The sequence below is a fragment of the Gobio gobio genome (genome assembly GCF_949357685.1).
Source record: "Gobio gobio genome assembly, chromosome: 21".
Lineage (NCBI taxonomy): Eukaryota > Metazoa > Chordata > Actinopteri > Cypriniformes > Gobionidae > Gobio > Gobio gobio.
In genome coordinates this window covers 42,622,047-42,766,225 of record NC_137117.1, presented here as the reverse complement: position 1 = coordinate 42,766,225, position 144,179 = coordinate 42,622,047, and the positions used below count along the sequence as shown (strand labels likewise).

At 38.4% G+C, this 144,179-nt stretch overlaps 2 protein-coding genes across 4 annotated transcripts in view; one reads left to right on the top strand and one right to left on the bottom strand.

Annotated features, from left to right (window-relative positions):
- b4galt5 (UDP-Gal:betaGlcNAc beta 1,4- galactosyltransferase, polypeptide 5) overlaps positions 1 to 28,395 on the bottom strand; it is a 56,557-nt gene extending 28,162 nt beyond the window's left edge. Inside the window, exons 1-2 of one of the 2 annotated variants that reach the window (XM_079803109.1) lie at positions 28,008 to 28,393; positions 27,525 to 27,597 (exon numbers count right to left, since the gene is read on the bottom strand). Coding sequence is in view for 1 of the 2 variants with exons in the window: in XM_079803108.1 (XP_079659234.1) it covers positions 28,008 to 28,113 (106 nt within the window). In the remaining variant the exon portion in view is untranslated. Of the gene's footprint in view, positions 1 to 27,524; positions 27,598 to 28,007 lie in introns of both variants that reach the window. The other variant, XM_079803108.1, reaches the window with a different exon arrangement.
- A 2,209-nt stretch (positions 28,396 to 30,604) lies between these two features.
- Positions 30,605 to 107,278, top strand: slc9a8 (solute carrier family 9 member 8). 2 transcript variants are annotated; one of them, XR_013815475.1, is made up of 17 exons: positions 30,605 to 30,902; positions 31,938 to 32,116; positions 44,200 to 44,280; positions 47,695 to 47,753; positions 70,935 to 71,018; positions 76,182 to 76,283; positions 76,474 to 76,508; positions 76,590 to 76,733; positions 97,866 to 97,998; positions 98,492 to 98,597; positions 99,158 to 99,274; positions 99,360 to 99,442; positions 99,653 to 99,764; positions 101,027 to 101,247; positions 105,196 to 105,342; positions 106,301 to 106,492; positions 107,235 to 107,278. XR_013815475.1 is itself a non-coding variant. In XM_079803107.1 (16 exons), the coding sequence occupies exons 1-16, from the start codon at positions 30,709 to 30,711 to the stop codon at positions 106,412 to 106,414; spliced, it is 1,911 nt and encodes a 636-aa protein (XP_079659233.1). In that variant the 5' UTR covers positions 30,605 to 30,708; the 3' UTR covers positions 106,415 to 107,095. The 2 variants fall into 2 exon arrangements, 1 of the variants encoding a protein (XP_079659233.1); XM_079803107.1 differs by lacking the exon at positions 107,235 to 107,278 and having other exon boundaries at positions 106,301 to 107,095.
- Positions 107,279 to 144,179: the final 36,901 nt, after the last annotated feature.

Genomic DNA, 144,179 nt, shown 5'->3' with positions numbered 1-144,179 from the left:
GGCAACACTATCAACGCCGAAATGAATCTGCAGTAGTCAAGTGGTACAGGTCAATGCTCTTTAAGTTGTTTATGTTCATTAGGGGCCAAGCACTGAAGATCCATTGTATCCATAATGAAGATTTTTCTGGAAAATTTTCCCACCAAGTTTTTTTTTTTCAAACTCCTCCTACACTGCAAAAAATGCTTTTCTTACATAGTATTTTTGTCTTGTTTTCAGTCCAAATATCTAAAAAATCTTACATTAAGAAGCATTTACTAGACAAGCAAACGTTTTTGTCTTGTTTTGGGGGAAAATAACTCAAAATGAAGGGATTTTTTGCTTAAAATAAGCTAAATAATCTGCCAATGGGGTAAGCAAATTAATCTTAATTCAAACAGAAAACAAGATTATTTTGCTTACCCCATTGGCAGATTATTTAGCTTATTTTAAGCAAAAAATCCCTTCATTTTGAGTTTCTTAATGTAAGATTTTTTTTTATATTTGGACTGAAAACAAGACAAAAATACTAAGTAAGAAAAGCTTTTTTTGCAGTGTAGATGGTTCGTCCGATTTCCATGAAAATCGAATCAGACCATGCTGGCACAAAACTTATCAAAAGCTTTTTGATAAACCCAACTGTTCTCTTATAGCGCACAAACAAATTTGACAAAGAGCATGCCAAATTAGACGCAATGCTATATCTCTGCATCGCTTTAGCACATTTATACCAAACTTGGGACACGCCATGCCAAGCATGAACTTGGGCAATATGCAGCGTTTCAGCATTTTTTTTGCTTATAATGCTGAGTCGAATGATATCCAATTTTCCCATATTGACTATTGTGGGAGTCGGCCATTTTGAATTTCGTCTAAAAGGCTGTATTTTAAGAACGCATTAGCGTATCAATACCCTGAAGGTACTCAAAAAAGTTTAGAGAGGTTTCGACTTGTGGTTATATGTTATAATGAAATTTTAACAAAACACGGCCTCATGAAGCTTCGAAGCGTTATGAATCAGTGAGTCGATTCAGCGGTTTGAATCGCAAAATTTCAGCAGTTTGACACGCGATCCGAATCATGATTCGACTCACTGATTCATAACGCTTCGAAGCTTCATGAGGCCGTGTTTTGAAATCGTCATCACTATATAAGTCGTTATTTAGGGTTTTTTTGCGCACAAAAACTATTCTCATCGCTTCATAAAGTTATTGTAGAGCCACTGTAGTGAGATGGACTTTGTAACGACGTCTTTAGTGCCTTTTAAGGGTCTTGAGAGTGAACCGTGCATTGAGCCAATGGAGGCCTTTCAGAGCCATCAGATTTACACTAAAATATCTTCATTTGTGTCAGAAGATGAACGGAGGTCTGACGGGTGTCCAACGACATGAGGGTGAGGAATTAATGGCTTTTCATTTTTGGGGGAACTAACCCTTGAACTGTTAAAAGCACAAGATTTAACGGATTTTGTATGATGAACATAGGACTGACCTGAAGGAAAAAGCTGTATCTAAAGTATATGTTGCTAAGAGTGGTTGCTAAGGGTGTTGTGCAGTGATACACAGGACCGTCGGGTGAAGCGGAATAAAACACAGCTATTGACCAATCAGAATCAAGGACTGGAATATAATTTTATAATATGTTTTAGCAAAGCTGGACACTTTACTGACCAATCAGCCTTCAGGAATTTAACAATCCATTTTACGAAAGCATTTTTTTTTTTTTTTGGGAAAACATATTAATGTGGCGATTCCATCCACTAATGGTGTTTTTTATATATTTTATAAATATATCAATATATTTCTTGAGCAATGCAGCAAGAGGAGCAGGAACCTCTATAAAAAATATATTTAAAAGGATCTAATTTGTGACTTTTCTTTCTAAAGATATGATTAGATGGCCATTGTGTTTGCTATTGGCTTCTTCTCAAAGCACAGCAGGACACTAATCTATGAGCACAACATATCATGACCCATAAGAGCATCAATGGGCTTTTCATGTAATACCAGTTTAAAGCACTAAAGCAACAATAAACATCATAAACCTCATGTATCTTGGATCCTGTAAACATTAGTGTAATGCGATTTAACTACATTCATGTGTCCCATTATGAGGATTTGTTTGACTAATACAAGCACACACATTTTATTTCTTTATTGATTCTTCCTGAGATGAACCATCTAATGCCCTGTCAGCAGTTTGTCAGCATTTCAACCTCGACTATGAAGTGCCTCGTGACTTCAGTAATCTGTGATCACATGATCATGTGCGACGGCTGCTGGGGGATGTTTCTGATTGAAAAACTTAAAAAACGAGCCGTCTCAGTCTAAATATGGATCTGAAGGTCTACTAATAAAAGCACTGCTTAAACTCACAAGAAGCTCACATAAAACTAGCGTTCAAAAGTTTGTGGTCACTACGATTTTTGAAAGAAGTCTGACTAAGGATGCATTCATTTGATACAGTAAACTGTGATGGCAAATTACTCTTCAGCGTCACATGATCCTTCAGAAATCATGATTTGCTGCTCAAGAAACATTTCTGATTATTATCGATGTTGAAAACAGTGCTGCGGTGATACGTTTAGTTTTTTATTCACATTTATTTGAGGAAAAGGACTGCATTTATTTGAAACAGAAATATTTTGTTACATATAAACTTACGTAATTGTCAATTTTCATCAATTTTTTGCGTCCTTGCTGGATATAAGTATTGTGTTTTAATATATTGTGTTTATGAAAAAATATAAAACACAGAGACACATGCTAGCAATGGCCTGATCTGAACTGTGCATCACATCACATGAAGGCCGGTCATGCGTTACTCATAAGGTATCAGTGTATAGCCCACCCACACACACACACACACACACACACACACACACACACACACACACACACACACACACACACACACACACGCGCACACACACACACACACACACACACACACACACACACACACACACACACACACACACACACACACACACACACACACACACACACACACACACACACACACACACACACACACACACACACACACACCGGCTCCCCAATAACAACACTAGTGGTGTAGAGGTGAACTTCACTATTACTCTTGCTCATACTTAGGTGATTTGCTTTATCGTAGTTTAATGACAGAATGCAGAAGGTCGAAATTTCAGCCACACAATCACAGGAAGCCATCAACACACCAGCTCTTCACACGGAGAACTGAAGTGTTACCTTGAGACATTCTTCTCACCCTTAAAATAAACAGTATATGATGTGGTTTATGGCTCTCTGTCTCTCTCTCACACACACACACACACACACACACACACACACACACACACACACACACACACACACACACACACACACACACACACACACACACACACACACACACACACACACACACACACAGGGGTTTTTTTGTGAAATGTGAGGACATTCCATAGGCGTAATGGTTTTTATACTGTACAAACCGCATTTTCTATCCCCTTACACTGCCCCTGCCTCTAAACCTACCCATCTCACACACACACACACACACACACACACACACACACACACACACACACACACACACACACACACACACACACACACACACACACACACACACACACACACACACACACACACACACACACACACACACACACACACACACACACACACACACACACACACTGCCCCTGCCCCTAAACCTAGCCCTCACAGGAGACTGTGCAGTTCACTTTCTGTGAAAAAAACCTTGTTCTGTGTGATTTATAAGCATTTTGAAAGTGAGGACATGGGGAACGTCCTCATATTTCACCCTCTTTTTGTAATACCTATGTCATACCCATGTCATTATACACATTTGTGTCCTGATATTTCACAAAAACATGCCCACACACACACACACCTTTGTGAATGTACTTATCTAAATGGGGACATTTCATAGATTTCTATTTTTATACATACAGCTGTGGCCAAAAGTATTTACAATGACGTAAATGTTAGGTTTGACAAAGTTTTCTCCTTCACTTGTTATGGTGTTGATTCACATTGTTTCTAGATTATTGTGCAGAGTGATCAGATCCATTTCAACGATATGATACTAATCATATCATTAGCACATGGGAAATGTGACCGAGTAATACTATCGTCCTGGTTGGATTATAAGAGCAGACTAATTGCTATGAAAGGAAGAAGAGCTTCCAATCACTGTGTTCTTGTGTTAGCAACAGTTACCTCCAAAGAAAGACGTTCCGCCATCATTGCTTTGCATCAAAATGGCCTCAACTTGAATATTTCACCTGAAAGAACCCTTGACCATCAAGAACTTCAAGGATAGAGTTCAACTGCAGCCAAGAAGGCTTCAGGGCGTTGACTTTTGGACAACGTCCTGGAGTCAATAAAGGCAGCAAAGAAGCCACTTCTGTCCAAGAAAAACATCAAAGACTGACTGAGATTCTTCAGGAAGTAAACGGATTGGACAGCAAAGTTATTTTCTCTGATGAAGCCCCCTTCCGAATGTTTGGGACATCTAGAAAATCGTTTATATGGAAAAGAAAAGGAGTCCTGTGTCGTGCCAGCAGTGAGGCGTCCTGGGACCGTCCATGTGTGGTCTCACAAGTCTCACAATTCTACCCAAAAACACTGCCAGGAGTAAAGAATGGCATCAAAGCACAGCAAGAGGGTCTTCTCCCAACGACCCACGATCCAGGACCGTGACAAGGCAAGAGTGAAGTGGCTCGGAGATCATTGCATTGAAATTTTGGATCCGTGGCCCGGCAACTCCCTGGAGCCGGTGGTCAATCCTCAAACTGGCGAGTGGACAAGCAGAAACTGTGATCAACTCTGAGCGCTAATAAAGCAAGAATGGACTGCCATCTGTCAGGATTTGACCCAGAAGCTGATATCCAGCATGCCAGAGCGAACTGCAGAGGCTATGAAGAAGCCAGTCAGTGTTGGGGGTAACGCATTACAAGTAACTTGAGTTACAAAATCAGATTACTTTTTTCACTTAACTAATAAAGTAAGGCATTACTTTTAAATTTACAACAACGTATCTGAGTTACTTTTTAAAGCTACACTGTGTAACTTTTTTAGTTTATTCTTAGCTAAAAACACTTAGTTCTTTCAAAAATATATGTGCTCGTTAATGTATATTTACTTCTTTAGTAATAAAGTATTCTCGTAAGTTTATTGAAAATACATACGGGTGAGGGTTCGAATGCCGGTCGCCATGTTGCTCCTCCATCTTGAAAGTACATCAGCCAAAGAGGGACATACCCGTAAATTCAAGCTTCGCCTTTGGCGTTTTAACACTCGATGGCACCGTGTCGAATGTGGACGAGGTGGAACTGGAAGCCATGTTAATCTTGGACTAAATCGGCCACCGTAGGAGTTAAAACGAAATCGGAATTGAGAGGAAGAGAAACTAATTTTCACTGGATGGTCATGTGCCTTTTAACCGCTAGATGGGGGAAAATATCACACAGTGTAGCTTTAAAATAAGTAACACAAGTTGCTTTTTTTCCCATTTATGTTGAGAAAAATTGGGAGTGCAGAGGCGTTGTGTGTGAACATGATGGTTATTGTAGTTCTAGACTAAATGTGAGCATTTACTCATCTCACTTGCACAAAAAAGATTCAGTATTTCTCAAAATGAATAAAGTCAGGGAAATGCAAAATCAGAGTCCGATGCAAACCTGCAGAACTTTAGATTCTCTATGCATTCGTGTTGTTTACATTATATGCCCTTACACTCCGATTGCCAACAAAACACACACATTTGATGCAGGTTCACTCACCGGTTTGCTTAACGCTGGGTTATTTGGGAAGCTGAACAAGTTTATCTTTCTCTCACAACCAGAAACACACTTCTTTAGTGACGTTGTTGATTTCATGGTCTAAAAAGAAAATGGCAGCGCTGCCGACGGCTCTGGTAACCCCGGATGAAGCTTGTTGATGGACGCGCTCTTGCTCTTGCTCTGGTTGATGTGTGTGTCGTCCGGGAGAAGTGCCCATACAAGCAATTCCGCCCTTTATGATGTCAAACAGGGCCATACTTAAAAAAAACTTTCCGAAACTTGTTTGAATCCTGAGTGTTTTTGGCACAGAAATACTCCATCATATGTCCAACTAATTTTTTGAAATTTCGACCATGTTTAGCATGGGAATCAACTCTTTAACAGTGTAAATAAGTCAGAATGCATTAAATAGCATAGACCACCCCCCCCCCCCCCCCCTTTAAGCTTTCTTCTCCTTTACCCCATTCCTCTGCAATCCATCACAGCCGAAAGATTAGTTTGGTCTGCGCCCTCTACACGTGTACATTTGCATTTCCTTCAGCCTGAGGTTTATTATTTGCACTTTTGTTGTGAAAGGGCCTTTACATTTGCCCAAAAGTAGAAAAATACAAACAAGCAGGCCCAGCCAAGGTGAGAAAAAGTCACGCAAAAGTAACAAAACACATTTATTTTCTTAAAAAAGTAACTAAGTAACCCATTTAGTTACTTTTCAAGAGAGTAACGCAATATTGTTATGCGTTACTTTTCAAAGTAACTTTCCCCAACACTGAGAAGGGTCAACACAGTAAATATGGACTTTTTGCATATGTTGAATGTTTTTGCCAAAAAAGCCTTTAATTTATGAAATGGTTATCAAATTTCTCCCCAGCATAATATAAAAACGTGAAAAAATCTACAAACACTGAAGCCAATGCTCTACAGCTAGATATAACCCAACCCTAAAACAAAACACACACTGGGATATCTATGTACAGAGCCACCTTAAGCAAGCAAGCATGCTGTGTGTGTAGGTGTGTGTGTGTTTGTATGTGTGTGTGTGTGTGTGTGTGTGTGTGTGTGTGTGTGTGTGTGTGTGTGTGTGTGTGTGTGTGTGTGTGTGTGTGTGTGTGTGGGCATGTTTTTGTGAAATATCAGGACACAAATGTGTATAATCACATGGGTATGACATAAGTATTACAAAAAGGGTGAAATATGAGGACGTTCCCCATCAGACGTTTCAAAATGCTTATAAATCACACTGAGGTTTTTTCTCAGAATGTAAACTGTGCTGTTTCCTGTGATGGGTAGGTTTAGGGGCAGTGTGTGTGTGTGTGTGTGTGTGTGTGTGTGTGTGTGTGTGTGTGTGTGTGTGTGTGTGTGTGTGTGTGTGTGTGTGTGTGTGTGTGTGTGTGTGTGTGTGTGTGTGTGTGTGTGTGTGTGTGTGTGTGTGTGTGTGTGTGTGTGTGTGTGTGTGTGTGTGTGTGTGTGTGTGTGTGTGTGTGTGTGTGTGTGATGGGTAGGTTTAGGGGCAGGGGTAGTGTAAAGGGAAATGGAAAATACAGTTTGTACGGTATAAAAACCATTACGCCTATGGAATATCCTCACATTTCACAAAAACAAACATGTTTGTGTGTGTGTGTGCGTACAAGTACAGGAAGTGGTTTACTGCCGCATGTTTGGAGGACAAAATTTTTTTCAAAACCACTTGTGCTACTATTAATAACTGTTTATTCAGAAGTAATTACAGTGCCTGTAAGCCAGCATTGAATTGAAATCTCAGGTGTGCGATTTATTGTTGGTTGCTTTAAACATCTAAACTTTTCAAGAAGTTTAGTATAATATTTGCTGAGAGAATTGTATATGGATCTAAATGATCAGTGATATTTTCATTAAATTCAGTTAAACCTTTATCATTTCACATGTACATTGCTTGATTTTGTTATTGGATATAAAAGTAACCAGTTCTCTACACATATTTTCTCTGTTAAGATTTTCAGTTTGATTTTCTTTAGGCTGAAATGGAAAATGTTGGGGCTTTATGTTATATGCTTTAATTTGATTATTGTGTCATGAAATGAGTAGATTTTTGCAACTCTCTTAAAATACATACAATATAAGAAAGATACATTATTAAAGGACTCATACAAGGGTTCATACACGTATTTTACAAGTATTTTAAACAGTTTACATGATCAGACATTATCAAAATGATTTCACGTGTTGGTCATTTTGTTTGCAGCCAGGAAAGGAGACAGACAGATCGAAGCACAAGTGTGTGTCAGTCGGCTGTCTGTGTACGCGACTCGTCTGTTCTGTTGTTTGTTAGAGGACACAAGATGTAGATCACATTCGTTTTGGTTGGCATTTTTCAGGGCAGGAATCTCACCAGACAACTGTGAAACGTGTAATGTCATCATATCTGTGACATTGTGTGTGTGTGTATGTGTGTGTGAGAGAGAGAGACAATTCAACAATGAGACAAAGTAGAAAACTTTCACTGTAAACCCTAATGCTCAAAATAATGCATTCGAGGACTTAAATTAAACAAAGTAGTTCAATCAAATTAACTTGTATGCGTGTTTAGAACTTTCTTTTAGTTCACAAAACATATACATTTTAAGTTATCTAAATTGTTACATTGTTTTGAGTTTTATGAACTTGTTTCATTTAATTTAGACAAACTTAAATTTAACTGAAACTGGGCTGAAATTTCCCCAGCATGCTTTGCCATTGACCTCGAAAGAGACAGCAAATGCTAAAAATAAAGTGTTACACAATGTTTTTTTGTGTGTGCAAGATTAATGTTATGTGTGAGATTTAGTAATTTAACGTTTAGTTACGCTAATTTTGAAGAGTTTCTGTTTTGTGGAGTTTTTTTGGGGGGGTTACCATCATGAGACGAGTGGAGCATGAGCTCAGTTTGAGAACAGGTAAATTATGTATATTGCCAAATTCATTCAGCAAGTGCTATGCTATCCTAATGCTGTCAAGCCATTGTGTTATCAATTTACATGTTAGCATTTACTAAATCAGCTAGTTAAACCTAACCCTATTTAAATTGAGATTGCATGATCATTTTAAGTTAAATTTATGAATTAGCTTACTCAAATATTTCACAGTGTGTCTGTAGGCCTTCTTTATATCTCATTAGGCCTGTATAACCTCTCTCTCTCTCTCTCTCACACACACACACACACACACACACACACACACACACACACACACACACACACACACACACACACACACACACACATTAAACTATCTCGTCCTCCTGTGTTTGATATTGTCCACCCCACCAAACCAAGGTCTGCACGCCACTGCATTTTGATTTGACAAGTTTTTGTCTAAAACCCTGTTGGCAACAAACCATGGTAATCCAGACCAGCGTTACCGTCATGCAGGATATGATATTATTTAGGTGACTACAGCTATACATATGTTGGCAGTTTAATAATACAATTTTAACAAGCATCGGTCAACACTGAAGCCACATGTTCAAAACTCTTCACACATTCAGTGAAACAGAAGTCTATATGGACTAAACTGTGAATCATTTTTCATCGCTTTCACCGAAAATGACCACATTTCCCAAAATCCATGAGCACTTTTGTCATTCATCTGAAAAACACAATACATTTGCAGCACCTTTTTCAAATGCCACTGCCTTTATCGGTTTTGAATCAGAACGATGGCAAACTCTGTGCATTTCTGGAGGAATTATATTGAAATGTAAAATCTTAGCAGAATATTTACAATGGAATTAAATATGAATTATTACAAACACAACTAATTGCAATGTCGGCTGAAAGCTCAGGTAGTTTATTTTTTTTTCAGTCATTTTTTTTAAATCGGGATGGCTTCAAAATGATTTTGTTTGAAAATATGGATGAAGGAAGACACATGGAGAAAGAAGAGTGACGTTTTTTTTTTCTTTGTAATTATGATTGCTTTGATGAAATTATTTTTTTTGTAGTAAAAAACTAATTGCTACATTTCTCATTCAGTACGTAAAATGAAAATATGTTATTCTTATCCTATAATGAAATACTGATTTATGTGAAAAATCATGTGAAAAACTTTAAAGATCAAAGTTCATCATTCATGTAACGGTCCCTAAAGATCCAACAGGGATTCTAACTAACACTTCGTAGTTAACTTTACTTAATGTCTTAACTGAATTGTAAACATCTAGTAATCTGTACTATTCACATACTGTCTTGTTTATTCAGAAAACCCAAGTTAAGTTTAACTGATTGAAAACTGGCATTTTGTCAGGGAGAAAAATACTCACCATTATGGTGATCAGTGTTCCCTTTGGTTGGGCACTTTGAACGTTAATATTATTATAATTCTCTTCCTATTGATGCCATGATGCAACAAGAAATCAGTAATTTCGTGTCAAAGGAAGAGAAGTAATAAATAGGTTGCTTTTAAAAGTTGACCTAGCTTCTGACTGAATAATTAACAATAGTTCATTAACAAAAGCAAAATTATGTCACCTTTTAAAATCAATCTATGTAATACTTCCCTTCATGTCGTATAATGATCATGTACAATTTAATTGCCAACACTTAAGTCATAAACACCTGTGAAACTTTAATTGGATTGATATAATCCCTCTATGTTTGTGAAAATATCTTGCAGTTGATCATGCTTGAGTCCTTTTTTTAAGGAAGTCCAACTAACTTGATTTGACAGTGTAGTGTTTTTAGGTCAGTGTGTTATGAATGACATGCATGTTTTCTGAATGAAAACTATTTGGCCCAGATTTATCTCGGTAATGCAGACTGTATGAAGAGTTTTGACTTAAGTATTGACCAATGCTTGTTAGCAACTGAAAAAAACTGAAACCTGCTCAACAAGATTCTCTTCAAACTGTCTTTTTGCTATGCCAGTAAACAAATTAGAAAACTGTCTATAAAAGAAGAATGTCTGTCATAGATAGTTGACATACTTGCACAGAACTGACATTCACAACGCAACATTTCCCCCAGTCTATCCAGACCATGCCAGTTATGCTCATTTTAAAGATGATGATCCATCCATGAGCTCATTAACATATGACCGCCCACATTTACAAACAAAATAACATAAAATAATGTATTCTTGTAAAATAATAAATGTAAAATTAACCCACTGTCCTTTGTTCTTCCAACGTGAAAAAATACTGTAGTATATTATAGTACAATTTCTCTAGTAAAGATACTACAGTAAATTGTAGTATTTACTACACTTTGTTAATTTACTGTAGTATATTTACTATAGTATGTTTCAAAAACACTACAGTATTTAGAGTAATTTTACTATAATATACTGAAGGGGTTGTGGCATACGCCATGTAGTTTAGGATCAGACTGATGTTCTCCGATGGATACAATCAAATGGACAATAGAGACAGAGCGTATTTAGGCCACGCCCACACCGGGGGGGGGGGGGGGGGGCAATCAAACACTCTCCATTGACTTTGCATTGCGTGAAGTGGCATCCTTGTCATTTCGGACTTATAAAAAAAACAGAAAAATGTCTAAAAGCTGATTTGTGACAATGTGTACAGCAAACAAGCTAAAAAACACAGAAATATGTTTTTATAAGCTGTCGACCCAAAAAAAACGAGAGTTTAAGGAGACAAAAGTGGATAAAGGCAGTAAAACGTGACGCTTCAGCAGAAGAATGGGTAAATGTGTGCAGTAAATATGTTGCCACTGTTAAGTCAAATATCCAAATGTCAGTTTTATATATTATATTTCCTGTTGCTGGTTACGTTTTCCTGTAGTGTGTGTACTTCTCAGTGTAATATAACGTGTTGCGCTCTGTCTAATGGCCTGTATCCACTTTTTTGTCCTTTTTTGGGTCAATAGCTTATAAAAACTTCTGGGTTTTTGGTTGTGGGTTTTGTTTAGCTTGTTAGCTGTACACTTTGTCACATATCCGCTTTTAGACATTGTTCTGTTTTTTGTCATAAGTCTGAAATGACAAGGATGCCGCTTCACGCAATGCAAAGTCAATGGAGAGTGTTTGATTGTTTTCCCCCCCGGTGGGCGTGGCCTTCAGATTATGACTTGTGTCGCTCTGTCTCTATAAAACCTGATTTCTGCTGCTTTATTATGACACGGTAAGTCTGTGAGACCTGCTGCCATGACGACAATATCAACAGAGTCCCCGTTGCTGTAACAACATGACAAACATCTCATCTGCTTGGGATACTGTGTTTAATTAGTCTAAATTAGGCCCTCCACGCTAACCGTCTGTGATGTGATATAAATAACTCACCTCAAGAGGGAAACATAAACATGTCAACTCAAGAAAAAGCGACGCAGAAGAATGCTTATAAGTGTTAAAAAATAAAGTCAGCATTAGATGCTGAGATTTGTGCGATGGTGGTCCGGTGGGTTAAACCATGGAACTGATATGCAGAAGGTTGCTGGTTCGATCCCAGGGGTCACCACCAGTGTGTCCTTGAGCAAGGCACTTTACTCCATGTTGCTCCAGGGGGATTGTCCCTGTAATACGGGCACTGTGAGTTGCTTTGGATAAAAGCGTCTGCCAAATGCATAAATGTAGATGGAAGTTGCAATAGTCTTTTCTTTCCTATTGTGGCGTATATCTCAGTGAAATGGCTTCTCGGACAAGAAAAAATGTATTGATTGGATGGTTGTGGTTTGCTATTGGTGGATCTCATGTGAGTGACAGGTTGCCCCGCCCTCGCCATCAGAGAAGAGATGTAAGAGGGAGGGGAAGCTACGAACAAGTTCTCCGTTTAGGATTAGAACAAATTCAACCCAAGCGCTCTTTGGTGACGTGGATGATTACGCTACTGTTGATCATCTGTCCATCATCGTATAAAGCCCGCCCTGATGATTTGATTCGTCTGAACATCTCTGGTTCGAGCATAGTTGCTCCACAACGGATCAAGTTCAGACCGAACTTCCCGACCTCAAATGTTGTGGGCGAGGCTAAGTTCGTATGCATCCAGGCAATCATTTTCCTGGCATGGTACAGTAAACTTCAGGCAGTTTATAGCTAAACTGCACGCTGTATTTCTTTTAGTTTTAGTTTTATTTAAGCTGATTAAAAGTAAAAAGTAGGACACCAGACCGTTGCCCTTTTATACTGCTCTGTTTATTTTTTTTATAAATATTTGAGGATTTGGCTGGAAGGAAACAGGTCCAGGAACTGTTGGAAATGGACTTTTGGATCAGGCGCACAAACTCACCCTGTGCGGCGAGAGTTTCTTCAGTTCTCAGTGCATCACCGGCAGTCAAATGAGAGTAGTGTTGCATGTCTGCACACCCACACATGGGCATGAGAGATAAACTACACCTCTTCTGTTGTCTACACAAGCCACAAACGCCTCATTTCACATTCACATTGTAGAGTTTTTGTGTGCTTATAATTTCAAACCTGTTGTTTGTAGTTTCTGCATACAATGAAAAAAGAAAAAACAAAGTGTATTTAAAAGTAATTAGAGTGAATGTGGGATGCACACAACTCCATATCTTCTTGGTTGATTGGCCGACAGTGGGACTTAAAATAGTTTTACCAACACAATCTCATTGCAATTCTTTTTTTGCCAATTGGTGGCTTATTTGTGCAATCTCAATCTTTTTCGCCCAACCTTCCTGCTTAGCTTTATTTCCAAAAATGATATATTTTCCTACGAATTCATACTGTAATTGCGATCCGAGCCATTTTCTGCCCTCCGCCATTGCATGGGTCTTGCACAAAGTATTTGGTGCATGAAACCATGACCAAACCCTCTTAGAAAAAAATGGTGCAAAAGCTGTCACTGGGACGGTACCCTATAAAAAGGTATGTACTATTTAGGTACTAATATGCACTTTTTAAAAGGGTCCCGCCCCAGTGACATATCTTTTTTTTTTCCTGAGGACCTGTTTACACCTGGTATTAAATAAAATAAATAAATACTTAGATGGTGGACCTGCGCCTACACTGTAAAATCCAACAGCTGTTCTAACTAACACTTTTTAGTTAACTTTACTTAATGTCTTAACTTAATTGTAAACATCTAGTAATCTTTCCTGTTCACACACTATTCCTTGTTTACTCAGAAAACCCAAGTTGAGATGTTTTGATTGGTTTGAGTGAGATCTTTTTGACAAGCAAAAAAACCCCTCACCATTATGGTGATCAGTGTTCACAGACTAAACACGTAATGCGTGTTTAAAACGTTTTCTAAGTGTACATGAAGAATGATAACGGTATCGTTTCAAAACTATTTCAAAACCTATTTCAAAGTTGGCGTTCTCAAGCCACCAAACACTTCTTACAACGGAAATGAATCGATCAAAAACATACTTTAGCTGGACAATAACTTTTTTCTAGAGCTGCTGTACAGCCAAAACTTCTCTCTTCCATTAATTTCCCTTAATCACTGTACAGCTGACTTGAACCAATCTGTATTATAAAAAGCACTATATAAATGAAGATGACTTGACTATTAAGATGCGTTCTGGTCGATCAGATCGCAAGTAGACGAGGGAGACACATTCCCGTTTACACCTAGTGTTTTAATCCGTCTCTTTTGTCCACTTTCAATCACTTCTGTCCTGATTTCTTCGAGGTGGGTGGGTAAATGTATGGGCTTTTTCAGATCTTTCAATCTAATGGACAAAAGAAGCTCATGCAATTTACATATGAACGTGAAAAGATACGATGGAAAACATACGGCGAGCATCAGCTTCCGTTTCTGCTCTGACAGACACAAGACCAGTGTGTGTTAGAGATCAGGAATGGTGAGAGAACATTGTGCGTGGGACGTTTTTCATCTTCAAGCCAAACTTGGGTCTCCAGCTGATAAAGTTTAAATCCTGCCTGGCTAGTGTGCTTCCCATAATGTTTAGGCATTTGGTAAGTAGGAGGAGAGTAGATGACCTTTTGGGGCTGTTTGAACACAATCGACCACATGAGTGTTTACACTACGAAAGCCACCAAAACGCATCTTAATGGGTGTAAATCAGGCCGCAGTGTAGTGTAACAATTTACACTTAATCAAGCTTCAAAAACATGACTGTTTAAAACTTTTTCCAGTCAAAAGACTGTCTAGCACAAACCCCTTCCTTCTTCTTCTTCTTCTTCTTGAAATTCTGATTGTGATTGCATGCTAGTCTGAAAACCAGATGTGTTCAGGCGCATTGTTGGTGCATTGCTATTTTGAGGAACTGAAAACAACTGCACCAATGACCAACAAAAACATGGTCTAAAGTCAAAAGCGCAGTATTTTTGTGTTATTTAAAGGGATAGTTCACCCAAAAACGAAAATTTGATGTTTTTCTGCTTACCCCCAGGGCATCCAAGATGTAGGTGTCTTTGTTTCTTCAGTAGAACACAAATGAAGATTTTTAACTCCAACAGTTGCCGTCTGTCAGTCGTATAATGCTTGTCAATGGGGTCTAATTCTATTAGAGAAAAAAAAACATGCACCGACAACTTCAAATTAAACCCTGCGGCTCGTGGCCACACATTGATGTCTTAAGACACGAAACGATTGGTTTCTGCGAGAAACCCAACGGTATTTAGGTATATTTAGGTATTTGTCATCAGCTCTCCAGAACGCCATAACTTCCTGTGAGTAAGGTCAAAATACCGGCCGGGTCATAGATATGTATACGTAGATTCCTCATTAGTGCCTGCGCGGATCGCTCGAATGAGGAATCTACATATATATATATATATATATATATATATATATATATATATATATATATATATATATATATATATATATATATATATATGACCTGCCCGGTATTTTGACCTTACTCACAGGAAGTTATGGCGGTCTGGAGAGCTGATGACATTCGTCTGATATGAGGTGAAATAATAGCATAAATACCTGCGAGAAAGCGATCGTTTCGTGTCTTAAGACATCAATGTGTGGCCACGAGCCGCGGGGTTTAATTTGAAGTTGTCTGTGCATGTTTTTTTTTCTCTAATAGAATTAGACCCCATTCACATGCATTATACGACTGACAGACGGCAACGGTCGGAGTTAAAAATCTTCATTTGTGTTCTACTGAAGAAACAAAGACACCTACACCTTGGATGCCCTTGGGGGTAAGCAGAAAAACGTTTTCGTTTTTGGGTGAACTATCCCTTTAACGGGTGTGTTTGTAATATACGCTCTGATTATTACACATGCGGAGGGATGCGTTTTTTATTTGTTTAAAAAACAAATATTTTTTAAGTAAACCTGACTCTCCATTTTCTTCCACTCCAGATACGGGTTATTCTATATATATTTTTTTATTTTATTCACTTACGAATGTTTTCATTTCATTTCTGTGTAAAGAACTTTGAATTGCCACCGTGTATGAAATGTGCTATACAAATAAACTTGCCTTGCCTTGCAGCAGCACACAAACATGCCAAATATTAAAAATAAAAGGATTCCTCATATGCAAATAGCGAATCCGACATGGTGCGAGCGCAACTGGCTTTTAAAGGTGAACTATGTAGGATTTTTGCAGTAAAACATCCAGAAACCACTAGGCCAGTGTTGTATATTTTGTTCAGTTGAGTACTTAGAATATCCCAAATGTTTTCAACTATTTGTAAATCGTGAGAAAATTGCTATTTTAACCAAGGAGCCGGGACGTGTGAGCTATGCGTGTGAGGGAGTCGCCTGTCGATTGCGTCATATCTGCGTCACCCTCGGTCTCCGGTTTTATTCAGTGAAACACTTTACTCTCACTGCATTGTGAACAAGTGTCATAGCAGCCGCCGAGCGAACGTCATAACTTCCTTTTCAACACACTCAGATATATCTAATACGATAAACAGAGCTGTGTTACCTCACACTCAGCACTGGAGAAGAGGAAGTGCCGCCGGCAACCGTGTCATAATAAAAGTCCCGCCAGCGACTATGCCATAATAACAGTCCCGCTCTTCAATCGCTCCTGCGGCCTTGCTCAGCTCCACAACACTCGCTCCTGCTCTGCTTCAGACTACAGTAATGTTAATAATCGCATTCATGAACATGATTTCTGCCCGAGTCCTATCCTGACTGTTTTCCACCGGCTGTGAGGTGAAGACCACATGTCCCGAGATTCTGCGCTCAAACGTGGCGTCATCAAACTACGCCTTTGTTTTGAACAGGCGACCTCTAGTGGACGGAAAAGTTACATAGTGTAGCTTTAAAGGGAATGGGAGATGAGGCTCTGATTGGTTAATTGCACGTTACGCTCAAAACACACCCACGACTCATTAAGAGATTAGGTACAACACTTTTGGACCATGTGCCGAGCGGGCCGACCATTTTTCCGGTCGTTAAATGAGCCAAAGTGGATTCGAACCTTAAAGATGCCTTTAGACCATGTGCTCAGATCATTAAAATAGGGCCATTCATGTTGTATAGTAAAGGTTTAATGCATTAATGTGTAGCCTGGTTGTGGCTTTTTTTTTTAGTAAGACGTTGTTGGAAAAGCCACTTTTGATAAACTTCTAGTCATAATCTTGTACCATCTGTGCTAAATACAATGGTATTAATGGTACAATGAGGCCATATACATACAGTTAATAACGTACAAGACAACTTTTCACAAGATATTTTTTTCCTCTCTCCAGTGTACAGGGTGTGTACCGAATCCTGAAGTGTGACTTACACACAATCTTGAGAGTATGTAGGCTACTGTACTTTTCTCTTGGTCATGAACAGATGATAAGTCTGTTGACTATCTTATCGCCGAATGATTAAATAGATTAGCTCAGTCATTTTTCACGTGGCTAGTGAAAGAGGATTAGTGATGGGAAGGTGGCGCTGCCTCCCCCCCTGATGTTTAACCAAATTCCATTCTTAATGCGGCATTTGGTGTCACATGGCTGTCCTTGGACCTCACACAGCAGCTCCAGTGGATGGGCTTCCGATGCTGGGACAACACAGGGTTAAAGGGTTAGTTCACCCAAAAATGAAAATTCTGTCATTAATTACTCACCCTCATGTCGTTCGACACCCGTAAGACCTCCGTTCATCTTCAGACACAAATGAAGATATTTTAGTGTAAATCTGATGGCTCTGAAAGGCCTCCATTGGCTCAATGCACGGTTCACTCTCAAGACCCTTAAAAGGCACTAAAGGCGTCGTTACAAAGTCCATCTCACTACAGTGGTTCTACAATAACTTTATGAATCGGCGACAATAGTTTTTGTGCGCAAAAAAACCCTAAATAACGACTTATATAGTGATGACGATTTCAAAACACGGCCTCATGAAGCTTCGAAGCGTTATGAATCAGTGAGTCGAATCATGATTCGGATCGCGTGTCAAACTGCTGAAATTTGGCGATTCAAACTGCTGAGTCGACTCACTGATTCATAACGCTTCGAAGTTTCATGAGGCCGTGTATTGAAATCGTCATCACTATGTAAGTCGTTATTTAGGTTTTTTTTGCGCACAAAAACTATTCTCGCCGATTCATAAAGTTATTGTAGAGCCACTGTAGTGAGATGGACTTTGTAACGACGTCTTTAGTGCCTTTTAAGGGTCTTGAGAGTGAACCGTGCATTGAGCCAATGGAGGCCTTTCAGAGCCATCAGATTTACACTAAAATATCTTCATTTGTGTCTGAAGATGAACGGAGGTCTGACGGGTGTCGAACGACATGAGGGTGAGGAATTAATGACAGAATTTTCATTTTTGGGTGAACTAACCCTTTAATAAAACCTTATATCTAACAACTGTGAGCATTTACACAGGTTATCACAATCAGACCGATACTATAAGAGTTCAGCCTGCACTGTTTCTGTTGAGGAAATGACACTGAAAAAAAACGGTCTACAGTTAAAAGATATTAATTCTTTGAATAATTATTAATAAATTGCTATCCATATCCATGTAGGTGAACATTTCTCTACCCGTCTCTCTATAACTCTTGTCTCTCCTGTCTGGAACATTTCCATGTGAAACAAATGGCCATGCAAATATGACACTAACCAGAGACCAGCTGGAATGCCCTGCCTCTAAGCGACTGCTTTCCACACCACGTCAGGCCGATCTCAGAGATAAATGACTTTTACGAAGATAAAACTATGTAGATGGTGAGCGTTTGGGCCGTTCCCGCATCAGGTCCTCTTATAAACGTCTGCATGGAAGACGTGCATGCATTTATGAACATATGTTGTGTGATTTCTAGCAGCATTTGCATGTCTCCATGAGTGTTCACCAAGTAGGTTTTTGGTGGGGATTGTGGTGTTTAACATCCTGCACATGAACGTATGTGTGGTTACAAAGCTAGAAGAGCAAAAACGAATATTTCTCACACACATGCATTCATATTTTATCAGTTAAAACACTGCTCTTTAAGGTAACTAGTGTATATCATTGAGTCTTGAGGATCTGCTCTCTGGTAAGCAATCATTTAGCAGCCACTCCTGGGCAAATTCTGGGAAAGAAAACAAGCAGGAACTTGACTTTCTTTCTCTGCTGACAATCTAAAAGAAAAGCTTCATGTGTTAAGTATCAGCGGTGTATTTTCAAGTCCACCTTTGAATCGCCGCCTGTGTACCTGTTTGCGGTGCACATTATTTGCATGCAATAGGCTGGCTTTCGTTCTCTTGACAAGGTTCACAAAATGTCACGTAACCACAAGCTACCAGGAAATTATGGTAGATTGCCATTCAGAGAGACCAAAGCATGGCCTGGATCCTGTGTGGAACACACAAATGTGGTTTGACGAATCACCTTCTGGTTTTCTACTGACAGACAGACAGAAGGTCACCATCAGTGTTGGGTTTGTTACTCAAAACATGTCATTTATTACTCAAGATTGACTTATTACTCCCTGCCAACACACTACTTTTCCATTACACCCCACACAATGGGTAATTACACGTTTAGTTTGTATTTCTTTAGGCAGAATAATAATTTCTATTAATTAATTATGCAAAGCATATCAGTGGCTTCTAGTGCTGTGTTTTCACAATCAATGTTATGTCTCATTCGCTGCTCATGTCACTCATATTAAGTGTGTTCATATTCTCTTCCGATGACTAACTTCCACTGAATTCCATGTTCAGTGTCAACTATCAGTTAATGATTATACTAAGTAAATACGGACGGTACTCATTTAAAATATGTATAGGTTACTGTATAGTGTATAATTGAACATATCTTTCACTTGATAAACTTTTCATTAATAAATAATAATAATAGCCTATTCATAAATGAACATTTTATAACTGATAACATCTTTTTTATATATATTTTTTTATAACTGGACACTTAATTTAATACATAATTACAATAAAGATGATTATGAATACATGTAGGGTAAGTGGAAATGCGTGTATAAACTCAGGCTAATCGGGTGTCTTTGTGCTATGCTAGTACATAAGCTAACTAATACAGACATTAAAGGTGCAGTGTGTAGTATTTATGAGGATTTATTGACAGAAATGCAATATAATATACATAACTATGTTTTCAGTGGTGCATGAAGGCCTCACATAATGAAGCGTTATGTTTTTATTACTTTAGAATGAGCCATTTCTATCTACACACACCGCGGGTCCTCTTACATTATAGTGGCCATTTTGAGCCGCCATGTTTCTACGGTAGCCCTAAACGGACAAACTTCTCTACAGAGCGCTAGTCACTCTCTGCAGTCTCAGACGACCACATCTTTGTCCTGTGTCAGCCACCGTAGCTTCTCTATGTGCTTCGAAAGGGAGGGATGAGCCGTGGGCAATTCACAACCTGACCGCTATGCTGCTAAAATTTACACACTGCATCTTTAATGGTCATTATAACATAGTTCATTTGAAAATTCATTTGAGCCAATGGGATCGCTTGGGGTCCAAACAGAGACCTGATTTTGAGGAGGTTTGTCACCACAAACGTTTCTACACATGATGCATGAAGCTAATAAACACACGATTGCGCCAACATGCGATTTGCGCTATATTTAGTAGATTTAAAGATGTTTACATCAGAATTGCTAAGCAGGTTTATCAATTAACTTATTTCTAAAATGCTACAAATAACATTTCTGCCTCATCAAATGACCAAAATCCACATTGTAGCGCAATCGGAAGTTATGACAAACACTCAATGGTGGTTTACAGTGAGTTTTGAGCATGAGTATAGTATCAGTCTCATAAAAACGTGTAGCTTAATGCTAATTGTAGCAATAATTGACTTGTTACCCAGATACGATAATATTTCAGGATGTATGCTGTCAAAAGAATTCACATAAGGTCATAAGAAAATGTTTTGTCTTGTTTTCTAGAAATTATTTTGATAGTAGGTGGGTTAATGTAACTCGGGATCAAAGCGATATGGGTGCGCAGTCCATGTAAAGTAATGGCATTATTTCCAGCCGCTGAATGTACGTTTTTTTTTTTCTATTTTCTAAGCTAGCTTTGTGTAATGGTGGCGTCACGTGCAAACGCTGTTTAATGATGAGCTAAAGCAACATTTTCGTTCAATCCACTAATATATTTGAAACTAAAGTTTACTTTATTAATTTGCGTTGGGCCTACATTAATAATTTTGTTGACATAACTAATCGGGCAGTGGATAGTTCCCAGCATGCTTTGGAACTGCATTTGGTGTTATTGCATGTGTTTTTCAGTACAAGGAAACGATGTTAGTGTTCAATGTTCGGAAAGGTTTGTGTGATGTTTTTGAATATTGTTATCATTGTGATAAGGAGTGGCCCTTGTGGTTAGACTGTGAGTAGCTCTAGTCATTGTGTGAGCTTTACTCAGTGAGTAATAACTATATGAATGCCAGTACTCTTCTTATTTGTTTTGCATTTAATGATGAATGAAGCTGCAGTCAAGTAGTTTGTTACCAGTAAAACATTTAATGAACGTAATTAAATTAAGGACAACTTTTCCACGCAATTAGGTCGGAACAGGAAGAATTAAACATGTTTATATATATTAAAAAAAGGCTTCCTGTGTCATACTAAGCCGCAATAGAGCAATGTGGTTAGAATGACTCAAACACATTATTGGTTTAATTGAACTTATTTCATTCTTTTTGTACTGACCTAAACTAATTGCGTTAAAGCAGACTATTAAGAAAGCACATGGGTTAAGGTTCAGGGTTAGAACCTCGTTATTATCCACTTATTGCAATTACTATAATGAATACATATTATGTACATGGGGAACAGGTCTGTATGTGTTGCTAGATCAACAACATTTCTCTCAAACAAATAACCTCAACCATTAGCTAAAATTAAAGGGGGAAACCGTTCGATAGACTCCAAAAGTCCAAAGACTTCCCCATAAAATCTGATCTGGATATTGGGAATGTTTTTCCAGGGCCAACAAAGATTCAGGAGCATGTCCTACTCAGCGTAATCTCATATATGAGCATCATCTCATGGGAGTCATTGGATCTAATCCTGTAGTCGTGGATTATAAACACTGCTCAACAATTTCAACAATGATTTCATGGACATCGGGATTATGTCAGATGTATCCCATTGTTACTCCAATCCCTAGATCTGACCCTCTTGACATTCAGGGGTTGGAATGAAGGCAGTCGTGCAGAAAGACGTTTTCCTCTTTCGTCTTCCGTCAGAGGCTTCCTCAGAGGATGAACGGAGGGGTTTCCATGGGGTTGGCGTCTATAAATAGGGCCTGTGCTCTAGCAGGATTTGTCTAGGTCTAATTCAATAAACTGCAGCAACCAGACACATCTGTGGCCCGCGACGCGTCGGCGTGTGTGAAATGAGCAGTGTGATCAAGTGGTTTACTGAAGGTTTCGGTTGCCTATGAACCTAACTCCCTCGACAAGCATTAAATACCCCTCGGGGGTTGTTTCCATGCGGACACCAGACATGGATCTCCATGGATCCACTGCATTTCTCAATGAGACAAATATAGAGAGATGCACGGCACTCGTATTGTGTGCATTTAACCAAATTAGGTCAATTGCATCTGATTCCTGATGCTCTGAATACTCTCCATTGTCCTTTTCAAAATGTAATGATATACGTAAAGTCGGCATGAAATGAAAATCTATTTTCTAAACGCATTTTATAGATCTTATTGTGTACAGTATGTTTCATTTTTTTTAACTTCATACTTTTTGATCCAAACCGGATCTGAAAATGTACAATTTACAATTGATTGTTAATATTTTAAGGCCAATTTAATATAAATTTAAACTGCCTGATACAATTGAAAGATATTCCACCCAAAATGTATAGTAAATAAACACTTTTTTTACTCAATGCACAATGTTCCTTTAAAATGCAATAAAGATATAGTATTTGAACAGAGTAAACATGCATTATCCTTAGACAAAGCGACAGGGGCGTAGCTAAGGGGGGGAAAGTTAGGACGATTCTAAGGGCCCACACACTTTTGGGGCCCCCAGAGATCGGTTTTATTAGTAGTAACAGTACTAGTAGTAATGTATAAATGTATAATCTACCAAAGAGTTACAAATATAAAAAAATGATGGCGCATTTCCGGCAAAATCCAGCAAAACGCTCCACTCATGAACCGCTCACGCTCACCGGTAAAAACTACGTTCACTCATATCCCACTCCGACATGACAATTCTCTGTGCTATAATTGTTGCAACCATTAAGGTATTTATTTTTATATTATGTTAAGTTTTTTTTTATGTCTATGTTGTCAATCTATGTCGATTATGAAAAGTGAACAGCATGAGATAGGACACATCATAAGATGAATGGAGTTGATCAGACATGATTGTGACCACTTCATTAAGTTTTGATTTCTATAAATTGTATCTTAATTTTAATCAATGTTTCATCAGCCAATCGGGGCATTCTGGGTGGAGCGAGCGGACCTTAATTGGTCAGTATTATTAAATTGCAGACAAAGATTTTGGATAGCTAGGTTGGTGTGGTAGAGGGCCCAACATCAAATTCTTTCATAGGGCCCAAAATTGCTAGCGGCGCCCCGGCAAATCGAATTAGAACTGACCTTAAAACTGATCTAAGAGTATAACCACCACTTTTGATATTCTTTAGTCTTCCCGCGGTTTCCATCATGGTGACGAGTGGAGCATGAGCGAACACGTTTATGTAAAATGTTCTATATTGCCATCTTCATTCAGCAAATAGCATGCTCAAATGCTGTCAAAGCATTCTGTTACCTTATAACAAGTTAGCATTTATTGAATTAGCTAGTTAAAGCTAGCCAAGCTTTCACTTAAAAAAATATTTAAATTGAGATTACATCATTTTAAGTTAAATGTCTGAGTTGGTTTACTCAAATATCTAAAGTGTATTTACAGTGTATTTAACCCTTGTTCGTCGTCGTTGTCTTTACATTTTGTAAAGCGGTTACATTTCGTGTTTCCCCAGTTGGATTATTGCCATGGGCTTCTTGTTAGGATTATCTTTGTGTTTGTGTGTTCATGGAATAAAAGCTGCTTGCTAAAAGATCCTCCCCTCTCCTCTTCCCTGCATACCTGCGACAATTTGGGACGTTTGTTGGGTGACACTTTATTTCGATGGTCCAGTTTAGACATTCTACAAACTATAAGCAACTACCATTAACCTTGCGACTACATGTAAACGTATTCTATACTAGCATGAACCCGGTAACACTTTAGAATGGGGAACACAAATTCACTATTGACTATGACTTTTGCCTCAATGAACTCCTTGTTAATACAGCATATTAATAATTAGTATAGGATGTAGAATATGGTCATGCAGAATAAGGCATTAATATGTGCTTATAAATACTTATAAACAGCCAATATCCTAGTAATATGCATGATAATAAGCAACCAGTTAACAGTGAGAATTGAACCCTAGAATAAAGTGTTACCCCGAGCCCTAACCTGAAAGTCTACTAATACTGTAATGAGAGTTAGTCGACATGTAGTTGTTATAGTTAGTCAAAATAAAGTGTAACCATTTGAAAAGGCTCAGTTAGAAGCATGTTGATGCAAAAACACCTGCAACTTGAGTGTTTTTATTGAATCTTACAGTGCTCAAATGGGTAATGGTTGATGAGGAATCTCACTAAAGTCTATCGCTCATTCAAATCTGCAAATTTGTATTACCAAATGAAGTATTTAAAGGTTTTAACAAATCTGAAGCTTCATTTACATCCTTTATTCAAACCCCGATGACTTCCATTCATCTTTGGAACACAAATAAAGACATTATTAATATTTCCTCATCATTTTTGCCTGTTGAAAGTCCGGGCGACCAACATTTTCACGCTTCAGAAAGTTCCCAAAGACATCGTAAAGAAATCAGCGGTTTAACACGATCGTTTTATACGATGAACCGATTTAATCTAGGCTTTTATTGGCATAAAAGAACTGACCAACACACATATTTACACATAAAATATGGCAAACAGAAGCTCAAGCATGCTTGTTTGAGGAGTGAGAGTGAGGTGTTTTCTAATGTGTCACACAATCATTTTTAAAGGGGTCCTATAATAGCCCTATACAAGATGTAAATTACGTCTCTGATGTCCCCAGAGTTTTGACTCAAAATACCCCACAGATCATTTTTTTAAAAGTATGTTAAAATTGTCTCTTTTTGTGTGTGTCGCTTTAAATGCAAATGAGCTGCTGCTCCCGCCCTGTTTCTAGAAGAGGGCGGAGCTTCAAGAGCTCATGTTAGCAGCTCTGATTACCTCAAGCAGACACGCACTGAAAATGTCCGAAATTGTTCAGCCTTTTATGTTCAAACCGGAGCCGGACAATGATGGAGAGACTCAAGAAGAAGTGACAACATGTAGAATGAGACAGGACGTTTCTGAAGGGTTAGTTGATTAATTTATGCAGCTTATGTGGAGTTAACTAACGTCAAGCCATCGATTAGCATATTCTGTCATGCTAATCTATAAATCGCTCGTGTGGGAACTGTTGTAAGACACACAGAGCAGAGAATATCTGCTGCATGAAGAGAGAACAGGTGTAGTTTAGTTTAATTACGGTTATGTTGTCATCTCGCTTTATGACATGCTATTGCATTTGTGTTCGTACTGTATTGCAATAAATGTTAAAAGACGGATGAGCTTGAGCGACTCTCAAATGTGCTCGACTACAACAACTCTTCCTCTTCTCAACATGGCCTTTGTTGCGTGTGCCTGGGGGCGGGGTTTATGTAAATTTTAGCGTTAGTGATGTCACTAAGGGCGTTATAGTTCCTACCAGTCGTTTGTTGTAGTCCTTAAAAAGCGATTTCTGTAAAAGAAAATATCTCTCTTTGCTCTGAACTTTGTGCGACGTAACTTTGCAGACACTGTTTACGCTCAAACAGCAACACTACACACTAAATAAAGTTAAAAAAGTAAAATCATAATCAAACACCCCTTTAAGTTTCCACAAGACCCAATGAGGTTTGTTTGTGCGTGTCAAAGAATCACGGTTGATCTGCCGTTTTCCATATTTGAGTGCTCTATGAGCATTGATGAGAGAATATTAAAAATACGATGACAGCAGGCCTCGACGAATAGATTTCACCACAGTAAAAATATCATGAGCACTAATACACAAAAAAAGCTTTATTTTCTGGGTTAAGATAAATCAAAATCACTGGTTGCCAAAGGAGAGCTCATATCTTTGCATATCTTTGTATTTCCTCTAGTCCCAACAAGCCAAAATAAATATGCCCCACAATTATCAGAAACACACAATGGCATTTGGCATTTCCTGTTTCCCTGAGTTTAAACAAAGCCTTCTTCCAGAAGAGGGCATTCCTGTTTCACTCTCCACACACATCTCTCACACCCGTCCGGGACACACACCACATGCCAAGTCAAGTTTTCATTCAATATTAAAATACTAGAATTACTGGTCCTTGTTCTTCTTTTAAACAGAGGAAACTCCCATGGCAGAAGGAAGCTAAAATGGTTACTAAAGTGACTTCATTAATAATTGAGCAAATTTACATAAGCTGAAAATAATGCAAAGGCTACAGAGGAGAAATGAAAAAGCAATGCTGGGAAATTCTTTGCTCAAAAAAAAAAAAAAAAAAAAAAAACTTTTTTCATACTAAAGGTAAAAAGTTCCCAGGCTGGCACACAGTAATAACACACTTATAAAGGTCTAACGTTTACTACAAACACTCTCAATGTTCAGTGCTAACAAGTTTTATACTGGGGCTGTCGAAAGATTAATCGCGATTAATCGCATCCAAAATAAAAGTTTGTCTTTACATAATATATGTGTGTGTACTCTGTTAATTATTATTTCTATATAAATACACACACATTCATGTATATATTTAAGAAATATTTGCATGCATATACATTTATATAATCTATAATATATATAAATATAAATGTTTTATATATAAAAATAATATTTTTTTCTTAAATATATACATGCTTGTGTGTGTATTTATAGCCTATATAAATAATAATTAACAGAGTAGGCTACACACACATATATTATGTAAACACAAACTTTTATTTTGGATGCGATTAATCGCGATTAATCTTTTGACAGCCCTATACACATCTTTACAGTCATATATACAGTTGTATATTTCATGTCATCTGTAATTATTCATGTGTATATTAAATAACATTGTAAGCATTACATGACTTAATAATGCTTGTTAATATAGCAGTGAATGTTTGATCATGCATATAAATGAATCGCGAATCACAAATCCTGCCATGGTTTGTAGTAGGCTATTACTATAATTAGTATTATTGTTTCTTTTATTGTAAACATATGCCATTAATGATAGTCAACTTTGTATACAATACACAACATGCATCTACAATTTCATCCAGTGGAAGTTGATAAAGCGACGTCAGCATGTCCTTATTAAATATTTATTACTGAATCATGCAGTCACAGGACTGTCGTTTCGCTGCCGGGAAGGCGCGTCTCCTGGGCGGGACTTGACCAAAAACTGTGCGGTCGGTCGGTCGGTCGGTACGAGCCGAGCCACCCGGAAAGGACGAAATATAAAATTAGCACAATTCATAATTTTACTGGAACACAATCTCTAGCCTAAACAAAGTTCAACGGTGCAAAAAGATGAACGCGGAGCTTGTATTTGCTATATGTTCTCAGTATAGCTACATGGAGATCTTCATACATGCTCACCTCAGTAAACGGCATGATTTTGATGGCAGAATGTGCTCTCCAAACACACAAACAAAACGATATATAATAAAACGAAACAATTAGCTATTCAATAGTCGCTTCTATCGTGGTTTGATCATCGTGGGTTGATAAATCTGACTATATAAACACACAACCCATCACCACATGCATTCAGAATAAGATGTTATTCGTTCAGACTAAATGTCACCTTACCTATTCCAGGAGCTGAATAGATGAAGTACAGTGCAGAAGTGGAGAGCGAGAAGAGAAACAGAAGCCCGAGGAATGACCTTCTCCGAAATCTTATATGTGCCGGCATGATATAGACAGACGCAGATCTTCTTCTATATGTTTGGGCTGTATGGGCAGATACGATCCGTTAATAGACCCAGATGGAGAGTCCTAGCGCAAACACGCTGATTCAGGTCCGATGCCGATATGTATCCAATCTAGAAGGTTCACTCCTGCTAGTAGAGTCTCATCATCTCCATCCCGAGTATCTGTATGTGTTGGTCAGGGACAGCGCGCGCACACACACACACACACACACGCACACACACACACGCACACCCTCCTGCGCGCTGCTAATGAATGGGAGCGCATGGGACCTGCGTTACGCGCTTATCAGGGCAGTGAAGGGACCGTCAGCAAAGGAGGGAGGGAGTGCGTGAAAATTACTATGACTTTACAACATTACGTAACGCTGCATGCACTCATGGTCCGGGTTTCAGCAAAGGCTGTGAAACAGAAACAGGGGGTATTGTGACACACACGGTTTAACACTTTCCACAAATGCAAGGATGACGAAACTTAGTGTGTTTATAGTTGCCATATCAACACTATATATGCGTCAGAATTCAGAAATCTTTGGAAGATATCACTGAACATGTAACCATAGCAAAAGTATTTTTGGACTTAAGTTAATTTTTTTTTGTGTGATTATTTAAAATAAGACAAATCTGACATTATTGTAATCTGTTATTTAACAGATTGTTCTTTAATGCTGACGTTGTCACACTGTGTTACAATGAGCCCCTATTAGAACTAGACTCTATACTTTTATGAATTCTTTTGAGAAACCACGAGAAAAGGGTGAATAATGACTGAGAGTCAATGTTCAGAAGTTATTGATTATTATCATGTTTTGAACTATGCTGCTGTATTTAGCGATGTGTTTGTTGCCAAACTCAAAAATGCCTATTTTTAATGATTAAAAAATGCCATTATTTTATAGGAAAAAGTTAATGATTGTATTTTATTGACAAAATATTTTAGTTTGTCTTGTATATTTTTTTGATTGTATCAGATGACATTTTAAGCTGTCATTTGGTCATGTTATAATGTACTCCACCTATGGGGCATGTTGTCACATTTCACTTCCATTCTTTCGGGGTAAATCAAGAAAAAAGTATTAATGAAACAAAACCACATCATTGTACTAGACATGTGTGCAATAAATGTGGGAAAAAACAAATACTCTGAACCCCAAGTGAATTTACACAAACTGAGGAAGTCTAAAAGCCAAAGGTTGTGCCCCGCTCTCGCTATAGATTTGCACACACTCTAAAAATGCTGGGTTAAAAAACAACCCAAGTTGTGTTAAAAATGGACAAACCCAGTGAATGGGTTAATTTAACCCAGCGGTTGGGTTAAATGTTTGCCCAACCTGCTGGGTAGTTTTATCTAACTCAACTATTGTTTAAAACTGACTGCATTGCTTGCTTAAAATTAACCCAAAGTATGCTGGAAATTGACATTTATTAATATGTTAAATAAATAATAATTAAACAATAATAAATTGCTTATTAATGAATGTTCACCTTTTGATTATTATTGTTGCCTCTAGTAATTATGTCTGATTTTTAATTGCCAACCTATTTTGGGTTCATTTTAAGACAGTCATACAGTAGTTTTTAAACAACATGGGTTAAATAAAACCGGCCAGCAAACATTTAACCCAATCGCTGGGTTTGTCCATTTTCAACCCAACTTGGGCTGTTTTTAACCCAGCATTTTTACCCACGGGTTATAATTTTTAACCCTAATTAATTGGTTAAAAATTACTACACTGCTGGGTTGATGTAACCCAAAATGGGTTGGAAATTTAATTTAGAAATTTTATTCATTAAAATTACTAAAGTAACACACACATCTACAGCAATACACTCTACAAAGCCCAAGTTGGGTTGAAAATGGACAAACCCAGCGATTGGGTTGTTTTAACCCAGCTATTGTTAAATGTTTGCTCAACGTGCTGGGCAGTTTAATTTAACCCAACTATTGTTTAAAATTACTGTATGGCTGGCTTAAAATGAACCTAAATCAGACTAAAATCAGACTTTTAACCCAATTGTCTAGGCCTACTTCAACCCAACTTTTGTTGTTTTTAACACAGCATTTTTTTTTTTTTAGAGTGTACAGACTTCAGTAATCAAAATATGAAAATGTATTGATAACCAGATCAACCACCCCAAAAAACTGACAATACACAAGTTGCACAAGTGCAAGCTGAGGAAGTGTTTGAGATCCAGTTTACATAGTTTCATACTTTCATACCAAACTGATGCATCACAGAAAAGCGCATTGTCGGCACGCCCACCTTAGATGAACTACAACTCCCAGCAACCATCGCTGCAGTGTGACGCCAGCAGCTCCGGTTTCCCCCCCCCTATATAACGATAATTAATATATTTGGTGTATTCTATAATATATATGTGAATATCAACACAGTATATATACGTTTTATGTAATTATTTATGCTTAAAAATACCCGGAGGGGTAAACTACAAATTAAAACTACATTTCCCAGAGCTTCCGGGTAAATAATGATGACGATATATTTAGTCTGCGAAACATGGATTGTGGCGACATGAGTTTAATTTTGCGGTTTTTTCCTTTCGTCTAATGATTGTTTATGTTTATAAGCACGATGAGTCTCGGTAATCGAGCGGCCGTAATCGGCGTGTTATTAATTTTATTGACGGCTGATCTCGGGCGGTTTGCTGCGGCAGAGGATCAGACACACAGCGAAGAACCTGTCGATAATAAAGCTGATAGTGATTCACAGGATCAGAAGACTGTTGATGGACACACAGAACAGCTGGCCAGGTATTACTGTATCACATATCATCAGTTTGCTCGCAGTTTTACTGTAGAAAGAGTGAGTGAGTGATTGATTGACAGCTGTGATGTGGCGTACAGTGACGAATATTCAGTAACATATGTCTATCTATCTATCTATCTATCTATCTATCTATCTATCTATCTATCTATCTATCTATCTATCTATCTATCTATCTATCTATCTATCTATCTATCTATCTGTCTGTCTGTCTGTCTGTCTGTCTGTCTGTCTGTCTAGCTGTCTGTCTGTCTGTCTGTCTGTCTATCTAGCTGTCTGTCTGTCTATCTAGCTGTCTGTCTGTCTGTCTATCTAGCTGTCTATCTATCTATCTAGCTAGCTGTCTGTCTGTCTGTCTGTCTAGCTGTCTGTCTGTCTGTCTGTCTATCTAGCTGTCTGTCTGTCTGTCTATCTAGCTGTCTGTCTGTATGTCTGTCTATCTAGCTGTCTGTCTGTCTATCTAGCTGTCTGTCTGTCTGTCTGTCTGTCTGTCTATCTGTCTATCTATCTATCTAGCTAGCTGTCTGTCTATCTATCTGTCTGTCTGTCTGTCTGTCTGTCTGTCTATCTAGCTGTCTGTCTGTCTGTCTGTCTGTCTGTCTGTCTGTCTGTCTGTATGTCTGTCTATCTAGCTGTCTGTCTGTATGTCTGTCTTTCTAGCTGTCTGTCTGTCTGTCTGTCTGTCTGTCTGTCTGTCTGTCTGTCTGTCTGTCTATCTATCTTTCTGTCTGTCTGTCTATCTATCTATCTATCTATCTATCTATCTATCTATCTATCTATCTATCTATCTATCTATCTATCTATCTATCTATCTATCTATCTATCTGCTTTCGTTGACAATATTGATATGAACGTCATACGACTTTGATTAATATATTTTCACGAGGTAAAATGTGCCATGTTTTGTCATTGAGACATATCCTCATATTTTAAAGCACATGGAGAATGTGTACATTAAACTTGGAAAGTGATTATAATGTAATATAGTATGTAAAATCCTATAAAATATATTCCTGTGGCAGGTTGAATGACACAGAAAGCTCCAGCAATGACACCGTTCAGAGCACCACACCTGTGCCCAAACCCACGACCCCTGAACCCCCTAAAAACGAGCCCATCCTGCCCGTGCAGACGGGGGTCAAGGCCCAGGAGGAGGAGCAGTCCAGCGGGATGACCATCTTCTTCAGCCTGCTGGTCATCGGTGGGTAGCACCAGTTGTTTTAAGGATGGAAATGATCTCAATGTGTGAATTATACATATTTATTTTAACAACTGAAAGTATTTCAGTTCTCCAGGATGTAGCTGCTTTTCCGTATTGTTCTTCACTGATGGATTGGACAGTTAAAATCTTAAGAGTGACACTAGCCACGTTTACATGCGCACTTTTTTGTCATTCCGATTAAAATCATTCCGATTGAAAGATTGGGTGGACTGTTTACATGAGACGTTATCTAAACCCATCTGGTGTTTACATGTGCTGACTTTCAGTAGGAATCCTTTTGTGACGTGCGCACACAGTTTGTCTGCCGCCTCAGATTCGTTACGTATCGTGGATCAATAGTTCTGTGTTGGTAATTTGTATATGTATTTATTTTTCTGTGGCCGGACATGCAGTAGTTTAACCTCCTGTACAATGGCTATTTCAACAGCTGTGGCAGAAATGGCAGCTCTCAACGGCCACCAGGACTTGTACAGTTTTAGAAAAGCTATTTATTATTTGTGGTAAAATGTAAGAATCACCTCAGAAAAATGAACTTTCCTCTCTTGTCAACATTAGCCTGGTGTGAGCGCGGCGCGTGCTCTTCAGTTGAGGAGGCGCGCGCTCTATATCTCAAGATGTGCACTCACAGTAATCGGATCAGGTCGTTTACATGGTGGAATTTTTCGTTTGATCGGTTCATGAAAAGGTTTATCCCACCCCTCTCAAACCCATTACAATTTCATTCGGTTTGGCCATTTTTATTCCGATTGAGGTGTTTATATGGAGTATTTTTATTCGGATTGGACTTTTAAACCGATTACAGTGCTCCATGTAAACGCACCTACTGATTCCTCTTCAACCTTTTGAGGTTTTCCTCAGTCGTACAGTCTTGAAGATACATATAACATAACATTTTCGGCTAGCTGGAACATGAATTGATTCTTGCAAATTGTAGTCTGTTGCGGATTACAAATCACATAAAATAGTAACGTAATCTAGATTCACTCCTTTTAGGGAATGTATTCGGACTGCATTTTGATTGCTTTTAGATTACTTTTGACCTAACACGTTTATCACTTATATTTGAATAGGATTATTGTTTACCATATTGATATAAAAAATACAAAACATAAACAAAGAAGCATTGAATTAAGCCAGGGATTCCCAGAGTGGGATTAATGAAAGAACTGCGGGAGGATTAGTTTAGGAAAAGCTAATGATTGATTAAATCATAAAAATGTGAAATTAAAATCAATAAATTATTTGAAGATAAAAACAATCAAAATATTATAAAAGTGTTGTCACGATACTGGAATTTCTAACTTCGATACAATACCATTTTAGATAATACAGGAAAAAAACGCTGCATATACTGTCAAATATATATATTTTTACTATTATTTCTTTTTTTGTCCATCTATTGAAAGTCTTGGCAATCAAATTTTCTTCTGAAGAGATCACTTTATATAACATTTAAGCTTTTTGTTTCATATATAAACGTTGATCAATTACCATTACAATTATCTCACAAATATTTGCTAACTCAATTAATTTTTTTTAGGGCTGTCAAAAGATTAATCGCGATTAATCACATCCAAAATAAAAGTTTGTGTTTACATAATATATGTGTGTGTACTCTGTTAATTATTATTTATATATAAATACAGACACACTCATGTATATATTTAAGAAAAATTTGCATGTATATACATTTATATAATCTATAATATATATAAATATAAATGTTTTATATATATAAAATAATATTTTTTTCTTAAATATATACATGCTTGTGTGTGTATTTATATATAAATAATAATTAACAGAGTACACACACATATATTATGTAAACACAAACTTTTATTTTGGATGCGATTAATCGCGATTAATCTTTTGACAGCCCTAATTTTTTGACAATGGAGTAATTTTGTTGCAGCATCACAAGGACGCTTGATCTCAAATGGTATATTGAATTTATAAAGACAAGTAATAAACGTATGGCTAACAATATCACAAACAAATACAATAGAATAAAGATACAAATGAAATAGACTGCTCTATTTTTTTAGGAGGTCTGACAGTATTCAGGTAAGAAACTGAATTAAAAAAAACAATGTAATCAAATTTAAAATAAAATGGGATAATCTTCATTATAAAAAATGAAATACAGATCAATCCATTAAAGTTACACAAGTTACTGAGTCAAGAGCAGTAAGTGATCGTTTGTCTTTTGTAGTTTGAAAAACATTAACAACAGGTTTATTCGGCTGCTGTCCCTTTAAGACCTGACGCACGCATGGATCCAAAATACAGTTCCTGTTACACATTCTTCCTAATTTATTTACGACTGTGTTTACGTTAATACTCACCAAGATGGGCATTGACATTATTTTTGAGTGTATTTGACGATGGAAAAAGGAGCTCATTTTAGCACTTGTATGTCAGAGGCGGCTTTATTACTGTATGTGTGTTCGCTTCAGATGTGAGCGCGAAATCTGTGGGAATTAGTAGAATTATGTGCAATCCCGCGCGAAATTCAGACCCATCACACCAGCACTATTTAAAGGGTTAGTTCACCCAAAAATGAAAATTCTGTCATGAATTACTCACCCTCATGTCGTTGGACACCCGTCAGACCTCCGTTCATCTTCAGACACAAATGAAGATATTTTAGTGTAAATCTGATGCTCTGAAAGGCCTCCATTGGCTCAATGCACGGTTCACTCTCAAGACCCTTAAAAGGCACTAAAGACGTCGTTACAAAGTCCATCTCACTACAGTGGTTCTACAATAACTTTATGAATCGGCGACAATAGTTTTTGCGCGCAAAAAAACCCTAAATAACGACTTATATAGTGATGACGATTTCAAAACACGGCCTCATGAAGCTTTGAAGCGTTATGAATCAGTGAGTCGAATGATGATTCGGATCGCCTGTCAAACTGAAAGAAAACTGAAAGAACTGAAAGAAAAGCACAGCAGGTATTGGTGTATTGGTATCGTTTCAGTATCGATACATATCGAAATATCGATATTTTTGACAACACTATCATTAAATAATAAAATTAGGAATCATTTGCTGCCATTGTATGAATATGCAATCATGTAATCCATAGAAAAGTAACTAATCAGATTATGAGCATTTAAAAATGTAATATAATCTAATTAAAAGTACCAGATTTCTGGAGTCTGATTACGTAATCCAGATGACATGTGATCAGTTATTATCAGCGGCACTGGAGATTTGCGTCCATTCAGACACAAGGGGCAGTTGTTCAAAACATTTCATCTGGATTTGGAAATCCCATGTTTTTGCTATCCAGGATCAGGTAATCCATCTGACTTTTGTGCCGGTTTTTCAAAGCAAAATTGGATTGGATCACCCTGATCCAGATACACACCTTTTCAGATTTCCAAATCTGGATTACTAGTGCTCTACGGAGCCCTTAAAGGGACATGGTGATGGAAAAAATATGACTTTTGCGTTCTTTCAGAAAAGTTTTGCTTAGCGTTCACCCGAGAAACCTTGCGTTCGCTCGCGAAGAACTTTTGACTGGTCTTTTAATTGATAAGAAGTAAAACCTCTTAAAAGTGATAAAACAAATTTAATATAATATATTTTTTTGATATTTACAGCTGTTTGGGGATTATTTTATGGCGGCTAAATCTTTTTTTACTTTGACTGTAGGCTACCGAAAGGCTTAATAGGTAGCCTAATGTCTACTTCTATTTTATTACTTTAACAATTATCAATTTGTATTATTAATATCAATAATTAATATCAATTAACAATTAGCCTAACTAATCAAGAGCAAAATAAAATATGTGTTATACAAAAAATAAAATATGTAAAATACTTCTCCCATCGTATTATATGATACAAATGTTGTATTTATTGACCAGTTTTAAAGTTTTACTACATTTTCTTCCTGGAATCCACCTTGAAATCCTACTAGTTGGGATCAGGATCAGGATCAGGATCAGGATCAGGATCAGGATAATCCATTTTTTTCCCCCAAAATCTAACTTTTTAATTGAAGTAAAATAATTGAAAGTAGGGGGAAAATCATGTTATGAAATAAATGCTTTTCTCCAAAACACGTTGGCCATAATTATTGGCATCCAATTATTGCAACCTCCTTTTGCCAAGATAACAGCTCTGAGTCTTCTCCTATAATGCCTGATGAGTTTGGAGATCAGAGTCTGTTCCTCCAGACAGAATCTCTCCAGCTCTTCTCTTCAGTTCACTCCTCTTCTAGACTTCTAGGTCTTCAACTAAAATTGCTTGAGGTCCAGTAAATTAACCCTCCTCACCGGCCGAGGTCCAGACAATTATATACCTAAAAACCATAATTTATGTTTATTGCCAGACTAAAGAAAGTAGATAACATTTGTTCTTAATTGAACAAAATATAACATGTTCTCATATGGACAAAACATGTCTGTTCATATTGTTAAAGCAAACATAGGCAATCCTTCACAAAATTGATCTCATTTTGTTGTTGTTCTGTTATGTCCATTAAAGGGATAGTTCACCCAAAAATGAAAATTGTGTCATCATTTACTCACCCTCAAGCTGTTCCAAACCTGTATGAGTTTCTTTGTTCTGCTGAACACAAAGGAAGATATTTGGAAAAATGTTTGTAACCAAGCAGATACCATAGTAGCGAAATAAATACAATGGTAGTCAATGGTTGCTCTATCTGCTTGGTTACAAACATTCTTCCAAATATCTTCCTTTGTGTTCAGCAGAACAAAGAAACTCATACAGGTTTGGAACAGCTTGAGGGGGAGTAAATGATGACACAATTTTCATTTTTGGGTGAACTATCCCTTTAAAGCTACACTGTGTGATATTTTCCCCCATCTAGTGGTGAAAAGGTATAGACCATCCAGTGAATATTAGCTTCTGTTCCTCTCAATTCCGATTTCGTTTTCATTTTCTCAACTCCTACGGTGGCCGATTTAGTCCAAGTTTAACATGGCTTCCAGTTCGACCTCGTCCACATTCGACACGGTGCCATCGAGTGTTAAAACGCCAAAGGCGAAGCTTGAATTTACGGGTACGTCCCTCTTTGGCTGATGTACTTTCAAGATGGAAACTAGGTTTTCAGTGTCAACTTTCCTTATTTTTGAAAAGGGCATTGTTTTTGCGCGCCGCTTTCTGCTCTCAGTCTCTTCTTCACTGCATGCGTCACCGCGCGTCTGAACGTAGCAACAGTGATGAGCATAGTAACGTTATCTGTCGTCGCAACCCATGGGGCGTGTTTCAACCGAACCAGGAAAGACCTCAATTGGACAGACCTACAACCAATCAGAGCAACGGAGCGACGCACAACGTTAGTTGTCAAATGTCAACAGAACTCAACTGCACTGTGTTGCCAAGTCCGCGGGTTGAAGCGACCCCAATTGACCTATCGGTAAGCCCCGCCCCCCTTAGTTACTGTTGCTAACTCGGACAAACAAACGGAGTTGCTATATCTTACAATGTACAGCTGTCAGTGTGAAAACCTTATCCCAAGATGTTTTTGGACACAGATTGTAGCGTATACCCCGTCCGAATGATGGCCAAACTTAACTGATGGTTTATGAAGTTTATTACATCGTTATTCACTCCAAAAAATCATCGTAAGAGCTGAACAAACAAAGCATAAGAAGTGCGCATTAACATCTCATTCACAAACTCTCTCTCTCCGTTGCATTAACATACACAGCAAATTACACAAAAACACAAAAACACTCAAACAACTCACAGTAAACAAACATACACAGACCGTAAGCCTTTTCGGGGGTGCAGTTAATAACTGGTAAACTTTGTATCTGCAAAACAACTCTGATAAACTGCGTGCAAGCTCTTACTTTTGTTACCCGGAGACTATAAATACCCATCAAAATAGGAGTCCTCCTTAGTAGGACAGATAATGTAGACCTTAAACATATCTAACATGACATTAATTTACATATAACCAGTTTAATATGGAGAGGCACTGAAATGTAGACCTTCGTGTTTTTGACCTACAGTGTTACATGATGTGAGAACAGTTAGTTATTACGGTTTGTATGTTAGCAGGGACTTTAATCGTAACTTAATGAGAGTATGACAAACAGAAAATCCTCTCAGGATCCCTGGAGTCAGTGTTACAGTACCTCAGGCACTGCGTTTTTAGCATTTTTGTAGCATAAACACCATCAAACCGACGAGAGCTTCGGATTTTCCAATGTTTCTCTATGGCGCTGAAGCCTAAAGATGTCCGAGTTCCGGTCCCAGCGCAACTGATACTCAACTGCTATTGGCTCATCGGCGTTCGAGGGGAGGGGCTTACCGATAGGTCAATTGTGTGATATACAGACCCAGGAATGCGAATTTTAGCTGCCAGCCCTGCCAAAATAACACATATTTTACCCCCCAAATGCCTTTTTTTTTTCTGGAGAACCCCCCCGGAAAGCTATTGGGCTTGTTTTTGGTAAGTTTTGAGTAGTAATTGGGCGGGTTTTGTTGTTTAAACTTGGCAACCCTGTACTAGCACGCACGCTGGAATAAGTAACGTTAGAAGAAAAGATGAGTGTAAACGATCTTTGCTGGTGTTGTAAAAAAATAATTTAAGGATACACAGAGTACTTACCAACACCATCACCATTTTTGAGAGAAATAGTAAAGGTGAATGCATATACGAACAAGTTCTCCGTTTAGGATTAGAACAAATTTAACCCAAGCGCTCTTTGATGACGTTACTGTTGATCATCTGTCCATCATCGTCTAACGCCCGCCCTGATGATTTCATTGGTCTGAACAGTTTCTGTTCGGGCATAATTACTCCTGTACGGATCAAGTCCAGACCGAACTGCCCGAGCTCAAATGTTGTGGGCGGGGCTAAGTTCGGCTGGCATCCAGGCTAAATATGTCCAGGACCTCCAGCAAAAAAATAGGCCCACAACATTAAAGATCCAGCGGTATATTTGACCGTGGGCATGGGGTGCTTTTATCCCTGTTTGCACCAAACACATCTGATGGGTTTGCTGACAAAAAGCTCTGTTTGAAGTTTCATCTGACCACAGATCCAGCTCCCGTCTGAAGCTCCAGTCGTGTCTGACACTGAATATGCTGGAGTTTGTTTCTGGATGAGCGAGGAGGATTTTAATCTGTGATCCTCTGAGAGTCTTTGTCCACTCAAACTCTCCTCCTCTTGTGCATTAGGATGATATAGACATCTCAATATAGATATAGAGTTAACTGAACTTCTTAATTATTGCCCTGCGGATTTTCAATGCTTTAGCTGTTTTCTTACAGCTCAACAATCTTTTTCTGCACATCAGAGCTATATTCTGTGGTTTTACTCATGATGATGAATGAATGATTGAGGGAATTTGGCCCTTGCGTTTCCTCATATTTATAATCGTGTGAAACAAGACGTCATAGCTAGACGATTTCATGCTCCTAGTGTGCTACTTTTGTAAAAATATGAATGGGAATACACTTCCCATTATTTTATTCATTAAAGATTCTATGGTTGCCAATAATTTGAATCAACGTGTTTTGGAGAAAAGCATTTATTTCATGATGTGACCCCCCCCCCCTCCCCACTTTCAATTCTTTTACTTCAATGAAAGATCAAAAGGACAAACGATGCAGATTTATTTTCACAGCCATCTATGATCATATTTACCAAAGGTGGCAATAATTCTGACCACAACTGTATGTTGGACGAGGGGTCTAGTTACCAGTTTATTCCAAAACTGTGTGAAAGTTTTTTTGATGGGCTCAGGTTAACTGCACTATAGGCCACCCATTCCTCACTGAGTCCAAAATAATTTTGTTTTCCATCTTTGGACAGTGCTTTTTTTGTTGTTGTAGTTTTTTGAGTAGTCTGGCTGATGGGAATAAAGGTTCAAAATGAACTTTTTTCCACATCTGCACATCAAATTTACCAGCAATAAATATATCTTAATGCTCATCAAACTGTATTTAACCCTAACCCTATTTAACCCTAACCCTAACCTACCCCAACCCTAACCTAACCCTAACCTACCCTTAACCAAACCCTAAAAATGTATGCAATGTTTAATAGGGAGCCAGTGCAGTGTTGACAGAACTGGGCTCATATGGTCATACTTCCTGGTTCTAGTAAGAACTTGAGCTGCTGCGTTTTGGACCAGCTGGAGTTTATTTATTAAGCGAGCAGGGCAACCACCCAGTAGAGCATTACAATAATCTAACCTTGAGGTCATGAACGCATGAACTAACTGTTCAGCATTTTGCATTGAAAGCATATGTCGTAATTTAGATATATTTTTTCAGATGGTAGAAGGCAGTAGATAAATTTAGTTTAGTTTAGTTGGAAATTGTGATGTCATGTATGATGGCGAATGTTAATAGACTCTGATCACCGATCTCTGCACATCACAATAATGTTGTATACAATGACTTTATACAAGTCTATAAATAAGCCGATATACAAAGGCACAAAACAAGCTGAAATTCCTCTCCAACTCTTTTCTATGATTTATCTTTTGTCATGTTCCTGGCTTTAATTTATTTCTAGCTGTTCCTCTGCTTCCTCTAAACATAAAGCTGGTTGGTGAGTCAGCGGACAGCATATCCTCCTCCATTGCTAAGGGTTAGGCCTGGCTCTGTGTGTCTGATACTGCTGAATCAATACAATCAACTCGCATGTTTTTGTGTCATTTAAAAGCTCAGAGGTTTCCAGTTACGTGTTGATGTTTTGGGATTGGCCCTCTGCAGTGATGCGTCTTCCTGTTATGTCCCGTGTTAATGTTTGTGTTTGGTGCATTGTGCTGTATCTGTATTTATGAACCGCATAATGCCCTCCTGAGTGTAGTCTTACCAGCTCTGCGTAAGAAGAGGTCTCATGTTGGTCTGCCATCCTTGAATTTGTTCATAATGTCTTCATAATGTGAAACCGGAGGTTTAATCTAGGTTAAAGTGTAATTATAAACCGGCACGGCACATCACTATGGGTAACAGTGACACAACACACTCACAATTCATCTTCTCTTGTCACGTAGCCAGATGGCATTTGGACTCTTATCGCAGCTTTCATTGGCCAAGGACCGCCCAGAGGCCGTCTGACTGACATGTGAAGCAACCAATCACAGTTCATTTTGTTGTGCGTCATGTTTTGGGGCAAGGAAATGTTAAGTCGATTTCCCTACAATAATAGTCCGGTGTGTAAAACTCTGGGACGTATTTTAAAGAGTCTATGCCGCGGACTTCACATACTTTTAGTGTTTGGTTTTGGTTTAGTTCACTTCGAAATGAAAATTTCCTGATATTTTACTCAGCCCCATCTCATCCAAGATGTTCATGTCTTTCTTTCTTCAGTCGAAAAGAAATTCAGTTTTTTGAGGAAAACATCCCAGGATGTTTCTCCACATAATGGACTTCAATGGCAACCAACGGTTGAAGGTCAAAATCAATGCAGTTTTAAAGGGCTTCACTGGCTCTGCGCGATCCCAGACGAGGAATAGGGTCTTATCTAGACAAACCATTGGTCATTTTCTAAAAAAAAACAAAAAAAAAACAACTAAATTGCTCATCAACATAATAACATAATTTTTGAACATGACAGATGGTTTGGCTGGATAAGATCCTATCCCTCATCTGGGATCATGCAGAGCCCTTCCTTTGACACTGCATTGATTTGGACCTTCAATCGTTGGTTTCCATTGAAGTCCATTATGTTTTCCGCAAAAAAACTTAAAGGGTAAGTTCACCCAAAAATGAAAATTCTGTCATTAATTCCTCACCCTCATGTCGTTGGACACCCGTCAGACCTCCGTTCATCTTCAGACACAAATGAAGATATTTTAGTGTAAATCTGATGCTCTGAAAGGCCTCCATTGGCTCAATGCACGGTTCACTCTCAAGACCCTTAAAAGGCACTAAAGACGTCGTTACAAAGTCCATCTCACTACAGTGACTCTACAATAACTTTATGAATCAGCGAGAATAGTTTTTGTGCGCAAAAAAACCCTAAATAACGACTTATATAGTGATGACGATTTCAAAACACGGCCTCATGAAGCTTCGAAGCGTTATGAATCAATGAGTCGATTCAGCGGTTTGAATCGCCAAATTTCAGCAGTTTGACACGCGATCTGAATTATGAATCGACTCACTGATTCATAACGCTTCGAAGCTTCATGAGGCCGTGTTTTGAAATCGTCATCACTATATAAGTCGTTATTTAGGGTTTTTTTGCGCACAAAAACTATTCTCGCCGATTCATAAAGTTATTGTAGAACCACTGTAGTGAGATGGACTTTGTAACGACGTCTTTAGTGCCTTTTAAGGGTCTTGAGAGTGTAAAGTGCCATTGTGCCAATGGAGGCCTTTCAGAGCATCAGATTTCGACTAAAATATCTTCATTTCTGTTCCGAAGATGAACGGAGGTCTGACGGGTGTCGAACGACATTTCTTAATTTCTTTTCGACTGAAGAAAGAAAGACACGAACATCTTGAATGAGAAGGCGTGAGATATAAAATATAAGAAATTAACATTTTGAAGTGAACTAATCCTTTAAAGAACGTGGCACACAATTCAACCAATCAGATCACGACTTCTAAACTGTTTCCATTTTTGCATGGCTTATGCATCTGATGGTCCGTGGGCGTGACTCCCGTCTGAGGCTGACTACTTTATACCTTTTAGATAACCTATACATATGATATTGCATATTAAATATAGTTGATTCTTGTTGGGTGTATCATTTATTGCATATTTAAAATTAAACACAAAACATCCACTTACAAAAGACAGACAAAAAGAGACGATGACCAAGGAATAAGCACACAAAAATGTAAATAATAATTCATTACAGAACAAAAAAGAACCCTTTCTTTAACCTTTATTAACTACCATTCAAAGGTTTGGGGTCAGTAAAATGTGTGCAATCTTCGTAATGTTTTTAAAAGAAGTCTCTTCTGCTCACCAAGGCTGCATTTATTTGATCCAAAATACAGTAAAAACTGTAATATTGTGAACTATTATTACAAATGAAATTATTATATGTGAAATATATAATGTAATTGGCCCCACTTTATATTAGGTGGCCTTGACTACTATGTACTTACATCAAAAAATAAGTACAATGCACTTACTGTGTTCAAATTGAATTGCAAAACACCTTTGCTGATATTGAGGTGGGATACAGGTAAAGTTATGGCACAGGTGTGGTTGTATTGGTAAGTTTAAGGGTAGGGTTAGGTGTAAGGGAAGTGTCAACAGTGTAATTACAAATGTAACTACAGAAATTAATTACAGATGTAATTACATGCAGGTATTTTTAAAAATGTAAGTACAATGTAAAAACATGTATGTACACAATAAGTGCATTGTATCAAATTGTTAATTAAAATGTTAGTACATAGTAGTTAAGGCCACCTAATATAAAGTGGGTCCATGTAATTATTACTATGATCAAAGATGAATTTCCAGTCTTCAGTGTCACATGATCCTTCAGAAATCATTCTGATATGAGGAATTGATGATCAAGAAACCTTTATGATTATTATTAATGTTGAAAACAGTTGCACTGATGAATATATTTGTGGACACACATTACATTCTTTGGTGACTAGAACAGCATTTATTTGCAACAAATGACTTTTGATCAATTTAATGCATCCTTGCTCCAAAAATGTCTTACAATAAAGGTCAAAATGTATTTTTTTTGCATTATTCCTGCTTAATCCTATATATACCTACATTTACATAGAATTTTAAGATATTAAACTATTATTTATATTAATTATTGCTTATTATTTTAGAGCCTTGATTACTTTTAAACATTTATTTAATGTTTTATTTATTTTACTGTGGTGCCGATACTAAGATATCACTGTTATTGCAGTAACGGTAGCACTTTATTTTACAGTCATGTGCCCCATCTACATACTATGTACTTATTATAGTTATTGCAATAACTAGCCCTGAACTAACCTTAACCCATGTAGTTACCTTACATTACCCAGTATTTTCTAGGGTAAGTACACTGTAAAATAAAGTGCAACCGCTGTAACTATAAGTTATAAGCCAGTTTTATTAATTCATTTTTCTCCTCAGGTATTTGTATTATTTTGGTGCACCTGCTGATCAAATTCAAGCTGCACTTCCTGCCTGAGAGTGTGGCTGTGGTCTCGCTGGGTATGTGTCTATCATCTCATTCTTTTACCTCTAGTTCATACTTTTCTGTTCAATGTCGGCCGAAGCAATCGAGTCAGTCATAATGATACAAACACAACAGAACATCACTAAGCAACGTGTCTTAGAAATCAGATCACTCTAGAACAATCCATTAACTGAACAATAGTGAATAGACTTGAATAAGATAGTGAGGACAAAAAGGGAGGGGGTGCATTTATCAGAGGGACACGCATATTACATTCAAGTGCAGCAGTAAAGGTATTAATTATTTCTGAGAGAGTAAGGGTAGGTGCGTGTATGAAACGCTGTCCTGTCTCACAGTTTGAGTCTGATTGAACACAGTAGTTCCTCTAATATAACACAGGAATTGATCAGTTCCTCTTAGCGTGCAAAGCTGTTAAAGACAGTCGCAGAGTAAACCTTTAAAGCGGTAGTTCACACAAAAATCTACATTGACCACAATACTATGTTGTCACACTGTAGTCCGTCAAACACACTGAACTTCTATCAGTCTCAGCCTCGTTTTCATTTATGACAAGAATTATCGGAATGGAAAGTAAAAACAGTGAAGATGCGTCACAATTTGCGTACTTATGCTGTTTTGTAGTATTTGTAGGAGGGGTATCAGACTCCACTACGGTTGAGTACATAGTGCATGGCGTATAGTGTGTCATTCGGGACGCAACTTGAGACATTTCTCAAAGTATCTTCTTTTATGTTCCACAGGAGAAAGATTTGTTTAGGAATGACGTGATGAATAACATAACATTAAAGGGTTAGTTCACCCAAAAATGAAAATTCTGTTATTAATTACTCACCCTCATGTCGTTGGACACCCGTCAGACCTCCGTTCATCTTCAGAACACAAATGAAGATATTTTAGTGTAAATCTGATGCTCTGAAAGGCCTCCATTGGCTCAATGCACGGTTCACTCTCAAGACCCTTAAAAGGCACTAAAGACGTCGTTACAAAGTCCATCTCACTACAGTGGCTCTAAAATAACTTAATGAATCGGCGAGAATAGTTTTTGTGCGCAAAAAAACCCTAAATAACGACTTATATAGTGATGACGATTTCAAAACACGGCCTCATGAAGCTTCGAAGCGTTATGAATCAGTGAGTCGACTCAGCAGTTTGAATCGCCAAATTTCAGCAGTTTGACACGCGATCCGAATCATGATTCGACTCACTGATTCATAACGCTTCGAAGCTTCATGAGGCCGTGTTTTGAAATCGTCATCACTATATAAGTCGTTATTTAGGGTTTTTTTGCGCACAAAAACTATTCTCGCCGATTCATAAAGTTATTGTAGAGCCACTGTAGTGAGATGGACTTTGTAACGACGTCTTTAGTGCCTTTTAAGGGTCTTGAGAGTGAACCGTGCATTGAGCCAATGGAGGCCTTTCAGAGCATCAGATTTACACTAAAATATCTTCATTTGTGTTCTGAAGATGAACGGAGGTCTGACGGGTGTCGAACGACATGAGGGTGAGGAATTAATGACAGAATTTTCATTTTTGGGTGAACTAACCCTATAAAATAACATTTTCATTTTTGGGTGAACTGTGCCTTAGGGCGTTTTCACACCTACCTTGTTTGGTCCGGATTTTCGGACTTTTCAGTTTGGTCCGAATCAAAATTGCAGGTGTGAAACCTCCCTCATACCACGGTCCGGACCAAACTGACGAAATTTGGTCCGACGAAAAGAGGTCGTCTCGGTCCGGATCAAACTGGACAAAGGTTCGGTTCGTTTCTAGTGTGAAAGCATTTTCTGGATGGTTCGGACTTTCAGACCATTTACAGGAAGTTCCTGTTTATTTTTAATATTATAAACAGTGTTTGGGAAAGTTACTTTGAAAAGTAATGCATTACAATATTGCGTTACTCCCTTAAAAAGTAACTAATTGAGTTACTTAGTTACTTTTTAAGAAAAGTAATGCGTTACGTTACTTTTGCGTTACTTTTGCGTTACTTTTTCTCACCTGGGCTGGGCTTGCTTTTTTGTTTTGTTTTTTAATAGCAAAAAAAATTATTTTTGTGCAAATGTAAAGACCTCTTCATACCAAAATTGAAATAATAAGCCTGAGGCTGAGGTAAAAATGTGCTGCCATTCTGGATAATGGAAGAATAGGACGCAGGAGAAAAACGTTTTACCAATAAAAACAAAAAATCTAGTAATTTTTGCTCATGGCTTAACTGAATCATCAAAGGTCAGCAGCACGACATTGGTCAATAAAGGTAGATTAAATGCATAAAAATATTAGTTTTACTTAACATTTATATATTTGAGGTTTGAGTATTCTGATTTTGCATTTGACTGATTTTATTAATTTTGAGGAGTACAGAATCTTTATTGTGCAAGTGAGATGAATAAATGCTCACATTTAGTCTAGAACTACAATAACCCTCATGTTCACACACACACACACACACACCTCTGCACTTATTTTTCACAACATGGGGGCAGGAGAGCTGTCAGTCAAATAAATGTGAAAAAGTAACTCAGATATTTTGCTGTAAATTTGAAAAGTAATGCGTTACTTTACTAGTTACTTGGAAAAAGTAATCTGATTACGTAACTCAAGTTACTTGTAATGCGTTACCCCCAACACTGATTATAATGTTATTTTTAAATTCAATCTAGGCTACATTGATTATGAAAAGTGAAAATATGCGCAATATGTCAGAAGACAGAAAGTCAGAAATAATTTTGAACGAAATTTTGTATGATTTTGCTTAGAAAGCCTTTCTTTAGTGGGAATTTCGTTTTGTATAAATTGTATCTTAATTGTAATCAACTTTTAATCAGATAATTGCCTGGATTTAATAAATAAGAAGCAAATAGTCTATATAGCAGACCATAATCGCGGGAGCGATCACATGCTTTACACATGAACTGAAGCGGGTCTCAAATAAACCCAAACTCAGCAGATACTCGTCTCACAAACATGTGAAGTATGTGTATATAAAGCTTGAAATGTCCACTTTTAAACGTAACGAATAAAAAATAGTCAAGCAATGCGCAGTGTTCAATAGTGGCGGTGATATGCGTCCGTTCATTCTTGTCAAAGACGCTGACGTCCGTTTACAAACCAATCACAGTCCAGATGCCACATAGATGAAGACGAGTGGACGCAAGTGCGTCATGTAAAGTTCTTTAGTTCGCTCACATAATTGCAATGTGAAACCAAACCAAAAATAACCAAATGTATAAAAAGTATCAAAACATGAACTTCGGTTCGGACCTTGGTGCGGACTCTCAGGTGTGAAAACGCCCTTAGCTGCAAACTACAAAATATTGTTCCTCTTAGTTGGTCCAACCTATTATTTTGTTAATAATTCATGCAGTACTGATTCAAAAAGGGTCATTTGACAGGAGTTGAACACTATACATTTGGCTTTTCTTTTTCAGGGATTCTGATGGGAGCGTTTATCAAGATCATAGAGTCTCAGCAGTTGGCCAACTGGAAGGTATGATGCTCTTTAAACCATAGATGAAGCTCATTGGTTTGATTTTGCCTTGTTTGCAGCTGGTATTAAAGGGTTAGTTCACCCAAAAATGAAAATTCTGTCATTAATTCCTCACCCTCATGTCGTTCGACACCCGTCAGACCTCCGTTCATCTTCAGACACAAATGAAGATATTTTAGTGTAAAGCTGATGCTGAGAAAGGCTTCAGATAGGCCTCCATTGGCATTCAGTACATTCACACTCACAAGACCCATAAAAGGCACTTAAAACGTCGTTACAAAGTCCATCTCACCACAGTGGCTCTACAATAATTTTACGAAGCGACGACAATAGTTTTTGTGCGCAAAAAAAAATCAAAATAATTCTTTATCCAACTTGTTCTTGTCTTCCGTGTGTTCCTCCACGACGCATGCGCGAGAATATGACGCAGATCCGGCGTTCGGGAATCCATGAAATGCTCACTTTAGCCCCATTTTGAGAACTACGCCGAGACCTAAAGCACGATCAATGTAGAATTCAACAGCTGAGATACGCGCGTCTTCCTCTGCTTGTAAACAAATCGCTTCTGGGTCATGTGTCCGAACGCCGGCGATACGTCATATTCTTGCGCATGCGTCGTGGAGACACACATGGAAGACAAGAACAAGTTGGATAAAGGTGTTATTTTTATTTTTTTTTGCGCACAAAAACTATTGTCGTCGCTTCGTAAAATGATTATTGAGTCACTGTGGTGAGATGGACTTTGTAACGACGTTTTAAGAGCCTTTTATGGGTCTTGTGAGTGTAAATGTACTGAATGCCAATGGAGGCCTATCTGAAGCCTTTCTCAGCATCAGATTTCAACTAAAATATCTTCATTTGTGTCTGAAGATGAACGGAGGTCTGACGGGTGTCGAACGACATGAGGGTGAGGAATTAATGACAGAATTTTCATTTTTGGGTGAACTAACCCTTTAACATCAGTCTTTGGTAATCCAATAAGACGTTGTCAGTCAGGTCCTGTGACCAATTGGGAGTTTCATTAAAGGAACACGCCACTAATTTTGAAAATAGGCTAATTTTCCAACTAGGGGTGGGCGATATCTCGATATTTAAAATATATCGAGATATTTTTTAAACACGATATGGATTTTGACATATCGTATATATCGATATATTGTTTATATTTAATTCTGATTCCGCCACTTTGCTTGTTTTGCCTTCTCTGTGCTGTGCTCGCCCCCGCTCGCTCGCCCCTCCCCTCGCGTGTTGTCATGGCGGCGTCCGCAACCAGCTCGGAGGCTACAGAACTCGTCTTAAAAACAACTTGCTCCATTATATGGAGATACTTCGGTTTTAAGGCGTCGGACGAACAGCAGACAGATGTCTACTGCCATGAATGCCGACAGTTGGTTCTCAAACAGTTGATCCAAGATACAGTTTACTTAGGCAGCATTACTTTGCGAGACAAGAACTCTCGCGACTGTACACCACGGAGAGAGAGCGGCTTGCTTGCTGGAGAAGGTTACTTACTATGCCCTTGATTTGAGTTGTTTTATTTTTAAATGAAACTTCATTATTTGCATGCGTTTTAAAGCCTTGCGCGTAGGGCACCATGCGCTTTCCAGAGCGCGCGCACTAAAAGCCTGTCAAACAAGTGATTACTGGACTAAATCTTACTGCGCTAATACTGTCAAATACACACAAGGTTAACATAAACACAGTCGGTTATGTCTAAAGTGAAAGTAAAATCGGCGCGTGTCTGTATATTAGATGCGTGAAAGTCTTAAATTGACAGCAGGGCAGCCTAGTGAACACGCTGCCGCTTGTCCTTAAAGGGACAGTTCACTCTAAAATGATGTCATTATTTACTCACTCTAATGTTGTTCCAAACCTGTATTAATTTCTTCTGTTGAACACAGACAGCTGATGGTAGCGATTGACATTCATATTATTATTTCCTACAATGGGGACCAGCAACTGTTTGGTTTCCAATATTCTTCAAAATATATGTTATGTCCAACAGAAGAAAGAACTTTATTCAGGTTTAAAACAACTTGAGCACGAGTAATCAATGACAGAATTTTCATTTTTGAGTGAACTATTCCTTTAGTGGTTAATAAAATAACAAAAGACAAAGACATAATCACTCACGGCTCTTGACTGAAAAACTAATACAGTAGCTTTAATAAGAATCAATGTATATTTTATAGGGAAGTCTATGTAGTGTTTTATTTTTACATTTATTAATTCAATTCCATACTTAAATGCTGCTGTACAGCTCTGAGCTGCCAGTGTAAATCTTTATAAATATATATTTATTTTATATTATACAGTACACTAGGAATGTGTACAAGGTTTTTTAAAAGTAAAGTTTTAAGTTTAAGTAAGGTTTTTCAAGTTTTTTAAGTAAAATAAAGAAAGAGTATTGCAATAAAAAAATAGTATTTTTTCCTCCTGAAGCTCTTGCTCTTCGGCTAAGAATAGAATAGCAAAAATCTGATGCGACTAGCCATCAGAACCGTACCGAACCGAAAACCGTGGTTAAAAAAAACCGAGGTATGTATTGAACTGTGGACTTACTGTATTGTTGCATCCCTACTTTGTTCCTGCATGAACTGCCTACCTCTTAGCACTTCAATAAAAAAAAAAGACTTTGTGGTATTTGGCATATTTGTTTTTGCAGTAGTTTTTGGGGGGTTATTTTTCCTTTAAAGATATCGAGATATATATCGCATATCGAGATATAGCAAAATATATCGAGATATATTTTTTGCTCCATATCGCCCAGCCCTATTTCCAACTCTCCTAGAGTTAAACAGTTGACCGTTTTCTAATCCATTCAGCCGATCTCCGGGTCTGGCAGTAGCACTAGCATAGCTTAGCTTAGCATAGATCATTGAATCTGATTAGACCGTTAGCATCTCGCTCCAAAAAATTACCAGAATTTCGATACTTTTCCCATTTAAAACTTGACTCTTCTGTAGTTACATCGTGTACTATGACCGACGGAAAATGAAAAGTTGTGATTTTCTAGGCTGATATGCCTAGGAAATATTCCCTCATTCCTGTGTAATAATCAAGGAAATGTTCTGCCGTCCCATGGGTGCAGCGGTGCAATGATACACAACACCTGAAAATAGGCTAACTTCTGTAAACATAACCAACGTGACAACCTAATCTTCAGTGAATTCCGTTTCAAAATAAATACAGTTCAGGATCTGCACCAAAGTAAATATCTTCTGAATTGTCTCTCACAAATGTCTTCATGGTTACACGGCACGCTCTCTGTGTAAGCAGGTTGCCACGTTGGTTATGTTGTAATAGTTCAGCCAAAAATGAAAATGTCCTGATTACTTACTCACTCCCCTTCTGATTATTTTTGCACTCTTTCTCCATACTTGTAAACAATTCTTCACAGAGCTAGACTAAAGCGAGCATTTATAGTTAAAGGGTTAGTTCACCCAAAAATGTAAATTCTGTCATTAATTCCTCACCCTCATGTCGTTGGACACCCGTCAGACCTCCGTTCATCTTCAGACACAAATGAAGATATTTTAGTGTAAATCTGATGCTCTGAAAGGCCTCCATTGGCTCAATGCACGGTTCACTCTCAAGACCCTTAAAAGGCACTAAAGACGTCGTTACAAAGTCCATCTCACTACAGTGGTTCTACAATAACTTTATTAATAGGCGAGAATAGTTTTTGTGCGCAAAAAAACCCTAAATAACGACTTATATAGTGATGACGATTTCAAAACACGGCCTCATGAAGCTTCAAAGCGTTATGAATCAGTGAGTCGACTCACTAGTTTGAATCGCCAAATTTCAGCAGTTTGACACGCGATCCGAATCATGAATCGACTCACTGATTCATAACGCTTCGAAGCTTCATGAGGCCGTGTTTTGAAATCGTCATCACTATATAAGTCGTTATTTAGGGTTTTTTTGCGCACAAAAACTATTCTCGCCTCTTCATAAAGTTATTTTAGAACCACTGTAGTGAGATGGACTTTGTAACGACGTCTTTAGTGCCTTTTAAGGGTCTTGAGAGTGAACCGTGCATTGAGCCAATGGAGGCCTTTCAGAGCCATCAGATTTACACTAAAATATCTTCATTTGTGTCTGAAGATGAACGGAGGTCTGACGGGTGTCGAACGACATGAGGGTGAGGAATTAATGACAGAATTTTCATTTTTGGGTGAACTAACCCTTTAAACATGTTTTTGACTGACCGTTTTGCTAGACCTTTATTTGTCGGCTGGGGTGGTGTGGAGCCCTTTGTAGTCGCCTAAATAGGGATTTTGGATCATCAAAAATGGTCTACATTGGGCAACTTTTACTTGCATTAGATGGAGAAAAATCCTGGAATGTTTTCCTCCAAAGCCTAAATTTCTCTTCGGCTGAGGAAAGAAAGGCTTGTACATGTTGGATGGAGTAAATAATCAGGAAATTTACATTTTTGGCTGAACTATTCCTTTAATCGAGCACACCTGTTTTCAACATTGATAATAATCATAAATGTTTCTTGAGCAGAAAATCAGCATATTAGAATGGTTTCTGAAGGATCATGTGACACTGAAGACTGGAGTAATGATGCTGAAAATGTTTAAAGCTGTACATAGCTGAAAGAAACTAGTTTGCTTTGTAAAGTCAGCTGAAGAGTGTTGATTTGCATTCAAAACAAAATAAAAAAATTATGTTAAAATAGTCACCTTACTTAACACACTCACACGCGCATATACACCGATCAGGCATAACATTATGACCTAATATTGTGTTGGTCCCCCTTTTGCTGCCAAAACAGCCCTGACCCATCGGCATGGCCTCCACTAGACCCCTGAAGGTGTGCTGTGGTACCTGGCACCAAGATGTTAGCAGCAGATCCTTTAAGTCCTGGAAGTTGTGATGTGGGGCCTCCATGGATCGGACTTGTTTGTTCAGCACATCCCACAGATGCTCGATTGAATTGAGATCTGGGGAATTTGGAGGCCAAGTCAACGCCTCAAACTCGTTGTTGTGCTCCTCGAACCATTCCTGAACCATTTTTGCTTTGTGTCAGGAGCATTATCTGCTGAAAGAGCCACAGCCACCAGGGAATACCGTTTCCTTGAAAACATGGATCACCCCACAAGAGCTGCAGTTTTGGAGATGCTCTGACCCAGTCTTCTAGCCGTCACAATTTGGCTCTTGTCAAACTCGCTCAAATCCTTACGCTTGCCCATTTTCCGGCTTCAAACACATCAACTTTGAGGACAAAATGTTCACTTTCTGCCTAATATATCCCTCCCACTAACAGGTGATGAAGAGATAATCAGTGTTATTCTCTCTCTCTCTCTCTCTGTATATATATGAGGTTTTGAGAGCAGAGGAAATCATTCTATGCACCATACGCATTTTTCTCCTGCTATTCCCTCATTTCCTTCCTCTTCTCATATTTTCACTCTCTTTCTTTCTCCCGTTTCATTCTCTCGGGCTTCACAGAGTCTTTGTCTCTCTCTCTAGTTCCCATTTGCTTCTCATGCCCGCCTCTCTTTTCTCTTCCTCTCTCCACCTTTTCATCTCGGTCTCTGGCTTTAATTAACATTTTTGTCTGGGATGTGAGGTGATGCCAGGCTCTGTGAGTACAGAGCTTCCTTTTGTTTCAGGAAGTCTAAAGGTCAAAAGAGCCCCTCAGTTCTCGCTGTGTTTCGGTAAGCAGAGACCCTCTCGATGAACGGCTCAACTGGAGCGTGTCTCTGCTTCATTCGCTCAAACTCTTTTCTGCTTTTGTAGACCACTGATTCTTGAGATGTGGCATTTCTAGAAGGCACATAATATACCAAACATATTTTCAAAATGGACTATTCATGTAACCATCTTGTAGATTTTGAAAATACGTCATTTTGCAAGAACAATCGTCAGGACCTTTGTACATTTAGGCAGTTCATCTTAGGGCACAGTTGTGCTTTACATGGCATACATGTACAGATGCAAGGTGTTTTAAACATTTATAATAATCTCATATTTTTATTGAGCATCACAATAATCATTTTAGAATGAAGGATCATGTGACACTGAAGACTGGAGTAATGATGCTGAAAATTCAGCTTTGCATCACGGGCAATAGAAATTTGTTTTAAATATAATATTTCACAATATTACCGTTTTTACTGTATTGTTTATCAAATAAATGTAGCCTTGTTGAGCAGAAGAGACTAATTCCAGAAACTTCTAAAAGTCTTAGCGACTCTAAACTTTTGAACAGTAGTGTATGTAAAGTGTGGGTTCGGTGTTGTGTCATGTTATGGGTGGTTGCAATGAGTGCACAAACACGAGGAATAACACAAATAGGAACACAGGAAACCTCAGGAGGTATTGAGCATAACATTAAACATTAAATACACTGATGACACAGAAGCCAGAACCGTGGAAACTAAGGATTTAAATAGAGCATAAGTTACAATCGCCCATTAGTCTGTATTTACACTCCAGGCCTTAATGCACAGATATATTTTGACTAGTGCTGTCAATCGATTTAAATAGATTAACTAATAAATCACACATTATTTTCTGTAAAAACATACAAGTTTTTAACATTTTTATTTTGTAATAATTTCACAGTTAAGGCCTTTGCACACACTGAGTCCGAAATTTTCGCATGCGTTTTTTCGTATTCGTGATCCGAAAAATTTGTCATGCACAGAGACCTTGCACACTGAGGGCCCTATCTTACACCGACGCATGTGTCATTCCTATTTTGCACCCGCGCAAAGCGCGCTTTTCCCTCCACAGAAGCACGTCGCTAAACTAAGGTATTTGCTGGGCCAAAAGAGACCCTAGCCGTTGGCCCCTTAGGAAACCCTGACGAGGCCCGATCAAGCCCCGGAAGTGACACTGGAAACGCGACTAGCACGCCCGCTTTTGGCTCGACAGTGGAAACACGTCTATTGCGTTTACACTTTGTTGTTTATTTTGTGAGTGTGCAGAACTCAATGAGCTCACATAAACTCTTTTGGGTGTATTGGCTTCAACACCTGATTGGCCTTAGCGTTCATGCACTCAACAGAAAGGTTTGTGATTGGCTTCAATGCTCAACACTTCAAAAAACATGTTGTTAATAGAAACACTCTTCACAGAGTGCTCAAATTTTCGCATGCGTTTTTTCGTATTCGTGATCCGAAAAATTTGTCATGCACAGAGACCTTGCACACTGAGGGCCCTATCTTACACCGACGCATGTGTCATTCCTATTTTGCACCCGCGCAAAGCGCGCTTTTCCCTCCACAGAAGCACGTCGCTAAACTAGTGAATGAACTTGCGCTACCTGGGCGGTTCAGCGCAAAAAAGGAGGCGTGTTCCGGCGCAAACAATCCCTGGTGCTATTTTGCTGTTCCATTAAACAATTGCGCTACTGACCAGAAAAAACCTAGTCTAAAGTCAGTGGCGCGTTGCGCGTTGTTCATTATGCTATTTTAAGGGCGCATGCTTGACCATAATGTATAGCGTGCACAACGCGCATACACTTTGCTCATGTAATCTACACAGATGCAACAGTTATTTTTGCAAATCATAAATTGTTACACTAAAAAATATTAACACATATGGGGATGGGTTTCTCCCATCCCCATACAACACAACTTCTCTGTCTTTCACTGCTCTTACAAGAACATCAGTCTCCTCGGCTGTGAACCGCTCCTGGCGTGCGCCTGGTAAATACGCCATAATAATAGCAATCCATAATGGAACTTGCGCACCTGGGGCCTGTTTCAGAAAGGAGGTTCAACCAACTCTGAGTTTAAACCTGAACTCTGAGTTGACTTACTCTGAGATGGGAAACTCTGAGTTTTGGGTTTCAGAACAGCTGAATTGAGGTAGTTCAATCAACTCTGAGTAGACTGACTCTGAGTTAAGCACATGCATTCCAACTATGAAAAGCCATGATCAATAGAGCTCAGAAATTACGATTCACCATGGCAACAGCACCCAACAAAAAGATTTTTGCATACTTCCGGGTCAATATGTAAGTTTGATTCTTAATTATTTTAATTAAGTTTAATTTTCATGGTATCCAAAAGGCAAACAAAGAATGTGGCAGCAGCTAAAAATGAAAAATAAAATAAAAACATAATTCAATCAGATAAAGCTTTAAGCATAAAATGTTCATGGGTGTATGTTTAATGACTTTACAAACATTTGACATATTAAATAAATATCATTCAGTGTCCAATGTGGAGCAGCTTTTCCCACATAGACCCTCTTCACAGACTGTGATGACGTGTTTTAATAGTCATCAATATCGTAAATCCTGCAACGTTTTGTGTATTTTTTTTTATGTACATTTATAACACTAATACTTTGTATTATATTACTTTTGCATCAAATTACAAAAATCAAGCTACCGCTGCTGTGAGAGTGTTTCTAATACAGCGTCTATGGGAGTGATAGTTAAAATTAACATATTTCTCTCTTTTCACTGCAGTTATCAATCTCACTTTAATTTTTCCCTTTTTGAAAGTTGTGAAATCACTATTGTGGAGTTTTTCTTTTGCTATTTGAGCAAATGGAGACACAAAAATATATATTTAATTTATTCTTTCATTCACCGCTATGAAAGTTAACCCTATGACGACTTCCGCTCTGAGAAACCCAGAAATGTGAAAAGGGTCTATGCTCTTTCACATAATGAAATGTTCTCTAATCCCACCTGTTACATTTATTAATCAGGGTAATGACATTAAACAGTTTACTTCTACTCAGGCCAGCCAAACTCCAGCACCACTGACAGATGAAGAGGAGATGGAGGAAGAATATTGACATCCATCAGGAAAAATAATAAAGTATTTGTAGGAAATAAAGATGACTATAAAAATGTAAATAAATGTATTTAACAGCTGTGGTGGTGGTTATGCCATATATCTCGTACTACCATCTGGCAGCATCCTTCCATTCCATACAATAATCCGTTTTCAGAAAGTGTGATGATGGGTAAATGAGTGTCATCAATGCGTCCAACCACTGGAAATCCTAAAGGAAATTCTAATTATCAGGGTTACTTCTAGAGGATTATCAAGTGAACGTCAGGATCCTGTATAAAAGGATATGCCATTTTTGTCTCTTTGACAGTGTCCTCATGATGAAAATATGAGCAATGAATGTTCCTGCAAAGAATGCTTTTCTTACTTTGTATTTTTGTCAAGTGGCAGATAATTTAATTTGTTTTAAGTAAACTTTGCTTACTTTAGATTTAGATTAAATTTATAATTTTTTTTTATATTTATACTTGAAATACAACCAAAATACTCAGTAAGAAAAGCATTTGTGGCGTTTGAATGAATGAATAAAGTATTTAAACACTGCTGGTGCTTTAAAAAGGGGGAGGAGAACGAAAGAAACTCTGGGTTTACCAAAGAAAACCTGCTTCTGACCAGGTTAGGTTCACAGAGTAAGTAACCCTGGTAACTGACTCTGAGTATAAGTTACCTCTCTTTCAGAAACGGGCTTGACTTACCCTGCTTTCTCGGGTTTGACATACCTCCCATTCTGAAACAGAAAACCCAGAGTTTCCCTTATTTCAGGGTTAACATACTCAGAGTTTCCACTTAACCTCCTTTCTGAAACAGGCCCCTGCTTTTACAGGGAATGTTGGATGACGCTCTGATTGGTTTATTCACGTTACGCCCAAACCACACCTATGAATAATGAAGCTACTTCAGACCAACCCATTTTAGATTTGCGCCGGGCGCAAGAGCCATTTATCCCGCCGGGAAAATAGCAACAGCGCCGAGACCCGCCCACAAAGTTACTTGCGCTTCGCGCTTTGACACTTGCGTTTCAGATCGTTAAAATAGGGCCCTGAGTCCGATGCGTATTAATGAATGCGTTACGGAAAAAAACGCAACACACACACACGCGCGGTTTACAGGGAGTTGGTGTGCTATAATTATAGCTGTGATATCGTAGTATTTTTGATACAATAATATTTGTATATTTAATTGTAGGTATCTGAGGAGCACTGGCGATTCATTCACCAGCATTGCCAGCAGTTTTAGGTTGTGCATCAGCACTGTAGATGGCTAAAATGGATGCGAAAAACGCAGAAAATCGAACCTGTTCCTAATTTTTTTTTGACGGACGAAAGTTTCGGAGGCAGTGTGCAAGCGTGATTGACATAACGTGAGGTCGAATTAATTTTTTGACGTGCGAAAATTTCGCATGCGAATTTCGGACTCGGTGTGCAAAGGCCTTTACTCTCCAAATGAACGTAGAAACAACTTAAAGACAGTATATTTTAAATATTTGTTATAATGACATATTTTTATAAATGAAGGCCAGCATCACTGATACTGTTGTCTCTGACATTTATTTTGTCAATACAATATATAACAATAGAATATATAGGGTATGATTTTACCCCAAAATTCAACATATTGACACAAAATGATAACTGCGAATCCACGTTTCACTGCCCGGAGTCCAGTTGTTTCTGTGAATTGCAGCGTCCATTTGCTTCTCTTTTCTGTCGCTTTCGGCAGTCTGTAAAAATAAACCTCAGATTTCAGAAGAAATCTATTTGTTCAGTCAATCTGCGACGTTACACGCATACCCCCAAATGGTTGTCACTCCCAAAACATTGTAGTGTATAAATAAAACTCTTATTCAAATTGTGAATGGATTATACACAGAAATCCCTTCTGTTTAGTGTGAGTTCACTGACTAAGTTCACCACTTGTCACTTACATGAAGATATAAAACTCCCGATATAATCAATGAAACTGACTAGACTGCACAATGACTCTCTTTTTCACATTATCCGCTTTTCCACTGTTGGGCCAGTGCGCCCAAAACCACGCTGCCTTTCCACCGTTGGGCCAGAAGCTCCACAGTGCTTCATTAAAACCTTCCCGTAACACACCTCTCTGAACAACATCACACAAACCCATCATCTCACCAACAAATGGAAGTTTATAAGAAAACGAACCAGGAAGAAATCACTGGAAACTAGTGAGATCGCAAGGCGAACATGATAAAAGCGTCCGTTTGTTGGCAATTTTGTTCTTTACTTAAATATTTAAAACCCAAGCGTTGATTCTTTACCACAGTTTCACAAAAATAAGTGATATAGATCTTAATTAACTAATTTGTGTCAAGATTGCACATAAGTCGTATTTACCGTTATTTCACACACACACTTATTCAGTCGCATCAGTTTCTGTTTATTTGTAGTCACAGGACATGTTTACATCACATTTAGATAGAATGATCATTTCTACAAATATTCCACCATAAATACGACCTGAGGAGCTTTAGCACTCGCTCCAGTGACAGTCCCAGTACAGGTATATTTTCAGTCAGAGAAAAAGAGGAAGCTTTATTTTATGACATATGCGGAGCTAAATATGGATATCAGACAGTCCAGTATAAAGAGACGAGACTGTACTCTAGTGTCTTCAAGAGGTCATATATTTACCATGTTTACTATAGTAATGGTTAGCACTCATTATTTTGCATAGCATATACATTTTTCTGCCTTATACGATGATCAGAATCCACATGGGATCACAAACAGAAGTTATTTCAAACAGTCGCTGCTGTGTGAAAGTGAGTTCTGAGCTCAAATTAAGTCTTTAATACTGATGTTAGCTGGTATATGAAATCATCCGCAGCGCTGCCGTCTCCAGACTCAGATAAACTCCGCCTTTGTTCGTAACCACTCAAGTCCGAGCTGGCCCGCTGTGGACCAAGGTATTTGCTGGGCCAAAAGAGACCCTAGAGACCCCTTAGGAAACCCTGACGAGGCCCGATCAAGCCCCGGAAGTGACAGTGGAAACGCGACTAGCACGCCCGCTTTTGGCTCGACAGTGGAAACACGTCTATTGCGTTTACACTTTGTTGTTTATTTTGTGAGTGTGCAGAACTCAATGAGCTCACATAAGCTCTTTTGGGTGTATTGGCTTCAACACCTGATTGGCCTTAGCGTTCATGCACTCAACAGAAAGGTCTGTGATTGGCTTCAATGCTCAACATGTTGTTAATAGAAACACTCTTCACAGAGTGCTCACACAAACACACACAGGAGCTTTTGAGAGCAGCCACTCATCAGCGGGTATTGGGTTGACCCTGTACTTGGTACTGAAGGCTGGTATCATTACATTTAATACAATTAAAAATAAATATCCACTTGTTACTGACGTATCAGTACATTTGACAACACTAACATGAAGTACTTGAGTTGAGGACAGCTGGTTTGAGGGGTAGTGAGTGATAATGGAGAACGAGAAATGGTACATTTGTGGTAAACCCGAATAAGTTACCAGAACTCAAAAAAATTGAGGCAATCAAATTTTTTAAGTTGAATAACTTAAGTCACAATTTTCCAGAACTTAAAAGGTTGGATTACCTGCTACTTGTACCTTTTGATAACAGTTAAATTAAAGTGCTCATTTAGCTCAACTCAAATATTTGCAGTTAATATGACTTACAGTTTTCTGTTAAGGCATCTCAATTATTTTCAGTTATTATAACAAAGTTTTGAGTTTTCACAGAACTTTAAAAAATAAGTACACAGCCACACCATTTTATGTTAACAAAACTCAATTTTTATTGCTTTATGTTGTCATTGTTTTAAGTACACGTTAGTCAAATATGTTGAGTTTGTTTACTTAAAAACATGTGACTTAAAACTTACAATTTTGAGGCACTTGAGATCCAGCACAGTTATAATCAGAAAAGCTGAATAAGTTTTAAAATAGATTGTATGTTAAGTACTTTGACCTCCTGCAAGATTTACTCACACACAGACATCAAGAATCAGCCTATGAATCTCAACCATGGTGACACGCTTCATGCCGCAATGCATTATGGGAGCTATGGATGAGTTTTGCATGATGCAGCCAGAGTGCATTGCGGTATGAATCATGTGACTATTGTTGAGATTCATAGGCTGATTCTTGATGTCTGTGTGTGTCCGAGTACTGTTGAAGATTGTGCATTAATTTTATCCATTTAAATCTTGCATATTGTTCGATTTCGTCAACCATCCTGGATCTTGTGCTGTAGAATCACATAGGTTCTATTATGAATAATACAAAAAAATAATAGCACAAAATCTCTCTAACCAGAGCATTAGACTCTGAATGAGATCAGTGATTCAGTCACTGCATGACGATAATATCATCAGCAAAAAACACCCAAAACCAGCTGATTACATTTCCTCTTGGCTTTTCTTATCATAACAAATGTGCTTCATAAACACAGTAAAAGCTGCCAGAGCAAGACATGTTTGGCAAAGGGTCAAGATCCCAACAAAAGCAAACACTGAACACCATCATGGTGAATTCAAACAAAACTATTATCTTCAATATATCAGAAATGACAGAAATAAAGTTAGTCTGGTTAGTAATGTGTGAGGCTGGTAATGCTGTTTGTGGAGTTGTTTAATCCTCCTCTGCTGAGATCTTCATAGATTTAATGTCTTCTTTTATCTTCAGTTGATTTCATCTAAAGCTGTGGCTGAAGTCAGTTGTAGTTCTAGGGCCCTATCTTGCACCCAGCGTAATTGACTTTGTACACCAACGCATGTGTTATTCCTATTTTGCACCCGCGCAAAGCGCGCTTTTCCCTCCACAGAAGCACGTCGCTAAACTAGTGAATGCACTTGCGCTACCTGGGCGGTTCAGCGCAAAAAAGGAGGCGTGTTCCGGCGCAAACAATCCCTGGTGCTATTTTGCTGTTCCATTAAACAATTGCGCCACTGACCAGAAAAAACCTAGTCTAAAGTCAGTGGCGCGTTGCGCGTTGTTCATTATGCTATTTTAAGGGCGCATGCTTGACCATAATGTATAGCGTGCACAACGCGCATACACTTTGCTCATGTAACCTACACAGATGCAACAGTTATTTTTGCAAATCATAAATTGTTACACTAAAAAAATATTAACACATGAGATGACGGAAATCATTGTGGTGTGCCACGAAGATGTGAAAAAATAGGCATAAATCTAGCTTACAAATGATTCAGGCTAATTGTAATAATTAAGGATAAGACCTGTTTGCCCAATAGTGGCAAGACATATATGTATATAAGGACATCTGACAAATTGGTTTGTCCGTCAAGAACCAGGAAAAAAAATCGACTGAAAAACTGAAAAAACTGAAAGACTGAAAAAAAAAAAAAGACTGTGAAATCACCTTTACCATAATGTACAACATTACAACTTCACTTCTCTGTCTTTCACTGCTCTTACAAGAACATCAGTCTCCTCGGCTGTGAACCGCTCCTGGCGTGCGCCTGGTAAATACGCCATAATAATAGCAATCCATAATGGAACTTGCGCACCTGCTTTTAAAGGGAATGTTGGATGACGCTCGGATTGGTTTATTCACGTTACGCCCAAACCACACCTATGAATAATGAAGCTACTTCAGACCAACCCATTTTAGATTTGCGCCGGGCGCAAGAGCCATTTATCCCGCCGGGAAAATAGCAACAGCGCCGAGACCCGCCCACAAAGTTACTTGCGGTTCGCGCTTTGACACTTGCGTTTCAGATCGTTAAAATAGGGCCCCTTGTGTTTCTCTTTCCTTCTGTGATTCTGCTCATTATCATCAGGTGTTCATCACTAATACGCAATTATCACTTATTTAATCACTTAACAATACAATTATTATCCAGTTATCATGCTGGGAACTAGAAATGTTCTAGAACTCATTCAGTTTGAGTTCTGTTTCAGTCATTGTGTCCACACAACATTCGGTAATATTTGAGTGCAGTGAAATCATTTTTTTTTAGTACATACAACTGTTAGGTTTTACAGTGTATTTGGTTAAGCACTTTGAGATTTTATTGTATTTTAGCATGTGCTATATAAATTAAGTTTATTTTTAAATCATCTCTATTTGAAACAACAGAAATAACAGGACATCATCATTATTAGCATGTAATTACTTAATTCTATTAAGTTGTACTTAATTTATGTTTTTAAGTTATGCTTACTTATTCACAAAAAAGTTCAATTTAATCAAAAAAATTTAGTTGAAATTACTCAATGTTACACCAACTTGAAATAATTAAGTTAGTAGAACTTTTTCTAAAACTTTGAGTATACACTACTTAATCTATTTAATTACTTTGAACGTTCGGGTTTACAGTGCTGACCCATTTCAAAGTAGAACTATTGCTACAAACTAAAGACAGGAAAAGTTGTGACATGTTTTGTCTCATTTTGCAAGAATCAGTGAGTTGACGATTAGTTTAAAGATGAGATGAGCTAAAAGAAATGAACTGAGTTAAAAGAAATGAACTGAGTTTTTAATAAATTGGATTGATTGATTGAGGCTAGCCTCAAAACGCTGGTTCTTGCCAGCAACTTGTCCTCCTGAAGCTACGACATGCTGTTCTGTTGTTACTGCTACAGATGCCCATCTGCTCCGTGTCCATAACTAAAGGCTTTGTGCCTAATGCACATGTAACCATGTGTCTTGACACAACAATCCTGAGCCCCGTTTCTAATAAAAAAGTGCTGAAGTGTGGGATTTTCTGCCTCGTGATGTACATATTTGGTGCCACAAGGTCAGCCTTCAGCAAGACCTAGTTGGCTGCATCATTGTCTGCTATCTACATAGGCAGCGACCTCCCTTGGAGGTTTTTGCTTTGTAGGCAACCCCTTTACTCAAATGCACCACTTTAATAGCACTAACATAAGCGATTCCACAAAAGACTTATTAACACCATGAGTGAATATTTGTTCTAAATATGTATCAGCTTTTAGTACATATTTTTTCCTTATTTAAAGGGGTCATGAACTACATTGTCAAAAATGTCATAATTTAGAAATAAAAGGCATTTTTCCTACCCCTCTGATTTGAACGCACTTCAGTGTAAACGGCCACTGCTGTGATTGGCTAACGTCTTTGCCTATAACATGACTAATAAAGTATTACATGTTTGACTCTCGAAAACCTTTAGCACGTTTTTACTATTACAGCACGGTTAACTAATCGCGAAAAGCGTTGATTATAGCATTATATTTGGATCTATAGCATTATATTCAGATCTAGAGCATTGTATTTAGATCTATGGGATTATATTCAGATATATAGCATTATATTCAGATACATAGTATTATATTCAGATACATAGCATTATATTCAGATCTAGAGCATTATATTCAGATCTATGGCATTATATTCAGATCTATAGCATTATATTCAGATATATAGCATTATATTCAGATCTATAGCATTATATTCAGATCTATGGCATTATATTCAGATCTAGAGCATTATATTCAGATCTATGGCATTATATTCAGATATATAGCATTATATTCAGATCTAGAGCATTATATTCAGATCTATGGCATTATATTCAGATCTATAGCATTATATTCAGATATATAGCATTATATTCAGATCTATAGCATTATATTCAGATATATAGCATTATATTCAGATCTATGGCATTATATTCAGATATATAGCATTATATTCAGATCTAGAGCATTATATTCAGATCTATAGCATTATATTCAGATCTATAGCATTATATTCAGATATATAGCATTATATTCAGATCTAGAGCATTATATTCAGATCTATAGCATTATATTCAGATCTATAGCATTATATTCAGATATATAGCATTATATTCAGATCTATAGCATTATATTCAGATCTATAGCATTATATTCAGATCTAGAGCATTATATTCAGATCTAGAGCATTATATTCAGATCTATAGCATTATATTCAGATCTATAGCATTATATTCAGATATATAGCATTATATTCAGATCTATAGCATTATATTCAGATCTATAGCATTATATTCAGATATATAGCATTATATTCAGATCTAGAGCATTATATTCAGATCTATGGCATTATATTCAGATCTATAGCATTATATTCAGATATATAGCATTATATTCAGATCTATGGCATTATATTCAGATATATAGCATTATATTCAGATCTATGGCATTATATTCAGATATATAGCATTATATTCAGATCTATAGCATTATATTCAGATCTATAGCATTATATTCAGATCTATAGCATTATATTCAGATATATAGCATTATATTCAGATCTATGGCATTATATTCAGATCTATGGCATTATATTCAGATATATAGCATTAAATTCAGATCTATAGCATTATATTCAGATATATAGCATTATATTCAGATCTATAGCATTATATTCAGATATATAGCATTATATTCAGATCTATGGCATTATATTCAGATCTATGGCATTATATTCAGATCTATGGCATTATATTCAGATATATAGCATTCTATTCAGATCTATAGCATTATATTCAGATCTATAGCATTATATTCAGATATATAGCATTATATTCAGATCTATAGCATTATATTCAGATCTATGGCATTATTTTCAGATCTATAGCATTATATTCAGATATATAGCATTATATTCAGATCTATAGCATTATATTCAGATCTAGAGCATTATATTCAGATCTATAGCATTATATTCAGATATATAGCATTCTATTCAGATCTATAGCATTATATTCAGATCTATAGCATTATATTCAGATCTATGGCATTATATTCAGATCTATAGCATTATATTCAGATCTATAGCATTATATTCAGATCTATGGCATTCTATTCAGATCTATAGCATTATATTCAGATCTATAGCATTATATTCAGATATATAGCATTCTATTCAGATCTATAGCATTATATTCAGATATATAGCATTATATTCAGATCTATAGCATTATATTCAGATCTATAGCATAGCATTATATTCAGATCTATAGCATTATATTCAGATATATAGCATTATATTCAGATCTATAGCATAGCATTATATTCAGATCTATAGCATTATATTCAGATATATAGCATTATATTCAGATCTAGAGCATTATATTCAGATCTATAGCATTATATTCAGATCTATAGCATTATATTCAGATCTATAGCATTATATTCAGATATATAGCATTATATTCAGATCTAGAGCATTATATTCAGATCTATAGCATTATATTCAGATCTATAGCATTATATTCAGATCTATAGCATTATATTCAGATCTATAGCATTATATTCAGATCTATAGCATTATATTCAGATCTATAGCATTATATTCAGATCTAGAGCATTATATTCAGATCTAGAGCATTATATTCAGATATATAGCATTATATTCAGATATATAGCATTATATTCAGATATATAGTATTATATTCAGATCTATAGCATTATATTCAGATCTATAGCATTATATTCAGATCTATAGCATTATATTCAGATCTATAGCATTATATTCAGATCTAGAGCATTATATTCAGATCTAGAGCATTATATTCAGATATATAGCATTATATTCAGATATATAGCATTATATTCAGATATATAGCATTATATTCAGATATATAGTATTATATTCAGATCTATAGCATTATATTCAGATATATAGCATTATATTCAGATATATAGTATTATATTCAGATCTATAGCATTATATTCAGATATATAGCATTATATTCAGATATATAGCATTATATTCAGATATATAGTATTATATTCAGATCTATAGCATTATATTCAGATCTATAGCATTATATTCAGATATATAGCATTATATTCAGATATATAGCATTATATTCAGATATATAGCATTATATTCAGATATATAGTATTATATTCAGATCTATAGCATTATATTCAGATATATAGCATTATATTCAGATATATAGCATTATATTCAGATATATAGTATTATATTCAGATCTATAGCATTATATTCAGATCTATAGCATTATATTCAGATCTATAGCATTATATTCAGATCTATAGCTTTATATTCAGATATATAGCATTATATTCAGATCTAGAGCATTATATTCAGATATATAGCATTATATTCAGATATATAGCATTATATTCAGATCTATAGTATTATATTCAGATACATAGCATTATATTCAGATCTAGAGCATTATATTCAGATCTATAGCATTATATTCAGATATATAGCATTATATTCAGATCTATAGCATTATATTCAGATCTATAGCATTATATTCAGATATATAGCATTATATTCAGATCTATAGCATTATATTCAGATCTATGGCATTATATTCAGATATATAGCATTATATTCAGATCTATGGCATTATATTCAGATATATAGCATTATATTCAGATCTATAGCATTATATTCAGATCTATAGCATTATATTCAGATCTATAGCATTATATTCAGATATATAGCATTATATTCAGATCTATAGCATTATATTCAGATCTATAGCATTATATTCAGATCTATAGCATTATATTCAGATCTATGGCATTATATTCAGATATATAGCATTATATTCAGATCTATAGCATTATATTCAGATCTATGGCATTATATTCAGATCTATAGCATTATATTCAGATCTATAGCATTATATTCAGATCTATAGCATTATATTCAGATCTATGAATATTGGGAACAACAGCAACTCAGCTATGAAGTGGTAGGCCACGTAAAATCACAGAGTGGGGTCAGCGCATGCTGAGGGTCACAGTGCGCAGAAGTCACCAACTTTCTGCAGAGTCAACAGATACAGACCTCCAAACTTCATGTGGCCTTCAGATTAGCTCAAGAACAGTGTGTAGAGCTTCATGGAATGGGTTTCCATGGCCGAGCAGCTCATCCAAGCCTTACATCACCAAGTGCAATGCAATGTGTGGGATGCAGTGGGGTAAAGCGCGCCGCCACTGGACTCTAGAGCAGTGGAGACGTGTTCTCTGGAGTGACCAATCACGCTTCTCTGTCTGGCGATCCGATGGACGAGTCTGGGTTTGGCGGCTGACAGGAGAACGTGACTTGCCTGACTGCATTGTGCCAAGTGTAAAGTTTGGTGGAGGGGGGATTATGGTGTGGGGCTGTTTTTCAGGGGTTGGGCTTGGCCCCTTAGTTCCAGAGAAAGGAACTCTTAATGCTTCAGCATACCAAGACATTTTGGACAATTTCATGTTCCCAACTTTGTGGGGACAGTTTGGGGACGGCCCCTTCCTGTCCCGCACAAAGCATCGGCCCATAAAGACATGGATGAGCGAGTTTGGTGTGGAGGAACTTGACTGGCCTGACCTCAACCCAATAGAACACCTTTGGGATGAATTAGAGCGGAGACTGAGAGCCAGGCCTTCTCGTCCAACATCAGTGCCTGACCTCACAAATGCGCTTCTAGAAGAATGGTCACAAATTCCCATAATCACACTCCTAAACCTGTGGAAAGCCTTCCCAGGAGATTTTAAGCTCTTATAGATGCAACGGGTGGGCCAACTCCATATTAAACCCTACGGATTAAGAATGGGATGCTATTAAAGTTCATGTGCATGTAAAGGCAGGCGTCCCAAAAAGTTTGGCAATATTGTGTATTTTTAATGAAACCTGAGTGATTTCTGTCCCTCCATTGAAAGTTAATTCCACCAAAACGTTGATGTTTCAAAAGGTTCATAAAGACATTGTAAAAGTAATCCATACAAAACCCTGAAATAAACCTGTTCACATGTTGAAAGCGATCGTGTCTCAGAAGTCTTAAATTGTATTTTTTTTTCATTAACTTTTTGAAGCATTAACATTTAGGTAGATTGGACTTGAAATGGACAGAAATCTCCCAGGTTTCATTAAAAATAGCTGGGTTGCTTTCTCCATTGAACGCTTTTTTTTGTTTTGCTCGAGGCGTGAACAGACCTTTCACCAACAATTACTTTGCTTGTTAGTTTAGCTCTTGATGTTAAGAAGCACCTTTCCCTGGTGTTTTGTTCAAGTTTTTGTTGGTCTAAAAGCCAGATGTTAAACTAAACACTTGAAACTCTGTTAAGCAAAAAAACAGATTTCAGACATTTCAGAACGACATTTTCAAATGATAATTTTCACAGAGCTTGTTGCAGTGCATCCTGGGATTGCCTTGGGCTCAAGGAACGGCCCTGGTTTACCCTGGTTTACACTAATGCCCATTCTGAGAAGGCCTTGCGACAACTCTGAGAATGCAATGTGTACTTCCTTAGTGTTACGAAAAGCATTCTGACACATTTTTCTCAAATCAAGCTTGCATTGCTGAAAGTGTTTGCATTCGTATACTTGCATAGACAGCGTTTCTGGCTTTATCCATGAAGATTAGTGCTTCTGATTTGAGCTATCTTATAAGGCAACATAATTTTGCTGCCTGCTGAATGTACCAGCTTTGCCGTCAGAAGCTTGCCTATCATGCCTAAAAATGTTGCCTCGGTTACAACAAAGATTGTGCCAGCAGAAGAAATGATTCATTATCACTGATTGTTGCAACATCCTGGGGCATTTGGTTGGCAGCTCACAAGGCTTTCCGTTCCAACATCAACCAACAAGTTTTACTTTCATGCGTTTTAACACCTACACAATTCCAAATTCCTCTCATATTTCTCTGCCGTCGGCAAGATGGTTCCCATGAATTTCGCAAAACGTTCATGAACCAACTTGTAGCTTTTTTTCCCCCTTCAATGATTGCCAGAAGTGAACTGAAAAAGAATGTGGTGGATCAAGGCCCCCCTACACAGGAACTTGAAGAATGAGAGTGTGCAAGTGATGAAATGTGACATGCATGAAGTGTATCTTTGTACATTTCTACTCACATGCCATCAGAATCACACAATTCTGCTTTGTACTCCAGTATAATGTACATATTTACACAAATATACACATTATGCTCGTAAACACATTAAAGGGTTAGTTCACCCAAAAATGAAAATTCTGTCATTAATTACTGACCCTCATGTCGTTCGACACCCGTCAGACCTCCGTTCATCTTCAGACACAAATGAAGATATTTTAGTGTAAATCTGATGCTCTGAAAGGCCTCCATTGGCTCAATGCACGGTTCACTCTCAAGACCCTTAAAAGGCACTAAAGACGTCGTTACAAAGTCCATCTCACTACAGTGGCTCTACAATAACTTTATGAATCGGCGAGAATAGTTTTTGTGCGCAAAAAAACCCTAAATAACGACTTATATAGTGATGACGATTTCAAAACACGGCCTCATGAAGCTTCGAAGCGTTATGAATCAGTGAGTCGACTCACTAGTTTGAATCGCCAAATTTCAGCAGTTTGACACGCGATCTGAATCATGAATCGACTCACTGATTCATAACGCTTCGAAGCTTCATGAGGCCGTGTTTTGAAATCGTCATCACTATATAAGTCGTTATTTAGGGTTTTTTTGCGCACAAATATTATTCTCGCCGATTCATAAAGTTATTGTAGAACAGCTGTAGTGAGATGGACTTTGTAACGACGTCTTTAGTGCCTTTTAAGGGTCTTGAGAGTGAACTGTGCATTGAGCCAATGGAGGCCTTTCAGAGCCATCAGATTTACACTAAAATATCTTCATTTGTGTCTGAAGATGAACGGAGGTCTGACGGGTGTCGAACGACATGAGGGTGAGGAATTAATGACAGAATTTTCATTTTTGGGTGAACTAACCCTTTAAACACACTCGTTCACTGTGTGTGTGTGTGTGTGTGTGTGTGTGTGTGTGTGTTTGTTTGTGTGTAGGCAAGGGAAGTGAATGTATAAGCACATCTCATTCACAATAGCAATTCAGAGTGCCATACATTACATTAGTTAGTATAATAAAGAAACTAAAAGAATCTTTATTTATTATCAAATAAATAATACATATTTAGGCCTAGGTTAAAAATTATAAAATGATCTAAAAAGAAAATGGAGTTTCATCAAAAAAAACAAAAACATGAAGCTATAATATTAAATTAATGTGACAAAAAAAAAAAGAATACAAACAAACTAACCGTGCCAGACAGAAAATCTACACTAACTGTGATAACCAGACAAATTATTACTACTGTCACAGAGCTTAGTGTCATTTGTGTCATTAGTGTCTATTAATATTTTAATAGACCACTAAACAGGGTTGGCAAAGTCTGCGGTTTCCCCCGAGAATCTGACTAATTTTAAACGGTGACTGTGGGTTGATTCTTTTTTTTTTTTGTTGATGACATATCGCGCAAGTTATTTTTGACTGAAATGCTTGCAAGATTAATCTACTATTAATAATAACGACAGTATTCTAGCTTATATGAGCAGTATCTAAAATGAAACACAAAATGCTTGTCTGTTCAAGTACACATGGTAATTTTCTTCAAAAATCATCATTCTTTCTTTCTTTCACAGGAAGAGGAGATGTTTCGTCCCAATATGTTCTTCCTATTACTTCTACCGCCAATCATTTTTGAGTCTGGATACTCATTACACAAGGTAAATATTACTGTAATATTATTCATTTTCAAAAAACAGCCATAAATAAGTTGTTGTAAAATATGTCAGCACTCTCGGTCAAATCGGTCAAAAAGATCCAGGGCCTTATCATACAATGCGACGCCAGGCAAGACACGTGTTTTTTTTGCTAGTTTCAGCCTGACGCAGTTATAATTTTCACATCCAGCGCCATGTTGTTGAAAACGCAAATGCACTCGCGCCCATCAGCAATGTTGGCGCGTTGCTATTTTGAGGAACTGAAAACGACTGCTAGCCTAGAAATCCATACGCACCCAATGTAATTTGCAGCCAGGGTCGTCCAGCAACTCTCCGTTGGCTTGCGAGCTTGAAAAACCAAACTCTAGTCAGGCCAATCACATCGTGTATAGCAGTGGTTCTCAACCTTTTTTCAGTGATGTACCCCCTGTGAAATATTTTTTCAGCCAAGTACACCCTAACCAGCGCAAAGCATTTTTGGTAAATTTATTGCAAATATTTCTCATCACTAAAATGTAGTAAAAACAGTGACCATATTTCTGAAATGGAAACCGGGGACATTTCCTATTTGAGTGTTCAAAATATCACTAAAATCTCATTTGTTATTATATTTTAATTAAAAAACAGGGACAATACAATTTTTGTATGTTGTTGTTGTGGAGTCCCTATATTATTTAACATTAATAATTATTATGATTTAGTTTGATTATTAGGATTTTTGGTCTGGATTTAATACAATAATAAAAAATAAAAATAAAAACTATGAAAATAGTTAATGGTAAGCTAACCATTGTAAATAAGCAGTTCAAAACAATATTGTAACATGACTTAACAAAAACACATTACAAAAATAAAACATAAATATGATAAATAAAACTATTCAACAAATATTTTGTAACATTTTATAAAAGTTTATACTATATAAATTACTTTTTGAACTTCAAAAGTTTTGTTACGTTTAAGCTTGAAAATATTTCTTACTATCCTTAATTGGTCTTGTTATTTTGCATTTTAAGCTTATTTTAAGCAGAAAGTATATGTATTTTGCACATGTATTGGTTGCAAGTGTAATTGTTTGGGGTTTTTTATGTTTAAGTTATAGTTCAGATGTGTGGTAATCCGCGTTGTGACTGCAGAACTTTTGGGGACAAAACAATCGCGTACCTTGTTGAGGCTCTGTTATAAAGCACATACAAACAGTGTTACTTTAAAATGAAAACGAATAGTTAGAATGTTACTACCTTGAAAGCAATAACGAGGTTTGTTTTGATATTTGACGATAATGGCGCTGTGTCTGCTCTGGACTCGGGACGTTCTTCATGAAGTAGCGGCGCGCGCTATCGTTGATCCAAGTGACTGACAGGTTGGGTCAAACCATCCTGGGATGGGGGAGACTCTGGGTTTTTAGGATAATGAAATTGAATAGCCTACTCGATATAAAATTCATTTTATGAACTTATACTTATATTTTCCTGAAATATTTATTAAATGATTATTTTTAAAGGATTTTTGCATACTTTTTAAATATATGTAGGCTATTTTTAATCTCACGTACCCCCTGGAGTGCCTTCACGTACCCCCATTAGAGAACCACTGGTGTATAGAGTCTGTGGGCGGGCTTGACATAATGACGGCAGAGTTGCGACGGTTCCGCATGAATTCCCTGCTACTTGAAAACAAAGAAGATGACTGCTGCTGGCGAACTGCAGCCTTTCGGGCCACGACTCTGGAAGACTTGGTTCAGCTTTTCTTTGAGAAAAGAACAAAGAACGGCACTGAAGTCATTCTTAAAAAAGGAAGATGTGTTCGCAGTTTTGCCGACCGGATACAGCAAAAGTTGAATCTATCAGCTAGCTCCGCTGGTGGGAAAACGCACGGGAATTGTGACTGTTGTCTCACCACTGATAGCGCTTATGGAGGACCAGTTAAAGGAGGCTACAACATTTGGACTCAAGGCCATACAACTTGGCAAAGGCGACCAGGATGTTTGTATATAGTTGTACATATGACCTGTTTTTGAAAGTACTGCATGAATGCTTCCCAGACTTATGTCAGATGACTGCATGTAAATACATTTTTTTCAACCACTTTAACTTACTTGCCTCTTACCATGTATGCGTGATGTGTATGTATGTTTTATGTTAGTTTAGTCTTGTCTGTGCTTCGAGTAATAAAGTTTGTGCACAATATATGTTTGGTTCTGACTCCCTGCCTGCAAACAAATTGTCACTTAAATGATTGATCTTGTTATGCGCTCTAAGCGCTTATGTAAATACAAAGGAAGAACAATTTTTCTGTGGCCATGAAAAATATCCTTTTCTTAGAATGAATTAATAATCAATACTGAGCGTTCACAGGATGAACTGATTGATTGTAATCTTAATGTAGCTACATCAAGTTAATCTGTTTAACTGATTCAAATATTCATAATTAATCATAATGAGTTATTAACCCTTAATCGTCCCTTGGGGTCCAGCTGACCCCACTGGACTTTTCCTCCATTTTTTAAAAGTGTTCCCTTCATCTCAGGGCCATGAGACTCGGTGACTTTTCCTAAATAATCTATCTAAACATGCACAAAAAATCTGGGCTTGATTTGGTTGTTCTAAAGGTGTGTAAAATTTTTTTACCGTTTAAGTCCCTCGGGATCAGATTGACCCCACATTGAAAATGAATGGGAAAGTGTAAAAAATAAATTTTTTTCACTTTTTTTGTCAATTTTTTTTTACTAAATCCAGTATAAATCTGAAAATTTCCACATTTATATCAAGGTCTGGTCCTAGAGCATAAACACAAAGTAGAACGAACTTTCTATCTCATACACACACACGTACACACACACACACAAAAGTGACTGCAACAGAGAGCATTTTTATAAAAACTGGCAAATAAAATCAACAAAACTGGCATAAATCTGAAAAAAATCCATACATAAATGAAGGACAAATACTAGAGCACAAATGCAACATGGAACAATCATGAGAAAGAGAGGGAAAAGGGCAAATAAAAGAAAGATGAAAGGCAGCTTAACTTCCCTCTGGACCTCTAGTGGATAATGTGCTCATTGCTCTCTTTCTCTCTCTTTCTCTTTAACTATAATTCCTAAAGTTTTTCCACAAACCTACAGATGGCGGTATTCTATCCCTAACACATAGAGCAATGTCCAAAAACTATTTATATTTATTTAAGATCATCATTCAAGTGATTTTTTCATAAAACATTTTTTTTAATGAGCCAATTTATGACATAGTTAAGTATTTGTGCAGTAAATAGGTAAAAAACTACCAAATACCCACAAAAACACAGCATAAATGTATAGTTGAGAAGTAAATAAAAAAAATTATATATAAATTTCCATGTAAAAAAAATTATATTTCCTTATGCAATCGCTCTGTAAAAGTTTGGGGTCTATCTGACCCCAAGGGACTCAAACGTAAACCCTACTTGAGGGGCGATTAAGGGTTAAAGGGTTAGTTCACCCAAAAATGAAAATTCTGTCATTAATTCCTCACCCTCATGTCGTTGGACACCCGTCAGACCTCCGTTCATCTTCAGACACAAATGAAGATATTTTAGTGTAAATCTGATGGCTCTGAAAGGCCTCCATTGGCTCAATGCACGGTTCACTCTCAAGACCCTTAAAAGGCACTAAAGACGTCGTTACAAAGTCCATCTCACTACAGTGGTTCTACAATAACTTTATGAATCGGCGAGAATAGTTTTTGTGCGCAAAAAAACCCTAAATAACGACTTATATAGTGATGACGATTTCAAAACACGGCCTCATGAAGCTCCGAAGCGTTATGAATCAGTGAGTCGATTCAGCAGTTTGAATCGCAAAATTTCAGCAGTGAGATGGACTTTGTAACGACGTCTTTAGTGCCTTTTAAGGGTCTTGAGAGTGAACCGTGCATTGAGCCAATGGAGGCCTTTCAGAGCCATCAGATTTACACTAAAATATCTTCATTTGTGTCTGAAGATGAACGGAGGTCTGACGGGTGTCCAACGACATGAGAGTGAGGAATTAATGACAGAAGTTTCCTTTTTGGGTGAACTAACCCTTTAATAATTATTAATATTTCCCCTCTGAGCTAATTCGCTACACAATGAATGTACAAGCACGTCCGCAATTCTCATATTGTTTTCGCAAAAACGGCAACAGTCGTTGGGCTCCATTACCATAACATTTGTTGGCTTGCAGGAATCTCTCCATCAAACTTTTCCGGAACACTCCCCTATGGACTCATTTGCGTCGCTCTGACTATGTCACCTTCTTCGTTGCTCTGGTTGATTGTAGCGCTGTCCTATTGCGTGCAGAGGGAATTTGAAAGACAACCCCGCCCCTCGGATTGAGCCCTGCCAATGGTGTGTTCCCAGACCCAACATCTTGATATGGGTCTGGCTTTTCAGGCTAAACGACTGTGCCATTGACCAACAAAAAATACCAACACGCAGTATTTTTTGTGTTATTTAAAGGGCGTGTTAGTAAAAGGAGCCTGTAGGCGGGTGCACAACGCACGTACACTCTGCTTATTACACACACACACATTTTTAAATATTAAAAATAAAAGGATTCCTCTCTGGAGAAGCGTTCAGTCTTTCCGTTCGCATGTAAATAGCGAAGCCGCGATGGTGCAAGCGCAACTGGAATTTAAAAGGAATGGGAAATGAGACTCGTGACTCATTAAGAGACTAGGTACAACCCTTTTGGACCATGCACCTGAAGCAAAAGTGGATTCGGACACGCTCTAAGTGCACTTGCGCCATGAGCTTCAGGTCATGTGATCGGATCGTTAAAATAGGGCCCATAAACTCAGTAGTTACTAGTATCATTTGCTCAGAACAGTTACTGAATCTCACTAACAAAACTGAAAGTTGATGCCTTAAAACCAAGCATGCTTAGTGTATTTAAGGTTTGTGAAACTGATGTTTGTGTGGAGCCTTACAAATGATATATTGTAATGGTGAGACCCAGAAGTCAAATATCAGAAGTTTGTGTGAAACACTAAGCCATGCGATGCAGAAGGTTGATTGCTTTGATGATAAACATACATAAATAAAAGTTTAAATTTTCATTGAAAATGTTAGTATTGTCCTCAACCTTTTGAGTTGTTTTCAGAGACTGTTCTATACACGGATATAAACAGACAAGTTTTTATTCCACAGGGTAATTTTTTCCAAAACATAGGTTCAATCACATTATTCGCCGTCTTTGGAACGGCGATTTCAGCCTTCATCGTGGGAGGGGGAATCTATTTCCTGGGCCAGGTATTTTCTCTCTCTGTTTTAATAAGCATCAATAGATTTTCTCCTGTCTTTCCATGTAAACAGACCGATAAGTGATCTTACTGTAAGTGTAAGTGGTTTATCTAGTTAGACTAGTTGGCACGCCTTAACAGCTCCTATGGCAGGATTTCTCCATGATTAACTGTTATGTTTGGATGTGTTTCTTGAATAGGCTGATGTTATTTACAAGATGACAATGACAGACAGGTGAGAAAAGCATCTGAAACTATTGAGAGGCTTTGACGTGTGCGTTCATGTCTTCATGGTTTCTCTTTTTTTCCTCTCTAGTTTTGCGTTTGGGTCTCTGATCTCTGCTGTGGATCCAGTCGCCACTATCGCCATCTTTAACGCACTGAACGTGGATCCCGTGCTCAATATGCTGGTGTTCGGGGAGAGCATCCTAAACGACGCCGTCTCCATCGTATTAACAAAGTATGCCTCACTGAATCAAAACGCAAAACTCTTTCTGTCATTTTAGATTATTTTACACCATCTGTGCGCAATCTCAAACCAGGAACTACTACTGTCATTAGCCAAGTGGTAACATTTTTAAGACGGCTATTTACACAAAGGGCCCTATCATATATCCGGCGCAATGTGACGTAAGTGTTTTTTGCGAGTTTCAGACCGACGTAGTTATTATTTTCACGTCCAGTGCCATGTTGTTTAAATAGCAAATGCACTGGCGCCCATCTGTTCACCCATGGGTGTGCTGGTCTGAAAACCAGGTGTGTTCAGGTGCATTGTTGGTGCGTTGTTATTTTGAGGAATTAAAAACGACTGCACCATTGACCAACCTGGTCTAAAGTCAGTAGCGCAGTACTTTTTGTGTTATTTAAAGGGTATGATATTAATATGAGCCTATAGGCCAGGGGTCTAATAAATGAACCCTCCTCACCGGCCGAGGTCCGGACAATTATATACCTAAAAAACATAATTTATGTTTATTGCCAGACTAAAGAAATTAGTGTAGATAACAATTGTTCTTAATTGAACAAAATATAAAATGTTCTCATATGGACAAAACATGTCTGTTCATATTGTTAAAGCAAACATAGGCAATCCTTCCACAAAATTGATCTCATTTTGATGTTGTTCTGTTTTGTCCTTTAAAGGTGCTCTAAGCGGTACAAAATATCTAAATTCAACCAGTAACCATGTCTGACAAAAATATGATGGACTAATAATGTCTTTATCTCTAAATCTGCACTGAAAATACATTCATTTGAACATTACTAGCAACTAAAGTGCTTTTTCCCTGCTGAACTGAGATAAATAATAACAATCAATGAACGCAAACCCCCCCCCTGGATCAGAAAATCAGAAATCTCATAACACATTTTATGTTTATTCACATGTATAGTCTCTACTTAAATAAATGTATCTTATATTGAACACTGCTCTGCTCTCTTCTGTGCTTCAAATTGCACTGGTAAAGTATCATTAGCAATATCATTCAGAAACACAAACAGGCAAAAATAAAGTGCCACCGGTGTTGGAAAAATTAAAAAGTGCTAGAAACATTTTATTTAATGTTTCCACTTTTGACAACCGCAACAGAATCAGAGCAAATGAGACACACAGGCCTCGTACAGGATGCAGGAAGAATAAATGCGATTTTTTTTCCCACCCATTCATCTCGGAAAACTCGTCAACTTTACTAATTTTCGAAAATGGCATTGTTTTTGCGCGCTGCTTTCTGCTCTGATGGTGTGTTCACAACGGACGTGAATGAAGCGTTTCGCGCAAGTGATTTAAGTCAATGCAAAGACGCGAATAGACATTCTGCAGCGCGAATTAAGCGCGTGAACGCACCATCAGTCTCTTCTTCACTGCATGTGTGACCGCGCGTCTGAACGTAGCAACAGTGATGAGCATAGTAACGTTAACTGTCGTCGCAACTCGTGGCAACATAGGACCCAAACGGTTCTACTGAGCTGTCTGATATAAATGTGATTTTTTTTTTATGGCATGTGGCATATTTATTTCATTACGTCAAAAGCTAGTTTGCGACCCCTGCTATAGGCGGTGCACAACATGCATACACTCTGCTTATTACACACACAGGGATTCGCAGCATCACACAGATGCCAAATTTTAAAAATAAAAGGATTCCTCTCTGGAGAAGCGCTCAGTCTTTCCATGTAAATAGCGAATCCGCCATGGTGCAAGCGCAACTGGCTTTTGAAGGGAATGGGAGATGAGACTCTGATTGGTTTATTGCACGTTACGCCCAAGACACACCCACGACTCATTAAGAGACGAGGTACAACCATAGACCGTAAAAAAATATGGACGACGCGACTTCATTAACTTCCGCTGACCATAGTTGAAGCTTTCATAGGCCCGCTCACGGCGCTGACATCTTGGGACCGAGTTTGCGCAGTAGAGAACAGGAAGTAGAGGCGCGATTATCAAAAGCCCGCCCACACTCTCGCAGATGCAGAACAATTCATTATGTTGGTGTGAAATAAACAGTTATAGAAATGTAGAGATTAAAGCTAAAGCTCCAGTCTCCTCCCAAAAATCCCAAAAAAAGTCCGTTAGTGCCTCAGTGACAACTTCACTCAGAGAAGCCGTCAATCTCAGCTGTCAATCATGGCGTCACACCCCCCGTTTTTATAGCATCACATAACTCACTAAAACTAAACTTATTTAAAAAGCGAACACTTGAAATGAAATCATCGTAATAAAAACTGCCTAAAATGACAGAAACCATCTTTAGGAAACAATTATTTGAAGTGTAATTGAATTGTTTAGTGTGTCTCGCGTCCATTCAAATACATGGAGGGGTGGGGTTTAGGAGCTATACTGGGACCGGCCACCGGGGGGCGATCGAGGCGCGGAAGCTTCAGTTTCTGACAGGAGCACTACAGGCTTGGGTACAACCCTTTTAGATCATGCACTTGACGCGTAGAGCGTTTTATCCGTTGTTAAACTAGCAAAAGTGGATTCGGACACGCCCTAAAGGCCAATTTATACTTCTGCGTCGAGTGTACGCGCGTAGCCGACGCTGTCGTGAGCATTTATACTTCTGCGTCAATGTGCAATTCCACATGCAATTGTCGGAGTATTGAGCAGCCGTCATGGCAACAGATAGCGGCTTTTCTTGTAGCTTGAGTTGTTGTATGTAATACAAATTAAGCATCTCTAGTTGATTAGTAGAGTTACATAAGAGTAGCCTGGATGCCAGCCGAACTTAGCCCCGCCCACAACATTTTTCCTCGGGCAGTTCGGTCTGGACTTGATCCGTAGAGGAGTAATTATGCCCGAACAGAAACTGTTCGGACCAATGAAATTGTCAGGGCGGGCTTTAGACGATGATGGACAGATGATCAACAGTAACATAATCATCCACGTCATCAAAGGCGCTTGGGTTGAGTTTGTTCTAATCCTAAACGGAGAACTTGTTCGTATATGCATTCACCTTTACTATTTCTCTAAGAAATGATGATCGTGTTGGTAAGTACTCTGTGTATCCTTAAATTATTTTTTTACAACACCGGCAAAGATCGTTTACACTCATCTTTTTCTTCTAACGTTAGGCTACTTATTCCAGTGTGCGTGCAGACAGGGTTGCCAAGTTTTTACAACAAAACCGCCCAATTGCTAACGTTCCTCAAAACTAGCCGAAAACAAGCCCAATAGCTTTCCGGGGGGTGTTCTCCGGGAAAAAAACATTTGGGGGGTAAAATATGTGTTATTTTGGCAGGGCTGGCAGCTAAAAATCGCATTCCTGGGTCTGTATGTCACATAATTGGGGTCGCTTCAACCCGCGGACATGGCAACACAGTGCAGTTGAGTTCTTTTGACATTTGACAACTAACGTTATGCGTCGCTCCGTTGCTCTGATTGGTTGTAGGTCTGTCCAATTGAGGTCTTTCCTGGTTCGGTTGAAACACGCCCCATAATCACAGCCCAACGGAGCAGTATCAGACTCATATTCTGACTAGAATTGAGTATGACGACGTCAGGCTAACATAAGAGGCGATCTGGCGCTGGGATGCGTTTTTGAAATCATGCCGAGTGCTCGTGACGCTGTTTTCAGTATCGGTGGCTCATGCACAGACGACATGCATCTCAATCGATTGCTGTTGCGGAGACTATTCGTTCCGTTGAAATCACAAAACGAAATGCACCCTAATGTGTCCCTGTTCTTGATATACAATCACTGATTAACATCTTTGGTTTTAATGAGAAAATAAATAAACTATTCACAGGGGAGCTATGTATTTATTCACTAACATAAAGAATCTCTGCACTACAAATTATTGTGTTATAGCAGATGTAAGGATGAAACTATCATCCCATTTCTGGACACACACTCCTATCGCAGATTTATTTATTTATTTATTGACCTGAGGGAGGGGTTCTGGCAGACCAATCACGGCGCTTGCGGTCCGCATAGAATTGACGCGTTGTTACATTTTTGGAGAGGTGCGCGTCAGGGTACAGCGTAGGGTACGCGCGCATCACACAGCCTACGGCGTAGCTATGGCGTAGGTCCGACGCAGAAGTATAAATTGGCCTTAATCGGTTAGTTCACCCAAAAATGAAAATTCTGTCATTAATTCCTCACCCTCATGTCGTTTGACACCCGTCAGACCTCTGTTCATCTTCAGACACAAATGAAGATATTTTAGTGTAAAGCTGATGCTGAGAAAGGCTTCAGACAGGCCTCCATTGGCATTCAGTACATTCACACTCACAAGACCCATAAAAGGCACTTAAAACGTCGTTACAAAGTCCATCTCACCACAGTGACTCTACAATCATTTTACGAAGCGACGACAATAGTTTTTGTGCGCAAAAAAAAAATCAAAATAACACCTTTATCCAACTTGTTCTTGCCTTCCGTGTGTGTCTCCACGACGCATGCGCGAGAATATGAATATGAGAATATGCACACTTTAGTCCCATTTTGAGAACTACGCCGAGACCTAAAGCACGATCAATGTAGAATTCAACAGCTTAGACACGCGCGTCTTCCTCTGCTTGTAAACAAATCGCTTCTGGGTCATGTGTCCGAACGCCGGATCTGCGTCATATTCTCGCGCATGCGTCGTGGAGGCACACACGGAAGACAAGAACAAGTTGGATAAAGGTGTTATTTTTATTTATTTTTGCGCACAAAAACTATTGTCATCGCATCGTAAAATTGTTGTAGAGTCACTGTGGTGAGATTCTTCAAATGTATGAGGAGGAATTATGCCACATCACTTGTATTATTGCACTGATTGGCTATTAGCTGTGAGCAGAGAGTGTCAATCAATGTACTGGAGAAAACGAAGGAAAAACTGGAAAAAAAGCGACCATAAATGTAAAGAAACAATGTTACTTGTCAAATTTTCCTAACAAGCAACCATATTTTTTAAAAGAAGTCCGAAAAACCTCAACCCGTGATTTTTTTTTAAACACCAAACAAAAGAAGACGCCCAAAGTCTTTGCCCAAAGCAAGTATATTGTGCATATTCTTGCTTCCTGGCAACCCGCCAAAATAAAAGCTTGTTGATTTCAGGTTTGAAAATGTTGAATACTCATATGAAAATGGAAACCCGAACCAATTACGAATGACACTGTTTTAAGATGACACTGTACCTGTTGTTTGTGTATCTCTATGGCTAACGCGCGGCGGGCTGAGCCCATTCAGAACTACGGGAAGCCAGAGGGGGGCGTCGGCGGATGTTAAAGAGAAAACCGATTTTCATTAAAACAAATCGACGTAAACTACACATTCACAGATAAAATCGATTTATCGCCCAGCCCTAGTCTGGTCCAACCCGACATCAGTGGGCGGAGTTAGTGTAAATAGACAAAACAAAACTAGATGCACAGCTTCTCAAGAGATGTTCGCAGACACTCCGCTCAAGCTTTGATTTAGGAGAAAATGTTGTGTGACAGGAGTTGGTTGCGGTCTCTGCAATCTCATACATAAACTGATCACGCATCGTTTCTTTGCAGGCTTCCGTGTAAGTGTGTCAGGCACTTTTTTGTTCTTTTCTATTCTGTGGCCAAGCTGCCGTTGGCTTTGTGGCCTGGAGACATCCTCATTCTGTCTGTTTCTGCCTTCTGCTCATTTTCTGCTTCCACGTCCCATGATTTATGACCATGTAAAGGTGTGCTTTCCATGTGATAAATGTCTTTAGACTTTCGTACAGTATCTCCATACAGATTTTTATAATCGACTAGGACTGATGGAGTTTAGGTGTCCTGTATTATGAGGGTTATATCCACCTTATTTTACAACGCGGAAGTAAATACTATAACGTACTTCCTTCTAGACGTCCGTTTCGCTAGTCGGAAGGTAAGGAGAGATGTAGTGGGAGCAAGCACAAAACACTATTACAGTTTTTCTCAATTGTTTACACACATTTTCTGAAAGCATGCCTCATATTCTCAGAACTCTACACAAAAATCCAAAAAACACACACACAATGGGCAAAACCGCTCAATTCTCCTGCAAAATGAAACTTTACATTCAAAACAATGTTATTTCTTCTCAAAATGGGATTTTGTTTTCAAATGACACACACAAACCATCATATGTATAGACATTTATAAGAACCAGTTGAACACTAGCCGCGTTTCCATTACCCTTCAAATTGCGCAAATTGAAATTGCGAATTGAAAATACGCCCATTGGAAACGCGTCAATTCCGCAAAAACTCCCATATATCGCAAAAAAGTTTTTACGCTCGCATGAGGTGGTTTTTCAGTAAATTCGAAAAAGGAAATTTTCGCAAAACTGCAATGGAAACAGTTTTTTCGCATTTACAGGTCACCTGGTACGGTCACGCATTGCTCTCACACATATCATTTTTTTTCCACTGAAGTATGTACGAGATCTTATGTCGTTAAAACGACATATATTTTCTCCTAATAAGGAAAGTGGCGTAATGTTATAATGACGGACCCCGGTGCAACCACAAATATCATAACTATCTACAGGCCTACTGTAATTATGACATATATTCAAGAAATGTATAAAAACAGAAAGACGCTATAGTTTCAGCCTTGCTCAAAGACTAGGTCTATCCATTCCCGACGATCTTGGTTTGCTTCTTATTTATTAAATATAGCCTACAGCCAAATAGTTGATTAAACATTGATCAAAATTAAAATACAATTTATACAAAACGAAATTAATTTTAAAGAAAGATTTTCTAGAAAACACAATTCAATTGTGCTCAAAATCCATGTCTCCAGACATATGCGCATCTGATTATGTGCTTTACTCATGCTGCTCACTTTTCATAATCAACATATGAAATTAAAAGATTATAATATTTAGACATAGCCTAACTATATGAAACTAAATAGGCTACGTTTTCTTTAACCCTCTTTCCGACGAAGTCGTCGCCTTTTGATGAATTTTTTCCTTAGGCTATTCCTGCGGAAACTCACAATACTCCGTCATTTTTAGCCATACAGATAAGTGCAAGACATAATTATAAACTATAAACTGTCTACTTTTATTTGTGTACACTCACGATAACAGCAAAGGCCGTGGACTCAGGGAACAGATTATTTTGCACTCCACTCCAAACGCTGTCTTCATTTCAAAAATATTTTTTGTTTATTAAACGCAAAGTTTTTCATTTCAAAAGCATTTCTAAATTCAGTTTATATTTCCAAAAAACGAAATTCCGAGCCAAAATAACGAAGTGGTAAAAAAAACGTTGAGTTACCACCATGCAAATTCAAACTTTTCGCTCGTCTCTGTATGTGGCAGCAATGCGTCACAATAACCTGCGTATGTAAAAGTCGATCATTCTTTACAGATGATGGTATGTTTGGACAGAAGACGAGTTCTTTATTAAACTCATAAAAAAACAATAGAATATAAAATGCCACAATTTATCATAACACCTCATATGTGCCGCTCAAGTATAAGGTGCTTTCCTTGCCATCAAAACAAAATTAATTTTAAAGAAAGATTTTCTAGAAAACACAATTCAATTGTGCTCAAAATCCATGTCTCCAGACATATGCGCATCTGATTATGTGCTTTACTCATGCTGCTCACTTTTCATAATCAACATATGAAATTAAAAGATTATAATATTTAGACATAGCCTAACTATATGAAACTAAATAGGCTACGTTTTCTTTAACCCTCTTTCCGACGAAGTCGTCGCCTTTTGATGAATTTTTTCCTTACGCTATTCCTGCGGAAACTCACAATACTCCGTCATTTTTAGCCATACAGATAAGTGCAAGACATAATTATAAACTATAAACTGTCTACTTTTATTTGTGTACACTCACGATAACAGCAAAGGCCGTGGACTCAGGGAACAGATTATTTTGCACTCCACTCCAAACGCTGTCTTCATTTCAAAAATATTTTTTTTTTATTAAACGCAAAGTTTTTCATTTCAAAAGCATTTCTAAATTCAGTTTATATTTCCAAAAAACGAAATTCCGAGCCAAAATAACGAAGTGGTAAAAAAAAACGTTGAGTTACCACCATGCAAATTCAAACTTTTCGCTCGTCTCTGTATGTGGCAGCAATGCGTCACAATAACCTGCGTATGTAAAAGTCGATCATTCTTTACAGATGATGGTATGTTTGGACAGAAGACGTGTTCTTTATTAAACTCATAAAAAAACAATAGAATATAAAATGCCACAATTTATCATAACACCTCATATGTGCCGCTCAAGTATAAGGTGCTTTCCTTGCCATCAGTGCTATAACACGCACGTCTCTTTCCATTAATAATAATAGCGTGCGGTGGCTGGGATATACATAAACCTAACAACATATGTAGCATGATTTTTGGAATGATTTATCACAAGAGGAAAAAACATGTTTTAGTCGCATAACATCAGTTAATGGAAACGCTGTCATTTCGCAATATTTTTTTGTCGACTTTTAGAAAATATCGCAAAAGTTTTGCGCAAATCTGTAATGGAAATGCGGCTACTGATGTGCTCAATGTAAAACACTATGATGAATGGAAAACACTTCTTCTCCTTTCATCATAATGACTAAGGTCTTTTTTGGTTGAGTGTTACACTTACAACAGACAGTACATACATAAGTGTGTTGTAAAATATTTGAGAATATTGTTTTCATACTCAGAACACACAAATGTTTTGATGTCCACATGTGCAATAAGCAAGTAAAGAAATGTCCAAATATGAATGATCTTCCATGGGTCTGCCATTAATGAAGTGGAAAAGCAAGGCAAGTTTATTTATATAGCACATTTCATACGCAATGGTAATTCGATATGTTGACATCAAAACACGCTAACTCAGAGCGAGGGGTTAAACTTTTATTTTGAAATCGCGATGAACAGTTTGCATGTTTAGAAACATATTGATGTGTTCTCCTTTGCTGGCATAGGTTTATTAATTATGTATATTACAAATCTGGTGAAATGTGAGCGAAACCTGACAAAATCTCCAAAAACCTTTGGGGACGTCCTCATCTGTAAAACTGGTATACAAATAATAAAAAAAATTAAAATAGCAGAGAGTGTGTGTGTGTGTGTGTGCGTGCGTACGTACGTGTGTGTGTGTGTGTGTGCAACTTTTTCACAATAATACACCCGTTGCTACACAGATGTATATTTACTCCAACCCACGCCCGCCTGGCTAACTGGAAATCTAACGCATTGTAGTTGAAAAATAAGGTGGATAGGATTACCACATTCAGCTTGTTCTAGAGAAGCACGCTTGATGAGAATTCTCTAGAATGGCATTGGTGTAGCGTTAAGTTTGTCTTCACTAGAATTACTGGAAAAGCCAAATCCATTCATTAGGAGGAGGTGTCCATATACTCTTGGCCATGTAGTGGATGTAAATGCATGGGTGTTTCTGTAGTTCTATTGAGCTGCATCAGCAGGAACTCACTCTCTTCTCAGATCAGGAGATGCTCTTTATTAAAGGCGACACATTATGAAAAACAGAATATTGCTCTTTGTGCTGTATGCAGATCTAATCTGCAGGGTTCCCATAGTTAGGGAACACACACGCACGCACACACATAGACATATACACACGCACACACACATACATACACACACGCACACACTCTCTGCAGTTGTACATTTAATTTTTTAAAGCAGCACTAGGTAGGTTTTGCTCTCGGGTCCCCCTACAGTTGAGAAACAGTATTGTCCTCTACTACTGTCGTAAACTCTGTCATTCTACATCAGGGGATTTGTTGACATGACAACTATGATAGCCCTGAACACTGCCGGAGTTCACATGCGTGTTCTGCTTGCGTCGCGTGTGAAATGTCTTCATCCCAGGTACAGTGGCATATGTTTCAGCATCTCATATGAATATAATTTCATGGGTTTTATTTTTTTCAAACGCCAAATGATCGCGATGCTCACGTTTACAAGCCAGCGTCATTATAGTAGCCTAGTCTATTGGTTCCCGTTTTACAGAATCTATATGATACTTCAATTCAGTGTTTGAGTGGTAGGAAATAACCATATATCGTCAATATTATAATATCAAGCTACCATAGATTAATCTGCAAATGTGAAAAATCGATTTGCATTATAGCTTGAGGCAAGACAAATAAACCAATATCACAGACATGTTAGGTATCCTAAAATATGATTTTGTACGTCTTATCTTATTTATTTACTTGCAAGAATGAAGCCCCTCCTCCTTCAGCTCACGCCAACGAGCAAACGCTGCCCAATGTTGATCCTCGTCCTGCCTTTAATCCCATCACTTTCTCCTTTCCTCTTTTTGCTTTCCTCCGACAAAACCTTTGCTTTCTTATTTTTCTGTGCTGCTTCGGCCATGACTATAACATTCGACAAACAAACGATAGTTGGGCTCGCACGTCTGAATTTAAGGAAGTGGGGGTGGTGGTGGAAGTGTTACGTATATGCCGTAAAGCAGTCGAATTTTGTAGCTCTTTTTTTTCTCGGGTTACTACCCGAAACCCGAAGTTTAAAAGTACGATTAAAAACGATACAGACCCCGTCAGGCTATGGCAGATGTATCATCACAAGAGGTTTGAAAATATATTATAAAGGTTGAAAAGTTACCTAGTGCTGCTTTATTTTTTTTTATTATTTGTATACCAGTTTTACAGATGAGGACGTCCCCAAAGGTTTTTGAGATTTTGTCAGGTTTTGCTCACTTCTGCGTACAAAGTTGTTCCCAAAATATGGTTAAGTAGGGACACACACACGCGCACACACACGTACACACACAGACACATACACACGCACATATACGCACGCACGCACACACACACTCTCTGCAATTTTAATTTTTTTAATTTTTTTATTATTTGTATACCAGTTTTACAGATGAGGACGTCCCCAAAGGTTTTTGGAGATTTTGTCAGGTTTTGCTCACTTCTGCGTACAAAGTTGTTCCCAAAATATGGTTAAGTAGGTACACACACACACACACACACACACACACACACACACACACACACACACACACACACACACACACACACACACACACACACGCACACACACAGACACATGCACATATACACACGCGCACGCACACACACACACACACACACACACACACACACACACACACACACACACACACACACACACACACACACACACACACACACACACACACACACACACACACTCTCTGCAGTTTTACATTCCATTTGTTTATTTTTTATTATTTGTATTCCAGTTTTACAAATTAGGACGTCCCCAAAGGTTTTTGGAGATTTTGTCAAGTTTTGCTCACTTCTGCGTACAAATTTCTTCCCAAAATATGGTTAAGTAGGTACACACACACGCGCGCACTACGCACACACACAGACACATACACACGCACATATACACACACGCACACATACATACACACACGCACATACGCACGCACGCACGCACGCACGCACAAGCACACACACACACACACACACACACACACACACACACACACACACACACACACACACACACACACACACACACACTCTGCAGTTGTACATTTAATTTTTTTATTTTTTATTATTTGTATACCAGTTTTACAGATGAGGACGTCCCCAAAGGTTTTTGGAGATTTTGTCAGGTTTTGCTCACTTCTGCGTACAAAGTTGTTCCCAAAATATGGTTAAGTAGGCACACACACACACACGTCACTGTGTTTATATGGAAAATGAGGACAACCTTTTTTGTTTTACAAAGCGTTAACTATCATTAGAAGACGAGTTCAGAGAAAACCAGAATATATGACCTTTCAAGTGTTTTAACTGGCCTTTCTGCTTAGTCATTTAGCACTTCTCCATTGTGGAGGTCTTATCTCGTCAATTATTTAAAATCCCTTTTCTTTAATTAGCCGTTAGATCCACTTACATGACACATTGTCGATCAGAACTTTTGTCTTTGTGTTTGGAAAAAAGTTCCAGGAAATACGCAGCCTATAATAATGTGCCGCAGCTGAACATGTGACACATCTTTCACCACCTTTCCTTCCAGCTCTTGAATGACCGGGAGATTACGACTGTGGATTTGGGTCAGGGTGCCTGGGCCAATCCTAAACTTGCTGAGCACGACTAGATCCCATCCAGATATAACATGAGCGCTTCTATCTTTATAACCGGCTCATACGCACTGTATGTTTACATTTATCTCTGATTCAGTGTCAGATTAAGCAACGTTTGCAATAACCGCTTCATTTTTGTGCATGTTAGTTTCGCATGCATGGTTTATGATTATCATGACACAAACCAGCAGTCAAGCTGGTTTTGTTTTAGCAACAGGGTTGTATCCAGCTGTGTGTGCGTGCGTCTGTAGAAACTGCTGATTCTCATGGAATATCAGAGATTAGAAGTCAAAACCTCATCATTAGCCGCTGACCTCATGGGGCGGCGTAATGTGTTAGGAGTTCATGGCTGTGTGGCGTCTTTGAATTTGCATGTTTTACAGTCGATGGGACATTTGGTCCTAATGGTACCTTTGTTTTTGTGGATTCACACAGAATGAATGTGGCTGAGCTGTCTAGATGACGTGATGTTGCAAACACGTTGAACAGGAAGGGTGTGGCCGACTCCAGCACATGCGAAGCTCATGTATCAGCACTCGCTCACTGCGTTAGGCCTCTTTCAGTCTCCATCTGTCTCTTCTTGTCTTTTTTTTTTAAAATCTCGTCTCATTTCATCATCTCTTTTTGCATCCCTCCCATCTTGTTTTTCTCCCTGGTCTGTCATTTCATCGGTCTCTTCTATTCAAATGATCGTTTTCTATTACAACCCCAAATCAGAAAAAGTTGGGACAGTATGGAAAACGCAAATAAAGAAAAAAAGAAGTGATTTCTAAATTTACTTTGACTTGTATTTCATTGCAGACAATATGAACTTCCAAAATTTCATGTTTTGTCTGGTCAACTTCATGTCATTTGTAAATATGCATCCTTTCCTGTCATTCAGACCTGCAACACATTTCAAAAAAAGTTGGGGCAGGAGCAATTTAGGGCTAGTAATGAGGTGAAATGGTTAAATAATGATGTGATTTGAAACAGGTGATGTCAACAGGTGATTGTAATTATGATTTGGTACAAAAGCAGCATCCAAGAAAGGTCTAATCCTTTAGGAGCAAAGATGGGCAGAGGATCGCCAGTTTGCCAACAAATACGTGAGAAAATGATTGAAATGTTTAAAAACAAAGTTCCTCAGAGAAAGACAGGAAGAGATTTGGATATTTCACATTCAACAGTGCTTAACATAATTAAAAGATTCAAGGAATTTGGAGGAATTTCAGTGCGTAAAGGACAAGGGCGCAAGCCTAAGCTGAACAACCGTGATCTCCGATCCCTCAGGCGGCACTGCATCAAGAATCGTCATTCATCTAGAAGCGATATCACCACATGGGCTCAGGACTACTTTGGCAAACCTTTGTCAAGTACCACAATACGTAGTTACATCCACAAATGCCAGTTAAAACTGTACTGTGCCAAAAGGAAGCCCTATGTTAACAGTGTCCAGAAGCGCCGTCGACTTCTCTGGGCTCGGAGGCATCTGGGATGGACCATCACACAGTGGAAACGTGTACTGTGGTCAGATGAATCAGTATTTCAGGTATTTTTTTGGGAGGAATGGACGCCGTGTGCTCCGGACCAAAGAAGAAAAGGATCATCCAGACTGTTACCAGCAACAAGTCCAGAAGCCAGGGTCTGTCATGGTATGGGGTCGTGTCAGTGCCCTTGGCAAAGGTAACTTGCACTTCTGTGAAGGCACCATTAATGCTGAAAAGTACATAGAGATTTCGGAGCATAATATGCTGCCTTCAAGAAGACATCTTTTCCAGGGACGTCCATGCATATTTCAACAAGACAATGCAAAACCACATTCTGCACACATTACAAAGTCCTGGCTGCGGAGGAAGAGGGTTCGGGTACTTGACTGGCCTGCCTGCAGTCCCGACCTGACTCCAAATTTAGAAATCGCTTCTTCTTTTTTTATTTGCGTTTTCTATACTGTCCCAACTTTTTCTGATTTGGGGTTGTATATTTGTCTCTTTTGTTTTTCATGTTTCTCATCACTTCTCATCTCATCTTCTCTTATTTTCTTGTCGTTTGTCTTGGCTCTTAACTTATTTTGTCTCTTCTCATCTCATAGTTTGTCATTTCATCTCATCTAGTCTCACTTCTTCTTCTCTCTGTTTTCTTTCCTCGTCTTATCTCTTTTTGTTTACTCTCCTCGTCTCTTCCATTCCTGTCTCGTATCTTCTCATCTCTTCTCTTGTAATCTGTTCTTGACATTCCTTCTCTTCTCTTGTCTCTTCTCATCCGGACTATTTTGCCTTGTCATGTTTCTCATCTCTTCTCGTCTTTTGTGTCTCTTGTGTTTTTTACGTATCTAGTCGTTTCTCATCTTCTGGTTTCTCTTCTCATCTGGTCTCTCCTCATTCCTCGTGTCTCCTCGGTTCTTTTTGTTGTCCTTTCTCAGCTCATCTTGTTTCTCATTTGGTCTCTTCTCATCTCATGGTTTGTCTTCTCATTTCTCGTCTCATCTTGCCCCTTGTCTCTCCTCATAGTCTCTTTTCTCATTTCATCTCGTCTCTTGCTAATCTGTCTTCCTTCATCTTTTGTCTCGTTTTGTCTTTTGTCATTTCTTCTTGTGCCATCATGTCTCTCATCTCATCTCTCCCAATCTAGTCTCTATCTCCTGTCAAGGCTTTGTGCTCATTGTGAGCGTGCATTACGACTGTCTCTGGAGTGTTGTTTGGTAAAATGATCTCATTCATAATTGACGATTCTGAGGAGCTGCTGTTATCAGCTGTTTGTGCGTTTCCTAGAAAGCAGTAATTCCTCTCTGGGTGTAGTTTTACGCCTGTGGGCCAAGCTGTCCTGTCTTGGCTAATGTTCCTTTGTCGGTGAAATGGTTCTCTGTGCACAATAATACATTCTTCTGAATACAACCAGGTTTGCATATACAGCAAATAACTAACAGTTATGGGTTTAACTTTATAACAACGCTCAACTTTAGACATTCTTCTAACTATAAGTAACTTTGAAACTGCATGTCAACCAACTCAAAAATATTAGTACAGTGTTTCCCAACCTTTTTTTGCCACGGCACAGTTTTGATAAGTAAAAAATCCCATGGCACACCACTATATAAAAATGAATGCTGTGAATCGATAAAAAAACAACAACTAATTAATCAAATTTTTTTCTATAATTAATTGCGATTAATCACAATTAAAAAAAACATTGGCGTTTTGAATATTTTGATATGTAATAATTCCAGTTACTCTCCAAATGAATGAAGAAACTATTTAAAGACAGCATATTTTAAATATGTGTTGTATTGTCATATTTTTATGAATGAAGGCCAGTATCACTGATACTAATGCCTCTATGAAACATTAATGACGTTACATTACAGTACAACTCAAAGCTTCCCATTTCAACATGTATTAGGCTTTAAAAACGAACAACTTTTAATTTAAGTGAACTTAAAACAATCTTTACATAAACCCATTATAATAAATGTTATATTTACCCATGGCCTTCCCTGTTAGACATAGTCTACACAGAAATTGAATAAAGTTATCAACACCTTTCTTAACTGCATAAATAATAAATGAAATATAGATTAATCAACATTAAAGCTAAAAAAAAATTTGATGAACATTGACAGACATCATCAGTGCTGCTGCTGCTGTACATTTGCTTCAACATGACGGCAAATGCCTGACTAAGGGCCCTATCATACACCCTGTGCAATGTGACTCCAGGTGCAACGCAAGTGTTTTTTTTGCTAGTTTCAGTCCGCCGCAGTTCTCATTTTCACGTCCAATGCCACGTTGTTTAAATGGCAAATGCACTCGCACCCATCAGTTCACCCATGTGTTCAGGAGCATTGTTGGTGCGTTGTTATTTTGAGGAACTGAAAACGACTGCGCCATTGACCAACAAAAACCTGCTCTAAAGTCAATAGCGCAGTATTTATTGTGTTTTTTTAAAGGGTATGTTAGTGATATGTGCCTATAGGTGGTGCACAACGCCTATAGAAGCGTTCAGTCTTTCCGCTCAAATGTATTGTAATGAATCCGCCATGGTGCGAGCGTAACTGGCTTTTAAAGGGAATGGGAGATGAGACTCTGATTGGTTTATTGCACGTTACGCCCCAAAAACACACCCATGAGTCATTAAGAGACGAGGTACAATCCTTTAGGACCATGCGCCTGGCGTGCCTTGAGACTTGATCGCATTATTTAATAAACAGAATTTATTCACGTATAAACATTCATCAATGCACACATGGTAAACAGAAGCTCAAGCATGCTTACTTGATGAGCAAAAACCAATGATGTTTTACGCAGCATGTTTGAGCTTTAGTTTTTTTGTTGTGTGTATTGTTCGTGGTCGAAGCAGTTAAATGAACCTTTGAGGCGAGTGGTATGTACTAGAGATGTTGACCGTTTGACCGATGGTTGACCGTATCAACGTTAACCGATCAAAGTTGTCGGTTGTCGGTTAAAAAAAATGTAGGCTATTATAGACAGTGGACTAAACGCTACTACAGTTAGCCATCTCATTCCAAAATCTTTTTGTGTGAAGTGAACAAATCCCTCACACTCAATTTTTCATAACTCGACTGTTTGTACTTAATAAACCAATAAAAACATTTGGCGCGAGGTCACAGCGTTTGGGTTTGGGTTTCAAATGAGCTTCTAACGCTAGACAAATGCCTTTATTTTCAACGCGATCACCTTGTACCCAAACAATTTCGAAACTAAGGAGCCATTTGTCCTCCGATTACAAACAAGCACCTCGGCGCCGCGTTTGCGGGACTCATGTTTCGCGCTGTAGGGGATTTTAAAAAAGTGACGTGAGTGGAAGGGAGGCGGCGGCGCCGGGACAGTGTGTGTGTGTGTGTGAGAGCGGGAGGCAGAGCGGCAGAGAGATGCCACAGAGTTGCGAAATTGCAGGCGCGGCTCGCGGCTGTTATTTCAAATAGCGTAGCATATTTTAAACTAATCGGTTAACCGGTTTCAACCGGCTAATGAGGCTCGGTGGTCGGTCAAGAAATTGTTCAGTTTTCGCCATCCCTAGTATGTACACGTATGTACAGTAGTGGCCAAAAGTGATGTCTGGAGGGGATATTTGTTTTAATGAGCCTGCTACTTCAAAAGCATCAAAATATTAGGAAAATATTTGACATATTTTAAATATAAGGGAATAGCAAAACACTTAACTTGGTTAAGGTATTTATCTGACAAAATGATTTGGCAAAAATGGGCAAACAACAGCTGAGCTGTAGCTGACAGGAAAAAGCATACTACAACATAATCTCTTTTTTATTATATATATTTTTTTATTATAAATGTTTTATGTTATCAAGTCAAGTCACCTTTATTTACATAGTGATTTATACAATACAGATCGTAACAGTGCAGCGTTACAGTGATAATAGGAAAATGATGCATTGGGGCTGTTGTTCAGCTGAAGTGTTGATTCAGTTCTGTTGTAAAATTCAGTTCCATCAAGTTGTAAAGCAGTTCTGCAAAAAAAAAATGTCATCATCCAGATCAGTTCAGTTCTCATACAGCAGTGACAGTGCAGTCAGATCAATAATATTGTTCAATATTAAGTGTCCCTAACTAAGCAAGCCAGAGGGAACTGTGATAATGAACCCAAACTCCGTCAGGTGACGGAACGGAGAGGAAAAAAAACTTTGGGAGAAACCAGGCTCAGTCGGAGGGCCAGTTCTCCTCAGGCCAATGAACAAACACATCACAGACATCCCTTTTGGCCACTACTGTACAATAAATAAGGGATATGAATGTGACTCTACTGCCCCCTGCTGACCAAATTGAAGCTATTTGTTTAAGGTTAGGAGATCAGTGGGCCTGGTTAACATAAATAAACAGATAACATACACATCATTTAGTTAACAGTTTGCTCAATCTTTTTTAAAGTATTTGCAAAATTCTAATTGTGTTATTTTTCTGGCACCATGCAAATATTAAATATTGTATTGGATGCAGGCCTTGATTTTAAGCTTTAAAGGGGTCCTATTATGCCCCTTTTTACAAGATGTAAATTAAGTCTCAGATGTCCCCGGAGTGTGTTTGTGAAGTTTTAGCTCAAAATACCCCACAGATACATTTTTATAGCATGTTAAAATTGTCACGTTTTGAGGGTGAGCAAAAACACACAATTTTTGTGTGTGTCCCTTTAAATGCAAATGAGCTGCTGCTTTCTAGTAGAGGGCGGAGCTTCAAGAGCTCATGTTAGCAGCTCTGATTACCTCACGCAGACACACACTGAAAATATCAGAAACTGTTCAGCTTTTTATGTTCAAACCGGAGCCGGACGATGATGGAGAGACTCAAGAAGAAGTGACAACATGTAGAATGAGACAGGATGTTTCTGAAGGGTTAGTTGATGAATTTATGCAGCTGATGTGGAGTTAACTATCGCCAAGCCATCGATTAGCATATTCTATCATGATAATCTATAAATCGCTCGTGTGGGAACTGTTGTAAGACACACAGAGCAGAGAATATCTGCTGCATGAAGAGAGAACAGGTGTAGTTTAGTTTAATTATGGTTGTAATGCAAAAAAATGTGAAAAGATGGATGAGCTTGAACGACTCTCAAATGTGCCCGACTACAACAACTCTTCCTCTTCTCAACTTGGCCTTTGTTGCGTGTGCCTGGGGGCGGGGTTTATGTACATTTTAGTAGGGGTGCTCCGATTGATCGGCAACCGATCTCGCTCGGTCGATCATAATCGCTTTGGGATGATTGATTGGCGGTCTCCAAAAAGGCCGATCTCATGAACCGATCTCATAACACATAAAACCCGCACCTGCCGTGAGAGCTAGGGCATGACATGCAGCGACACCGTCTCATTCTCTTTCCAGTGCGGGTAAAATAATTATAATGCTGAAGGTGAGGTACAATTCATATTTCTATATTAAATAACTTACGCAGTCATTTGAAAACTTTCTGTGGGACGTAAGTTCACAAACAGCGCGTGAATCACCACGTGCGCGCTCTCTCTCTCCCTTTCAAAATGCTCAAATGGCTTCACATCAGCGCATCGCATCTGCTCTAAAATCGAGCTGCACAGTTGACACAGGATTTGCCACTTTGCACAATCGAGGCAGTGTCGCATCGTCACGAAAGTTTATAATTTGCATTTATTTTTAAGTCCTGCCAGTGTTCAAACCGCTCAGCACTCGCGCGCACGGTCTGGCGAGACACACACACACACACACACACACACACAGGCCATCTCACAAAAAGCTTGCGAGTACAAATTGCGCTGAAATGGTCAGATACACACAAATCAGGGTTCCCACTCATCCTGGAAAACCTGGAAAATTGATGACAAATTTTCCAGTCCTGGAAAACACATGGAAAATTAGAGAAAATGTCAAATGTCCTGGAAAATCTTGTTGTTGTCTGGGAAAATTATTTAAAAAAAAGTTATTTCTTTAGCCGAGTATAAAGATTTTATCGCTGGCCCAAACAATTAGCGCTAGTTGCAGAAAGCACATGTTCAGGAATGCTGAGTTTGATACGTGTGAGTAGTATTTGAATAATAATGTTTAATAGCTAACGCTATAACTGCTCAAATTATGCAGTGAATGTTAACTCGTAAGCTGCTAACTAATCACATCATTTTGATATAAAGTCACATTTGTGTGTTATAAAGTCAGAATTGCAAGATATAGTCAGAATTGCGTGATATATACTCGCAAGTCTTTTCTTCACAATTGACTTTTTTGCGCAGTTGCGAGTTTATATCTTGCAATTCTGACTTCTTTTCTCAGAATTGTGAGATCGAAACTGCAATTGCAAGTTATAAAGTCCAATTCTGAGGAAAAAAGAATTGCGACAATTCTCGCGTTTATATCACAAATATGTAAACTCGCAATTGCGAGAAAGTCAGAATAGCGAGATAAAAAGTCACAATTACCTTTTCTTTCTATTCTGTGGTGTAAACAAGCTTCATAGTCATAATGTATGATAAAGAGCTCATATTGAAAAATGCTGGATTGTTAAGTGATGGCAATAAACTGTTCGGCTTTTAAAGACTTCCAAAGCAATATTTGGCATGATCCTTGTCTTTTATTCACGCCGTAGTAAAATTGAAAATGTCCTGGAAACTGGTTGCTGAAAAAGAGTGGGAACCGTGCAAATGCATGTACTAAATGACCGTCTTGCGAGTGTGTGCGTAAACCCCGTCGTGACTCGCGAGTGAACGTTTGTGCAACTGTAACCGTATCCGTGTTCGCTCTTAAAGTGACAGCTGTCGAATAAACTGCTGCTGTCTCTGAGTTTCTCTTTGTCTTGTGTTGTTTGATGAACCTTTATGACACTCACTGCTCTTGAATGACTAACTTTTGCAACCTTAAGTGTAAGGATTAATCTAATTTAATTTATTCAGGGAAGACCAATATTAATTTACATTTGATTTCTTATTAAATGTCTTTAGTATTTCTTACCTCAATACTAATGTTAGACCTACCTGAAAAATTGTTTTTAAAAACAAAAATGCACTGCATGATCAAATATTTAGGTGAGATTATATACATTTATTATATACATTTATTTGGGAAAGATGGCCTACAGTAGCCTTAAGTTATCTCATTTTCTAAAATAAACACTTGGTGGTTCTTCAAGATCTTGACTCAGTTAATTTAGAGTTAGTTTAATTTCTACAAATGGTGCAAACTCTGCAAGATTATAGATAAAAGATTGCCATTATGTGATCGGCAATCAGCAGATCATGATCTTGGTGATCGGTGATCGGCCCCAAAAATGCTGATCGGAGCATCTCTACATTTTAGGGTTAGTGATGTCACTAAGGGCGTTGTAGTCCCTACCAGCCGTTTGTTATAGTCCTTAAAAAGCGATTTCTGTAAAAGAAAATATCTCTCTTTGCTCTGAACTTTGAGCAGATGTTGTTTACGCTCAAACAGCAACACTACACACTAACTAAAGCTAAAAAAAATCAAATCATAATTAACCAACCCTTAAACACCACGCAGTCACATTCTGGTTTGGTTTTCACACTTCACTGAGTTATCAGATGTGAGCAGGGGTTGATGTGTGTGTGTGTTGTTGGTGTTTCAGTACAGCGGAGGGCTTTGCTGGCTCAGATGTCTCGACGGGCTGGGAAACCTTCATGCAGGCGCTCGGCTACTTCCTCAAGATGTTCTTTGGGTCGGCCGCCTTGGGCACACTCACCGGTCTCATCTCCGCTATTGTATCCTTATGATTTTGCGCATTTTAAAGTGCCCTTATTATTCTATTTAAAGGTTCCTAATTTTGTTTTGGAGTCTCCTGCAACTGGTTCACATGCATCCAAGGTCAAAAAACACTTTCATTTTCTAATAATATGCATTGCACATCCCCACATTTCTTCTATTGATATTTGTTTATAATATATAATGCTTAGCATACAAGAAAATGAATGAAAGTTATCATGATGTTAGAAATATTTAAATATTTGTATTCTATATTGTTTATTATATTGAAAGTTGGTAAAAATAATAGGCAAATGTGATCAGGATTAGTATGTTTGTATGTAGATGCTTGGAGTGCTAAACATATAGTGAATAATATCCAATGTTAGAAAAGAAATAGTGTATGTGGACCAATATATGTAAATTATTACTTTCATATTGTTTATATAGTTGTTTATTTTAAGAACTCTCCTGAAGTCCTGTGAGGTTATATTTCTGAATGAGCGTTTGTAGTCTCTGAAACACTTCGACCTGAGGAAGACGCCGTCTCTGGAGTTTGGGATGATGATTATATTTGCGTACCTGCCGTATGGTCTTGCTGAGGGCATCAAACTCTCCGGTGAGTTAGGGCGTTTTCACACCTATATATCGTTTGTTTTGTTCCGAAACAGGGACTTAATTTGTCACAATGTTGCATTTTCTTCTTGGTTCTGTTCACTTTCACAAGGCAAAGCGTACCAAAATGTGTTTATGCAAGTCACAAGCGAGTACAACTGTCCTCTCATTGGTCAGAGTTTCCTCTGCGTCATCCATCAAGATAGTCATGTTCACTCCATGGCTTTATTTGTAACCGTCGAGACACACGAAAACACTAAATGAATGTAGCCATCATTCCCGCTGTTAAATTATATACTACATTCGTATTAATACTGCAACAAATTCAAATGCACTCTCTCTGGGTTAACGGTATGAAAATTTCATATCACGATTATAGTGACCCAAAATTATCATTTTGTTAAAATGCGATGAAAGTGTTCAAAAAGCACTAAAAACATTTCAACAAGTTTTATATTTGAAATTATGTAGGATTTTATTAATACTACAGGATTTTATTAAAAACAAATCCATGGCAAATGTGTTGCGATTTCAGTATCAGAATTGATGTCTTTCTGTCTGTAGGTATCATGGCCATTCTGTTCTCAGGAATTGTCATGTCTCATTACACTCATCATAACCTGTCGCCAGTCACCCAGATTCTCATGCAGCAGACTCTTCGAACCGTGGCCTTCATGTGCGGTCAGTGCCTCACACGCCTTTCATACCATAGAGGAGTTCTTCTGTTAACATGAACTTTACTCTTCTCTTTTGTTTGATTCCACAGAAACGTGTGTGTTTGCGTTCCTGGGCCTGTCTATCTTCAGTTTCCCTCATAAATTCGAGCTGTCTTTTGTCATCTGGTGTATAGTATGTCATTAAAGTGCTTGTTATCTCTGTTTGTCTTGCCCCGGAGCATTACTGCTCTTTCTGTGCTTCGATATCTGATAAAACACAAATGTTTGCCTAACGTGTGATATTTCACTGGTTCTATAGAGTCTTATCTGAACCGAGTTACAAAGAAAAATGTTTATTAGTTTTATGTCATCAGAATTCAGGTGAAGTGTTTTCCTGTCACAGGTTCTGATTCTTGTTGGTCGGGCCGTGAATATCTTCCCCCTCTCTTTCCTGCTCAACTTCTTCCGAGATCATAAAATCACCCCCAAAATGATGTTCATCATGTGGTTCAGCGGTAAGAAGACCCTGTAGATGATGCATTTTATTTTGCATGGTTTGAAGGTCAGAAGTGAGTTTACCTCATTCTGTTTTAATCTTAGCATTTAAAGGGGTCAACTCTTATACTTTAACATTTTTATAATTCAAACATTCTCAATGTTTAACCCATATCCTCTTAACATAGCAGTCCTACACTTTTTAAATCAGAAGTCGTTAATTTCATGGACTTTTTTTATTGAGCATAATTTTATCCAACAACATCTTAAAGGGTTATATGCCTGTTAAAGGGTTAGTTCACCCAAAAATGAAAATTATGTCATTAATTCCTCACCCTCATGTCGTTCGACACCCGTAAGACCTCCGTTCATCTTCAGACACAAATGAAGATATTTTAGTGTAAATCTGATGGCTCTGAAAGGCCTCCATTGGCTCAATGCACGGTTCACTCTCAAGACCCTTAAAAGGCACTAAAGACGTCGTTACAAAGTCCATCTCACTACAGTGGTTCTAAAATAACTTTACGAATCGGCGAGAATAGTTTTTGTGAGCAAAAAAAACCTAAATAACGACTTATATAGTGATGACGATTTCAAAACACGGCATCATGAAGCTTCGAAGCGTTATGAATCAGTGAGTCGAATCAGCAGTTTGAATCGCCAAATTTCAGCAGTTTGACACGCGATCCGAATCATGAATCGACTCACTGATTCATAACGCTTCGAAGCTTCATGAGGCCGTGTTTTGAAATCGTCATCACTATATAAGTCGTTATTTAGGGTTTTTTTGCGCACAAAAACTATTCTCGCCGATTCATAAAGTTATTGTAGAACCACTGTAGTGAGATGGACTTTGTAACGACGTCTTTAGTGTCTTTTAAGGGTCTTGAGAGTGAACCGTGCATTGAGCCAATGGAGGCCTTTCTCAGCATCAGATTTACACTAAAATATCTTCATTTGTGTCTGAAGATGAACGGAGGTCTGACGGGTGTCGAACGACATGAGGGTGAGGAATTAATGACAGAATTTTCATTTTTGGGTGAACTAACCCTTTAAGTACATGTTTATATGAAGGTATAAGACAAAGATATATTTTAGATACAGCAACTAGTCACTATTCCTTCTTCCCCATTTTAAATTACATTTGAATTTTTTTGCAGTTTGTCAGTAGTTTTACAATATTGTGTAAATTGCTAGAAAAACAATCATTCCATATAGTCATAAAATGATAATGAGTTCATTAGTTTAAGCTTGTGTCTTCTCATGTGGCTCATGTGGTCAGGTCTGCGAGGTGCGATCCCGTACGCCCTCAGTCTTCATCTGGGTCTGGAGCCCATAGAGAAGCGTCAGCTGATCGGCACCACCACCATAGTCATCGTGCTCTTCACCATCCTGCTGCTGGGGGGCGGGACCATGCCCCTCATCCGCATCATGGACATTGAGGAGAGCCAGTCACGGCGCAAGAACAAAAAAGACATCAACCTGAGCAAAACTCAGAAAATGGTGAGATAAATATTATTTACACTATACTGCCAGAAGTATTGGGACACTCCTCCAAATCATTGAATTCAGGTGTTCAATCACTTCCACGGCCACAGGTGTATAAAATCAAGCACTTGGCATGCAGACGCTTCTACACACATTTGTGAAAGAATGGGTCGCTCTTAGAAGCTCAGTGAACTCAAGCGTGGTACCGTGATAGGTTGCGACCTTTGCAATAAGCCTAACCCTAACCCATTCATGAAATTTCCTCACTACTAAATATTCCACACTCAACTGCTAGTGGTATTATAACAAAGTGGAAGCAATTGGGAACAACAGCAACTCAGCCATGAAGTGATAGGCCACGTAAAATCACAGAGCGGGGTCAGCGCATGCTGAGGGTCACAGTGCGCAGAAGTCGCCAACTTTCTGCAGAATCAACAGCTACAGACCTCCAAACTTCATGTGGCCTTCAGATTAGCTCAAGAACTGTGTGTAGAGCTTCATGGAATGTGTTTCCATGGCCGAGCAGCTCATCCAAGCCTTACATCACCAAGCGCTAAGCGTGGGATGCAGTGGGGTAAAGCACGCCACCACTTGACTCTAGAGCAGTGGAGACGTGTTCTCTGGAGTGACCAATCACGCTTCTCTGTGTGGCGATCCGATGGACGAGTCTGGGTTTGGCGGCTGACAGGAGAACGGTACTCGCCCGACTGCATTGAGCCAAGTGTAAAGTTTGGTGGAGGGGGGATTATGGTGTGGGTTGTTTTTCAGTGGTTGGGCTTGGCCCCTTAGTTCCAGTGAAAGTAACTCTTAATGCTTCAGCATACCAAGACATTTTGGACAATTTCATGCTCCCAACTTTGTGGGAACAGTTTGGTGACGGCCCCTTCCTGTCCCGCACAAAGCGTCGGCCCATAAAGACATGGATGAGCGAGTTTGGTGTGGAGGAACTTGACTGTCCTGCACAGAGTCCTGACCTCAACCCGATAGAACATCTTTGGGATGAATTAGAGCGGAGACTGAGAGCCAGGCCTTCTCGTCCAACATCAGAGCCTGACCTCACAAATGCGCTTCTAGAAGAATGGTCAAAAATTCCCATAAACACACTCCTAAACCTTGTGGAAAGCCTTCCCAGGAGATTTGAAGCTGTTAGAGCTGCAAAGGGTGGGCCAACAACATATTAAACCCTACAGATTAAGAATGGGATGTCATTAAAGTAAATGTGCATCTAAAGGCAGGCGTCCCAAAACATTCGACAATGTAGTGTATATCAGGTTCTTAAAAAAAAATTGCATTTCACATTTAAAGACTGGTCCTTATTCAATAAATCTTCATGAATCTACAAGTACTTTCAGAGTAACTGATGTGTAAAATGGACCTTTTCGACAGGATTCGATAGTTAAATGCATGTATGTTCGTGTGTCCCAAATTAGACATAAACCCGGAAGCAATTTTCCCCCCACCCGTGTTCATCAAAAATTCTGTTCACCCAAAAATGAAAGTTGTCCCTCATTTTGTTCCATCCCTGAATTGAATTTCCATCATTCATTTCTTTCTTCTATTGAACACTATTGAAAGATATTTAGAAAAATGTTGTTAACCAAACAGTTGATGTAACCACTGACTTCCAGAGTAGGAAAAACAAATCCTATGGAAGTCAATGGCTCTCGTCAACTGTCTGGTTACCAACATTCTTTAAAATATCTTCTTTTGTGTTCAACAGAAGAAAGAAACTCATACAGGGTTGGAACAACATGAGAGTAAATGACAACATTTTCATTTATGGGTGAACTATCCCTTTATTTGCTGCTTTCATTTGGGAGAGAAGTTGAAAATGGCAACATCAAGTCGGACATTTTCTCCATCCCATAGTGAGATGGCTGCTTGCATACTTTTACACAGATGAACTGGATTAGATGTAATGTTTGTCACATAGCTACACAGATGTTTTCACGTAGCATTCAATACTTTATGTACTGAAATAAAACAGACAGCCTACGAATTACAGCTACGTGAATGTATGCAATATACTGAAACCAACTGGAATAATCTGTTAGAAAGGTTATGACCAGTTTATTAGCATTTTCAATCATTTTTATTAATGACGTTTGGAACAGAGTAAATATCCATCTGTCTCTCTAAACCACAGGTTTGGTTTCAGTGTATTGCATTAATGCAAAGGCTAATCGGCCATATGAATGATTCTGTTAGGCTGATTGGCCAACAAATGTAATTAAAGTGTTAAACTTGCAGAGTAATTTTATTGGTGCTCCGAGTAATAGTAATATATAATACACCCCCAAATCAGAAAAAGTTGGGACAGTATGGAAAACGCAAATAAATAAAAAAAGAAGTGATTTCTAAATTTACTTTGACTTGTATTTCATTGCAGACAATATGAACACAAAATATTTCATGTTTTGTCTGGTCAACTTCATTTCATTTGTAAATATGCATCCTTTCCTGTCATTCAGATCTGCAACACATTTCAAAAAAAGTTGGGACAGGAGCAATTTAGGGCTAGTAATGAGGTAAAATGGTTAAATAATGATGTGATTTGAAACAGGTGATGTCAACAGGTGATTGTAATTATGATTTGGTACAAAAGCAGCATCCAAGAAAGGTCTAATCCTTTAGGAGCAAAGATGGGCCGAGGATCGGCAGTTTGCCAACAAATACGTGAGAAAATTATTGAAATGTTTAAAAAACAATGTTCCTCAAAGAAAGATAGGAAGAGATTTGGATATTTCACATTCAACAGTGCATAACATAATTAAAAGATTCAAGGAATCTGGAGGAATTTCAGTGCGTAAAGGACAAGGGCGCAAGCCTAAGCTGAACAACCGTGATCTCCGATCCCTCAGGCGGCACTGCATCAAGAATCGTCATTCATCTAGAAGCGATATCACCACATGGGCTCAGGACTACTTTGGCAAACCTTTGTCAAGTACCACAATACGTAGTTACATCCACAAATGCCAGTTAAAACTGTACTGTGCCAAAAGGAAGCCCTATGTTAACAGTGTCCAGAAGCGCCGTCGACTTCTCTGGGCTCGGAGGCATCTGGGATGGACCATCACACAGTGGAAACGTGTACTGTGGTCAGATGAAGCAGTATTTCAGGTATTTTTTGGGAGGAATGGACGCAGTGTGCTCGGGACCAAAGAAGAAAAGGATCATCCAGACTGTTACCAGCAACAAGTCCAAAAGCCAGGGTCTGTCATGGTATGGGGTTGTGTCAGTGCCCTTGGCAAAGGTAACTTGCACTTCTGTGAAGGAAACATTAATGCTGAAAAGTACATAGAGATTTTGGAGCATAATATGCTGCCTTCAAGAAGACATCTTTTCCAGGGACGTCCATGCATATTTCAACAAGACAATGCAAAACCACATTCTGCACACATTACAAAGTCCTGGCTGCGGAGGAAGAGGGTACGGGTACTTGACTGGCCTGCCTGCAGTCCCGACCTGACTCCAATAGAGAATGTGTGGACAACGAAGACCCCGAACTGTTGCCCACCTTAAGACTTGTTTGCAGGAAGAATGGGACAAAATTACACCTGAAACACTTCATCACTTGGTGTCTTCAGTCCCTAAACGTCTTTTAAGTGTTGTGAAAAGGAATGGCAACATTACAAAGTGGTAAATGCTTTACTGTCCCAACTTTTTTTGAAATGTGTTGCAGGTCTGAATGACAGGAAAGGATGCATATTTACAAATGACATGAAGTTGACCAGACAAAACATGAAATATTTTGTGTTCATATTGTCTGCAATGAAATACAAGTCAAAGTAAATTTAGAAATCACTTCTTTTTTTTTTTTTTGCGTTTTCCATACTGTCCCAACTTTTTCTGATGTGGGGTTGTAAAAAATGGAGAAATCTATTTTCAGTCATTTTTGTTAATGACATACGCATCTCTCTCTCTCCCTCTCTCTCTCTCTCTCTCTCTCTCTCTCTCTCTCAGGGTAACGCCATCGAATCTGAGCATTTGTCTGAGCTGACAGAGGAAGAGTATGAAGCTCAGATTTTTCAGAGGCAGGATCTGAAGGGTTTCCTGTGGCTTGACGCTAAATATCTGAACCCTTTCTTCACCCGTAGACTCACACAAGAGGTTAGACTGATCATAACAGATAACAGATTATTCCAGTTATAAGCCTTATAGAAAGCAACCACAGGGCTTAGAGGTGGGTGGGAGATATATAATGCTAGTATTAGTTTTTTAAAGCTACACTGTGTAAATTTTTTAGTCTATTCTTAGCTAAAAACACTTAGTTCTTTCAAAAATATATGTTAATGTATATTAACTTCTTTCAAGTAATAAAGTATTCTCGTAAGTTTATTGAAAATACATACGGGTGAGGGTTCGAATGCCGGTCGCCATGTTGCCCCTCCATCTTGAAAGTACATTAGCCAAAGAGGGACATACCCGTAAATTCAAGCTTCGCCTTTGGCGTTTTAACACTCGATGGCACCGTGTCGAATGTGGACGAGGTCGAACTGGAAGCCATGTTAATCTTGGACTAAATCGGCCACCGTAGGAGTTAAAACGAAATCGGAATTGAGAGGAAGAGAAACTAAAATTCACTGGATGGTCATATACCTTTTCACCACTAGATGGGGGAAAATATCACACAGTGTAGCTTTAATAATATTGAAAATGGTGATAAGAGTGATGAAATTTCAATGGTATCAAAAATGTTGATATCATAACCTTATTTAAAGCAAAAATAACTTTCGTGATGTATATGGTTTATTACTCGTATCGTTATATAAGATTTTGGCCCTATATGCACTAACAGAGCATATAAATGACTCAGAACCTTAGCATTCGCTTACCAATGCCCTGACATGCCAAAACGTTTCAGCAGATGCATGCAAACAAATGGGCCAGAACACGTTAGTACCTGCATAGCAACATCCTGGCAACCACCCAGAATCCCGGCTGCATTTTACACATTCAAAATATTGTGTATCATCGTTTGAAAAAAAAGGTTGCAGATTATTTAAATAATGTGAGGAGTTGACTTGAAGTACTAGTTGTCATCTATCGTTCTTCCTTCCTCTCTAAGGATCTCCTGCATGGGCGGATCCAGATGAAGACGCTCACTAATAAATGGTACGAGGAGGTCCGTCAGGGTCCGTCCGGCTCTGAGGATGAGGACGATGAGGCTGAACTGCTCTGAGACAATCATACGGGGCGGACAGAGAGATGCGGCTGACTCCGGACTCAAATGAGCCACTCTCACACCATGTGGCACCAGGTAAATGGACTGTACCGCACTGTGATAGGCTCCTTTGGTTTCACACTGGAGCGATTCATGGCTAAATGAGGAAAAGGACAGGAGTGTGTGGCACAAGAAAGCCTGGGATGGTTTTGTGTAGAGTTGAGGCACTTGAAGCAAAAACACTGGAAGAATAAAGATGGAAGGCTAAAAAGAATTTGAAGGGGTTGGCAAAAAATAAACAGCAATATTAAACGCCTTGCTATCATAGGTTGAATCACCGTAATATAACAGATTTTTGCGCTACCTTTTTGGGGGTTTTGTTTCACATACAGGGAAATGACATCAATGAATGTTTCTGTGATTGGAATTAATTTAACAAACGTAACCTATTTTTTCTTTTTATCAAATATTTATTTGTTGTGTTACGGGAGTAAAAGGGTCTTTTATAATGTTTCCTGACACTGTATTTTGTAGCTGACTTGAGTTTATAACTCACTCTAATGAAGGAATGTACCTGTGCATTATTAACATAAACTGTACACACAACACACGTGAATAAATGGTGGATTATAATAACTTGTGTGTAGTTGTTTAACGCGGTCCAATCACTTTGTCCATTTGCTATTAAATTTAGATGCACAAAAGACAAGATTTAAGTTTTTTGATAATTATATAAATGTAGACCTTATTCAGCGAGGCTGTGAGGGATAGACTTTCCCCGTGTTTTCAATGGCATTTGCTGTAAAAAGCTATTAATAGTTTTTTTTTTTTTCTACAGAAATTCCTTGATATTCTTGCAGTGTTTCGTCAGCAGAACAATCCAAAGAAAAACATTAAAGAACTGAAAAATGTCTATCCCTCACAGCCTCGCCTTTATTCCCCTTTTATTATTTATTTTAGCCGCTGCTGTGAATAAAGTCTATTAAATAGTGATATTGTTCTATCTGGCCACAAGGGGGCAGTAATATACAACGTTTTCAGTGTCCATGTTTTGACTCGAGTCTGGGATGATAGAAAACTGTGGTCATATTGATAGAGACCTGAATGTTGAGTTCATAAAGCGTGGCCGTTCTACACTGGAACATGCTTCTTTTTTCTGAAGCCCTGCTAATAGAAAAGTCCAGACATACAGTAATAGATCATTAACGGAAGTGCAGACTTGTATGAAGACTGCAAGTATTTAGGGTGCCATTTAGGACAGGGCCACCACACGCTTAGGGGGTCTGTTAAAGCTCGATGGGCTAATGTGAGGAAAGCCTCCCGCTATAACTTTACCTTACAGCAGGGGTGTCCAAACTTTTTTTTAAAGAGGTCCGGATTCTATGTTGTGGACATACCCAGGGGCCGGTCCCTTTTCTATTATATATATATATATATATTAGTGCTGGGCATCGATTAAAAAAAATTAACTAATTAATCACACTTTTTTCTGTAATTAATCGCCATTAATCGCAAGTTTTTAATATTTTGATATTGTAATAATTTCAGTTACTCTCCAAATTAATGTATACACAATTTAAAGACAGCATATTTTAAATGTGTGTTGTATTGTCATATTTTTATGAATGAAGGCCAGTATCACTGATACTAAAGTCTCTATGAAACATTAATGACGTTACATTACAGTATAACTGAAAGCTCCCAATTTCAACATTTATTAGGCTTTAAAAACAACTTTTAATTTAAGTGAACTTAAAACAATCTTTACATAAACCCAAAATAATAAATGTTATATTTACCCATGGCCTTCCCTGTTATACATATACAGAAATGTAATAGTTATCTTTCTTAACTGCATAAATAATAAATGAAATATAGAGGAATCATCATTAAAGCTAAAATTTTCTCTGTTCCCGGTGTTCTTTGATGAACATTAATGACAGGCATCATCAGTGCTACTGTCACTTTAAGAACATCTCACGCGCATCTCATTTCCTCACAACTCTTTAAGTTCATTTAAGACGTTATTTAACTAATTTAAGACTCCTAATATGAGAATACTCAAAATCCTCTGTGTTATTGTTTGTTCTAGAGCAAAAGAGAACTCGATGTGAGCAGGAAACTGACGCGAGTCTATCTATGCGTCGAATGTGTGTGTGTGTGTGTGTGTGTGTGTGTCCCTTGATTAGCTGACATGAGACACATCCACACAGACAGGACACTGACACACACACACACACACACACACACAGGACATTGGCATACAGCGTGTTCTCTTGTGTCTTGTCGCGCTTGGAAGCATTTACATGAATAAGAGCGTGATGATCATGTAACGCTAAGCAAAAATGGATGTAAAAACGGACGCTGCGTTTTTTGCGTTAAATATTTTTAATGCGTTAAGCTGAAAAAATTAATCGCCCGCGTTAACGCGTTAATTTGCCCAGCCCTTATATATATATATATATATATATATATATATATATATATATATATATATATATATATATATATATATATATATATATATATATATATATATATATATATATATATATATATACCGGTGTATATATATATATATTTGACAAAAGCATGAGCTGACAGTACAGTAACTTGAGATAGGACAGGAAATATATAGATATTTAAAGGAACTGTATGTAAGAAATGTATTTCAATTAATCATAAAATGGCCCTGATATGTCACTAGACATTAAGAAATCATGTTCATTTCAAATACTTATATCACTGACAACGGTTGTCCGGCCAAGATATTGTCATTTTAAAAGTGAAGTTGCAGCCCTCAACTGATGTTGATGTTGACATGTTGTGTTTTGGCCTGAAGCTCCACCCTCCACCTGTCGACCAATCACGAAGTCAGTAGTGTTTCTGCATTCGGGTTGCCAGCTCTGCTCTAGTTACCACAGCTGCAGCTACAAACTTTTTGGATAAATAATGTCTAACTTTACGAAACCTAAACGACCTCGTTATGAATCAGAAAAACGTTGTGACAGTGTCCGAAATAAAACAAGGATTTGTATAAGAGATGCCTTTGAAAGATGGAGACGGCTGAAAACTGAGAATAATTTGAAGACTGATGCCAACGTTGCTAATTTTCTCCTGGACAGGTAAGGTTCATCTATGTTTGGCTAACTTGTACTTACTGTAAATGGACATTTTAAATATTCATGACAGTCGAACAAAGTTATGCATGTTCGTGCAAAGTAACGTTAGGTTGGCGCAGATGGAGGAGGTGGGTCATTGAATTGAAAAGGTAACGTTAAGGAATTGTTTGGTAAATAAAAACGGCGAGTCGTCATTGCTAACATTAGTAATGCATTATCAGAGCCCGTTTCTCTGTCATTATGCTGGGACGCTGAGGAAAACAACATTAGCACGCCTATATATGGCAATGTGAAAACGTATTTGAGACGTAGCCTAACGTTACCTCTGTAAAAATTATTCCTCATTCGTTCTTCGCATATATAGTGGACAAAACATGCTGCAAGTTGACCTGTATGACCATTGCTAATGTTATTTAGCTTTGCTGTAATTTTACTATAGTATTTTTTCATGTGGGAATGTACTGTCGCATACGAGCGTTCATATTTACGATTATATTTGGCTAATCGCCATTAGTAGCCTACATTTTTGCGATTCATAATTACTTCACAAAACATTGCTCTTGAAGCATAAACCAAATTTCATCAACCAAAAAGTTTTAATGGGTGACATTTTAATATTATTACGGAGTTAGAACTCTATTCTTATTTAAATTTAATAAGTGCTTTATTTAGATCACCACAGGTAAAACCACACTACAAAACATGCTTTTCTGACTTGGTATTTCTGTCTTTTTTCCAGTCCAAATATCTAAAAATTCTTAAATCAAGATGCCTGGGGGAAAAAAATCAAAATGAATTGAGTTTTTGCTTGAAACAAACTAAATGATCTGCCAATGGATTAGAAAAATTATCTTCCTTGAAGATTCCAAACAGAAACATTATTTTTCTTACCCCATTGGCAGATATATTTGCTTGTTTTAAACAAAAACTCACTTCGATTAAATTTTATTTTCCAGAAAACAAGAATAAATATCTAATGTCATTTAACTTATCTCGTAACATCTTGATTTAAGAATTTTTAGATATATTTAGACTAGAAACAGGACAAAAATACTAAATGACAGCATTTTTTGCAGTGCACACAAGGCAAAAAGTTATACATACATATATATATTTCTATATCTAGAATGGTATTTAGTCTATAGACATATAAATACAAATGCACAAAACTGCAAGTTTATGACAAGAAATAGTCTGCAATTTGGCCTTTATTACTCATTTAATAAATGTCTACATTACAAATGAAATAAAATTAGATATTAACCCACATTTCTGACAAATGACCACGGTTACAGGTAGTGTTACCACAGTAAATCCATGATAAATGTTGGTGAATTGTTGTTTGAAAAGTATTTTGAATGGGCTCAGCTGATTTGCACGTTAGTGTTGTTTATTAAGTCAGCGCTGTTTAACTGGATTTAAATCAAATCAAATCAGCAGCGCCGTTTCGTTCCGCTTTGGGCGCTGTTTCCCTGGCCTAAAGTCTAGTACTGACATCGTGAAACTGCATGATTTGTAAATGATCCGTGGCGGGCCACATATAATACATTTTAATAGACGCGCTGCGGGCCGTTTGAAATTCATCCCCGGGCCGCATTTGGACTTTTGACACCCCTGGCTTACAGTGTTACTCTAGAAAAACGAATGATTTATACACGTTTTAATGTCACATTTTGTACTGTTTGCGTCGTTTTATTTTTGTAATATTGATTATTTTGCACTGCATCTCTTGGAAACGCCTATTAAAAAAAAAAAAACACATGACACTCAAAATTGAGCTCAGGTGCTCCCGTTTCCACTGATCATCCTTGAGGTGTTTCTACAACTTGAAATATATTAATTAAATCCATTTTGGAATAAGGCTGTAACATAACAAAATGTGGAAAAAGCGCTGTGAATGCTTTCCGGATGCACTGTATAATTGATTATGAGTTTGCATATTGAAGATAATTATAACAATAATACAAATGTAAGTATAACTTCTTATAATGCAGTATATGTCTTAATGAGTCTTTATAAATACGTTCATAAATTAGTCATTCTTAATTATGAATAAGTATAAATGGAGCTATAATTCATTATAAGCATGGACTTCATAGAAAGTGTTAACAAAATATCTATAACAAAGAAAAAGCTCATTCAAATGATCACACACAGATTCAATATATATTGATCAATGCATTTAACTGATCATTGAGCCATTATGTAGATAATTAAACACTTGTATGACTTAGGATGTGAGAATGTATGCATATGTTTGTCAAGTGATTGTGGTGAACAACACATTCCAGGAGCCATGGCCGGATCCCTCTCTGTCGGTAACAGTGGACAAAAATTTGCTACATTTTAATTTGATCTTGATGGAATAACACAAACTCTCCAATGGCATCAGATAAAGATGCTAGGACGGTTGCGTTAGAATTTGTGTGTACTTGACCACTAGGGGGCGGTATTTAACTATATCACTGCATCCCCCTTTCTGGGATTAATTCTTTACATCAAGTACAATGTACAATACTTTTCCAGTTTCTACCATACCACACAATCTGTTATCTCCATTATATTACCACCATAACCATTACTTATAACATTTCAACATGTTGTCTATGCAGCATTTTACACTACTAAATAAAATAACAAATAACATGTAAACCTTTTGTTTATTTTTTATTCCTTTAACACCTAAGAAAGGTGGGGTAGACTGCCCATATTCCTTCTACTGAGTGTGGGGGTTTATTCTGCCCCGTAGCAAATCACTGTTTTCCCAAAAACACCTTCTAACTAAACTAAACTAAACTAACTAACTAAACACCTAATAAGTCCTTCAGGTACTTTGAGGGTTTCCTTTCCCTAGTAAAGGAAGTCCCCTAAAAACTAAGTCCCCCCTAGTCCCCTTAGATCAGACTGTTCCTAACAGAACACGCAACACAGCTTCTTGTACAGGCCCTGGTTATTTCTAGACTTGACTACTGCAACGCGCTTCTGGCCGGACTCCCCTCTTGTGCGATCCAAACACTTCGAATGATCCAGAATGCAGCGGCACGTCTGGTCTTCAACGAGCCCAAAAGGACCCACGTCACACCTCTCTTCATCTCTCTGCACTGGCTACCACTCGCATCAAGTTTAAGGCGCTGACGCTTGCCTACAGAGCCACCACGCGCTCAGCTCCTGCATACTTTGACTCGATTCTACGTCGCCACACCCCCACCAGAAGCCTTCGTTCAGCCAAGGAGAGAAGTCTTGTAGTACCATCACAGAGAGGCAAAAAATCCCTTTCCAGAACATTTTCATTCAACGTTCCCAGCTGGTGGAACGATCTGCCCACCGCCATCCGAAATGCGGATTCGTTGACAACATTCAAAAGTCAACTAAAAACTCATCTCTTCCATGAGCACTTAACCTCTTAAAAAAAAAAATCTTTCCTTTCCTCTTTCTCCTCCTCTTTCCCTCCCTACTCTAGCCTGTGCTACACTGAGAAATGTAAACGGACTAAGTATTTCAGGCACCAATCGCTTATTGTACCCCCAAGTTGTAAGTCGCTTTGGATAAAAGCGTCTGCTAAATGCATAAATGTAAATGTAAATGTAGTAGGACATCTTTTCTCAGGAGTGATGGTAAGTACTGGAACATAATCTGAGCACAAAACATCTGGCCCAACTACAGAAGCCTTGATTTCCAGAACAGATGCCTAAGTCCTGATATTTCTGCTGGCAATGCTACTGGTGTAGACGCTAGGTGACTTCGGTTACAACGAAGAATGCCCTTAGATGATTTCACAAGGTAAGATATTGTAGTCTCCACCGTCGTAATCACAGTCGCCTTATCTCTAGTGTCACTGATCCACACAGGCTCCCCTGGATGCAACTGTGGTAAATCATGTGCAATATGTCATTTATTCAATTGTTTTCCATGGGACCAGGGAATACCGTTTCCATGAAAGGGTGAACATGGTCTGCAGCAATGCTTAGGCTGGTGGTACGTGTCAAAGTAACATCCACATGGATGTTTCCCAGCAGAACATTGCCCAAAGCATCACTGCCTCCGCCGGCTTGCCTTCTTCCCATAGTGCACCTGGTGCCATGTGTTCCCCAGGTAAGCGACGCGCACACACTCGGCCATCCACGTGATGTAAAAGAAAACGTGATTCCTCAGACCAGGCCGCCTTCTTCCATTGCTCCGTGGTCCAGTTCTGATGCTCATGTGCCACTGTTGGCTCTTTGGGCGGGGTCAGGGGTCAGCATGGACACCCTGACTGATCTGCGGCTGTGCCGCCCCATACACAACAAACTGAGATGCTCTGTGTATTCTGACACCTTTCTATCAGAACCAGCATTAACTTCTTGAGCAATTTGAGCTGCAGTAGCTCGTCTGTTTGATCTGTTTGGCCGTAAATGGTTCATCACGCTCTTAAAAATCACAAAACTGGGATACCTAGGATATCTAAGTGTTTTCACATTTGGCTCCTAAACTCTTGAATAGCCTTCCTGATGAGGTTTGGGGCTCTGAGACACTCTCCCAGTTTAAATCTAGATTAAAGACGCATCTCTTTAGTCAAGCATCCACATAATGCATCTCATAACCTTGTACTACAGTTATGTCAGATCAAATGCACATGATTATATTTGCTTGAAATGTTATGAACAGCAGCTAGCAGGGCCGGCCCGTGGCATAGGCGGAATAGGCAAATGCTAGGGGCGCCACTCATCCATAGGGGCGCCAAAATGTATTACTGATACTATTTCATTCATATTAATTTGAAATATTACCAAATAAAGCGCAAAAAAACTTAACTAAGTCCTCCGCATCTTCGCGGTCCGCCTCATCAATCTCCCCCGCTGAGCTACTTGAAGTGCGTCAGAAATATAACGCGTGATCAGTTTAACGTTGGGAATTTGTTGTGTCGCGTCGCCTCTCGCCGCATCTAATGTAGACAGGATTGCTTTCATTTTTTAGGGTGCTTGGCCGCTCGCTCCAGGTGTAGACACGGTGAAAGTTGCCTGATAATTTATGACGCATGGCATTGTAGTGTCATAAAAAACAGAAGCCCTCTGATGCAGGCAAGATAAGGGAAACACTGCAAAAATGCTCTTCTTAGTATTTTTGTCTTATTTCTAGTCTAAATATCTAAAAATTCTTAAACCAAGATGCATTTACTAGATAAGTAAAATGATATTTTTTCTTAAGTGAGTTTATGCTTAAAACAAACTAAATTATATGCCAATGAGGGGTGAGAAAAATCTTGTTTCTGTCCCAAACAGAAATAAGAGAATTTTTCTCACCCCATTTGGAAGATAATTGTGCTAGTTTTAAGCTAAAACTCACTTCATTTAGATTTTTCCCCCCAGAAAACAAGGAAAAATTATCTAATGTTATTTTAGTAAATACATCTTGATTTAAGAATTTTTTGATGTTTGGACTGGACACAAGAAAAAATGACTAAATAAGAAGAGCATTTTTTGCAGTGTAAAGACAGAGGTAAAGTGATGTAATGAATGAACAGTTTATTTAATTGCATAGTAGTAAAATACTAATGTATGCTAATTAATTCCAAAAATAATAATATCTGTTTTTTTAAACGCATGTAATATCACTTTTTCAATAGCCTAATGTTTTTACTCTACAGTTGTGCAGTTTTAAGGGGACATATGGACATTTTAAAATGTATTTGCCGAAATTAGTAATTATATTTATATACAGGTTTATTTAAAATAGCAACATTTTATGTAAATTTCACATTAAATATCTAAATTTCTCAGTTTAATTCATGGTGAAAACATGAATGTGCATATTAGTGGAAGTTTGCTGCCATCTACTGGAAAACAAACACTTTTGCTAGTTCTCAATAGTTTGTGCATGAATGCTAGATGCAATTACTTGTTATTTGTGTTTAGGCTGTAATGTGGCGTAGGTGCTATTTTTGTATAGATTAACTATCATCAGCCTTTTAAAAAATTTAAATAATAATAATAATAATATCATGAACATAATGATGGGGTAGAATGGACTGAACATCATATAAAACAACATCAATAAAATTAAAAAACATCAATGAATTAAAAAAATAAAACAGTACCAGTGTTTCCACAACTTAGACTGAAAACATGTAGTGCTAAACCTTGATACAAAGGGCACCAAGTAAAATCTTGCCTAGGGCAGCAAATTGGTCAGGGCCGGCCCTGGCAGCTAGGCTAATTTATTCTCCACTTGATGTTCTGTTTTATCTTGGGATGCCCATCCTGAGGTAACTAGAGAGTACGTCAGCTCCAGTTTGGATCCAGCCTCTTATGAAGTCTTCAGATGCCCCAACACCTGTGAAGAGGAGACTCGAGAGGACTCCAACTCCTGTGAGGACTTCAGATGATGCAACCTCTTTTTCTGTGTATCCTAATCATTTATTAAAATGCATTCATTACTTCAATGAGCTCCTTGTTTCTGCCTTAAATGAATGCATTGTTAGCTAACTGCGTGATTTGTACATGTAACATAACTTGGACACTATCATCTCTGATAACAGATACATTTTAATGCATTCATGTAAATTCAGTGGGAATCAATGTCTCTTTGAAGTTCTTCTGATGGCTTGCACAAATGTCATTTCTCCACCCTTATCTGAAGCTGTGCGCTGAGACTTAGCCTCCAAACTGATTGCTTAGCACGTTCTTTGCCTATGCCTTGGTGTGCAATGTGCATTTTTTCCAAGATATCACTCTGAAGAGAATTAGCAGTCGACAGCCTTTTAACAACAGTCCATTTTCTACCAAGAACTGAGCCTGGTTTCTCCCAAGGTTTTTTCTCCATTCTGTCACCTGATAGGGTTTTGGTTCCTTGACACCGTCGCCTCTTTTGTATTTGGCTTTTGGCTTGCTCAGTTGGGGATACTAAATATTAAACTATATTACTGATCTGTCTGCATTGACACCATTGTATGAGAACTGAACTGAGCTGGACGATGAGATCACTGTTTTCTCCAGAGTGGCTGTACAAATAAATTAACTAAATTAATAACTTTTTTTTACAACAGAAATGAACCACCACTGAAGTTACTTAAGCTGGACTATGACACTATTTTATTTTAGATTTTTCTGATGACAGCTAGGGCTGAACAATTTCCGTTCAGTGTTCATGAGTGCTCTTAAAGGGATAGTTTACCCAAAAATGAAAATTTGACATTTATCTGCTTACCCCTTGGCCATCCAAGGTGTAGGTGTCTTCGTTTCTTCAGTAGAACACAAATGGAGATTTTTAACTTCAACCGTTGCTGTGTGTCACTCATATAATGCTTGTCAATGGGGTCTAGTTGTATTAGGGTTAAAAAAACATGCACCGACAACTTTAAATGAAACCATGCGGCTCGTGACGACACATCAATGTCTTAAGACACGAAACGATCGGTTTGTGCGATAAACCGAACAGTATTTATATAATTTTTTACCTCAAATACAACACCATGTCCAACAGCACTGAAAGAGCAGCACTTCCACAAACGCCAGAAGTGCTCTCGCACTCTTCTTCTTCTTCTTCTTCTTCTTGTTTTACGGTGGATCGCAAACAAATCCGTGCATTACCGCCACCTATGTCAGAAATGCTCTCGTGCTCGTATACAGTAAACAATGAGTGACGTATACGAGCGCGAGAGCATTTCTGACATAGGTGGCGGTAATGCAAGTATTTGTTTGCGATCCGCCGTAAAACAAGAAGAAGAAGAGCGCAAGTGCACTTCTGGCATTTGCGGAAGTTTCAGTTTTTTTACTCTAATAGAATTAGACCCCATTGACATGCATTATATGAGTGACACACAGCAACGGTTGGAGTTAAAAATCTCCAGTTGTGTTCTACTGAAGAAACAAAGACACCTACACCTTGGATGGCCTGGGGGTAGGCAGATAAATGTCAAATTTTCATTTTTGGGTGAACTATCCCTTTAATGCATAGACTGTTTGTCACCTTGCATTTGTAGCAATACGGCTCCCATCTCATACGCTGTGGATGCTTTTGGATTGTAGCAAGCCCAGGTAGTGTTCAAAATGCACTAAAACGCTATATTAATGTCTGAAATCAAATCGGTCTTCCATAAAACTAGCAAAGGTTTTCAACCAGCAAACTCACTTTATCAGTCATGAAACAATGACCTAAAAACACTTACAACAGGTAGCATTATACAATGTTTTCTTTTGTAAAATTTCTTTACAAAACAAAAATGAAACGGTCTACTGTTTATAATTCACTCAGTGCATGTTGACCCATTTCATTATTCCTAAATTGTCCCTTTTTTATATAGATGGTAATGAACCTGTGTGTTCAGCTACATCTAATTGTTTTGATAATGTTACATATTTTTTTAGATTCTGAATATTTAAAAATGGCATTGCTGCAGAAATGTGTCAAATTGCTGTCGTTTTCAGTTTTTTAGTTTTATGTTAAAGGAGATGTCAAATGCAATTTCACGCATTCTAACTTATTTACACTGTTAAAGAGTGGATTCTCGTGCTAAACATGACCAAAGTTTCAAAAAATTAGTTTGATGTATGACGGAGTATTTCTTTGCCAAAAAGAATTTGAACATGTTTCGGAATGTTTTTTTCAAGTATGGCCCTGTATGATGTCATAAAGGGCGGGATTCCTTATATGGGCACTTCACCCGGATGAGCGCGTGCACACACACACACACATCAACCAAAGTGAGAGCAAGAGCATCATCAATGAGCTTCGTTGGGGTTATGGGAGCCGTCGGCGGCGCTGTCATTTTTTTTAGACCTCAAAATCAACAATGTCACTAAAGAAGAGTGTTTCTGGTTGTGAGGGAAAGATAACCTTCAGCTTCCCAAATAACCCAGTGTTAAGGAAACAGTGGATGCAGTTTATTTTCTGGAGTTCTGCAAGTGTGTTTGTTTGTTCCCGGTCATGAGTCGAAACCGCAGACGGTGAGTGAAACTGCATCAAATGTGTGTTTTGTTGCCAATCGGCATGTAAGTGCATATAATGTGAACAACACGAACATATAGTGAATCGAAAGCCATGATATAGGCCTATTGTGCGAGTTTGTGTGCGTGTGTGTGTGCTCATGTCTCTTTAGCTCCGCACACTGCACGCCTTCACAAGCTTGGTTGTTTTCTGAAAGGATTGGCAGTATTTCAGATATATTTTGTAATTTAAAGCCTTTAAAAAAAAATCAACTGTAATTTGTATTTTTGTATTTTCAAAATATTGGTTGTTGGTTTTATCAACTAGCTAGTCAAATTATTAATGCTCGCTAGGACTGGGTGATATGACGATGTATATCATGAATTGATTCAACTTTCTATATCGTTTATATATTGCTGTTTGCAAGTATATCTGTGCAGCTTTTAAAGAAACATGGACAAATGAGTAATAAAGAGTGGGATGTGCTTGATTTAAAAAAACCAAAAGTTTCACTATTCACACACTGACAGGCAGCTCTCTGTGCGTGGCTAAACGGTCAAATACACACAAAAATATGTCAGCAGTATTCATGTAAAGGTGTTCATGTAAAAACAGTCGGTTTATGTCCTGTTGCATGTCGTACACTCCAAAATGTTCTTTGCATTCAGAAAAGGATTTCAGCCTAATAGTGATACTTCACTAAATGGCCAATTTCACATGTATTTTGTGTAATTTCAAGATACAAAATACTGTATTTGTATTTAAATAATTTTTTTTCCACACAGTATTTGGTATTTTATTTTTATCCATTTCAACTGAGGTATTTTGTATTTTAAATACTGTGGCAAGCAGTCGAGGCCGAGGGACCTTGAGAAGGGGCGAGGCCGGTGGCGTGATGATAATGAGTGAGTTTGCAGGTCTGCATGAGTGAGTTTGCAGGTCTGCGTCACCTGCGCGCCACACCGGTTTTGTGTCTCACGGAGGAGCTCGGACGCATTAAAGGAGGAGCGACGACTGTGAAGGACGAGGACCAGGCTGTGAGAAATCCATAAAACTAAACAAGAAAATGAAAAAATTGTTTGATTTAGACTGTAAAACAATGAGGAAAATTTTAAGACAATTATCAAATCGAAAACATAGACAACCAAACGATGCAGATATGTGCCATCAATATTGTGAGAAACTTTAACAGTTGGGTTGGGAGCTGGGTCTATACTATGCAAGCTATGAGGACTTTCACCTTGATATTTTAGCGCGGATGTATACCTAGCCGAATTGCACTCTAGGGGGCGAGAGAACGAGTCTTCGAACCTGTGTGTGTATGCCTACTAGTGTTGTTAAAAATATCCATATTTCGTATCGATACTGAAATATCTGAAACGATACTCATTTTTTACAGTATCGATATCAGCTGCGCTCTCCTCTCCGACCGACAGCGAGTTCACACACCCGCCTCCTCTCATTCAGTCCGTTTAATCCTCTGAACATTGCGAAAGGGTGTTCTGCTAGACTTTTGTTAGTATTGGTGTGACCCGTCTGAATTTTGCGCGGGGTCGTACATAACGCTAATTCTACTAATTCCCGCAGATTTCGTGCTCGCATCTGAAGCGTACACACACATACCGTAATAAAGCGCCTCTGACATACAAGTGCAAAAATGAGCTCCTTTTTCCACCTTATTAATGGTCAAATACACTCAAAAATGTCTCAATGCCCATCTTGGTGAGTTTTAACGTAAACACAGCATAACCAGCTCACAGGAACAGTGTTTGGGATCCATGCGTGCGTCAGTTCTTAAAGGGACAGAAGTTATTTATTATTCAAACTATAATAAGACAAACGATCACTTACGAGCACACATATTCTGAATGCCTTCGGCAGAATTCAAATGAGCCATTTTAATCTAGATTAATCTAGATAAAAAAATTATCTCTCGTCTCTCAGACACTTCGGGGGCCTGTGTTGGTCTTCTCTGGGCGCAGGTCCACCATCTGAACTGGATACGGCCCGGATCCGGCTGACTGCAGTAAACCTCGGGATAAAACAGAGAGACTATCATTAGCGTAGATGCCATTCTTCTGATGATGTAACAAGTACATTCAGGTGTTATGGGAAGTGTTCCCGGTTCCGGCTGACCTAGTTAATGCAGCCTAACAATCATTTCATTGAAAAAGTGTTTTAAGTGTATGCCACAGTAAAGAGATGTGTTTTTAGTCTAGATTTAAACTGACAGAGTGTGTCTGCTTCCCGAACAATGTTAGGAAGACTGTTCCAGAGTTTAGGTGCTAAATAGGAAAACGATCGACCGCCTGCAGTTGATTTGGATATTCTCGGTATTATCAACTGGCCAGAATTTTGAGACCGCAGTAGACGTGATGGAGTATAAATGTTAAGAGCTCGCTCAAGTATTGGGGAGCTAAACCATTTAGTGCTTTGTAAGTAATAAGTAAGATTTGAAAATTTATGCGATGTTTAATAGGCAGCCAGTGCAGTATTGACAGAACTGGGCTAATATGGTCATACTTCCTGGTTCTAGTAAGAACTCGAGCTGCTGCGTTTTGGACCAGCTGGAGTTTATTTATTAAGCGAGCAGGGCAACCACCCAGTAGAGCATTACAATAATCTAACCTTGAGGTCATGAACGCATGAACTAACTGTTCAGCATTTTGCATTGAGAGCATGTGCCGTAATTTAGATATATTTTTAAGATGGTAGAAAGCAGTTTTACAGATGCTAGAAACGTGGCTTTCAAACGAAAGATTGGTATCAAAGAGCACACCCAGGTTCCTCACTGACGACGAGGACTTGACAGAACAGCCATCAAGTGTTAGACAGTATTCTAGGTTACTACTTGTGGAGCTTTTTTGTCCAATAATTAAAAATTCTGTTTTTTCTGAATTGAGTTGCAGGAAATTACCGGTCATCCAATGTTTTATATCAGCTATGCATTCCGTTAATCTTGTGAACTGGTAAGTTTCTTCAGGGCGTGAAGAAATACAGAGCTGAGTATCGTCAGCATAACAATGAAAACTAACGCCATGCTTCCTAATGATATCTCCCAGTGGTAGCATGTACAGGGTGAAGAGTAGCGGTCCTAGCACTGAGCCTTGTGGTACTCCATACTGAACTTGCGATCGGTGTGACATATCTTCATTTACTACTACAAACTGATAACGGTCGCATAGGTATGATTTAAACCATGATAATGCAATTCCACTAATACCTACATCATTTTCGAGTCTATTCAAAAGAATGTTGTGGTCGATAGTATCAAATGCAGCGCTAAGATCGAGTAACACTAATAGAGAGATAAAGCCACGATCGGATGATAAGAGCAAATCATTTGTAACTCTGACGAGAGCAGTCTCAGTGCTATGATACGGTCTAAATCCTGACTGGAAATCCTCACAGATACCATTTCTTTCTAAAAAGGAACATAATTGTGAAGACACTGCCTTTTCAAGTATTTTTGACAGGAAGGGTAGATTTGAGATTGGTCTATAATTGACTAAATCTGTAGGATCAAGTTGCGGTTTTTTTAATAAGTGGTTTAATAATTGCCAACTTAAAAGTTTTTGGTACATATCCTAATGACAAAGATGAATTAATGATATTAAGAAGAGGATCTATGACCTCTGGTAGCATCTCTTTTAATAGCCTAGTTGGTATAGGGTCGAGCATACATGTTGTCGATTTTGATGATTTAACGAGTTTAGCCAATTCTTCTTCTCCTATAGCAGTGAATGAGTGTAATTTTTCCTCAGTGACACTACAATGCTCTGTCTGATGTGATGCTGTATTAGACGGCTGCATGGTTAAATTTTTTTTCCTAATATTATCAATCTTACATGTGAAGAAGTTCATAAAGTCATTACTGCTGTGCTGTTTACAATCATCAGAAGTTGAAGCTTTATTTTTGATTAATTTAGCCACTGTATCGAATAAATACCTTGGGTTGTGTTTGTTTTCTTCCAAGAGAGTTGAGAAATAAGCAGATCTAGCAGTTTTTACAGCCTTTCTGTATGTGATCATGTGCTCTTTCCACGAATTACGAAATACCTCTAATTTTGTTTTCTTCCAGCTGCGCTCCATTTTTCTGGCTGCTGTTTTAAGGGCCCGGGTGTGCTCGTTGTACCACGGCGTTGGACTATTTTCTTTAATCTTCTTTAAGCGCAGAGGAGCAACTGTGTCTAAAGTACTGGAAAAGAGAGAGTCATTATTTTCTGTTGCAACATCGAGTTCTTCTATACTATCTGGGATGCTGAGCAGATGATACTGATGAGGGAGATTATTTAAAAAGCAATCTTTAGTAGCGGCAGTGATTGTCCTGCCATTTTTAAAGCGAGGGGGCGGCTTTGCAACCTTAGCTAAATTAGGTATACATGATACTAAGTAATGATCTGAGATGTCATCGCTCTGCTGCAGAATTTCAACGGTATCAACATTTATTCCATGTGATAATATTAGGTCTAAAGTATGGTTATGGCGATGAGTGGCTCCTGACACGTGTTGCCTAACTCCAATAGAGTTTAGTGTGTCTTTAAATGCTAATCCCAATACGTCTTTTCCGTTGTCTACATGGATATTAAAATCACCAACAATTAGTACTTTATCTACGGCCAGTACTAACTCTGATAGAAAATCAGCAAATTCTTTGATAAAGTCTGTATTATGCCCTGGTGGCCTGTATACAGTAGCTAACACAAATGTTGAACGGGTTTTATCATGTACACTACATAGCGTTACATAAAGCACCAAAACTTCAAAGGAATTATATTTGAAACTAGACTTCTGAGTAATACTGAAGATATTATTATAAATTACAGCAACCCCTCCCCCTTTACCTTTCAGACGCGGCTCATGTTTATAACAATAATCTTGGGGGGTGGACTCATTTAAGGTAATGTAGTCGTCAGGTTTTAGCCAGGTTTCTGTCAAACAGAGCACATCTAGATTATTATCTGTAATAATATCATTAACAATAAGCGCTTTTGGGGAAAGGGATCTAATATTCAGCAACCCAAGCTTTATCAATTGTTCATCTGTATTATATATTTTGTTTATTTGTTGGACGTCAATTAAATTTTTACTGTTGAATGGTTTTGATGTTTTTTTGTATTTACTAATTCGGGGAACAGACACAGTCTCTATATGATAATATCTAGGTGAAAGAGTCTCTATGTGCTGGGATTTATCTGACTCCGGTGACGTGAGACAGCTAGCAGACGGTCGGTTTAGCCAGTTTGTCTGCTTCCTGACCTGGGCCCTAGTGAGTCAAGGTTTAGCTCTAAGACTATGTGCCAAATTACTAGAGAGAAGAGCAGCACCACCCCAAGAGGGATGGATGCCATCCTTCTTCAACTGGTAAACAAGTGACTATGGTGGCTGGTGTCTCTATCTTCACGTTCCGTGTAATAGAATCGCCAATGACTAGGGCACTTTCAACAGGATACTCAGTGGGTGCTTCACTGAGAGGGGAGAACCTGTTTGATGTTCTAACCGGAACGGAAAAGCGGTTCTTTGGTCTGCGACTATGCTGCCTCACTGTTACCCAGTTTCCCTGCTGCGAGGGCCCTGCAGCCGGAACCGAAGAATGTACAGAGTTCACTAAGCTATTCGCATCCAAATCAGTGTCTAAAGCTGTTACATCCTCACTACTCTCAGATAAAGTATGGATGCGTGTTTCTAATTCTGAAATCTTCTCCGTCAGCCTAACTATCTCCTTACATTTATCACATGTGAAGCCCTGTTCGCCAGCGGAGAAGCCTACACTAAACATGCGACATGCAATGCAGGTGATAATGACAGGAGAAGACATGACTTACCGTGTTTGTTGATTAATCCAATTTACCACTTACCACAATCGTTTGCTGGACACAATTTACTAATCCAAGCTATGGACTCAGAAAAAGGGAGACCCGGGTGCAGAGATAGCTAACAGGCTAACAAAATGCTAACGTGTGATGGTGATTTAGATTAAAAGCTAGCGATGTCAAATTTAACGTGATAGGCAATTTTAAACAATGTATGGTGATGAGTAAGTTATATTTAGCAGTAGAAGAAAGAGGAAATATCAAAATAAAGATTCAAATGTAAGCAAGGCTCTACAGAGCTACAGACTTGAGCTACAGAGCAACAGACACAGCAGGCAGACAGGAGCAATCGATCAGGCAGGAGAGCAATCGATCAGGCAGGAGCATGTAACAGACCCCAAACACAATACCCATCTAACCTCATCATTAATCGGAACAGATAATTAAAGGGGCTATATGCGTTTTTCAGAAATTTAAACTCACGACTGACACCTGTGGCCAAAAAACAGAACTGCTCTTATTTTCTGCTCACTCTCGCAGCGGTGGTGACGTCACATCCGCAGACAGCGCGGGAAAAAACCGTGCTGAATCTTTTGTAGATTATAGACAATAAAACAAAGTAAATAGTATATTGCTCATACTTAGTTTTAAGATCTATGAATTAAGCCACTACTCAACGGGCATATTCTTATCATCAAGCAGCCGACAGCATCTGATTGTGTTTTCTATTGCTTTTCTTGCCATGGCAAACTCAGTTACAACAGCCAGAGAAACATTAACATTAAAAAGTTGTCAAACTGCCCAACTAAAGAAATCACTGATCACCATGATGGTGACATAAAAACCAAAACATTTTCAACACAAAATCAACACAAAAAAACTCTCAATTAGAGCTTCTGGGCTGTGGCTGAAGTCAGTTGTAGTTCTTGTGTTTCTCTTTTCTTCAGTGATTCTGCTCATTATCATCAGGTGTTCATCACTAATGACCAATCATCACATAATTATCTCTTAATTATCTCATTAACTTCAACACTGCTTCAGTGTTATTTTAACTCTCTGTGGAGTGGGACCAAATACACTCTGAGCAGTGTTGATTTAACACTGGGGATTTTGCTGTGTAGGTAAAATGAGAAATTAAACATTACAAACAAAACACAAATACAAACACACACACGGCCCAGTGCTTAGAAGCAGCCTTTTAATTAACAGAGATGGTGGAAATATATTACCCTCTGCCACAGAAATATGTAACATTAAACAGCAAAGCAACAGAATTCCCTGCATTCGCAGTTCAACTGCAAGCTGGTTTAGCTTTATAAACCAACAGGTAGACTACAGCATCAGTGCAGAACACCCTGTTTTGCTGAGGCAAAATCACAACATTTTTACTGAGACACAAACCACTGTGCAATAGGCCTACACTAAACTGTATAAAACAAAGCCATAATAAAAACGGCGAATAGCAATAGCTGCTTTTTCGCCGCTGGGCCGAACGTTTCCACTTGAGCCTAGTACAGCACGATTACAAACCGTTCTCTGGCCGGAATTCTCGGCACGGCTAGCTAAAATGCGTGTAGTGACGTCGCCACAAATGTGTCACTTGGCTGTTGCCTGGCTACCAGTTTCTCTGTTGCTGGGTAAGTGCGCTATTTGAGCGACGTAAATACAGATTAATAATAAAATTAAAAGAAATACCTGATCGCCCTCCATAACACAGTCCTCCTGCTGTGGATCTTGTCTTTGACTGGATGAAGATTCAGCAGCCTTTAAGTATCCAGTCAATTTAGAGATTTTTTTCGGTATATCTTGGTTACGTTGTTCTTTTTACCTTTGTATTTTCCGTTTTTGTGCTCCACTATCGTGCTTCCTTTCAGACATTTTGCCGCTATGCCGTCTTGCCTGTCTAGCAATAGCAGTGACGTAAATGAAAATGATTGACATGATTTGACCAGCAGCTGATTGGACAGATCTATCCAATCACCTGCTTATTGTTTCTTATGGGACAATGAGGGTCTTTTTTTGTTCGCGCTGAAGTACATTTTAAATAATAAAAAAAATAGTCTGGCCAATCCGGGGCCCCTGCACATGTGGGGCCCCTAGGCTGCGGCCTACGCAAGCCTGTGCATTAATCTGCGCCTTCTTACCATGCTTGAGACTGACATTACTGTAACACCATTCATCTGAAAAGCTCAACTACAGTATACATCAGTAGTTTTCAATCCTGCTCCTGGGGACCCACTGTTCTGCACATTTTCTATGTCTCTCTGATCTGACACACGCAGGCCCTGTCCACACGAACACGGGTATTTTCAAAACCGCAGCTTTTTCTTTTTCTTTTGCCATTCGTCCACACGCAAACACAGTATCCGGACACTGCAACCGATCTTTTTTTAAAACTCATTTTTAGGAACCCTTGTTGAAGTGTTGTTGTGTGGACAGTGAAACTGGAGATTTTGGCTTGTTGCATCAGAACCGGAACCGGCAATAACATAATAATAATTTGTTACATTTATATAGCGCTTTTCTAGTGCTTTACATGGAAGGGGGGAATCTCCTCAACCACCACCAATGTGCAGCACCACCTGGATGATGCAACGGCAGCCATATTGCGCCAGTACGCCCACCACACACCACACACCAGCTTATTGGTGGAGAGGAGACAGAGTGATGATACCAATCGTGTATATGTAACCGGTCGACTCGCACTTTCCCAGCGACACCAGTTAGGAATGACTTATCTGCGTTGTGTATTAATGTGGACACGGGACAACAGACGACAGTTCACTGGATCTTTAATCACTGCTGCCTGTTAAACATAGAAATAAGCAGCCTCTTTGAGTGAGATTGCCCTTTTCCTTTCTCTCCCATGAGATTACAATATCAAAAGGGGCAATTAACAATGAAAAACATAAACATGATACCTTTCACAACATAGGAAACATACCTGTTAAACATAGAAATAAGCAGCCTCTTTGAGTGAGATTGCCCTTTTCCTTTCTATAAAATAAATGTGTTGTACATTTAATCACCATGTGCTCACTTCCATAAATAAAGAAAAATATAACTCCAAAATAATAAAATGACAAAAATAACCACACATAGAAGTAAAATAACACTTTACACATGTGTTTGAGTGAAAATATAGATATAAAAGCAATAATTGGGATAAAGATTAAAGAAGATTATCAGGAAAATTAACAGATACCCACCTCTCCCATGAGATTACAATATCAAAAGGGGAGAGGAGGGGGGGGGGGCAGGAAGTTAAGGCATCTTGTGATCACACAACACTTAAAGGAGAAGCACTCATTTTGATCAGGTAACCACAGAAGACATATATGAACAATTTTGTGTTAATTATTCCCAACAGTACATATTTATCAGTGTAATTTCTATACCCGTTACACTCACCCCCCAGAATTTACACAAAATTTTGAGTACAACACAAAAAGCATAGGTCATAAGTATCACTTAGTCTACACTTTAAGAAAACAGTGAAGACTATCAACATAGAAAGTTACCCAACTAAGGGATACAAATATGAAAGAAGTTGGCCAAACCTCAACACATGTTGTAGGCATATGCAAAGTGCCCATTACACTTTGAAAAGAAACTTGAGACCATTTTGTTTAAACAGGATACACATGAGAAAATACAGGAAATGACAGTATTATCAGAGACGGTGCAGTACAATACACCAATTTAAACATGAATAACAGGAGATACAAACTCCGCACCAAGTAAGGTTTCGAGTTGAACCATTGACTCAATCAGCCTACGAACAGGCCGAATTATTCTACCAAGCCTGGAAGTGTGACTGTCAGAGTTATCGTCAACCACAGGATCATGTGAACTTTTAGGAACAGTAGGACAAAAAGCACTAACTTCAGTACCACGGTCAACAGATAAATCATCTTGTGCTTCTGAAACACTTTGAGAAGGATGGGATGAAACCCAAGAAGCAGTACGATCATCATCACAAACGGCTATGTGAGAAATTAATGATAGAGATTCTGCATGTGACAAATCATTAGTGACAGGTATTGCTGATTCAGCCACATCACATACAGAATGAGAGGGTGTGGGACCAGGACCATCACCAACACTTTCACCAACAGAAAACTCAGACTCTGTTGTGGGCAACGGGAGAAAATTAACTGGCAACAGGAGATTCCGATGTACCACTTTCTCACGACCAGATCTGTCACGGATCCTATAAATGTGCAGGGAAGGTTTGGAAGCAACAACAGAATACATGTTGGGTTCCCATTTATCAGCAAGCTTCCTTTTACCTCTACAGCCTTTGTTGGCAATGAGGACTTGATCGCCAACTGACAGAGGTAATCCCTTGACTCTCTTGTTGTCAAGACTGATGCTTTTGTTCTGCAGTAGAGTTCTTTTGAGCCAGCACCATAGCAGACTGTAGATCATTGACAAGAGATCGAACATAGTCATTATAATCACAGACTGACTCATCATGAAGCACACTTTGAAACATAAGGTCAACAGGTAACCTTGGCACCCTCCCGAACATCAGGTAAAAAGGGGCAAATCCAGTTGTTTCATGGGAAGTGCAGTTATACATGAATGTCATCGTTTGTACTAACTGTGGCCACTTTTGCTTAGATCCGGGTGGAAGCGACCGTAGCATGTTACCTAATGTTCTGTTGAACCTTTCAGTTCCACCATTCCCCATGGGGTGGTATGGGGAAGTCCGTGTCTTTTCGACGCCAGTAGGTTCAAGAAGCTCTGCTATCAGCTCGCTCTCAAAATTTGCTCCCTGATCTGAATGAAGACGCTGGGGGAATCCATAGATGCAGAAGAAGCCATCCCACAGTTTCCGAGCAACACTCTTAGCAGACTGGTTTCGACAGGTAAAAGCGTGAGCAAGCTTGGTGAAATGATCAGTAATTACCAAGACATCAACAGACTTATTGTGCCGATCTTCAGCAGTCCAGAAATCAATACAGACAAGCTCCAGTGGAGCAGTGGTCTTAATGCACTCAAAAAAATATTTTGGTCTAAATATAAGTTTTATGTATTTGAATTACATTACAATTTTCCATCCATTTGGACTACATAGTTTTAACATAAACAAACAAATAAACTTAATGTGATTCATATTTGTCAGTCAAACGTAAATGAAATAGGTAAGTTTTATGTAATGGTACACAGAAAAATGCCCATGATAAATTAACACAGCCTAGTGCACACTACTGAGATAAAGTACCATTGAAGCAGTGTTCAAGTTAATGAGATAATTGAGTGATGATTGAGAATTAATGATGAACACCTGATGATAATGAGCAGAATCACTGACGGAAAGAGAAACACAAGAACTACAACTGACTTCAGCCACAGCCTTAGATGAAATCAACTGAAGATAAAAGAAGACATTAAATCTCTGAAGATATCAGTAGATGAGGATTAAACAACTTCACAAACAGCATTATGAGCTTCACGCATTACTAACCAGACTGACTTTATTTCTGTAATTTCTGTTTTAATGAAAATAATAGTTTCATAGTATGGAAGTCACCATACTGGAGATGAGTGTCTGCTTTAGTTGGGCTCTTGACCCTTAATTTGTTTAGCTTTAGTTGTTCTCTGGCTCCTTTAACTGTGTGTTTATAAAGCACATTTGTTATTTCAAGGGAATCCAAGAGAAAATATTATCAGGTGATGTTGGCTATTTGTTTTGGCCTGAATCACTGCTCTAATTTAGAGGCTAATTTGATGGGTATAGAGTTAATGTGTTATTAATTGTGTTGTATTCATAGTATTAGCAATGGGATTATGCAGCACAAGATACAGGACGGTTGTGTTAATTGAATAATATCCAGATAAAAAAATTAAAAAAAAGTACACAAAAGGTTTTAATCGACGGCATTACTTAGACACACACAGACATCATGAATCAGCGTTTGAATCTCTACAATGGTGACAATCAAAAAAAATTAAGATAAACTGATCAACTTTGAACATAAAACAAGAAACTAAAATGTCACGACAAAAACAGCAAAAGTAAAAGCAATTAGTAAGTATCAAAGAAAATTTGTCAATTCAGATGCATAATTTATTCATGCCGCAATGCATGCTGGGACACATGGGGGGGGGGGTTGATTGGTGGTACCCAACATGCACTGCAGCTTGAAGATTTTAATTGATTGTCACCATTGTTGAGATTCATACATTGATTCTTGATGTCTGTGTATATCTAAGCAATGCCATAGATTTAAATCCTGCATATTATTCGAATACCACAACGGTGCTGTAACTCGTGCTGTAGAATCACATGGCAACTATTATGAATAAAACAAAACTATTAACACAGTACCACAATAACCAGAGTATTAGACTCCGAATGAGATCAGTGATTTAGCCACACGATGTCATTGACAATATATAAATAGCCAACATCACCAGATATTCTCTTGGATTCCCTTGCCATAACAAATGTGCTTTATAAACACACAGTTAAAGGAGCCAGAGAAAAACTAAAGCTAAACAAATTCAGGGTCAAGAGCCCAACTAAAGCAGACACTGATCTCCAGCATGGTGACTTCAAACAAAACTATAAACAGAAAATTACAGAAATAAAGTCAGTCTGGTTAATAATGTGTGAAGCTGGTAATGCTGTTTGTGGAGTTGTTTAATCCTCATCTGCCAAGATCTTCAGATTTAATGTCTTCTTTTATCTTCAGTTGATTTCATCTAAGGCTGTGGCTGAAGTCAGTTGTAGTTCTTGTGTTTCTCTTTCCGTCAGTGATTCTGCTCATTATCATCAGGTGTTCATAATTAATTATCAATCATCACTCAATTATCTCATTAACTTGAACACTGCTTCAATGGTACTTTATCTCAGTAGTGTGCACCAGGCTGTGTTAATTTATCATGGGTATTTTTCTGTGTACCATTACATAAAACTTACCTATTTCATTTACGTTTGACTGACAAATATGAATCACATTAAGTTTATTTGTTTGTTTATGTTAAAACTATGTAGTCCAAATGGATGGAAAATTGTAATGTAATTCAAATACATAAAACTTATATTTAGACCAAAATATTTTTTTGAGTGCATGCTTCAGCAGTTCGGAGTACGGTTCGGACAGAAGTCGCTGACTCACTGGCTTGACGAACGGGTCACGACTGAGCGCATCCGCCACAACATTCAATCTCCCAGGGACGTACTTGATCTTAAAGTTGTACGGGGCAAGTTTTGAAACCCAGCGCTGCTCACATGCGTCTAATTTAGGTTTTGTCATGATATATGTGAGCGGATTATTATCGGTCCATACCGTGAATTCATGGCCTTTAAGCCAGTGGCTAAACTTGTCACACACTGACCATTTGAGGGCCAAGAACTCCAGTCTATGTGCAGGGTAGTTGGCTTGGCTGTGGCTCAAAGACTTGCTGGCGAAAGCCACAGGACGTGCTTTATCCTCACCATTGGGAACTTGAGAAAGCACTGCACCTTGGCCGTCCAACGATGCATCTGTGCAGAGAATGAAGGGACGCTCAAAGTGGTGGGCCAACACCACACTCTCGACAAGGGCTCTTTTCAACTCCTCAAAGGCGACATCACATGCAGGAGTCCAGTCTTGAAGAGACAATTCCCGGAAAGTGCCAGCTCAATTACGACGATTCGTCCCTTTCGCCAATCGTTTCTGAACAAAGGCTTCGCAATCCGTGAACAGCCAGGGATGAAGCTCTGATAGTAAAGGACCATGCCCAGAAAGGATCTAATTTTCTTTGGTGAAGGTGTGGAGCCGTCCTCCTTCATCAGGTCTTTCTTCTGAAAGGCAGAAATGACCGCCACTTTGCCTTCATCCACGGAAACTCCTGAACCACTGATCACATGACCGAGAAATTTAATAGAGCACCTGAGGAAGTGACACTTTTTTGGAGCCAACTTCAAATTATTTACTAAGCGCCAGACACCTCATTAGCCGCTTTTCCACTGTTGGGCCAGTGCGAGCCAGGGCTTTCAACGGGCCGTGCTGGGCTAATAGCCTCGGACCTGTAGCAGCAAGCCCAAAACCACTCTGCGTTTCCACAATCAGGCCAGAAGCTCCGCAGCGCGTCACTTAAACCTGCCTGTAACACGCCTCTTTGGAACGTCACACAAACCCATCATTTCAACTAATGGAAGTTTGTAAGAAAACTTTTTTTTAAATAATATTTTATTCATCTGCGCACTGTGCGCCTCAGCATGTGCTGACCCCGCTCTGTAATATTATGTGGCCTACCACTTCGTGGCTGAGTTGCTGTTGTTCCCAATTCACCCTTCGCCGCGAGTTTGATTGACAGGTGATCTGACCAATCACATCGTCAAATCTACCGTTTTGTCCGACAAAGCAGTCAGGAGAGTTAAAGTAGATTAACGACTTAACTTGAAAAACGGTGTGTACTGACGTCTTTCCGCAGTTGAAACAACATTTATTTTAGTGTTCAGTCATGTTAATTTGATGCTTATCAATGAACTTGAAGAGATGATCGGTTCACGAGCAGCTTTAACTGAGGCGCTACAGCGATCACGACACATTAAAGAGCCACAAAACGGTATTTTTCGTTTAATTTTCAAATTTCAAAAGTTGAGACTTTGTTTCATATCAACAGTAACTTGCTCGGTCCTGTCTGTCGGCGTGTTGTCAGTGTCCTCTTTGCTCCGTGATGTATTTTCTCTACGTGAGAACGTGTGTGTGGTGTGAGAGCGTCATGGCTTGATGGACATAGCAACAGTAAGGGGACGGGTCTTTGCGAACGGTCAATTGCTTCCAATTTTGTTATAATAGTTGACCGTGGAATATTTAGTATTGAGGAAATTTCCACATCAGTAATATCAAATCCAGCTCCGATTGCCGGATTTTGTCAAATGAAATCCATTTGTCAGGTGTGTGCCACCCAGCAATCCTGTCAACAGAGTCTTGTTTCAGACTTCTATCAGCCAGAGAGTTTGACTGAGAACGCCAGAGAAGAGCAGAAGCAGGAGATGAAGTGATGATAATAAAAAAGAGCATGCAGCGTTTATTAAATAATCTTAGTTGCGTATGTTTCAAAGCTCAGACTTCATCTAGATGTTTCACCACTCATTGCTCTGTCTTTGTCTGTACAATTCCAACAAGTGTTATTATACCAAGGGAAAAACTATGGAAAAATACTGCTTTACAACATTGTCCCGTGATGATAAAAATAAGAAAAACATCCCTTCAAACCACACAAACGTAAGATTAAACAACAATAGTAAGCATTGCAAGAGCAAGGAAATAAGTAATATAAAAACATAAAATGACATAAATTGATAATAATAATAATAATAAAATGAATAAATGATTGTTTCATAATGGATAAATCAAATGACTATATAAATGACTGATGATTATGAAGTTAAATATAATAAAGAAAATAAAACACCAATGTATGGTTGCTTTAAAGTAAAACAGGTTGTTATTGAAAACATTTAGATCATTCACCCCTGTCTGAATGGAAGAGTCAGAGTGCTAGTAGCACACTAGTAGCAACTCCCGGCTTCCTAGTGACCACACTGCCTGCCTTTGATTGGCCAGTGTCCCTCCAACCCCTTGATGGGGTGAAGTATTCACCCACCATCTGCCTCTGATGGCTTTTCGGTACACACCGTCTCACTTCCCAATTCTCTTGACTCTTCCAACCAGACAGCCCCCTAACCAAAAATACATTGGCACAGTGCTCATTCAGTGAATGCACAGCTACAGATGTGTTTTGAGTGTGGATTTGAACGTGGCTACTGTTGGAGCACATCTGATCTCTTCTGGAAGCTGGTTCCAGCTGCGGCTGGCATGATAACTAAAAGCGGAATCTGCTTGCTTTGAGTGAACTCTTGATGTTTCTAACTGACGTGATCCTGATGATCTGAGGAATCTGCTTATATTCGCTGAGCATATCTACATTGTATTGAGGTCCTTGGCCATTGAGTGATTTCTAAACAAGTAACAGTACTTTAAAATCAATTCTAAATATAACTGAGAGCCAGTGTAAAGAACAGAGGACTGGTGAGATATGGCCATATTTCCTGGTTCTGCTCAGAATCCTGGCAGCAGCGTTCAGGAAGGCCGGTGTGTTAATATAAAAACAGTGTGTGTGTGTGTGTGTGTGTGTGTGTGTGTGTGTGTGTGTGTGTGTGTGTGTGTAAAAGTGTTGTAAGCCATTTTGCTAACTTCAGCACATGGGGAAAAAAATAACTATGTATTTGTGATTTATATTCCTTATACACTCGGCTGGATATTGAGTTCAGACTGATGTCTGTTCAGAGTTGAGCTCAATGTGTGTTTGTTTTGTCTGAGTGTTGAGATTCTCTCTGCAGACCAGCACACACAGGAGAGGCTCTGGAATCACTGTCAAACTCAACAAGCACTGAGACATCACAGAAAAAGACTCTAACCTGTAAAAGAGAGACATACAGTGAACCAACACACATGGGACATAGAGCACAACTAAAGTAACCGTGGTAACAAGTAACAACATTGAGCCTGGTCTGTTGTCAGTGACGGGTGTTCTGGCAGGAGTGGGTGGGGCTTTGTATGTGATTATGCCTGTGGCAACCAATAAACACACAGGTGCCAGAATTGAGCCAATGGAAAGAAACAAATGATAATCATGGACACCGAAAAGAACCATAAATGTCAATAATGCGTACACTAAAGGAAAAATAAGTATAATAATGATGGAGATTATGCTGTAACATCGGGCTGAGAAAATACGAGCAGAGATCAGCGGATATTTCAGAGTCAGAACTCCCTCCAGAGCCACCAGCTGTTGCAGGTGAAGGCCACAGACTTTCAGACAATAATACCCAAGCAATATAAAGATGTCAAGGTAATTGAAAAAAACAAAAGGAATAAGTTTTGACACTATATATGGATACAGGAGCAGTTGCAACAGGTCACCGAGGAGGAGGAGGATGATGAAGGCTGAGATCCGGCCTCTGGTCTTTCTCTGATGATGCACAAAATAAAAAGCCCAAATCAGACACGGCACCCCCACACACAGAGCACTGATGAAGAAGATGGACAGTCTGATTTCATAGCGTGGACTTAGATAAGAAGGTATTTCCTTTTCAGTGTTATTGTCATAAGCAGTTGTGGTAGAGATGAAGAGACGGCTGTTGTTATATTTGTCTGTCATTGTCTGATTGTACTGCTGCACTTTAAATTCCTGAAAGACAAAAATAAAAACCTTACAAATCTTTAGAATGAACAGACTAAACCTGCCTAAGGTAGTTAGGTCTCTGAGCTTGGCCAAGATGGGTTGAGTTACCAACTAGACTAATTTAAATAAGTTTTGTCTAGCATTGAGTTGGTTTGAGTTGTTTTGTTTGACCAAAGAAACTTTAACAATTTATTTTAAGGGTCCGTAGTCATGTGGTAGTTAAGCATTAACACACCAGGGGCCCTATTTTAACGATCTGAAACGCAAGTGTCAAAGCGCGAAGCGCAAGTAACTTTGTGGGCGGGTCTCGGCGCTGTTGCTATTTTCCCGGCGGGATAAATGGCTCTTGCGCCCGATGCAAATCTAAAATGGGTTGGTCTGAAGTAGCTTCATTATTCATAGGTGTGGTTTGGGCGTAACGTGAATAAACCAATCAGAGCGTCATCCAACATTCCCTGTAAAAGCAGGTGCGCAAGTTCCATTATGGATTGCTACTATTATGGCGTATTTACCAGGCGCACGCCAGGAGCGGTTCACAGCCGAGGAGACTGATGTGCTTGTAAGAGCAGTGAAAGACAGAGAAGTTGTGTTGTATGGGGATGGGAGAAACCCACCCAAAATAGCGTCGGTTAAACAGGCGTGGGAGGAAATAGCCACGATTGTTTCATCAGCTGGCATCCCCAGGACGTCGCACCAGTGCCGCAAGCGCTACAATGACATCAGAAGACGGGGAAAGTCCAAGCTTGCCAGCATTAATCGGGCACGCCGTGTAACGGGAGGTGGATCTGCCTCGACTCAGGACCTGACGCCAGCAGAGGACATCGCTGCGTCCACCCTCACCGATTTTTTTTCCTGGTTCTTGACAGACAAACCAATTTGTTAGATGTCCTTATATACATATATGTCTTGCCAGAAGTTGCCACTATTGGGCAAACAGGTCTCCTTAATTATTAGACTACAATTAGCCTGAATAATTTGTAAGCTAGATTTATGCCTACACAGCAAAATCCCCAGTGTTAAATTAACACTCCTCAGTGTACATATGTGTCCACACTACAGGGTGTTAAAAGTAACACTTAAGAAGTGTTAAAGTTAATGAGATAATTAAGTGATTAATTAAGTGATGATTGCCCATTAGAGATGAGAAACACAAGAACTACAACTGACTTCAGCCACAGCTTTAGATTAAATCAATTGAAGATAAAAGAAGACATTAAATCTCTGAAGATCTCAGCAGAGGAGGATTAAACAACTCCACAAACAGCACTACAAGCTTCACACATTACTAACCTGACTGACTTTATTTCTGTATTAATAAAATATTATTAAAAAACTATTTCAGTCAAACTGTATTTTAATAGTTACCATACTGGTGATCAGTGTTTGCTTTAGTTGGGCTCTTGACCCTTTTCTTTTTAACTTTAATGTTTCATTAGCTACCTTCACTGTGTGTATAAAAACACATTTGTTATGGCAGGAGAATCTGTGGTAAGACGATAATGACATATTAATGTAATGGCCTGAATCACTGCTTGAATTTTGAGCCTAATGCTTAGTTATAGTGTATAGTATTCATAATAGTGACCATACGATTTTACAGTATAACCTTGGCATTGTTGTTACAATTTGATATTCAGAAAAACTTGAGCTCAAAGGGGATTCATTTTCAGCATAATTTAGACACACACAGATATCAATAATCAGTGTATGAAACGCAACACTGGTGACAATAAAAAAATCAGATAAACAGATCCACTCTGAAAATAAAACAAGCTACAAAAAGCCACAAAAAGTACAAAATACAAAAGTAAAAGCAATTAATAAGATTCAAAGAAAATTTGTCAATTCAGATGCATAATTTATTCATGCCGCAATGCATGCTGGGACCCTTCAGGGTGTTTTGATTGGTGGTACCAGCATGCATTGCAGCATGAAGCTTTTTATTGATTGTCACCAGTGTTGAGATTCATACCCAGATTCTTTATGTTTGTGTGTGTCTAGTTTGAGCATAGATTAAAACCTTTTGAGAACTATTTAAGTCCAGCATATTATCAGATTGCCACAATAGTGCTGATTACATTCTTTAGAATCACATGGTCACTATAATGAATAAAACAAAATTTAATAACAAATCATCACTATAACCATAACCAATGTCATGATCATCTCCTAATCAGAGTTTTTCTTGGTTATTCTTGCCATAACAAATGTGCTTTATAAACACACAGTAAAAGCAATTGTAAAACATTAAAGTTAATAAGGAAAGGGTCAAGAGCCCAACTAAAGCAAACACTGATCACCAGCATGGTAACTATTAAAATACCATATAAATATATATAAAATAATATAAAATATATATAAATAGTTTTTTAATAATATTTTATTAATACAGAAATAAAGTCAGTCTGGTTAGTAATGTGTGAAGCTTGTAGTGCTGTTTGTGGAGTTGTTTAATCCTCCTCTGCTGAGATCTTCAGAGATTTAATGTCTTCTTTTATCTTCAATTGATTTAATCTAAAGCTGTGGCTGAAGTCAGTTGTAGTTCTTGTGTTTCTCATCTCTAATGGTCAATCATCACTTAATTAATCACTTAATTATCTCATTAACTTTAACACTTCTTAAGTGTTACTTTTAACACCATGTAGTGTGGACACATATGTACACTGAGGAGTGTTAATTTAACACTGGGGATTTTGCTGTGTATTTTTTCACATCTTCGTGGCACACCACAATGATTTCCGTCATCTCATGTGTTAATATTTTTTAGTGTAACAATTTATGATTTGCAAAAATAACTGTTGCATCTGTGTAGATTACATGAGCAAAGTGTATGCGCGTTGTGCACGCTATACATTAAGGTCAAGCATGCGCCCTTAAAATAGCATAATGAACAACGCGCAACGCGCCACTGACTTTAGACTATGTTTTTTCTGGTCAGTAGCGCAATTGTTTAATGGAACAGCAAAATAGCACCAGGGATTGTTTGCGCCGGAACACGCCTCCTTTTTTGCGCTGAACCGCCCAGGTAGCGCAAGTTCATTCACTAGTTTAGCGACGTGCTTCTGTGGAGGGAAAAGCGCGCTTTGCGCGGGTGCAAAATAGGAATGACACATGCGTCGGTGTACAAAGTCAATTGCGCTGGGTGCAAGATAGGGCCCCAGTAGTTAATGATTAACTGAACATATAGTAAATGTACCCCATAGTGATAACTTGTTGGTGGAGTGATAGGGGCGTGTTTTGTGTCACACCGTGTCCTAACTACACGCAATGCGACGCTGCAACACGCGATTCCATGTTAATTAGAGCTTTTGTCCTAACGGGAACAACAACACAAAACATGGCAATGATAATCTCAGGTAATGTTTATGTGGTTTATTTAATGTTAAAAGTGTGTAATGTGACTTTGAATATCATTTAGTGCTCCCAGCTTTGTAATGTAGTCGTACTAAAAGCAACAATGGATAGTTCACCTCAGAACTTGGAATTAAACAAATGGATCAAGAATGTTCAAACTGTGAACAAACAAGTATATTCAAAGACAAATATTGTTTTAGTAACTTAATATGTATTTTTAGTAATGCTTGAATGGCGTCATATTTGTGAATTTGATTATTTATCTATTTCCTTGCGAGTGCCGTCAAGATTAATCTCCGGTGCCATAGCCTACACTTGCCACGAGAGCCCGGCCACACGCTGTTCTGATTGGCTGTGGTTTTTGATTGATTTTGTCGCATCTCGTAGTCTCGTTCCGCTATAGAAAAGTGAAGTCTCCAGAGGTCTGAATATGCCGCTGACATCTTGCACAGATTTGAGTCTGCAGTAGTGACCTCGGGACCGGAGTCTTCCCAGTAGAGAGCAGGAAGTAGCACTTCCTGTTCCCTCGTTTTTTGAATGGTGTTTTGGTTAAATGGCTGAAATAAGGTCTGTGTTGAACACAAGCTCAATACACTTTTACGGTTTATTCCATGACATAAAATACATCAGTTTGTGACAGTTCACCTGAGATTTTGTTGCTGATTTGAAATATATTATTTAAATATAAGTTCAAATCAAACTTCAACAGTGCGTCACACGTAGGCTGTTTGTCCACAATAGCCAATGCATGAAGGACGCCCAGACAGAAGAGGTGCCCGTGGGTTTAACTTCTTAATATTCGTTGTTTTTTAGCTTTTTTTCGCACATCACTCATGAAGGTATCCATTATTATTATTATTACCGTGCGCTTACAGAGAGAGCGCGAGAGAGCGCGAGAGAGAGAGAGAGCGTGAGGCGAGCGAGCAAGCAAGAGAGATAGATCGCTCGTGTTTTTCTTCTTTCTTTTTTTTAAACCTTATTTCCCGGCTCACACTTTTCTTATCCTAATTTTACAAGTTGCAAGTTACAAAAAACACACAAGCAGTGCTGACTGACTCTGATCACGGGCAGGTGTTCTCCGAGTCCGGATCGACTCGGGTATTACACACAATGTTAAACAGACCCGGGACCCGTAGTAATAGATTGGGTCGGGTCCCGGGTCCACAGGTCTCGGGGGCTCCGTGAAGACCTCTAGTTTATAGTTTTACTAACTACGCAGCGATTTGTATTTCGTACTTTACTTGCATTTAGCCTGAGCTGTTAAAGACCATCGGAGGTGAAATCGCAGGAGAAAGTTTCGATGGTTCTGTCCGATGGCATTGAAGTGGTGATCAAGTTCTTCTGCATCTATTGAAGAAGAAATTATGAACTTGTGTGGTGGTTTCGACTCCGTTGAGGTTGAGGAAGTTGCACATGCCTTAAGGAGTATGGGCCTGCTGTCAAATGGCCGTGTGATGGCATCAGGTTTCCTGTTCCACACACATACTTGTAAATACACTCTATAAAAAAAAGGTTCTATATGGCACCAAAAAGGGTTCTTGGCTCGTAATCATAGGGGAACCTTTTTTAGTGCTATATAGCACCAATTTTGGTGCTTCAGTGGTTCTTCAGCGGTCCTTCAGAGGGGCTATATATCACCTTAGTCAAAGAACCGGTGAAGAACCTCTGAAGAACCACTGAAGCACCAAAATCCCCTATGATTACGAGCCAAGAACCATTTTTGGTGCCATATAGAACCTTTTTATTTTAAAGTGTATATGAGCAATATCACACTCATAGCCATGCAAAACTGTTCTTTATCTTTAACAGATGGGCAGCGACGTGAATTTTGCATGAAAAGTGGTGTCTTAGTTAAATATCAAAATCTAATTTCATATTGTCTTTCAATCATTCAAGCACTTTTCAAGTACTTCTTCATGAGTATGGCTATTTTCAAGGGTTTTCCATTACTTAAATTTGAAAAAGTCAAATTCAAGTTCTTCAAGTGGGTTACTTTCCATTTCCAGTGAAGGATCCAGCGTGTTGTAGGCAGAAGCTAAAGGCTAAGAATCATAAATATGGAGTGAACATCGCAACAGAAAAATCTGAAAAACCTCTGTGTTTGTAGTCTTGTTTTCAAAATGGATGACAACGAACGCAGGGGAAAAACTGAAAGAAACTGCCCTTCCATCAATTCTGTTACACTTTGACTAGCCTGGCTGAATATATCTCTTTGCTCATAAGTTACAAATGAAACACTAATTTCACTCAAATTTCACTGATTTTCACTGTCAGCATGTAATAATTGTGTAATAAACTGCAACAGTGAGAGAAATTAAAATGGAGAAACTTTCTCCACAGCAGACTTCTACCCGACAGTTAAAGTGGCAGTACGTCATGAAAATGTAGACTCATAAGAAGACTGTGAGAGCTTATGAACGTAAGTCCTATGTATTTTCAGTGATCTATCACAAAGTGTTTTAGACCCCATTTTAACCTCTATTTAGCACTTCTGATCAGATCACAAAAAACTGATAAGGAAATTAAACTAATTGATAAGAGACACATAAATGTTTAGACAAAAGGTAAGTACAAAAGGTATAGGCTAGAAACAGAGAATCTGTTATAGTATATTTAACATGCAGATAATTTAATACAGCAAAGCCACACCTTTTTTAGACAGTAACACCACATGGTTATTATTCATTTGTATATGAATACATGACATGCAGACTGAATAGTAAAAAAGTCCAAAATGAAACAAAACATTATTGTCATACTATGAATTAATGAAAGCTTACCAGAATTGCAACGAAATGTGTTCACTTCTGTCTAGATGAAGGTGTGTGTGCGCTTGGCTGAAGGCAACACGCTTTTTCTCAGCACTCTTGAGAAGGCAAAAGTGTTGAAATATAAGTTGAAATATAAATTGTGCAAACAAGTATTGAAATATAAGGTTTAACCTGCCAGTAAAGCTTATATTTCTGGGAATGTCTACGACTGATGTCTGTAAAAGATGCTGAGCTGTTTCAACCCATGTTTGTGTCAAATATGGACAACCCAACTGTTAGTTTAAATTAAACTGTTTAAACCTAGGTGAATTCAAACTAACAGTTGGGGTTGTCCATATTTTTTATATATATATATAGACAGAAGGATGTGATAGGACCCTCACGCCAACTAAAAGAACTATGGTAATCAGGATGACCAGAATTAAGACATCAACGTCCTATTGGTCCCATTGGTCTCAGGCTAATCTCATCACCAGTTGTCCATTGCCCATCTCAGCCCTCCATGGCTGAGATGAAGGTGTGAATGACCATGGACTGCCTAGGGCTACCAAACCGGTTCTAGGTAGAGCACAGTAAGAACAAAGAAATGCTCCAAGAGAAAGACAATCCCTATACACACATTGGCTTGAAACCACAAAAAAGAACAGGAAACTGTAACGAACATGTCCTATACATCTCCTTATTCATCCAGGAAACTGTGCACACATGGTGGAAACCGCATCTGGAATAACAGCCAATGTAATCTCACCCACTGACACGCAAATGGACATCTGGATGATACCTCAACCTATGTACATCAAGTTTGTACTCTACGAGTTCAGAATACTGCCACAAGGACTTTGAGAAAGGTTTGGAAAGGAAATAAAGTATTTCCAAAGTTCTAAGGACACTGTTTTATTGAGCTGTGTATTTTGGGACAATGCAGCAAGCCCAACAGGATGGAAAGGTGTGACGTGATGGGCGGATACTTGAAAGGCTACTACCCAATTACAACACTACAGTAAGAAGGCTGGAATTAGTAACCCACACACACACACACACACAGTAAAATCCCCAGAGTTAAATTAACACTGCTCAGAGAACATTTGGTCCCACTCTACAGAGTGTTAAAGTAACACTGAATCAGTGTTAAAGTTAATGAGATAATTGAGAGATTAATTAAGTGATGATTGGCCATTAGTGATGAACACCTGATGATAATGATTAGAATCACTGAAGGAAAGAGAAAAAGAAAAACACAAGAACTACGACTGACTATAAAAAAGACATTAAATCTCTGAAGATCTCAGCAGAGGAGGATTAAACAACTCCACAAACAGCATTACCAGCTTCACACATTACTAACCAGACTGACTTTATTTCTGTCAGACGTCTACAGAAGCTCTTATTGAGAATCAACAGATGTTTTGTTTGATTTTGTTGTGAAAATTGTTAGTTTTTAATGTGACCATCATGGTGATCAGTGTTTTCTTTAGTTGGGCAGTTTGATGACGTTTTAACGTTAGTGTTTCTCTGGCTGCTGTAACTGAGTTTGTTATGGCAAGAAAAGCAAGAGAAAACACAATCAGATGCTGTCGGCTGCTCGATGTCGAGAATATGATCATTGTATAATGATTTAATTCATTGATTTTACGACTGAATATGAGCAATATCCTATTAACTTTTTTTATTGTGATTTTAGAGAAGATCCAACACGGTTTTAATCAGAAAAGCTGAATAAGTTTTGAAATCGATTGTACACTAATTACTTCTAACTCCTGCGAGATGAACTCACACACAGACATCAAGAATCTGCCTATGAATCTCAACAATGGTGACATGCTTCATGCCACAATGCATTCTGGGATCCATAGATGAGTTTTGCGTGATGCACCCAGAATGCATTGTGGCATGTCACCATTGTTAAGATTCATAGGCTGATTCTTGATGTCTATGTGTGAGTAAAACTCGCAGGAGTTAGAAGTGCTTATTGTGTGATGTGTTAGTAAACCGCAGTACAAATTTTATGTAAAAATGTTTTGATAATTGTTTAGTTTCTCTGATGATAACATTGCTGGATCTTCTGCCCTAGAATCACAAGACTCCTATAATCAATGACTTTCAGGGGATCAGCAAATAAGGCACTATATGATGATAACAACTGTATCATAAACAACAAGCGTCAAGATTTTCTTGCCATTTTCACCGTAACGAACAGTTACAGCAGCCAGAGAAAAACTTATGTTAGCAAGTCAAGGGTCAAGAGCCCAATTAAAGCAAACACTAATCACAATAATGGTAACTTCAAACAACTTTAATTTTCAATAAAACATCAACATCTAAACCTCAATAAGAGCTTCTGTAGTCGTCTGATAGAAATAAAGTCAGTCTGGTTAGTAATGTGTGAAGCTGGTAATGCTGTTTGTGGAGTTGTTTAATCCTCCTCTGCTGAGATTGAATGTCTTTTTAATAGTCAGTCGTAGTTCTTGTGTTTTTCTTTTTCTCTTTCCTTCAGTGATTCTACTCATTATCATCAGGTGTTCACCACTAATGGTCAATTATCACTTAATTAATCTCTTAATTATCTCATTAACTTTAACACTGATTCAGTGTTACTTTAACACTCTGTAGAGTGGGACCATATGTTCTCTGA

Bases quoted from the DNA above. Each gene is read 5' to 3' on its own strand.
- slc9a8 (XM_079803107.1), top strand. From the start codon at position 30,709: ATGTTTATAAGCACGATGAGTCTCGGTAATCGAGCGGCCGTAATCGGC. The intron at 76,284-76,473 runs GTATTTTCTCTC...TTTCTTGAATAG, and splicing joins GAATCTATTTCCTGGGCCAG to GCTGATGTTATTTACAAGAT. The intron at 76,509-76,589 runs GTGAGAAAAGCA...TTTCCTCTCTAG, and splicing joins AAGATGACAATGACAGACAG to TTTTGCGTTTGGGTCTCTGA.